General features: G+C 38.9%; 5 protein-coding genes across 9 annotated transcripts in view; 1 reads left to right on the top strand and 4 right to left on the bottom strand.

Moving 5' to 3' along the window:
• Positions 1-461: 461 nt before the first annotated feature.
• rngtt (RNA guanylyltransferase and 5'-phosphatase) lies at positions 462-82,848 on the bottom strand. The gene is made up of 16 exons (XM_043219048.1): positions 82,457-82,848; positions 81,507-81,616; positions 80,910-81,013; positions 79,634-79,722; positions 70,245-70,320; positions 65,334-65,586; positions 64,666-64,775; positions 63,435-63,536; positions 56,690-56,825; positions 54,077-54,148; positions 39,765-39,929; positions 33,401-33,469; positions 15,243-15,343; positions 6,140-6,206; positions 1,282-1,405; positions 462-873 (listed from the first exon to the last, which is right to left on the bottom strand). Exons 1-16 carry the CDS (start codon positions 82,518-82,520, stop codon positions 719-721), a joined length of 1,797 nt encoding a protein of 598 aa, XP_043074983.1. The 5' UTR covers positions 82,521-82,848; the 3' UTR covers positions 462-718.
• Positions 82,849-83,484: 636 nt separating this feature from the next.
• Positions 83,485-88,925, top strand: pnrc1 (proline-rich nuclear receptor coactivator 1). 2 transcript variants are annotated; one of them, XM_043219051.1, is made up of 2 exons: positions 83,485-83,953; positions 87,346-88,925. In XM_043219051.1, the coding sequence occupies exons 1-2, from the start codon at positions 83,732-83,734 to the stop codon at positions 87,766-87,768; spliced, it is 645 nt and encodes a 214-aa protein (XP_043074986.1). In that variant the 5' UTR covers positions 83,485-83,731; the 3' UTR covers positions 87,769-88,925. The 2 variants fall into 2 exon arrangements, with proteins under 2 accessions (XP_043074986.1, XP_043074985.1); XM_043219050.1 differs by having other exon boundaries at positions 87,343-88,925.
• Positions 88,926-89,347: 422 nt separating this feature from the next.
• Positions 89,348-100,073, bottom strand: gabrr1 (gamma-aminobutyric acid type A receptor subunit rho1). The gene is made up of 10 exons (XM_043219382.1): positions 99,764-100,073; positions 98,980-99,030; positions 98,508-98,614; positions 97,316-97,383; positions 96,831-97,054; positions 93,692-93,774; positions 93,437-93,577; positions 91,957-92,109; positions 91,645-91,841; positions 89,348-90,425 (listed from the first exon to the last, which is right to left on the bottom strand). The coding sequence occupies exons 1-10, from the start codon at positions 99,859-99,861 to the stop codon at positions 90,126-90,128; spliced, it is 1,422 nt and encodes a 473-aa protein (XP_043075317.1). The 5' UTR covers positions 99,862-100,073; the 3' UTR covers positions 89,348-90,125.
• A 3,108-nt stretch (positions 100,074-103,181) lies between these two features.
• Positions 103,182-114,881, bottom strand: gabrr2b (gamma-aminobutyric acid type A receptor subunit rho2b). 4 transcript variants are annotated; one of them, XM_043219386.1, is made up of 11 exons: positions 114,071-114,881; positions 113,691-113,986; positions 112,798-112,904; positions 110,145-110,212; positions 108,746-108,969; positions 108,580-108,662; positions 107,168-107,308; positions 105,809-105,961; positions 105,472-105,668; positions 105,311-105,362; positions 104,349-104,476 (listed from the first exon to the last, which is right to left on the bottom strand). In XM_043219386.1, the coding sequence occupies exons 2-10, from the start codon at positions 113,804-113,806 to the stop codon at positions 105,354-105,356; spliced, it is 1,098 nt and encodes a 365-aa protein (XP_043075321.1). In that variant the 5' UTR covers positions 113,807-113,986; positions 114,071-114,881; the 3' UTR covers positions 104,349-104,476; positions 105,311-105,353. The 4 variants fall into 4 exon arrangements, with proteins under 4 accessions (XP_043075319.1, XP_043075320.1, XP_043075318.1 ...); XM_043219384.1 differs by lacking the exon at positions 105,311-105,362 and having other exon boundaries at positions 103,182-104,476; positions 110,181-110,212; XM_043219383.1 differs by lacking the exon at positions 105,311-105,362 and having other exon boundaries at positions 103,185-104,476.
• A 139-nt stretch (positions 114,882-115,020) lies between these two features.
• Positions 115,021-121,896, bottom strand: part of ube2j1 (ubiquitin-conjugating enzyme E2, J1) — a 7,599-nt gene continuing 723 nt past the window's right edge. Inside the window, exons 2-8 of the mRNA XM_043219387.1 lie at positions 121,288-121,361; positions 121,078-121,209; positions 119,469-119,553; positions 119,165-119,270; positions 117,967-118,096; positions 117,468-117,584; positions 115,021-116,228 (exon numbers count right to left, since the gene is read on the bottom strand). Coding sequence (XP_043075322.1) covers positions 115,950-116,228; positions 117,468-117,584; positions 117,967-118,096; positions 119,165-119,270; positions 119,469-119,553; positions 121,078-121,209; positions 121,288-121,361 — 923 coding nt within the window. The 3' untranslated portion in view covers positions 115,021-115,949. The remainder of the gene's footprint in view (positions 116,229-117,467; positions 117,585-117,966; positions 118,097-119,164; positions 119,271-119,468; positions 119,554-121,077; positions 121,210-121,287; positions 121,362-121,896) is intronic.

Below are 121,896 nucleotides of genomic sequence, written 5' to 3'. Positions count from 1 at the left end.
ATTTAGAAGAATCCAAAGCTCTTCAGCTAAAATGATCATGTACTGCACGTAAAGGCACGCGTGGAATAGCTGGCAAACTTTATTTTGGAATTATTGCTTTAATTAATTGTTTTCCCCCAAAAAAACAACGAGCCAAAAGATCCAGGAAAACTTAAATACACCTGGCAATTTTTTTTAAAGAAAGAAAACCTGAGAAAAAAGGGTTGGGGAAACATTTTCAAATCAGAATAATAACATACAAAACACACTAACCCAACAAACACCATCATATGACGCACACCGCCTATCAGTACTTCAATTAGTCCAGATCTGGTGAAATTTCACAGGACTTCAGTGTTTCATGGTTAGAGCTAAATCTAGACACTCTAGCACACTTTAATGTTTAGTAAAAAAAAATAACTGAAAAACAAACAGGGGTGAAGCGACTGTAACAAATACAAAACATTAAAAAATGAAAACAATGCAATTCATTTTTATTTTTATTCTTTTAAATAAGAATGTGCCTCGGCACTCAATGTTCAAACAAGCTCTCACAGCAGTGTCTTTAAATAGATCATCAACAACTTCAAGAAGAAGAAGCCAAAGTGAGGCCAAAAAGCGAAATGTTCTCCAGAAGTCTCTTCTCTTGCGGCGTGCACACCGGCAGAGCTGCTGAACATTTTGGGAATAAAAAAAAATATATATCAAACTGCTTGCATTCTGCTCCGGCGGCACAGTGCTACTGCGGGATGGTGTGGTTCGCTCTCTTTGGTGGAGGCGGTGGCATGAGCTCCGAGTCGGCCGGGTGTTTGCGGGACTGTGCCTGGGCACACCGCTCCAAAAACTCAAAGAGAATTTCCTTTGTGACGGGATGCTGGATACTGTTGCACACAGCTATCAGGACAACAAGAGACAAAGTGAGAACAGCTAATAGATGCTGGATTTTCAGCAGAGCCGGGCTGCAAGCTCAGCAAATCTTGACAGGTGGAGTTGGCAATTCTGAGTACATTTACACAACAATGACCGTACCAAAAATGCATCGAAATGATCCCCATCAACAATGACATGCATACAAATTATGCAGGTAAGCGCCTTAGTTGGCGATGCCAATTTGTAAAATCTATTCAACGTCTCGATGACTCTAAAGTTTGATCAGGGTTGAATATCAGGGGCCAGAGTTGCCCAGCACTATTCCGGCACAATAAAAATACACCTTTATCCTTAGGAGTTTGGTTTTCTTTTAGCCAGCTACACTGAATCTAAAGCCGACCCTGGCTTTAGTGTAGCACGTGTGATCCTTACCCATGGCTGTGTCGTATGAGTTGGGGAAGCTCTTGTCTGTCCTCTGCCGCATGAACACCCAGGTGTTATTGACGAACGTGCACTCAATTATTTTATTATCGTACTGCTTCAAGTCCTTCGTGATCTGGAGTGTAAAAGAAAAATGGGGTATCAAGCACTAGCATGAATTTAAAGAGAGAGCTGCATCATTCAAACCAAACAGCCACGTTTGTATTATTCAGAATTTTTCACGTCTTTTTATTTATAATGCGGATCGATGCATCAGCAAAGCTCATGTTTTCAGATCATGTTGTCTGAAAACCACCAATTAACACAAGTATCAAATCCTGTCCTACAGAGTTTAGTTCCAAGCCCAATTAAACACACCTGAACCGGCTAGTCGAGGTCTCCAGGGTTACTAGAAGCTTTCAGGCAAGCGCGTTGGGTTTGAGCTAAACTCTGCGGGATGTGCAGAAGGATTCTGTCAACCTGAGTTAATGTTCTGCAAAATCATTTTTCAGCAGTTGTCATCATTAAATTGTGTGTACAATGGTCGCCTTTCCCGCCACAACCCAGTACAACTCTTGCAAACACGCGCTCGCTCGCTACAGCCAGTTTAATTCACCTACACTGCGATATGGAGAAAATCGTAGCACCCGTATATACACGAATATAAAAAGTTTGTTTTCATATGTCCCCGGTTTTGGGACATCGGGGCGGGATGCGGACCGAAATCTCACCGTTAAGTGTGTCTGGAGCTTGTGCGCTAACCACTAGTCTGTGGTTCAGGCAAATTGTTGGTACTTTTTGTAGGTTGTAAAGTAGCTGCCAGTGCGTAATGTGTAATTACAGCCACAACACAGATGTCTCAATACATGACAGTTTCACAAAGGCCTTAAGAAAACAGGAGCGTGTTTGGCCCGAGTAAGCGAGAGAAAGAAATATCTCAAAGATAAAGAGACTGGATCCTCGCTAAACCGTGGCAGGTTGGTGTGTGGGGGAGGAAGTGAGCTGGCAGTAAAGCCGCCCCCTTCTGGGCCTATTGGCATGATGGGATGAGTAAATACCCTCACCATCCAACAGTGAAGGGCATCTGTGAGCACAGAGGGGAAGCTGAACAATTCAGGACCGACATACACACACAACAACATTCCAAGGATTAATTAACCTTTGGTGGTACGGTACCTTTCCTCGCAAAAATACAACCAGAGCGTCTATCCGCACACGGTGTGGCTGTAGCTGAGAGAAAACGCAAACGCCGACCGCTTTACCGACTCCGGCAGATAAGAACGCAGCCAAATATAATAGAGGCGGCAGGCCAAAGATTTTGCGCACACGCTTTTCACACCCCACACAACTACATACGCACGACCGTGGCACGGATCCAGGGATGTTGTTCGGCTTTCGTCTGGCACGGTACACGATGCTCCCGTTAGTTTTGGATCGGACCATCATGACACCCCGGTCACCCTCTTGAAGTCCTGGCAGCCATTTACAAACACCACACGGTGCCTAAAGCAGCCAAATCCACTCCATTACAACTAAAGCCTGCCAAACACCTTCTTAGTTTGTAATGATAACATGGCAGTCAACAATAAAAAAGTAAATCAATTTAATGAAAGTAACAGTAAGGGCCATAGCAGCCCCTCCAAAAACATTCTGGCAAGTAATCGTTGCATTTTAAGGCTGCAAAAAAAACACTGCAGACACTAAATGCTAAGATACGGCTGCTGCCTATTTACCAACATTAGCAAATCGGGTCAATCAATCAATCACCTTTTTTTATATGGCGCTTTTTACAATACAGATTGTGCCAAAGCACTGTACAGTATCACATAGGTGATAGTGATGTATAATGATGAGATTAAACACTTCATTTTTATTAAAAGCAGAAACGGTCCGAGCATCAAGCGTGACTATCATGTCATTATTATTCATGGAATCAAGCACTTTCAGATGATTCACAAAAACTGCAATGAGAATGTTGAAAAGTAATCTCCATCTATAACAGGCCCGATTGGTGATGTTGACGACTTTTGCGTTCTGATCACTCCAGAGCTGTTTTGGTGAAATGGAATGATTTGGAAAGCTTTACATCAGACTTGACCTGGAACCATGAACAAAGGTCTCCATGCAGCAAGTAGCTATGTTCTTGAAATTCTGTTCCACAACTTAGATAAGGAGTCTTTTGTGCATTTTTTTTTTTCTTGTGTGATTCAGTGGTGAGGCCAGAAATCCCCAAGAGGTTGGACCTTGGTGAAATAGAATGGACCTCTATCCTGTGCCCTTCTCAAACTTCATTTTTGACTAACAGTTATTTCTTCAATGGCATAAATCACTAAAAAATTACCTATTCAGCTTCATGTGACTATTTTACAGATGTCCTTGCTACGTTAATGTGCCCTGATTGTGGTAGTTCCCTTGGTGTCTACGGAGGGTTAAAGAGCTGTTGAATTTACTAGAACATTTTAATATATGTTCCGAAGATGAACAAAAGTCTTAAGGGTTTGAAACGACATGAAGCTGAGTAATTAATGACAGAGTTTTAAGTTTCGGGTGCAGGGCTCGACAATAACGACTGACCGATGGCCCGGGGCTAGATTGAAAGACATTCGGGGCAGTAGACAGATAAGTTATGAATTGATTTTAACATGTAATGGTACAGTACTGGTGTTGGGACGGTTCCCAGCATGCATCACGGCATGAATAAGTCAAGCTAACAGCTTTATGGTGTTTTCTCTTATCTGTAGTATTTCCAGCATTCGTTGTTATGAGCTCCATCCAGAGCTCGTGAGGATAAATATTCCATGAATAAAGAACAGAAAATTAAAATGCATCGTATCGTACTCTAAAAGTGAGTCAAGACCACTTACTATGGAACAATTATCTGTCTAGAGCAACGGACAACCTAGCAAGCCACAACTAATCGAAACACTGGTCATGTTTAAAATGCGTGAAATTAAAATTCAATCAGATACAATCTCACACGTGTCCATTACGTGGGCTATGATTATTCAGCAATTGTGTTTCATTTCCAGTCATTAGTACATTCCTGCATGTTGATAGACTGCAGTAATGTTGCTTCTTTGTTGTCTACGGTCCACTGCAGCACAACTGTTTCCTGCACTTCTTTATTAAAGCCCCATGTCTATCTCTGGAAATTGCATCACATATTTATTTGCTAAATAAACTGAATCATTTAATAAACATAGCAGCATATCATCCGTGGTTTTGAGCATATGAAAACAATTACCAGTTACCATAGTTACACATTAATTTACTACTGAGTGTGTTTTAGAGACCTAGCCTAAATGTAGTTTAGCAGGTTTCTTGCCAACTGAAGAAAAAAAATATATTTCCAAAAGAGAAATCAGACTTGGATTCGTGACAAAATAGATTTGTGAACACAGACAGCGACTCCAAACGGCATGTCAGCCTCACAAAATAGTGCTCTTCGTGTGACGATTATGGGAGACTTTACGCACAATTGATTCCAATTGAGTTTGTATTAACATGCCGCTAAGATAATTCTGTATTGAAGAATGACTAAATTTGGGTGAAATCGTTTCTGCAATTATAACCAGCGTTTCTCACTACATCTATCTTTTTGCTAATTTATTTATTATTTTATTTAGGCACGCTATACATTAATAATACATAACCAGGGTAAAATGTGATGGATTTTACTAGGATAAATAAGGTCAGCTGTAATTAAAACATTCATGTAAAATTATTACATTAAACGCAATATAATGATTTGACAACCAAACGCTTTCAAACCTAAATAAACCAATCTCTTCTTGTTCTGGTTAAGTTCTGATCTCGATCATCGCTTAGTTTCATCTTATGGCAAATTAGAAGTGAATAAACTGTACTTCTCAATGATGTGTAACCACTGCCTCTTGTAGCAGCTCTTGTGTACCTTTCCCGTTACTTGATTTATGAATACAGGTGGAACAAAACTCTTAAAAACAACACTAAATCATCTGTTCCCAGAGCAAAAAAGAAACTTAAATGGAAACTATTTGGCTTTGTATCTAACGACCTAATAGCTGATTTCAACAGGCCTTTTCACACCAAGAATAATAACTTGGTCTATTTGAAGAGTTCCTTTTATGACATGTTTTACTCTATTTTCACCGCATTGTTTATCCAGTCCTCAGTGGGTTGATAAGTTTGGCTTGTAACTTAAATTACACCGTGTATATAAGCGAAGATCTTCATTCACTGTGTGATTTAAAGGCAGGGTGAGACATTTTTTGCTATGATGACTGTAATTATCCTCCCATCCCCAAAGTGGCGTAAATGTATTTATATGTACAGGACCATGAAATGTTCATCCAATCGTATCCCTTGCAATATCCCGTATCCCGGTCCAATCCGATCCATGTATTTAGGTGGCTAACTTCACTTTGTAGGATTTTTGCTAATTCCCCAATTCGAATACATTTGTACGAATGACCACTTGGGCGTAGCTTAAAATCGCGCGAAATCATTCGAGTGTCGTCGTACGAATATGTACAAATTAGCCAACTTGAAGGACGAAGCAAGAAGCCGAGCAAGAATGGAGGCATCAGGTAATCTCCCATCGTGTTTGGCGGAGGCAGTGGGATCTTACGCTTTCAAAGCAAACCTACTATTGCTGGAACGGATAGCCTACTATAGCAGAATGCAACATGTCCCATCTTATGATCACGGGGTCTCAGAACAGAGCTCTCGTGCGACACAAAGTTCATCCGTCTCACTCAATTAATTAAAAGCACATCATGTAAAGACAATGACAGCACTATCTTTAGCAGCGTCTGTGTTTGCGGCGATTCAGACGGAGGGAACGCTGACAGAAGGAATTATCAGAGATGTGAACCAATGTTTCTCTCACCTTCATTTGTGCAAAGGGCATGTCATAGCTCCCCACGTACAGGAGACCCACCGTCTGCGGGATCAGTCTGGAGAAAGAGCGAAAAGAAAGATCTAAATTAAATTTCACATCCAGACAAGCAAGCATTGTGCGATTCCCCAAGACGGCGGAAGTCAGGGAAATAATAGCAGCTCTGCTATGGAGGATGTCCTCCGATACTGCCGTGTAATTATTCTGGGCTTCATAATAAGCGCCTGTAAGACTGAGGTTCCCAAATACAAAGACGGCAAGGGCTTTAGAGCCGTAGACTTGAAAGGGAACGTTCGGAAGGGAGGGTTTTTAAGGACAAGGATCAAGGATTTTAAAATCAATATTGAAATTAATTTTGAATGAGATGCTGGTAAATCCACTTCAGTGGGACTGGTCTGATGCACTAAACACAGAACATAATACATACATACACACATATATATTATATATATATATGCGCATGTATATCATTTACACAATGGTTATATTTATTGGTTGCATTTGTTTGAGGAAGTACAGTAAAAACTTAAATGTTGGAAAACGCAATAACACATTAAAATAACCGTTTTCTATTGAATATATTTTAAAGGTTAATTGACTGCTCGGGGGTGAATATATTTAAGTCGCTTGAGACTAACAAACTTTCTTTTGGCATCTTCATTTTTAATCAAATCAAATCTAATTCATGAAGCACAATAAAATCCACAGTAGTTCGCTGCTGGTTTTGACCGCTGTACACCAAAGAGCAGAAAATACTGACAAATCCTTATACTATTAATAATAAGACTTACAAAAAAAGGTATGTTTTTTTTACTTGGTTTTAAATTCAGACTGAAAGAGTTATTCCATAGTTCAGGCCAAGCAATCGAAAAAGCCCAGTCACCCCTCGACTGTGTCTTGGGACCATCAATACAGAAGATCTCGGCGATCCAACGGATGTATTTGGGTTTAAAAGATCACAGAGATATTCAGGAGCCGTTCGCTGAGAGCAAAACATCAAGTCGATTCAGTAACAGACCAGTGCGGAGAGCATAACACGGGGGAGATGTGATCAAATTTGCGGGTGCCATTTAAAAGTCTGCATTTTAAAGCATCTGAAGTCGATTTATATTTGATTGACTTATTGCCATATAAAAAGGAATTACAATAATCAAGCCGTGATGACATGAACGCATGGATCACTCTTTTGAACTCTTGAAACGATAAACTCTTAACTGGAAGAGAGAAGTACAGAATTTGTCTGTTTATTGAACTTTGGCACAGACTGGATTGCCCAAATCACAATCGGTGCTCGCCGAGACCTGAACACGATGAAGAGAACTAAGACTTAATATCAGAGAAACACTTATTCAGTGATCCTAAGCCTTTTTTTTTAATCATTTTTTCTCAAGGGCAGGTAGGTTTGGGTGTCATCAGCAAAAAAATGAAACGCATGGACCCCAGAGGAAGCGTATATAATGAGAACAGAACGGAGCCCTGAGGAACTCTAAAATGCAAAACAGAGCTAGATGAAGAAAAACCATCATCTTCAAGATGAGATTTAAACCAGTCGAGAGCGCAACCTGTCGTGACCACATGTTGTTAACGGCCAGAAATAAGCGCTATGATGTTTCCTACACCCAGACTGAAATGTTTCTAAAATACAGCCATGATTTGAATTTTTAAGCGAGGGTTTAACAAGAAGGTCACTGTAAGAAGAGACTTAAAACTAAAATACTTGGCCCAACAACATCGAAGACCTGATGCAAGAACTGTGCAGCTAAGACGTTATAATAACTGCACATTAAGTAAGCATTAGTAAATGATCAGTTTATCCTTTATAAAGCACTGTTCCAACATTAATGGTTATTAGTAATACAGCTATAAATGCCTTGTTCTTGATTAAAGAGATTTAAAGGATCGGTTATCGTCCCAACAGAACAAATGAACACATCAAAGAGGGATATAGAATATAGAGCAGCTGGACACTGTGAAATTGCAGAAGTTTATTTTTCTTTCTTTTTTTAATTAAATTAAGCGCACACTTGTACGGTTTAATTATTTCTTTTGATATATCTCTGCATTCTGTATCCCTCTGTGTTGTTTAACTTGCCTGACGAAGTATAAATAGTCCTCACTTTAGATGAGCTACTAAATGTTTTATAACTACCTGCAGGGTGCCTTGCAGCAGGAAATAAAGCATTTACTAACACACTGAGAAATGATCAGAATGTGTCTATTTACAAATCCACAGTTTATTAATCATTTGCCTACACTTTCTAAATGATTTTATGAACCACTGACAACTCCTAAAAACATTTTACAACTCCTAAAAACAGCTTACTAATGCCTATTAAGGTTGGAACAATGCTTTATAAAGGATGATTATTGAATTATAGAACTGATTATTTACTAATGATTCATAACTAATGATTAACTGTAGAAGTGCAAAGAGAGGGGACAGACCAATCACGATTTAGAGGTGGAATATGCTGTTTTATGTCAACTATACAAGCTTACGAAAGCTATCACATACTGCAGGTGATGAAATAAACATTACTAGTTGGATTTAATCCAACATTTTGGGGGTTTATGAGAGTTTTTAGATATACTATCTCAAAAACATTTACATTTTGCAGCTTTAACAGATGAATGACTCTCGTAGTATTTCAAAGGCCACTTAGTTTTCCACTTCCATTCAGCTCTACAACATGCACGTCTACGTTCTTGAGTGGCGCTATTTAACCAGGGTTCGGGTTTAGATGTTTGTCGTTTTTCTCTCAAAGGAGCCACAGCTCAAGATGTTGTTGCAGATCGAGTTTAACAACATAAGACGTTCATTTAGATTCAAAGTGTCTCTGTTTCAGAAACAAGTGACGTAGATATAAAATATGTGTAGTGGGGTTTCATGACTATTAGGATCTAAATATTGATCCAAGAGTAAACTGGTACACTATACATTTTCCAGTGGCTAAAAAACAAACGTAGGTCACTTTGCATTCAGCTGAAACTTTACTTTTAAAGAGGAATGTCTGAAGAACAAACACAATATGTTGAACCTAGAAACTCATCTCATCTCATTTTTGTCATCTTACTAAAGCAATAAGCCCCAAGATGCCATGGTTTACAGCGGCATTGTAAGAGCTAAGGAGCGTTGCTAGGCACTGAGTTATTCCATATGCGTATTCCATATATGTAGTAAGGTTTCACAAAACAAAACAGAGGAAAAGAATCGTAATGATATTAATAAAAACATTATTCTTCCACAAAGCAATGTAGTTCCTCAGAAACGGTTGTGGTTCTAACGAAGAGTTCGGAGAGCAACGCAAACATGCAAGCAAAGGTGTGTTAGAATTTACAACAGCTTTGGTCTTGGCTCAACCAATCAGAATCAAGGAGCGGAACTACCTGTTTTATAAGCCTCTTGTAATTTGGCTCCAAATCTCAGGCACAAATTGTCATTTTGACCTACTTCTACAAAATAGTAGATCAGTCGGTAAATATACATCCGAGACATGTAATATTTTGGCTTTCATCACTATTTATGTTTGTCTTTCATTGTATATTATCAATAAATTCTACTTAATTTATTGTATATTAATATTTTGCCTCCCTGAGCCATATCTAACTTGGACTGGAACATCAATTTTGACTTGGCATGTAACGTCTTTCCTATTCTCATCAAATAACGCTTCACCAACCCCTTCATATCGTAACGCATTCCGTTAAAACTTCAATTCTGCTTTTAATGAATCAAAAGCCAAAATAAAATTCAACCTGACTTGAAAGATGCATTGATCGCATCATATTAATCTCGAGTGAAATAATCAGTGATCACTGCAAATGCTTCCAAACGAACAGACAGTAGGATCCTGCAGCCCTTTCCTCTCTACAATAGTCCCAGCTGTTCACACGTACCCGCCCACCGAAATGCGTTACCATCCAAAATAGTCGTAAATCACTGGGGAGGAGACCGGATCCGAACCCTGACACTGAGGGCTAAAGAACACCCTGCCAGTCAAGCTAATGGCGCTGTATATTTGGAGCCGATGACTGTGTTCAGCCTCGTCCTGTGCGCTCGTTTTATTACTTCGAAAGCAGATATTTTTGTCGAATAATGAAACCGATGTAACCGTCTACACATTCATGCCATCCGTTTGAGTGTGAACCAGATCTCGGCATCGGTTGTCCGGGGACGGAAGCTGAGCTGCTGATGTTTTGACGGGCCGGGACTAACATTGAGACTTCTCTTTAGCAGCAGGCTGTGCCGTTACCGTTTCCATAATTGGTATGGCAATGTGTGAATGTGCGTTTCTCTCTTTCTAGTATAATTAAGACCATCAAGCTCAGCCATCTGTTGACTGCTCAAAAATCCATTTAGGAGTATCCGGACCTCTTTATTCATTTTATGACAGCGTTTCAGAGGAGATTCTGTGAATTTTTATTCTCGTGAAACACTGTCGTGAAACAGAAGCTGGACGGCTTCACGTCAAACGCGATCTGTGAAGCTTGCGGATCAAAATCCTAAATGCGCGTGTATACCATCGGTGATTAAATGGTTACCGCGCTATCCAGCTGTAACGGTTCTGGACATTCCTGTTGTTTTCATTCCCCATGTGCTCTGTGTGTGTGTGTGTGTGTGTGTGTGTGTGTGTTCATGCCTGATTGTTTCATTTAGTTCAGGTGTGTGTCGTTTTCTCGTCTCGCTCTCGTCAACGTTATGTGTGTTCTGCTGCTTCCCTTCGTGTTGGATTGCTTTCTGTTGATTTATTGAATTTGACTATTTTTGTAATCTTCATCTTCCTGTGCTCCTGACCAGACTGTACCGTGGCACCAGCCGATCGCTCTCTGCGATGTCATTGGTAGACGCTGATTTGCATTAGAGTCAAGTCCTTGATAAAGGAAAAACTTCCAAATTTAACCACTCTAAAAATGTTCATTAGTTAAGGTTTTGGTATGGCACTAAATTATACATTACACAACCTTAATGAACATTCTCATTAAATGTGTGACACATAGTCATGAGGGTGCATAGGGGCCTTTTTTCATGCCTAAAATGACTGATTATTGGACCTAGACAAAAGCCCAAATTAGCAAGCAGAATGCAATATGGGTCCTATAACGGCCAGGTCAGCAAAAACACTCAGAAGTGGTCTACAACGCTTCTGATTGTGTTTGTCTTGCGTTGGGAATACGGCACTTGTCAGAGAAAGGGAAAATGGAGGGTGGCCAAGCTGAAAATGGGAAAACAGTTTACCTTTTAACACGTCCAGGACTCCAAAGGAGAGTGTCCTGATGTTTTGAAATGAAAAGGTTCTGGAAGAGGGCAGCTGAAAAATCGCTCGGTGCTAAATGTTTGAATGATTGTGAATCAAATCATCTCTGGAATGAAATCATTTCTGGTCAATGACACATGGAAAAAGATCATATTCATGTTTTGCGGTGTGTGGCAGAGTTTTCTCTTCACAAGCGCTCTCTTTCTCGCTCTCTCTATTGAAATCGAACTGGGATCTCGCAGCTTCTATAATGTAGGTGTTCAAGGTCAGTGGAGATGTGTCCACACAGACTCACGCCTCTAGTATGAATTCACAAAGCTGAAATCCACAGTTTCTGAGGTTTGGCTTTTACACTACAGAGTCTGCATGTTCAACATGGCGGTTGGATTTTTAATTCACCCTTTTAGGTTTTAAGGCGACAAAGGCTTTTTACAAAAACCTTACAAAACTATTGAGACGCGCTCTGAAAGAATCCATTTCGCTGCTTTTAACACATGAAGCGTGCCTGCCGCCTGACTAATGAAATGTTGATCTGTTTTCAAAGCGCGCAAATTTAAAGTACAAATTCATTTCCTTAAAAATTGCACCAAACGAACCCAAGGTCTTCTCATTACCGCTCTCCGACAGTCAGTGTCATCTATGCAAAGAGTCAGGGGTTCTTTTATTATTTTACCCATCTCATTTCAAAGCTCTCGGCAAATAAAGAGGGCATGGTGAGAGGGAAAAACACTCACGGATAAAGAGCGAGAGAGAGAGAGAGCTGTGTGGGAGGAGAGTGGAGATGTCATCTTTCTCTGTTTCCTGGCAGGGAAGTAACCCCGCTAATAACCTCAGCCGCTCACTGACACATCTGCTCTAGAAAAGCCAAGACTCTATGATGCTTCGTTGACACACACTGACCATCAGCTTTCATAAAATATATATATATGTAACAGTTCTTGCCTCATCAAAAAGGCTTAAGAACATTGAAACGTTAATCGAAGTTTGATGATGTAGAAATGTTTGTTTTCCCAACGGCCATTCGTTTTACGTGCTATGAGCACACTAATAGCATAAATCTTTAGTTTGCGTGCTTGAATATCTTTTTTTAAGCTGCCTTATGAATCCACCTTTACCCCCAGAGTCAGCCCTCCACGCATGCGTTCTGCCTGCTCTATTTTTCATTTCTGCTTTGCGTACGCATACGTCGGATGAACATCTTCCCGCCGCATCACGCCTTGACGTTTTTCTTTCTTGAGTTAAGAAAATGGACTGTCGTGTTAAAAATAGTTTGCTTAGGGCATCAATGTCAGATTTACACCAACGGTCCAATCAGAAGAGTGTGGGGCCGGGACACTCAAGAGCGTATACAGTAGCAACTGTGCGATCGCCTCAGGGTTCAGATGCTGCCTTTTTGGTGTGTTCAGAACAGAAACAGAATTTTAAGTCCCAGCCTTCTTTTCAAGAGGTATTTCCCTAATAAAAGCCATAAAATGAAAGAACGCCTAATAACATGGATGTAGATCTCAATGCATGAAAACACACTGGCCACTGGACAGAAAAACTCTCCTTTATAATGTAAGAATGTCATACAGAACATGTTTTGCACTCCAGTGCACTGATTTTTAGTTGTTTTTCTATTTAAAAATGTGGTAAACAAAGATTCACGTCCTTTCTGCTGTGCTGTGCCTCATTTATTAAACACAAGAACAGGTTCTGCATGTTTGCTTTCTTAATGTACTACATGTACCTACTAAATGTACTTATTTGTACAAAAAAACGTAACAAAATGTATAAGACTTGCAGGCGTCCTGTTCTGGAGACGTTATAGAAAACTCTGCAAGGACAGTCTGGCGCTTCTGACTCACAACCTTTAAGTAAGTTCCGTTTTCTTATGAAAAGAATGCGCCACTTACTATTCAAATGCGAGTTTTTACAGGCATGTTGTTTGTCATTTCTCCGATCACAAATGCTTATGTTTACAAGTCATTATAATCAGTAATTATGTCTCCACTGGACACAACAAACGGCAAACCCGGAAATGGCTTTCTTTTTTTTTTTTTTGTACTTACACTGTGGTTACATACTACTTACACATCTATACAAGTACACTTAATATAAAGTGTATCAAAGCTCAGCAAATACTTGCCTCACACTGCTTCATAAAAATGTATACATTTTTTTTTTAATTATTACTTAAAAAATAAAATCTAATAGGAAAGAAAAACTCATTATATAAGTGAGTCATGATCACTAATCTCATCTTTATGCTACTAACTACTAACTGATTTTTTTGTTGATCATTATAATTAATGGATGCTTAAAAAATTGGCCCAAAGCCCAGCCCTAGGATATTTAGTTGGTTCTGTTGCGCTCGTGATGAAATGCAGGGCTCTATCAGAATTCAACCTGTAAAACTATTTTGACACTGCGTTGCCACGAACTTAAACCCTTTTAGAAGCTCCTATTTCACGATCAGTCAACTTTTTCCGATCTTGACAAAATACATTGTTGGGAAGGTTTCTTGAGGAGTTTCAAGGATTCATATTTGGTGAGTAATATTGTGACCGTTATGTATAAATTTGTGACAGCAAACATCCATTAAAAAGAGTCAGTGAAATATCAAATTGGTGTATTTGTGATATCAACATCAAATTTAAAATAAAACTTAGATTTAATTTTACAGCAAATTGGAAGCTGGAAATAGATATCATGAAAATGGATTTCTATTATGTTTTCTTCAAATTGTTCTGCTCTTGTGGTTTTCGTTCCTGCAGTCTCTTAATAATATCGCAATTATAAAAAAAAGGTGATGACAAGCATGGAACCCAAAACATGACGTAAGACCGCTATGTTCGGCTCCGTTCTTGTGTGTACCTTCCCCAAGGCAGAAAATTACCCACAAGGATGATCCAATACCAAATACAAACACGCATTGCAATATATGGGTAAGCCCTTATGAAAACATGTCCCAGTCAAATAAAAAAAGGAATTACATCTTGCACTATATCAATTTAGCAAATTTCACTGTCGTTTGAACTGAGGTGTTTATAAAAGGGATCTTAGAATTTCCTGAAAAAATGACATAAATTTGAAAGATGAGATTCTGTTTCTTAGCAAAAGCGATCCAATCGTGCTTTGATTAAAACAACGCTGTATTTATTTGGTACGCATGCATACCGATCCGAATATTTTCAGTATGAATATTAAAACCCAAGAAAAAGCCAAAAAGTAAAACACATCTTGCAGAAAATTCATGCCCGTTTCCTTTCGAACTCGTGGTGGAATATAATCTGCTCTTAACGAGATTTACACACATAGAAACAAAAAAAACAATTGCTTTATATATGAAAGTCTTTGCAGAAGGGTCAGCACTCTCCCTCTGGACCGCCTGCATTTTAAAGATAAGCCCGGCTCATTTGAGGACAGTGAAATCTTGAGTCTGGACAGAGTGGACAGATGGGTTGAGAGAGGCGTAAATGAGGAACGCTAGAGAACTCACACTTTATGCTTCGCTACGTTTCTTCCGAGAGAAATGTCAAGCCGCACATAATCAAAGCCACCAGTCTGTTCAGGAACGGGCCTCACGAATCACATTTTGGTGCGCATTATGTTCCGAAAAGTGGCGACTCGAAAAAGTTGCTAATGCTGCAACCACCTGCGGGTGACTCAGAGCCGAATGTTTCGTGATCGCTCAGGCGTCAGCGCATACATAGAGATGAAGGAAGACGCGCAGGAGAAATCCTCCTGGATGTCTCCGTCTCCGCGCGAGTTGTGGGAAGTTTGCACGGATGTGTTCTGATGTTTAGCATTGATTTGAGTGTAGTGAAAATGCAGTTGCCATGGCGACGATGACTCACCCCTCCCCGCCGACTTTGGTGATCTTGAGTCTGAAATCGACCGAGTTGTGGCTGGGCGGCTTCCACTTCAGAATGTCATCACATCTGCCCGGCTTGTATTTCTAACGGGATGCCAAAAACAAAGAGACAAATCGTTTATGACATGAAGCAAACAATGCAGGAAAAAAAAATAAGGCTACATATTATCAATAGCAATTCACCCTGAAAACAATTTGACTCAAAAGACTGACTTCACGCATCAGCATTTATACTGTATCTCGGCAAAACGGTCTCTATTTCCAAACCTGAGCTCTCTTAACCACATAAACATACAGGATCATCCCTAACCCGATCAAAACGTCATCAAAATGAATGAAAATCCTGTTGATCACAATCTACTACATGCCTTCTGTCATCCGATTGAGCAAATAAATGGCCTTTTAGTGTAACACCCTGCAGTCACTTTGCTGTTAAGTCTTTAATGAATTTTTAAATGTGAACATAACTTTATTAGTGCTAGAAAAAATTTCAGAAGGAACACTCAGAAGGACCACTTAGACGATAATCAATGCCTGATTTTTACAAAACATGATATTATGTGTTATCATCTCAATCATCCCAGTGCCTTTGTTTTGCATTGCGTTATACGTTTTGCCCCCCCACACAAAATCTATACAACATTCACTATAAAAGTACGAATTTAAATATCATCTTAATAAGACATATTATTAGGAGATAAAGAGTTTATATGCAAGTGTACCAAAGTAACATCGATTGATTTACAGAAGTTCAAGTATCAGAATCTAAACCAAGTTGCGTATTTTTGCTTAATTTGGGCCATGCATCAAATACCACACTTTACAAAAAGTGCAATTTGTTTTGAATTTTCAATTCTTTTTTTGTGCCGAAAGCACAATTCTATAGCAGGAAGCGGTAAAACGAAGATATTTTACTAGAAACCCGAGAGATTTCTGTCACTTAAAACAACATGACAGTTTTTTTGGCCGAACTATCCCTTTAAGACGGGCAGTCTATGCAGGCAGCTCTCTAGGTTTTGGATAGTTCTGTTATGATGAGCATTTTCCTGTTTTCAATAAAGCTGGTGAGCTACCACAGACCAATCAGTAAGCATTTGTCTCTGATGTAAATGAGATGTAAATCAGTTCAAGTACGGAGCTTGCGTGAAATAAAACTTACATGAAATAATCGGCGCAAACGCACAATATGACGCCTTTCAGAGTTATAGGTTACAGTAAGGAAAATATAATATAATGGTCTCAAAATGTAGAATGTATAAGAATAATTTTATAACGAAACTATATAAGATATTTAAGACAAGACAAACGTTGTGTCACCATTGCTAGCTCTACAACAAATAACTAGTGCCAACAGCATACATTGACTCTTTTGAGCCACTGCTAGTCCAGCTATTAGCTACTTACTATATACATTTCAAGCGCTGTATATTTCGCCGTCTTCCTCCGCAAGCTGTCCTTCAACTGCTCAATAATTCTGTCATTGTAAACCTCTTTGAGGATGCGTTTGTTACAGTTGTTATTAACGTAGATAAATGGCTCTTCCATACGGTCATCAGGATGCGTTGGCTTTAATCCAACTTCCAGCACTCATTCGCATTAACCACTACATTTACATTTAAATTACAGTCATTCATTTATAGCAGACGCTTCTATCCAAAGCTACTTACAACTGAGAGAGGGTGTTTGTTCAGCTCATCTAAGAATACTTTAAATGGTAAAAACAATCGTGCGCTTCGTGTGACCTATAGGATTTTAGTTTGGCTGCTGTGAAAATTCAGAAAAATGAGGGAATACAGTACATTCTGCAATCTGGACTCAGTAAGCTTATTATAAGTAACATAATAAAATAAAGTGTAAAAAACCCAAGTTCAATAAAGAGAGATAAAGCAAAACAAATATGTGGCATGTGACTACGAGAATATTCATTATACATTCATGTCAACATTCTGGATGTGATGAATCAAATCTGGAGAAACCAAAGTGTGGGAAGGCAAAAATGAGGGAAAGTAACAGATGCGTTGCCAGGAAACAGGATTTGAGCCAGCAGGACCGCTACATAGTGGGAGGTTGTACCTCTAAAAGGCTCGGTGTAAGATTGGGGATGAAAGTATTGGTTGTTACGGGTCAGAGTGTCCAAACAACCCTCTCACTTTCCACCTCGTACTGGTCTCTGTAATAATCAAAGCTGTTTACCAGAGGCAACACTAATGATGAAGAGAGGATACAAACACCAGCGCCTAGTAACTGTAAGAGTATCATCTCAGGAGAACCAGCACCAACTCACAATAACAGCAACGTGTGCATATTACATTTCTAAATGGCTTGAAAACAACTTCATTCTGATACGGAAAGCTGAATTGTTATAATATAGAACGTATCATTTCAAATATTATAATAAATTTGCTAAAGGCACTTTATAATGCATGTCTGATATATGGAACACTTTACCCCCGGGCCATCCAAGATATAGACAAGCTTTCTAGAAATGTTTTAATAGCAGTGGATCCTCCGCAGTGAATGGGTGCCGTCAGAAGGACGTTCAAACAGGTGATAAAAACAGCACCATAATTCACAAGGGATCCATGTGACTCCATCATTAATGTCTTACGTAGAGAAAAGCTGCGTGTTTGTAATAAACTAAAGTGACTTCATCATCATCGTCTGAACTGGGGTGAAATACGCACAGATCAGGCATTGTTTACAAACCCAAATTAAATTAAATCATGGAAATTTAAAGTTGAAATGCTATGATGGATTTTGTTTTACACAGCGTTTGTCATCACAAGATGTTAACTGATGGACTGGAGTCCTGTGGATTACTGTGATGTTTTTATCAGCTGTTTGGACTCTCTTTCTGACGGCACCCATTCACTGCAGAGCATCCATTTGAGAGACACTGATGATAATTCCTCATCTTCGAACGGAGTAAGTGAAGTTTTATTCTGTACTAAACATAATTCCCTTCAACAGTGACTATATTCACAAAAAAGAACGGCCTCTTTCGCTTTGCTGCTTCAAATACAACCGAGTGTCAGCAAAAGCACGAGCAGGTCTTGAACAAACATCGCGAAGCATCTTCTATTTGCCGTTGTTCACTTCCAGTAATTTCATTCAAAACTTCAAAAGCTTTCACAGTTCAATGAAAAAGCCTCATTTGACAGCGATTACAATGATAACGCAGGTTATGCACATTACCGTGATTCTGACTGCCAGAAGACACAGCTGAGCAAAGTGCCTCTGTGGCTTTTTTCCTGCTGACAACCTACCAACTTTCTCACCTTGTGACACGCTAACGTATCACGCACATATATACTCTTCGAGTGTTTCTAACTTTGGTACTGAAATTTTAAAAACCTCTTCACCGAGCACTTGCACGGAAGAACACGGGACATAAGAGTTTTCAAGCCGTATCTATATCAGCGAATGCCTAATATATCTGTGCAACGAGACAGAGCACATTTAGGCCGTGCCAACAACGGGGTTGGAAAACAATTCAACGCTCTCCATAGACAATATATTGCGGTAAGATGCTTCCTTGTCATTTCTGACTTAAAAAAACAGAACAATACCTAAAAGCTAGGGCTGGGCAATATAAATATGTAGCGGCAGTAAATACACAGAGCCGTAGATCACTGACAAAGTATGCAATATGCAATAATGGTTCAGTATCGCATATGAATCACCCCTGAAACTGAACGGGACGCTGCGTATTTTGTCAGTGATCTACGGATCCGTGTATTAACTGCCCCAACATTTGAAAACAGGTGATTTATTGCTAATGAAAGAACATAATGAATATATCATGCGATATGTTGCCTACTGAAAGCTGCTGCGTGTACCAAAAAATAAGCTAAAAAACCCAGACCTACAATTTTATAAACTGTCCACCCCCCAAAAAACGAGCGTTTAAAAACGTAACTAGTTGTAGACGTCAGGGTATTTCAAGTTCGGCCGTTCAGTTGGATCATTCTGCACACAATAGAAAGGTAAAGAAACGGGGCACTGACATAGACTGATCAAATTTGGTTTCTCAGTATATGTCTTCCTCTCAAGTTCATGGGGTGGTGAAATAACCTTTTGACATGGTTAAAAAATAATGAATGTTTCCTGTCTTCACTTTTCACGTTTCCTTCCAGTGGGATTCCAGAGTAATTTGCGCTTTGCTTTTGTGCCTTTAAACACTTGTTTTTAAAAATATAGTTCTGGATTTTTCAGCGGGTCTACTGTACACCTTGTCACACAAAAGATTTTAAGCATCGTTTGTTTAGTGTTTTGAGTCAGAAATGTCTTTGCCTCTAGTAATTCTGTTTGAGTTTTTAATTTAAAGCCCATTTTAAGTCAGCAATATAATCAATTTTGAACAATAGTTGATTTCAATAAAACAACGCAGATGGGTCAGTATAACCCAGGATGTGTTCCGTCCGATATTTACCCATTGCTGGGTTGCCAAAATCCCAAGTTGGGTTGTTTTCAACCCAGCATTTTTTTTTTTTTAGAGATTAACAGCTGTCAATTACATTCAATCAATGTCTGTATCCAAAAACCTAGACAGCTGACTTGTTGCGTCAACCACAAGCATTTTTGTCTCGGCAAGGTTGAATTGAAGGTGACGGTCCTTCACTTAGCAAGAAATTCTGTTAGACAAGCTGAGACATGAGAGGCTATTTTATTTTATTGGCAAAGGACAAGGAAAAAGGAAAAAATACTACAGAAGGAAAGCCATTGACCAAAGTGTTAAAGACCAGTTGAAGCTGCATTATGGGAGCAGGATTTAATCAGCATAGACTTCCAACCCGTCACTCACTAATGACCTCTGTCTCTTGATTGACAGGCCTCTACCAGTCAAGCAGAGCTGAAAGGGGTGTAGATGTAACATGCCCAGTCTGACCAAAGGTGTTGCTGCGGCTAAAATGCCTCCAAGACTTAACGGCGTGATATATTGGACAGGTTTGACTGGCAGCACCCGAGCTATTGTGTGTCAAATGCATTGTGCTGTGACAGTGGAGAAGCTGACATGCTGTTAGTCTAACTGAAAGAGATACCGGATATTCTGCAAAAGAATGGCACTTGTCATGATTGAGCATAAAACCCAGCTTTGTGACATGAGTTACGGAGGCGTCGCGTACTGTCTGTCAACAGCTGAGAACGGAAGCATGGGATTCGCCCTCACGCGGCAGGGAAGCGAGAGCTGACAGCACGCACCTTGTAAACAGACCTGAAGCCAAAGGTAATCCAAAGGGGAAACAGTTTGAAATGAGAGCAAAGGGAAACTGGTAATGAAGCTGGATGGTGGAGATGTGAATAAGGGAAGATTTCACTGGGAGATTGTGGATTATATGCCATGGCAGATCAGATTTTCATTTAGAACTGTGCAGTTGCAATTAAATCGTTAGTTTTAGTGTGACTATGAAATTGCAAAAGTTATGCGCAGCTTGTCAGTGAGATAAGACTCTGTGATCAGTACTAAATGCCTGAGTGATCAAGTGATTGACATGCGTCAAACTTATTTCCAAACATGAGAGGCATTTATTAACCTCTAGTCCACAAGACAACATTTAATAACATGTTTTTACTACAAACTTTTAACGTTTTTTTAAAATAAAATTATTCTTCGGCTTCTTGGGAACATAATAAATTTCAAATTAATAATAATATTGTCAAATAAAGGCTATGTTGATTAGCACTGGATTTTAATTTATTTAAAACTTTATTATTATTATTTATTAACTTTATTATAAAGAAACAAACCATATATTTTTGTAGTCACGGAATCAATGTTTGTTTGTTTGTTGCCAGCTTCTGTGGCTATTTTCATGCGTTGAATGAAGTTCAATCTACGGTTTATTTGTGGGATTTCCTGGAACAATGTGCATTACCTTGTAATGAATATTTGGAAGTTGGAGTGCCCTCTGGACTTCGAATGGAGATTTACTATTGATCAAAGAACCGTGATTCACTGACAAGCTATGCTTGAAAAAAAATCATAACCTTTGAAAAAAGCAATTCCGGTTTAATTTTGATTAGTCGTATAGCTCTAGTTTCTATTCCACTTCCAGAGTACATTTGAGATTCAGAGTATGTGTAACAGCAGGTCTAACACAAGTCTAAAATGGGAAATGATGAAATGAAAGTGCTGTTGTTTCAACAGCTGGAAATACATCTTCTAATGCAGCGGTTCTTGGAGCCATCCCAACAATGCACATTTTGCAGGTCGCCTGATAGACCAATTTCAGCTCTTGGAGTCAGGTGTGTTTGATTATGAGGACATGTTGGGATGGCTCCAGAAATGTGGTCGTGAACCACTGCCTAATGCGCTGTTCCTGGAGAGCTACTGCACATTTCAGTTCAAAGCAGCAGAGCAGCATGTTGTTTTCAAGTAATCCTGAACACCTTGATTGGCTCAGATGTGTTGGAGCAGGGTTGGGGTTGAACGCTGTAGGATGGTAGTCTCCAGAAACATGGTTGGCTGAAATGCCTCCATAACCCTGCTATAATGCCTCTTAAACAACTGATCCCAACACCTGACCAGGAGGAGCTGGCACAGCCTAGTCCTGCCTGATACAGATAAGAGCAATGGGCTCTCCAAACCCAGGGCTTTGCCTGCCATTGAACCTAAGGGCCACAGAACTGGATCCAGTTGATCTGCATTAGCAGTGAGTGAAGCTTTAATGCTTTTGAATCAAAAATGCTTTAACATGTTTTACATTTTAGCCCATTGGTGTGCTTGCATTCCACGTTCAAACACCTTAGATCTTGTCTTTATACAGAATGGAAACAGGTGATTAGTTTGCCTGACTGCAGCTGCTAGTTTTAAGTACTCTAGAAAAAATAAATACATTTTAATGTTTAAAGTAAAAAAAAAAAAAACCCATAAACTGCAAGGTTAAAAACCTCAAAGTCCACTTCAAAGAAAATGAAAGAAATACTTTCCAAGAACTACAAACACGACAGTGCCTTTTCTTTTGGATATTGTGAAGCCAGTGTCTCCACCCATGAGCAGGGCCTTGTTGAGCTGTTCTAGAGAACATGACAAAGAGCTCCTTTATTACCGTCTCCTTGTCAAAGTGACACTATTTCTTACACCCTGGTTCCAAAACCCCTTATGTGTGCTTGAAAAGAAAGTGCAAAATCCTTTTATTTTTAAATATTTTCAGGGACTGAATCATGCACAAATGGCAAAATATGGCTAAATTTATGCATTTTTGTTTCTATTTACATCTGAGCAGACAGAACTCGTAGTTATAAGGCGTGAGACATTTCTGGAAAATGCTCTAAGTGGTTTACTAATAAACGCTGTGGGCCACCTAACCAATCTAAGCATAATTGTGACCCTGGACAACAATACCATTCTTAAGTTATATTAATAGCAATAGCCAAAAATACCTTGCATTGGCTAAAATGATTGATTTTGAAAATGACAGAAATTTTCCAAATGTAAATATCAAAACTTAATTTTTGATTAGTAATATGCATTAAAATAGTGAGAAAATCACCTTTAAAGTTGTCCGGATGAAGATTCAGAAAGATTTGAAGATTCGATTTTTTATGCACCCTCAAATTCCAGATTTTCAAATTGGTGTATATTGATATTGTCCAATTATATGATGTATGAATCCCAATTTTGAAAAATTGACCCTTATGACTGGTTTTGTGGTCCAGGGTCACATTCAGTGTTTTGGAAGGAGGGGTAAAATCAAAACAGGAAGTAAACAGCACGTTTAGAGACCGACAGGAACGAGGAATGGTGCAAAAATGTAAAAATGAATTGCCATTAAATGGTTTCTTTTCCATTTTGGGAAGAGGGTTAGACAATGGTGATCTTTTGGTGGCACTGCCAACGGTAAGATGACTGTCAAAAATAACTAATCCCATGAGCATGTCATCTTCTAGCAGAGTCGGAACTGGGTTGGAAATACAGGCACACAAAAGCAATTTTATTATTATTTATTTCTCAACTGTTTATGCATACATCTACAAGTCTACATTGCGCGCTTTGAAAAAATCCTCGCTCACCCTGAACAGAGCAGTAATGCTGTCAATAGCTGCAAGCATAGAGCCCAGACAGTAAAGTCACTATCTAACAAGTTGCAGGAATACAGAAATGCAGTCAGAAATAAAAATCCTAATAGCTTCACTCACCCCACTGCAGATACTCAGCATGAGGGAGAAGATGAAAGAGGAAGTGATGACGTGCTTACAGAGTCTATATGCAGGCCACATCATCAACACGCCAAATTTGATATTGGGTTCTTGGCAAGAAGAACTCCAAGTTATTTCCATGGCAGACCACTGCTATTATCAATTATTCACAGATATTAAATAAATATTATGACACTTATTAACAGCAATTTACTACCTTACTGATGTTAAACATAATTTGAGAAGCAGGGCTGACATAATACACAGCACGTGCTTTTTAACTTCTTGTGTATTTTTGGGTCACCGAGTGCCTCCAGCAGTGATTTTTAAATTACGTTTTTGCCATTTTTGCCTTTACTGTGACAAGACGGTAATCAAGAAGCAAAGGGACAGAAGAGATCGGGAAAAGACTTCTAGCTAGGACAAGGGTCACCCAATGGGGAACGCTCAAAAATTCCACTGAACATTATTTGAATATATAAGATGCACAGACATGCTTGTCTGACAATACGGGCAGCCGGAAATGGTTTATGATTGGTGAGATCGGTGAATAAAGGAGGAGCTCAGTAAAGGGTCAGGCTGAGGTTATCCTCTAGAAGTTTCGAAAACTTTGACAGTACAAACAGTCAAGGATGAAGACGCACTCAGTAGAAGGCAAATCAAAAGCATTATTCTGAAAGCGCATGAGTTATGCAGAAGATTGTCAGCCTTGAAAATGTAACTCATATTCGCTGAAAGTGAAAGGCGTCTGGAACAATAATGCTTTTACGGGGATTGAGTTACTGCCGCAGCTCAAATGCCTGAAGGTTTAGCATTTGAACACCGTATTGTATTAAAGCACGACAGACCAAGGTCAGCCCGCCGCTGCTGCAGATCATCTTCTGGGTTGTCAAAACATTTTGAAAGTCAGTGAGATTGTGTTCCTTAATCAAATCAAGTCATTGAGTCCCACAGTTATTCAGTCAAAAGCAGAGCATCGTTAGTCCTTGATGGAGTCGTGCACAATGAAAGCAGGGGTGAAAATCAATCAAGAGCGCAACACAAACCCAAAGCGTCACCATGGAAACAAGTGCGACCCTGTTAACATTCCTTCATGCCAGACTAACCTGTTTACCTGGAGCTTTTCACTTCGCTCTTAATGCTTTGTCTGTTAGCATCCGCGCACTTTCAACTGTAGCAAACTCTCACGTCTCACTCAAAAGCAAAAGCTCTTCTGCTTCATTTGCATTTGATAATTAGAAGATGGACATGGAGAAATGTGAAGGAGTGTGGGAGACTGTCTAGAATAATCCCACCATCTGTCTCGGAGAGGAACATTTCTGAAAGCGTGCCCTTTCTTCGTTTTCAGCATCAAGTAATTTGCTTGTCTTTATGAAAACGGAAACTCGGCATGACACGACTCAAGCCGCAGCCAATAAGAGCGCAGCTGATGTGTAAATTACAGTTATGCAGAGTCAGATTTTGGATGAATGAGATTTCCTGGCAGGACACAGGAGTTCAAGCCAAGTGCCTCCACAAAACGTCCTGTCGCTCCTCACAGCTGGTTGTGACAGAAACTCTGATTTAACATGAAAGAGTTTTTAGCACTCATTGCGTTATTGCATCGCACCTGGCCAGGACAAAGTCTGACGCTGTCTCCTTCTGGTCCCACAAAGTCAGAACGATCCTCTCAAAACAGAGCTATAATAAGGCAACAGGACTCAAAAGTACTGGTGCCAGGGTTTTCTACAATTTACTTACGATGCTTTAAATAAGAAGGGTTGCACTTTATAAAACATATAGGCACTCTGATCTAAACACTGCATATATCATACAGTGATAAAACTATTAGCAGTGAAATATTAGCTATTAAAATGTAAGTAATGTAACACAAAATACACTGAAAAGCTCCTGAAAGCTGCAATTGTTCTTTGTGGGATTAATAAAATCGTAAACTAAACTAAACAGAACTGAACTAAACATCAAACTAAACTCTGATGTTTAGGAGTAATAGCACCTCCTCTTCTTTATTACATCTGGCAAGTTTATTTGTGGAAATGTGGGTGCTCTTTTGTTCATGCATTCTGATGCATCTGACATCAAAGCTCAGGAAAAGTCATTTTCGCTGTTTAATTTCGATAAACGCTTTTTTGAACTGTCGAGGAAGTTCTGACCACGTTTTTCAAAGCACAGTGAACTTCCATTTTCAAAGCTTAAGAAAATTGTGTTCCACATAATATGATGTATTTTAGACAAAGTTAATGCGGTTTTAGTTGTTATCATAATAACAGAATAGCTCATAATTTAGGGTTAACGTGTTTTGAAAGCACAATGACAGAGCTCGAAGTTGGCTGGCTGTTAGCAAGCTAAAACAGACTCGGAAGAAAACGAGCACTGCGTGGGAGAACTTCAGCAAAGGGCCTTGTATAATGCGATATTAGCAAAATTACAAAGATCCTAAAGTGCATTCATCCCTTCTAAAGTACTGCCACTAAAGCCGTCACAGCAGAGCTTCTCCAACAAATTCATCATCTTCTGCACTCATCTTATAATTATGGTTGACTTCAAATCATCTGTATTTCCCTTATAATGAATAACCAGTTGTTCTTCTGTGAGGACTGCAACACTTAACCAATGGAAAAAAAAAGCCAAGATGCACATAAATTCTAAAAATGTGCATAAAACACGTTTGAGTTCAACTAATGCACATAAACTTGGATGGAAATAATAAACTCCTTCATGTGCATCAAAAAAGACACATGGCTTTGGGGTGAGACGGCACAAAGCTGCACTGCTTATGAAGACTACCTAGACATTCTTTTCAGAGATACATTGAGCATATTTAATTCAGTCATAACCTTTCTTAATCTCCACAAATTTAAGACCTTATAAAAATGATAATTAAGATTTCTCCTTCACTGTTTAATACATTTAAGCCCTTTTGTGGCCTCAAATGCGTCAATATTCGGTCGAAATGTCTATACACGTAGGACTGGCGTCTCGTAGACCCGGCCCTAAACTGCAAGGCTTCCTTAACACCGACTACTCCATTAGTCATTCAGACAATCCACTGACTAATAGACCTCTGACTGTGTTATTACAAAATAGGGATATGCAAAACTGCAGAGTAATATCTGTTCATAAAGATTAAGGGATACGCTTGACCAACACTTCTGACCTCATTCTTAATGACACACTTGGAGAGCGAGAGCGTGAGAATAAATATCAGGTCACCGGCCAACACAAAGGCAGCAGAGCTTTTACCTCCATACAGACTGATATCAAATGCCACAGGCAAAAGGTGATATTAAGCGCATCTATCTCTGTCAGAGATATTCAATTACCACAGGGCAATTTCCTTATGCACACTGGAGAACCGGCCTGGTTGTCTGATCGCGTAATTAAGTTATTTATCTGATATACAGTTTTCATAAAACAAACGATGGGGACATGTTCATGAGTTTTCATTATGACACTAATTTCATAGTATTTTTGCCTTCATTTTAAAAGCTCAGTGTAACCTTGACCCTATGCTGAAATGCTGTTTCAAAACATCATTCTGCGACAACGTTCTCTCGAAGATTACAAGTCAACACGAGACGGCAGTCGCAAACTACGTTACTTCCCTAATGTGACAAATAACAGGATACTCGGCGACAAAACAGGACTTGAATTCGTCCGCGGGGAACTGATGCCTAAATTGTCATTTGGCTTTTAGTCAACATCGTTCATGCCTAGTTGGTCGAAATGGAAAGTGGTTTGACCAGATTTCAGTCTCCTAATGAACACTGAAAGAATTTGATCCTCTCTGAATACGTGTCGGTTGCGATCTGCACTCTGTACATGCGTGTTTCCTTCAGACATCAAAGCTATTGTAGCACCTGATGGCTGCTGGATGAGCCGCCACATAAACACGTCTGCGTAAGAGCAGCTCGGGTGCTGAAGTAACCCGGAACGCATCAAAGATAGAAAGATCAGAATGACTTAGTTTAGCTTGTTTATCGGGGGCTGGAGAGAAAGAGAGAGAGAGACAGAGTGCGTTTCTACAACCTAAATGTGACTCTTTGGCATTTTCCTGAAAATGTCATTAACAGCAAAAGAGATGTGTGGAGGGGTTATTATAAACTCTCTGAACAAAGCTGTCATTTTCCTATTGTCTCTGTGTGTGCGTTTTAGAGTAGACGGCTTCATTCATTATAATGGGAGAGATTTCGTTTTGACACGTCGCAAACATGCCACTCTGCAAGGTCCAAAAATAAACGTGTGGCCAAATTCGAAAATTTGACGGCCGTGAAACCGTATTTATAGGGAAAAATAAACATTGGTTAAACTTTATTTTGACAGTCCACTTTAGACATTCTGCTAACTAAGTAACTTTGTAACTACGTCAACTTATTAATTTGCAACTACATGTCTACTAACTCTCAGGTTTAGGGTAGGTTTGTAGAATAAGTCGACATATATGTATGTTGTGGACCCATCAACAGTCTACTAATACTCTGACGACTGCTAGTCGCCTCACCGTTAGCAGAATGTCTAAAGTGGACTATCGAAATAAAGTGTAACCAAAACATTTTTATCACTGTGACAATGGAATTATTTGACTTCTTTTTCTCTCATGTATTCACATGAAAAGTTCAGGCAATTATGTCACTCGCCGTCTCGTCTTTGAGATAAGCCGGTCTCCTTCTGTAAAACTGCACCTGTCACAAGGACGTTAAGATTAACGCGGCAGAAACTTTTCTCTGTATAAAATGAAGGGATTCGAGGCTTACAAGCGGCCCCGACAAATGACGACACTTTCGTAGTGCAAGAACGAGCAGAAAAAAATGACATCCCTCACCAAATAAATGGATGCCCATAAGAAACTTTTTATAGAACAATATAATAAGTTGTCGGCAAATAGAGCGGATGAAAGTTACAGGAACTAAAATAAACTTTTTATGAGCAAGGGGATAAAGCAGGAGGATTGTTTGCGCCTGGCAAATTAAACCGATGTTTTTTTCTGCAAGAAACAGGGTGTTTCTCCTACCATTTTGAGAAGCCCTAATATTGCCAAAACCAGAAAAAGTCAACAAAAATATATTCAGTCTGACTTATGTAGATACAAAGTTTTGTTTTAAACCCTACTGAGCTGCTGGGTTTCTGTTCGAGGCTGAAGCACGTTTTGAAAGTGCGCAAGAAATCCCGAAAGAAAGAGCTTGAAATGGGAATAAAGGTTAAGCAGGTGGATGATCTAGAGCAGGGGTGTTTAAATAAGTCTGAAGGACCTGGCTGAATCAGGTGTGCTTAATTAAGGTTGAATCTAAACTCGGCAGGGCCCCTCCAGGTTTGAGTTTGACACCTCTGATCTACAGTTTCTCATTAGTTGAGAAAGTTATACCGCAGCAAAGTTTATTCACACTCACAATGACGCGGTTTTACCATTTGCCTGCCGATGTGCTCGTGGGTCAATTTAGGTGTGAAAGCTTGATGTAACTCGATCAATAAAAGGCTTAAACACAAATATAGTGCTAGTTAGACAAAAACACTTCATCACACTTCACCCACAGCTCACCATTAGAGTGGGTCCTTGCAATCTGCCACAGCTTCACACCCAGGTAAATGGAGGCTGGTGACGTATGGAAATAGCCATTTGCGCCATCATTATGTCAGCTACTGCAGGTTTTTAGCGACATCTTCCTCTTGACAGCAATCAAAACCAATGTATAATTGCTCAAATACGGCAAATAAAACTCTCCCCCCTCCAACCAAGGAGGTCGTCCAGCTGCTCCATCACAACACGGTGGGCTTCCTCGAGGTAATGCACAGGACGGAGCAGGAGTGTTTCAATAAAGCTCTTTCATCACGAGCGGAAAATGAGCTGAAGATTTTGTCATATGTACGAAATTTACGTATTTGCCACATTCTCGTTTTCTGGGAGTACAGTAGCAATCTATTTTGAGGCTCGTTGCGTTTCAATTTCTGTTGTAACGCTTTCAAAAACAGCGTCTTCCATCGCTCTTGTAGAACTTTACGTCTTTACCAGGAAATATGCAACATGCATGGAGTGCAAAGGGCTTAAATGAAGCATGTTTGGCTCTAAATAGAAATATTAGAGAATATAGCAGCATAAGATCGTTACCATAAATGGTGTGGAAATGGAAAAAGGTACAAATATTGTCATTATGTTCCTGTTTCACAGCCTGGTTGGAACCACTCTGGCACATTCATCCAGACCATAGTCCACTATTTGAGGACATGGAAATGCTTGATGTTTTGCATTTACAATTTTTAGGAAGGCCAATAGCGAATGCGAAACATTTTAAATGGAAACTCATTTACGGTCTCTTGCATCTAGTCAAACGGACATTTACATTTATGCATTTGTGCAAAGCATCACTTAAAGTACACATTATGCCATCATGACCTTGACGTTGCTATTTGCTAATTCTAAGATTGCATTCACTATGAAGGATTCGTTCAGTGCTGCCTTATATATTGCGAGGCATTTAACTTAAGTTGCCTTTTGCTTTGTACCGAACCACTAGGTTGCACAACAGAGCAAAGCTGCACAGACTGAGGCGGCAAGACTTTACCTAACAGCCAATGACCAGATGGACTGGATATTGTTCAGCATCAAAGAGGGATGTCTGACACAGCTCTGCTATCAGCGGATGCACACAAGGGCTTTAGAAAGAGTTGAATGGGCCTATCTTTTTGAAATGCTGAAGAGATTTGGATTTGGAGGAATAGCTTGTTCTATAAAAATCCAATAGCTGCCGGGCTGATCAACAACATGGTGTCAAAGTCCCTTAACATTTCCAGAGGCAGAGCTCCTCTGTCCTCTGTATAATTGCCACAGAACCTTTTGTAGAGCATAAAATAGCCTTTGTGCTATTGATGTCTTACTCCATCTAAACCGCCTTGACACATTTAATCATGCTTTACTAAGTCTTATTGACACATTTAGGAAAGCATTAGGCTGCGAGATTAATAAGCCGCGTGATTCTTCTCCTTATTATTCCGAAAATGAACCTTCTAATAATAAAGATGGTGGATTTTAACATCTAAATGTTGCTCACTGCACAACACAGAAACCCTCAAAAACCTTCCTCTGTGGTAAGAATGTTGTAAAAAAAAAGAATCAAGATAAAATCGACATTCCTGGAATCTACACAACTGCGAGAGAGTCTTAGGCTGCTGGTATTTTCGCCAACAAGAGTCTTTCGCCGCAGTGTGTCAGTGGGAAATATTAACTGTAATAATCCAGTGACAGTGATTTTTGCACTCCACACGCAGATCTGATCCGATCATCATCCAGTCTGTCTGGAGTGACATGAAGAAACAGAACAAGACTGAATCCAGAAGAGCTGTGGCAAAACGACGCAATACTGCAAAAGATACTTAGTGGTCTAAGACTATTGCGCAGCAGCTGAATTTATGTGATTTTTTTTTTAACCTGTGTCTGTATGATTGTATAATGTGCACATATATGTTCTGTTTTGTTCTGCTTTAGTTTAGTCTTTTGGTGCCTGATTTCATCTAGTTATCATCCCTGTGTATATAAGCCTTCAGTTTCCTCAGTTCTTTAATGCATGTATACAGTGTACCTCCAGTCATTTACGTTTCTGAATTTATTAGTTATTAGTTTATTAGTTGTTTTTAGAGCATTACCTCTATGCGCTTGACACGCAATGTGCGACAATGTACTTATGATACAAATGACGCATTTGCCTAAGCCACGTAATTAAGCGTACTTCATTCTGTATTAGATAATACAGAACGCAAACAAATAGGCTATTATTTAAAGTGTAAGTCCTGCTATAAGTGTGCAGTATATTTGATCCGTGCGTGCATGTGCCCTGTGAGTGTTTATGGACTCCTCTATTAAAAGACAAAAATATCGTCCACTTTAAACACCCAGCCATCATTTATTTAAGCAATCGCAGAATTTGCCACATTGCAATTTTAATTAAATTAATTCTACAGCCAATTAACACTTACAAATTGAAGTAATTAAATACAGATATCCCACAAAGCACTCTCGTTAAGGGTGCATAACGACGACGTTTTCTCTCTGGAAAAGGTCATCTGTAATGACCGTCTCGGGTGCAGATTTCATTGTTGTACGTTACGCTGGCTTCAGGGGCGCAGGGATCCTCTTTCCGAAATGAGAGGCTGGAGGACGCGCGGAAATGAGGGTAACAGCGCACGCGAGAAGCCCGAACCGAACACGGGACTCAGATGATTAAACGTACCTGGCTGAAGTGCAGCAGCGGTGCCACATTATAACAACATTCTGGAGATCTGTGTGAAACATATGAGGTTCAGAGGTTCCGTGTCACGGAGCAGAAAATGTCTCATTGCATTACAGCGAGGAAAAAAGTCAATATCAGAGCAGCTATGAGAGAGGCTGATAGAAAGCCCAAAGATCATGTGAGCAGAGAAAATGCATTACGCTCTTTTAAATAGAGGCCTTCTAAGGACACTTACTTTAATACATTATTAAACATATTGATGCGATTGATCGGTTGTCATGCAGAGACGTGGCGTGTATGACCTTTACCTTGCATTTGCAGATAGATTGAACAACATCGGAAAAATGAAAATGTGTTGTTGTTTTTTTCTTGTAACCTGATGGGTATTTTTATGATTTCAGGCAGCTTTAATGACGCAATAATAAGCGCCTCTGTCTTCGGTTCTGTTTCTAATCAGTCAACGGCACATTGACGCTCAGCTTGTGTTTTCAATCCGGCACACCTGCTGAGAACCTCTCGTGTGTTTATCCTCCCGGGACCTGCTTTTGTCCTCTCTTTGAATTTGTCTGTGACCATATATGCCATATATTTACAGCCGCATGCCTGCTGCATTCTGGGCTTTTAGAGAAAGCAACTGTTGGGGGTTTGGCTGTGTGAATAGAATTTTTAATGGACGCAGGTTTTATGAAGGTCAATTTAAGGATTTTGAGACCTTTTTGAAGAACAAGAAAATAAAAAAGTAAGGTTTTAAATTGACAGGAACACGGACACTTTTCTAGTGTCTGAAGATTCTTAAATCAAGATGCATTTACTTGCAAAAGTGAGTGAGTTTATGATAGCTTTCTGTTTTAAGCATAAAAATATTTAAATATATGTAAATCAGAAAACAAGACAATTACAGAGGAAGCTTTTTTGGTTTGTTTGTTTTTGATGCAACATTTAATGCTAGGACTTTTAAGATTTCGACTAAATTCATAAATTAAGACTTTTTAAGACCTTCAGAAAGCTTGTTTAGAATTAGAGGAACGATAGACGCATTATATTCTCTGTCATGCTTCTTGTAAATAAATTTTCATTTCAGAAATTGTTTGAAAGTTGTAGTTTTTTTTATATAAAATGTGCTGCAGTTATTGATACTTCTCTGATGTATTTTGCAATGTAAAAAAATTGTTATAATAGTACATATAGTATATATTAATGTGGGGGCAAAACATAATTCAATGCAAATTACGATCACCGAGCGATCAACATTTAAACCTTCCTCCAAAAAAAATACTAAAAATTTAACAAAGTAGGTTTTTCAGAGTGCTTGTGTCTTCTACGGAGGCATATGATAAAGATATGATATTATTATATGATGCAATGAATAAATTTTTCTGATTTAGACCTTATTACGAATTGTGAACATGTTTTTGCAGCTTAGCAGCTACGCATTATGTATGCATACGGTACTTTTGCATAACTCACGTTCACTTCATCCAAAACAAAAAGTCTAATTGGCTGAGAGCTTTGTCTAGCTAGTAGGCTCATAATGACTCAAAGTTTAGTTTGCAGCTCGAGAGCGTTTGTATGCGCACACCGTCTAACACCGCATTAACCGTGGATTATTTCTGCCATTAACTGAAATGCACAAGAGCAAGCCCGAATGAACCTAAAACCTCCTCGGCTCACTGCAGGAAATTCTTTTGTGGCAACCTTACGTCCAGCCTCAATTTCCCCAAACCATGCATTAGCAGTCGGAGTGTATTTCTCTTCTAGCAGTCGGTGTTTGTGTCAGACTCACCCCTATAGGTTGGAAGATAAGACCATCAACTTCATGGCTGACCTGCGAGGTGAAACTGCCCTCCAGGAGCTGGGAACAAAGCAAAAGACACTGAGAATATATAATGTGTGTACAGCACAAAGAACATAGTAGCATACAGGCAGAGAAACTCTCACAGAAAGGGCGATCAGTTTCTCGTTAAACTTTGAAAAAAACACGACTTCCAAACAAAGCAGATTTCCCAAACACTCTCTCCATCTGCCTACGTTTGAAAAAAAAAAAAAAAAAAAAAAAAAAAAAAGGTAGCACAGTCCCAAAACTCAAGCCGCTGAGCCAGAAGCTGACATGTCAGTCTGCTTCCACAAACACGGAGACGTTTCGAAACAGCCACTGAGCCGCTGTGTTTAGTCTTTTAGGGGCTCGCCGCTTGCATACTAATCTGGGATTTGTGAAAACATATCAAAAAATTTACATTTGCATGCAAGCGTTAGTGTCTGGCTAAACCCGTCGTGAAAAACAGCGTCGTGGCATTGTGTCGCTTGTGCAGCGTGCGAGCCTCAGCACCTTAAAGGGACGGAAAAATGCTTCATGGCACTTCTGTTCAACTGGTGAAGATGTTTTAATGAACGTCGGTTCATTACACCAAAACTTAAACCGTTGAAAAAGTTCATTAAGAGATCATATAGTTAATTCATATGAATAGAGCTGAGTCCTAGCGTCCAGAAGAGACACAGTTACTTTATGTTACTTTTCGCCTCCAAGGAAAGTCAATCTGCAGATCACAGCTGACAGATTCCAGAACTTTAAAGTCTGGTAGTGTGTGATCCTCGGTCGTGTAGCGCACGAAGCCTGGCGTTTCAAAAATGAGTGTAGCGAAGATAAACGGAAAAAGTCAACAGGCTTTAAAATATCCCAAATATATTTAAAATTGTGGTGGCCGAATGGCATAACTAGTGCTGCGTGCTGATTGGTTTTGGGTGTTTTAATAGAAAACGCTCAGGTTTTATCAAGGTTCATCATGTTCTTTTTTGTGTGTGTGTGTTTGGAACAACAAAACCGATGCTTCCATAATATGGTGGACTTCCAAGAGATACCTGATAGTCAATGAGGACAATGAGTAACACTTTAGATTTGGGAGCGCATTTGACTAGAAGATTATTACCATTAACTAGAGAAGAGCTTTGTCTCAAACTCCTAACTTGCTTATTGATAGTAAGTTATCGCAGCAGTTACAAAATGAAGTAATTTCAGCAGCTAAAAATGGTTTTACGTCAGTTATGTCTTGCTGTAGTGCGTCAGTAGGAAATATCAGTTTACGGTGTTCTAATAATTTTGTACGTTTAGGTGTAAGTTGATGCAGAGTATGATAAGTGCTTTTTTAAATTATTAATAACCCTCCAAGTATTCTCTATAAGGTATATAGTGGAGCAGAGACGAAAAAAGTGCTTGCAGTTATACATTTAATTAAATCACTATTTAATCATTGCAACTGATGCACTGATGAATCAGCAATAACACATAAGAAAGTAAACAAGGTCAGTTTTAATTTCTCTTTGACTTTGCCGAACGTCGTCGAGAAACAGCGACCGGTATAAGTAAACAATACATCATTATACCGAAATCAGAAATGCATCTCTCCGAGCTTTTCATCAGCGTGGCTCCGTCTACAGAGCGGCTGCTGTAAATGTATTCCTTTCTAATAAATGTTTCAAAACCTTCGAGCCCGTTTGCATTTAAACGGATCTCTGCCGGACAAAATCCTGCCGAACCCGACGCTGCTTCAACAGAAAGACTCTCGACTTCTTTCATTAGCGATAACGTGTCCTCAGATGAACGCGGCGATCCTCGGGGACTGTGTTATATTAGCACAGCACACGGGCCAAAGAGTCTTAACAGAGATCTCCTTTCCACGACCCTCCACTCCACATTAGCGGCCTTATTTTCTCATTCAATCTCGGAGAAGCACGTCTGCGCCGCTGCTGTATTAAAATTCCGGTCAGTCAGGCAGTCTGCTGCAAACGCCATCTTTCACGGCTCATACAGCTCTGTACCTGCACCGTTCAGTCTGTTTAGAGAAGTGGCTGGTTAAAGGCGGCTTTCCACATCCAACCCTGGTTATTGAGGACATTAGGGCTTAATGAGATCATTAGCTGGCGTTCAACTCTTCAAAGTCGAGCTCGGGATGAAACGATGAAGAGTCTTAAACGCTGAGGAGCAGGTTGTTCACCGCTTCACGGTCAAACGCTCCTCTGTCGTTTCTTTTATTCGTTTTTGTTTGTTCACTCGCTCTTTATCTCAGATTGTTGTTTTTATCGTGCCATTTCTTCCATTCTTTTTGCTCGTCCGTTCTCTTCCTCCTTTAATATCTCTTCTTCCCGTCATTCTGTATTGGTTTTCATTGTTCCGTTCATTCCCGAACCCTTTTCAAGGTCGGCTCTATTCAGTTTCTCTGTTCTTTAATCAATCGTTTCGAATTTCTTGCATTCTTTCCGTCGTTTCATCTCAACTCTTTCTTTTAGTCATCTGCAATCTTTTATTATAACGTCTCGCTCGCTTATCTCTGTTCTTTCCCTTCGGTGTGTTTTGATTCCTTTCATTAGTTCCTCACGTTTCATTAGTATTATTAATTTATTTTTCATTTTGTTTATTATTTGTTTACTAGCATCCATCATTCTGGTTTTGTGTTCTTTGTCTGTTTTATTGAACTCATTTGTTCTTTCAAAGCATGCATGCGGCGCAGAGAGCCCGACAGTCATGTGACTGAGCAAACGGCCAATCGTGACAGATTATATATATAATTGCTTTATTAATGTATACTTATAAAGAGCTATAGAACATTTCGTCTGAAACACTGAAATCTCTCCATTGTGTTTTCGGTCTTCAAAACAAACACACCCTGCGTCGCAATTTGCATACTAAGCATCCTCTCTCACATCCCCGCTCTGGAAATGCCCGGATGTTCGGGGTCTAGCCAAAGATGAAGCGCTTCAGAGCCCCGGCGCTTCATCCGCTTTTAATTGTTTTAAAATGTCACCTAAGTTTAACGGTTGAGCATTCAAGCGCTTCATTTTAACGTGGCTAATGTCAGAAGGAAGGAAGTACTGTATATTATCTCGACAATAACGAAACTGAGGAGTATCGGGATGTTAATGCTGACGGGATGATTGACAGCCCAGTTTATGGTGACATGATGCATGTAATTATAACTCAATTAGTGACTGGATATTTGTATCTAATGCACAGTTGAGTTTTTTTCCTCAATAAATGACATTTTGATGAAAACCACCGTTTGCGCCGCCTGGGCTTTAATGAAACGAAGACGATGGTGGAAAAAAAAAGTTGAAACCAAACAAAAGGAGCGCATTTGTATTCGTCGCACACCTGAGTGCGTGATAAATACCACAAATCAATCCGCTAATGCACAAATGATTAGCGAACAAACATCCCATTTCGCATCTGTAACCGAGTGCACAAATAAACGAAAAAATTAGTTCGTTTCGGTTTTATTTACGCTTTCAGGCCCTTTAGGTCACTTCGTTTTTGTGCATTCGTTCATTCAATCGTTACCCTTTTTGTTTTGTCCTCTCCAAACGCAGAGCCATTTTCATCTGCGCTCCGTTTAAATTCGCCTATCAAGCTTTTACGACAGCGTACGTTCATCGCGTATTTATACTGCACTGACCAGCGCGTTATCGTTCACAAGCTGCCGTTTCTGACCTACATATCAGCGTAAATGAAGCGTGTCCTGCGTATCACCGGCCGGCTGATGTTTGGAGAGCCAGTCCTAAAGCTGAAGAGGCCGCTGAAGGATTTTCGAGAGGGATGAAGACGAGAAGAGACGCGGTAGCTGGTGGAGGAGGATATCTGATGGAATCGTGAGAGACCCAATGAACTCTTTGACAATAGTTCTTTGATCCTAACCGTAGTCTGCAGCTGAGATGTCATTCTCTACCGATTACTGATGGGAATCTTTTCTCCGCTCCTCTATTTTTCACTTCCTGTCTGCGCATCAGATGGCTGGAGACCTCAACAATGACACCCTCTCAGTTCTCAACAGCCTGTCATTATGACTTCATTCTCAAAGACTTCATGCTCAGATCAGGCCCCCAACAAGACAAAGCCGAGATGCACACACACACACACACACACACACACACACACACACACACACACACACACGCGCACACAGGGAGGTTCGGGGCACAGAGGAACCAGACTAGAGGAAAACAGACTTATTCATAGAGAACAATGAACAGAGAATCAAATGCGGTTATGAAAAGGCTACTGCGGACACGGGGTGAACCTCGTTTTGCTGGAAATTTCTCAGAAACCATGTTAATTTCACAGAAAATGATCCCACTTATCGTTTACAGACATGGAGCAGAAGAGCACAGCTCATTGGCTGATGTGTCTGATATTGAACTGCAAGGGTTTTTGTATGAGAGCAGGAAAAAGATCTTATTGTGAGGGTTATACGGTTTTCGTATACAGCTCTGAACAGCAGTGTCTAAATAAAAAAATACAGAAACTGCGTGACATTTTCTCAATATTACTTGATGTTTTGTAAAATGACCTATATTTTATTTCAGGAAAACCTATGAATGTATACATGCATGCATTCATATGTCTGTCTGTCTGTCTATCCGCTTCATCATAGTTTTCTGTTTATTTTTTTCCTCAATTATGTTATAGAATTTAAAGGGGTCATAAAATTCTCAACAGTGACACAACAGCCTTTTTACCCTGTCAAAATCAGCAAGCCGTTTCAGTGCATGTCCCTTTTAAATTAATCATTTCCGATAAGTTTCAACCGATTTTTATATTTTAGGTGCATTTTTACTTTTATAAAACCATTTATAAAACAAGTGTCCATTGTCTTTTGAATGCAAATATTTAAAATTATTTAAATAATAAAAGTTAAAAAAAAAATTATCCGCCAGTAGGTGGCAGTAACACATCGCGTTCGAACCAAATCATTTAATCGGATGATTCACGTAGGAACGAAACACTGTTGCGTTGCTCAGAGATGCAAAATAATGCTGTGGTTGTGTTTGGATTTTTATATTATTTAATTTTTTTAAATGGCCCAAAAAAAGAAATGCGTCTAAAGCGCAAGTCTTTTAACTACACGTCTTGTTTATTGAACTGTTGTATAAAAATATTAAAAATAATTAAATAAATCACAACCATAGTCATTTTTGGAGAAAAAACGTCACTCTTTGTGTAAAATTGATTAACTAGTGTATATGACTTGGTATATGTTTTCTGCCCCATGTCTTAAATTTGCGATCAATTGAAAAACAGTTATGATATTATCGCATATTATATACACGCCACACACCCCTACATTGTACTGTACAATATTAATGTATTTGTCATAATGTCTTATCTTAGTGGTTGGCAGTGAAGAGCTTTTGGTTTTTGAGTTTTTGGTTGTATATATTATCATGATATCAAGAGTTTTTCTCTTTCTAAAGAAATGATTAAATATGTGTAGTAAATTAAACTCCGTCACCTATTCACACAGAAACACGCAAACCTCTTACGCGCACTCACCCGAGCGTCTAGATGTAAACGCTAAAAGTTTCTCAAAACTTCGTTATTGATGCTGCAGGTTTATTTTTCAGACAAATATCAATAACAATTCATCGCCCATTAGCAACGTGCCCTGGTACTGGGGACAGACGTGTGTGTGTTAAATGAGCTGAATCTTTTCTCCTGGGAAATGAGGCTAGAAATGTTCAATAGTTTTTGACGCCACAGCTACGCCAATTAGAGCTGAAGTCAAGACCAGACCCAGATCAATAACCGATCCCCTAAGACCGTCAACGAAACTAGACTCAGAACCGGCCCGAGAACCGTCGGGGAAGCCCATTTTAATGAACTCAAATGGGCACAATATAGAGCAAACAGTCGATATTAACAATATTTTTAGCAACTGTCTAGAATATGGAGAAAACAGGACTAATGCTTGATGTAATTATCATCTTCAGCACTTAAATTGTTATCACCGACTGCTCACAAACATCAGAAGCGTCTCGCACTTAATAACCAGGCCGTGTTTAACAGTAGCCTGATTCACTCGTATCTTTTGTGTTTCCTGAGCTGCAACCTTCAAAGTTTGCGGTAACTTCTGAAAGAGCATCAGAGAGACGCTTTCATTACCTGGCAAACAGATTGAAAGCAGCTTCACGGAGAAGTCAGTCTTACAAAGTGGCTGCAGCAGGAGAACCGCAGGAGACGAGAAGATAGGAACGCTCTTGCTTGCTAGTTTAAAGAAGTTACTAACGCGAATAAACACAGCACGCAGTGATTTACCTGGCCTTTAAGTGGCATTTACATGTCCTTTCACAACACACAGCCAGGGCCGTTTACAGATAAATACCTTGCGAGAAGCGTGGACGTCGAAGAAAGGCTTGTTCCTGACGCTGAAGGGCTCCTTGGATTTATCAATCTGGCCCAGCCTCATTTTCTCGAATCGCGGGGAGATGATCTCCTTCTCGATACACAGCAGTCGTCTGTTGAAGTCACACTGACCCACAGGCTGACCCTGCAAAACACACACACACACACACACACACACACACACACACACACCCTCAGATTTCCAAACCTCAAATAAATCAATCAAAGAATCTTTTCCAGCTGTCATCTGTAATGCTGGAAGATAACAAGATGTATGTCATTCAGACATAATTACTTGTCTATATTAATATATCTGAAAAGTTTCGTTAACCCACTCTCTACAACGTCTTTAAGATGTCTTCACGAGAACGTTCCTTATTATACTGGCAAAGCTCTGATTGCAGTTTACAGGGTTATTCATCATGTCTCTTCATACAGAGCAGGTCCTGATGTGTAAATGCGGTTGAGATGATACATTTCAGAATGAGGTGTTTTTCTGTAGCCTTCATCATGTTCTAAGCAGGCATGACATCTTAATCTGTCACGACAGAGACAAGTGACAAATGACAAGTCGTTGGTATTTTAAAACATTGGCATTTCGAATTTGATTTATCCAAGGAGCCGGATTTCCAAAACACTGGCAAGAATACAATTCTTAACAGCTATTTTCTTTAGTAACAAAAGTTGCATTAAAACATAAATAGTGTTGTGTGAACTAATATTAAAAATATACTGTATTTACTGCAACATAAAAGCATATTTAAAAACACTTTAATGTTAGGTGATGAACTTGCATTTAAAATAATCACAAACTGTACATAGTTTTACATTGCACTGATAAAGTATTTAAAAATACCTGTAATTAATTTTTGTAGCTAAATCTATAATCACGCTGCCAACCCTTACCCTTAAACCTACTCACACCACGTACTATTCATTATTTGTTATGCAAATATTTTATAAAGGCACCTACGTTAAAGTGTGACAAACCTCATATTTAACTGTATAATTGTTATGGCATTATTTTCATCAGCACTCAGCACAGAAGGGACCGTGTGAAAAAACAAGAAGTGTTCCCTTAAACCGGTGAGCATAAAGATGGATACAGAATGAGTTCACTCTACAGAAAGCAGCAATTAATGTGACATATGAAACATACATTTTCATCTCGATCGTTGTCTTATGTTGTTAAATGATGAGTCTTCTTTTAGGTTTACATTAGTTCAGCTCTGTAAAATTACATATATTACACATAATGCAAATAAACGTAAAACAGTGCTTCATTTAGAGCACTGAATTCCCGTCAAGTACGTTTTAATGCCTGTTGCGACTAGCCCCAGAATTCCTCTGCGAATTAAACATAAAATATTTTCAAAATGATAGGCTGAGGCCGTGGCTTTGCAGAGCATTTTTCACAGCCAGGATGGAAATTTTAAAACGATGCCAAAATTAATCTGGAGTTATGCTGCAAATTTCGATCAGGGTGCACATAAATGAAAAGCCTGTCCAATCAGATGAGAGCTCCAGCATCAACTCTGGAATGGACATCTGTTGATCAACGACGTTCTCGCAATTTAGAAATTAATTTGCCGTATTCCCACGTGAATAAAACTGGCCCGACTCCTTCCAGACACTCATAACTGATCTCCCCTATTTCTGTCCGTCAGGCTCAATGTCAAGCGCTCTCTAGTGTGCGGGTCTCTGGGTGGACAGAGTACGTCTACACTGCTCAAAAACCTGGTATTTGAAAAGATCAGGCAAAATGTGATTAATCTCGATTTGTTCCCGTTAGGCGTGATGAGAGAACGTGTCGGAGGAACAGACGCGGTGTGTATACGTGCATCAGAGCGGCTGCGAGGAGCTCTGGAAATAATCCACCTCACTCTCTCTCCATCACGAGCGCAGCGGCGTCTCCATGGTAACGTCTCCACATCACGCTCGCCGGTCTCGGATGTATGGCAGCGCTCCGATGGGACAGCCGATCCACGTCACTACGAGCGAATCAAAGCTTCACCTCCTCGCTTAACGCCTCAGAAAAGGCTGCGACTCGCTTAACAAAACGGATTGGAAGCGATCTGTGGAAGATATCTCCTGTGGAGCCACACATCAGACGAGTTAAACGCAATCCGCTGCCGCTCTCCGTGGACAAAGCTCCCCAAAGGGGCCTGTTCCTGACACCACTCATCCTCGTGCAGACGGCAGACCTCGTGTATAACAACATGACAACACTTGTTTCTCTTTAGGAAGATCCTCTCGGGTCACTTCTGTATTGGAACGAGTGTCTCGTTTGATGCAGCTCATTCTGTATTTCTACTATCGTGTTCATGCGCATGCATGTTTTACGATGCTACGGTGTACCAACATTAAAAGCGACAAGTATGTCTAAGAGCTGGTTTACTTCATCACTACCAACATCAAAACCAAATCAAACCGGTTGTGATATCCGTGCAGGAAAAATCTTTCTCCTACACTCTCAAACTCACAACGGTGTGGATTCCCATGGAAATTACTGGACTTCGTCGAGTGAAAATTAGTTTTTTTTTTAATAAATATTTACAGCGATGCCGTAGAAGCACCATTATTGGTTCCGCAAGCAACCGTTGAGATCTCTTACTTTTTTATATTCTGAAAAACATTATTTTGCGAAACAGAAAAATTCTTCAGATGTTCTTCTGGAAGCAGTTAGGCAAATAGGTTCTTCTATAGACTAGTGAAGCACCTTTGTTTTTAAAAATATACATAGTGTTTAAAGGCGAGTTATTGAGGCAGAGATGAGAGCAGAAGGAGAGACACCTGAGAAAGAGATACAATTTAACAGCAGACATCTTTCAAAACCGACCTCTATAAATTCTACGTCTTATTTGCAATTTTCCAATTTCCCAGTTTCCTATCGCACGAGCAGACACACCGGCACCCCCCGCTCTCTGCGGGCAACTTTCAAGCGCAAATTGAGGAATAAAACGCTCATCTATATTTAAGAGACTCTCCAGACTTACACATTCCATATCAAAAAGTAATGAAAGCTTCTATAAATCCAGGGCCTGACAGAATTATGGAAACATTACTTGAAAAGGGAATTTAACATAATAAGATTCAAAGGTGAATCGCATTAGATAAGCGGAAATGCCCAGCACTAAAGACAGCCTGCACTTTCATTTCCCATCTGCTCTCTTTCCGATGACAATGCTACTGATTTCGCTACTACATAAATGCTAATTTTAACAACGAATTAACGTGGTATTTGTAAAAGAAGACAAAAAAAAGTACACCGATGAGCAAAGCGACTGCAACAGCTATGCAAAATGACAAATAGAAACAGGTGTTCACCATCTGCATATTGCAAAAGATTAAGCAATCTAGTTTTGTTCTACATCAGTTTGTGCTGACTGGGCCATTTCTGAATATTATTAACTACACGTACTTTGTTTTATCCATTCCACTGCTTCAGCTTTGCCATCAGATGAATAAATTACTAGCGTTGCCCTGAGCCAATCTCAAAGACCGGAATCCATCACGCTTTCTCCACCTCCACATTTTTATGTTGCAATTATTCTGCTTATTATACATAAAATAGAATATGTTTACGCAGCACTCCAATTTAGAACTTCTTCATCTCTATAAATTATATTTTAAAATGCATTAAAAACTGATTTTATATCGCAAGGTTTCAGTTTTTACTGTATTTTTTGCCTCAAATGGATCCAAACCTTTTAGGAGCGTCGGTTGATTCATTCTTAACCTTTATTTTACCAGGAGAAAAAGCACATTGAGATTAAAAATTCCTTTTAAAAGAGCATCTCGGCCAAGACAGCTCACGTGGGTTTACACAAACGTGCACGCAAACAAGAATATCAATACACAACTAGTCAAAGCATCTACAGCCCAATGTTTCCATCTCCAAAGGTTTGAAAAACCAGCTCACTTTCAATATTCTCACCAGTAGTTGGACATGAGTGCCGAAGGAAAGGGCGTCATCAATTCAAATTCTGAGAAACACTAATTTGATATCCAAAACTTGAGAGGTTATAATAGACAGAGAATTATGAAGGATTGATTTTGATTTAGAAAACAACATAGCTTTAGATGAAATAAGTTATGCTGAACAGTGTTAAAAGCAAGCTGTAATTGTGGAAGAGCCAAATTAGATGCTGAACTATACATTACTGTATCATTAGCATAATACTGAAAATGATTATTATTAACATTTTGATATTATTCATATTTATAGTAAATAAGAGCGGTCCTAGGACTGACCCCTGTGGCACACCTTTAGTTCCATTAAGTCAATTAGAAATACAACCATCTGCCTGAATACACCGAGTTCTATTAAACAGATTGAAGCATGATGTAAGCAAGGTATGATGAACGGTATCAAAAGCTTTGGATGGATCCACAAATAAAGCAACAGTGTTTCTTCTCGTCAATAGATTCAATAAAGTAATTTAGTACTTTTAGCTGCAGGAGTTGTGTCATGTTGTTTTCTAAAACCAGATTGGAAATCCGACAGGATATTATTAACAAAAAGAAAGCCCTTTAATTGAATGTTGACAACTGTTTCGGAGACCTTGACAAAGACAGACAGCTTTGAGATGGGCCGGTAATTGTTTAGCCGTGTAGGATCTCCACCCTTAAACGGGGGAGAACAAAAGCTGATTTCCATACGAGTGGAAATTCATTTAAAAACAAGAGAAAGGTTAAAAATATGAGTCAGAGGAGGGGCAATGAAATCAGCTGCCAGCTTTAAAAAATAAGGTTCCAATTTATCAGGGCTTGCCGATTTTGAAACATCTAAAGATTTAAGTGCTTTACATACCTCCGAAATTGCAACTGGTGAAAAATTGAATGACTTACTGGACACACAATTCTTGAACAATTGAAAAGTTTGTGTGCCATAAACTGAATTTAAATAAATAAATCGATAAAAGCCAAACAATTAAGCATAATAATAACAGTTTTCCAAAATGCAGATGAAATTTGAAGTTCGTATGAAAGAATGAAAGAGTGCAACGTTTGACTAAAATCTATCCAATCTGAAAGGAAGTCTGATTTTCGAGCTTTTGCCCATGCCAAATTGCGCTCATGAAGCATATTTGATAAAAGAAAAGAAAACCACCCTTCACCCTGTAGCTTTTGAGGGGAGCATGTTTGACAACTAAAGCAGAAAAACTCTTATAAAAGAATTCCCAGGCTATTTCAAGGTCAAAAATTTTATTCATTTGTTCCCACTCCAAGTTATTCAAATCACGTAGGAACCCTTGGTCTGAGAAATGTTTCATATCTCATTTTATTGTAATGCGTGCTTTGGTTTTTGCAATTTCTGTATATCTTTTCTGTATGCTTTTGAACACTTGTGCAGAACCACTTGTTAAAATTTTATCTTAGAATAGATTACGTTTGTCTGAGCATTTTAAATTTGGTCTAGCGGGACTGTCAACAATCTGAAAAAGACTTAAAGCATCACAGTAGTTTTTAAATGCATCAGTTGGTGAATGAAACCATTTCCAATTTAAGTCACCAAGAACTACTAATTCTTTAGCATCACGATCTGAAAAAAGCTGGAATACGGAAAAAAAGAGCACTACTATGAGCAGATGGAGTCTTCTAGCAGCCAATAACAGTTATGCTGTGATGGGGTTTACGCATTATAAGTAACGCAAGATATGCAAGCAGATTCATTTTTCAACTTATAAAGTAACAAAATAATGAAAAGTAACTTACTAAAATAATAAAATAAAAACTAAAATAATAGTCTTTAGGGAGTAATGAAGCATTGCAATGCACTAATAAGTAACTTTCCCTAACACTGACCAGCATTGCGTGCCAGATGTGGCAAACCGTGGTCAGAAGTTAAGCTTGCCTTCAGGGAGGGACATACGGAGATCTGCTAAATGTCAAAAATTAAGCCTCTACAAAAAAAGAAAAAAGCCTCCATAGTGAATCAACACCTCTGTGACAAGCCTTTTGCAGCAAATCTGCCACAGGGCTGTCACACAGACACAAATCAGCATACAAGGACATATCCTGGTTTGAAGATATCAAAGGAAGTCTTTAACCTATCAGATTTGTAGTCTACAACTCTCTTGAAACCCCCACTTTTATGCTATTATTACATGATATTGGGTTTTATACACCCTTCGGTATGCTAAATTTGTTTCTGAACAAATATCTTTGTTAAATTCAAAGCAGTTGGAATTGAAACGGCCACGTTACGGCGGTTCTGCCAGATTTCAGAGGATGACAGAGGCTCTGACTCACTGTGATTTGGTCTGTTCGGCGTCTGGCCAGAGCTCTGGAGCGCCATATTGAACATTTGGTTAATCCAACACACAGACAAACAGAACTGACAAGAGAAAACATTTTCTTTCCATAACAGGGAAAATTAACAGGCAGTTTTGGCTATTTTTTTTTGCTAAAGAAACAGTGACGCTTGTCCACGACATGACAAAAGCACTGCTGTGTGGTAACTAAGGTGCTGTTCTGAGTGGTTGCTAGGTGGATACTCCTTGGCTCAGTGGTATTCAGGTCTCTGGATGTGGCCCAGTTCTTCAGTGTCTGAAATCTAGGGTATTTTTCACCCATGTGCCAATCTGCCAGGCGAAAAAAAATTCGAATTGCTTGGAAAAGTAATAGCACAATTCTCTCTACAAATGCACGATTGAAAGTCTGATTCAAGTTCGCCGAGCCAGTTCTACAGGGGTGATCGAGACAATAAATAAAGCAGCGTAAGGAAGGTAAAAAAAAAAATAATAACCTTTTAGATACTAATGGTAAACCATTCGAATAAAACAATATTATAATATAAATACATAGTTTTCTATTTGAATATATTGTAAAAATGTTGTTATATGGCCCTTACTGTCACGTTTGATGAATTTAATATGTCCTTAGACTTATCTTAAAAACTTAGTGATCTCATTTTTCAGGACTGGTCAGATTGTCAGACTGGCCTGGTTTAAATGGTTGAAGACTAGTTCTTAAAATATAGTGGCTATGTTAAAGTATCTTTGACATACAATTTATTAAAAGGTTTTAACGTGTTCAGCGATTTGGCATTGTTGACCTTATACCACTGAACGTCATACACTGAAGTAGTTTGTGTTAAAACTTCAATCTCTTCCTACTCCACGCTGACAGTCAAAGTATTATATTTAACGAATGAGTTACCCTCTTTAATACATATGGTTGGTTGCTTGTTCCAGTCACTAAATCTAGAGTAGTAGTTAGAGCAATTCTTGAAGCGTTGAAGTACATTTAAATGAGCAATAAAGTTAAATAATCAATAAACTGAAAGTGCTGTTTAATTGGTTGTAAACAGCAGTAGGCAGCACTGAAAGCAGGTTTCAGATGTCACATTATCTGATGAAAGCTCTGCAGAACCAAGAAAGCCCATCTGTCATGAACAACTCCAGTTCTGTCGGCATCTAATAGAGGAGCATTTTCCCGCAAACCCAAACCATGTACTGACGTCTGACGTGTCCACACATAATCCCGCTGACCTTCTTCAATACATTCTGAGGTGAAGCTGAACCCGAAAGCCTCAAAGAAACATCAAACTGTCTGGAAAGTTAGCCTGCTGCATCCTCCGCAACCCAGTACTAAGAAGATGAAGATTAGTGTTGTGCAGTTTAACTTCACGCTAATTTCTTGGGCGTGTTTGCACGGTTGCCTCATTTGCATATTTCCTTTAATGAACCAGGAGCTAAAACATCTCCAACAGTGCGTGAAAATAACGCTAACAGCAGGCACAATCCATCCTGTAGAGTTAAACCCAAAAAATAAAAGAAAGAACTACCAACTTTCATTTCTTCCGCATCCCAGAGGCCGTAAATCATCACTACGGGAGGAGAATGTAAGACCCGGTAGGAAACCTTGAGCCTACATCACAAAGACTACACAAAGTGCTTGAGTGTTTTAAAATAAGTGCTTTGCATTCGCTTCTGCTGGGACTCTCCAAAGCCTCGCATTGCATGGCCCAAGACTGCCAAATGAAGCAGAACACCGGGGTCTCGACAGTACAAGCTTGGGCCCCTGGAGCTGACCACTGACGCATTGAGAGAGCTTACCACAAGAGACCCCACTACTATTTTCAGACATCTGTGCCTCTCGAACCAGCCATTCCTCAATTTCTTCTTCTAAAGCCCTCGACTTAACGTACAGTAGGATGATGGGTGTTTGCAGGCAAAGACGTTGTGTTTGAACACCAGAATGGAAAGCTTTACAAGATTAGATGCCAGATGGCAAATCACGGCCAAAGCTGATGCTATATCTCTGCTCTGCTAGCTGTCCAATGAGAGTCATGCGTGTACAATTCTCAGCCTAAGAAGATGGAAGTGTTGAAAGACTCAAGTCCAGTTCAGAGCATCAAGGGGTGCTGAGGTGCTCAGTAACCAGCGCATTAGATATCCATAAATGCTGTATACTGTGCTTTGCTTTCTAAACGTGTGTGTAAAATCATCCGTTTTTAATATATTAACAAGTATACACTGTGTTATGGCTGAACATCATTCTGATATTGCAGTTTTATCAATGTCAAGTTAATAGATCCTTAAAGGTAAACTGCGGGAGGTTGAGTTACACTTCAATGATGTCTCCCTGGCATCGGACTGAGTAGGTTTTAAAAAATAGAGGTTCAGGGTTTTTGGCAGAGTGCAAAAGAGGGTCAAGGCAGAGTCAAATCAAAGTCCAGAAAAAGGTTGAGTTCAAGTCAATCAAAGACCAGAAGAGTGACAATCCTAAGGTAAGAGCAAGACCTGCTGCTTAGGCTAGCCTTAAAAAGTTTAAAGACCAGCCTTGGACAAAGTTTTTAAAACCAGTTCTTAAAATATAGTGGCTGTGTTTATGTGAATGGCCCCGGATGGGGGGCAAAACCGAGGCCAGAAGGGGCCTGAGTCCAAGTCAAGAATGAGAACAGCAGAAGGTTGAGTCCTAAATGAGACCAAGACCAGAAGAAGGTCAAGACCGAGCCATGAAACAGCTAGAAGGTCAAGTTTGAGTCAAAACCAAGAGAGAGGACAAGTTTGGGTCAAAATAAAACCACAAGAGGGTGACGCCTGAAACAAGACAGAAACTTTGCGTCAGACGGTTCTTAGCCTCCACGTTTTGCTTTTAAAATCCTTTGACGCACGTCTAGCCGTTAATTAATCCTTACATACATTTATACACACAAGAAAAATATCTGAAATATCTGCTCAGGCCTGTAATTAAAATGTTTTTAGGCCTAATCTTGTGTTAATCTTCACTTTCAGGCGGCTATTTAAAAGATACAGAGCAGTTACTGCTTTTCACTTTTTTATGGTCAGTGTTGTAGTTTGACTAACATTTTCCAATTAACAGTTTTGTATATTTATGCAAATATTGCCTGCGAAGGGAGACTAATATTTGCTTTTGGGTTTTTTTCTACCCCAATGTCATAATTAAAGCAGCAAAAAGCTGTATTAGACAGTCTAGAATGTGTAATGCGCGTTCTGCCACGGGTAACTACACGCAGAACACATAGACTGACTCTTTAACACGGTGTTATGTGTCAGCAGCAATCAGAGAGCCGTTAGTAGCTTAATTCATCTGCAGCAGTGACCCAGTGCAACAGTAATTGTTTGTACCAGGCCAGAAAATCCATCAAATTCATTATCAAGAGCACAAATTGTTACTTGCACCAAGTACAAATGCTTTCCAAAAGCTGTTAAATGTTTGTTATTTTCTCTATTCCAATGCTTCCTATTTATTTATCGGTTCAAGTTTAGAATCACTATGAAACCGTCTGAGTAGGCGGCATGAAACTGATTAAAATCAGAGGCTGATAACAAATGACTATTTCAAATAAATTCTGTTTTTCAAAAAACCCTCTTGTGATGCAGTCATCCTCAACTGCGCTAATATTAAGCACCACAGTATCAAATTACCATATTTTAATGATTCCTTAAGGGCGGGATGATACACTGTTTTCTTAAGAGACTAGACGTCTAGAAAGGCTGCTACAAATGATGCTTCGCCATCACAGAAGAAAGACTGGATTACAAAAAGAGTATTTTAAACAGTAATAATCTTCTTTTTTTTAGGATTAATTAAGCAGTATATTTAAGTAAAAAGAAGATATTTCGTCAAAAATATAAAAATGACTTAATGAGTCTTGAGGAGTTCACACAGAATGTGTTTTAGAAAACAATGCGACAGCAGTGGAATGCTATTTGAATAAGCACTAGGCAGACACCTTTGATTATTACTCTTATGAGCCGCAGGGTTTAATATGGATTTGTCTGTGCATGATTTCTTTGTTTTTTTTACTCTCAAAGTTTGTTTGCCTATTGACTTGCATTATATGACTGAAAGACAGCAACAGTTTGAGATCAAATCTACTGAAGTCACTTACATCTTGGATGCCCTGAGCTATCCTTTTAAGTATTTCTACAGGTAAATTCTGTAAATTCAATTAAATGATTCTATATTTTGGAACCCATAGTTTTTAGCTTCTTGTTTATGTGCAGATCTGACCCTTGTCTTTTCTCAACCAACCCGATGCTTAAGGTCACTTCACACTTGTCTTGTGTGTGTATATATATTCATATGTTTGTGTGTGTGTGTGTGTGTGTGCGTATTGGATAAGCACACTGTAAATACAAGCACATGTACTGTAAAATAAATATTTTATATATCAAGATAATTACAGTAAATATAGTAACTGAGAATTATTATTTTAGTAAAAATAAACACATTTTCTAATTAAAATGTGATTTATTTCTGTGATCATTACTGCAGTCTTCAGTGTCACATGATCTTTTAGAAATGATTCTAATCTTTCTTTTTTATTATTATCAAGGCTGAAATCAGCTGCGATGCGTCTTATTTTGTAGAAACTCACGATACATGTTTTTGATGAACAGATTGTGACGGGAAAAAGATGAGCAAAACTTTTTAAAAAGAACAGCGGTTTTCTAAATCTTTATTAGAAATGACTTTACTGTCACTTCTGATTATTATTAATGTTGAAAACAGCTGTGCTTTAAATAAATCTTTTTTTAAAAATATTCATCATGGCTTGACTGGATGAAAAAAAACTCACCTCACAAATTAGAGTGAGTTTACCCAAAAAAAGAACATTCTGTCATTATTTACTCATTCCAAAATTGCGTGAATTTCTTTTTTCAGCACGCAGCATTTTAAAGAACAGTGAGAACCGAATAGTGTAAGGTCCCCGGTGATCTCCATAGCATTTTCCCCATGCTGTAGGAGTCTATCGGGACCAAAAACCTTGGTCAACACCATTCGTCAAAGTAGCTTCTTTTATCTTCAAGAGAAGAAAGAGACTCATACAGGTCTGGAACTTGAAGGCGTGTAAATGATGCTGGGTGAACTATCCCTTTAAGGCCATATAAGTGTCATTATTAATGGCCGAAATCTTATTGGACCATTAGTCATCAAATCCTCAGAGACACAGGCGTCACGATCTGAACGGTGTGCTCCAAAACTGGCTTCAAAATATATATTTTGACGTTCAGACGTGACTCAAAGCAGCGTTTAAAAGTTTTCCAAAGATGTGTGACCCACTCAGGACCATCAGCAATCAAGATCGCGGCAGCCATTACTCCACTGACAGAACGATCACAGGAATTCATTTCCAAAGATGCGTTTCCACTAAAGTCATTTCGGCTATAGGACCTGAGTGAGAACGCAGCGAGCGCACGGGAGGAAAAATGAGTTGCTGCCTCCCTCTGAAACTTTATCTGCTGTTGAAAAATGACTGCTTAACACGCTATTTGATCTCTTATTTTTTATATTTGTTTTTTGCGCTGTCAATTATTTTCTCATTTGAATTTTCCTGAGGCACCGCTGCTTCCTCTGATTCCTCGGAGAAAACAGCCCTGCTCAGAAGGCAGCGTAATTATGTTGCTTAGCTTTCGGAACAGGCTTTGCGTCACATGGCTGCGGAGCCTTAAAACGCCGTCTAGGGACGCTAAGTTTTCAGAAAAAGAGTCATGGAGACAGACGAATCTGCATATAAATGCCGGTTCTGTCAAGACCATCGAGAAGATGCGCGATATCAAATGCAATACCCCTAAAGAAAAAGCAGAGCGAGATGCTACTGTGGAAACAGTGATTCACGAGGAAGCAGTGGTGAGGCAGAGCCTGCCAGGCCCAGCAAGCCAGAAAACAGCAGGGGGCTTCATGGCACCTACAGGACGTCTTGGCCGAGGAAAGAGGAAAGTGACGATCCTTTGTTTTTGAACCATATGCCACACGGGTTACAGGAACTGTCCTCTTTGAGAGCTGTATTGACCAGTGAAGACGTTTATAAAATTACTAACTTTCTATTTATCAAATAATCTTAAAAAAAAAAATGTATCAGAGTTTCCAGGACAGGACACATTACTAATTTGTAACATTTATAGGAAATGCTTCTTAAACATCAAAATTCGCTTGGATCACAAAAAAAAAAAAAAAAAAAAAAAAAAAAAAAAATCATTAATTAAAAAATAATAATACTAATAAATCTATATCTATCTATCTATCTATCTATCTATATATATATATATATATATATATATATATATTTTTTTATATATATATCTATATATATATATATATATATATATATATATATATATATATATATATATATATATATATATATAGATTAATAGATTAATTTTAATATTCTACAGTATTACTGAACTGAGCAGATGAAAGTTATTATTATTATTATTATTATTTTGGACACAAGTTACTTCTGCTTACAAGCTGTTTGACATCGTTAGAAATTTAAAAAGAAAGACAAAATGTCACTTATTTTAGAGATAAGAAATGTCAAAATGAATAGCATTTTGCTTAATATTAGACTGTACTGTACTTTTACCGCTTAGTCATATCTTAATTAATGTGTTAACCACGTCGTGTCTATAAGTTATTGTATTTGAACAACAAATAAAAATAGAAAAACAACGTACAAGTTTTCATAGCCATAGCTTTTTTTTTTTTTTTTTATTTGTTGATTATTATATTTAAAAATAAATAGCAATTTAAGTTTGGGCTCTGTTGTTAAAAAAGTAATGTAAAAGGGCTCCTCACAGTTCAGAGAACATAAGCTGAGGTAGATTTACATCCCGAAGAAAACTAATTATTGCAAGCAAATATATTTCAAGACAATTTAGTAAACGTGGTTTAATTAAAGAAAAAAACTGATTAGTTTTTCCCCTTCTGCTGTACTGAAACCATGCAGAAAACGGTCATGTTTGTACCTTTACACCCCAAATAAACATCTAAAAAATAAAATCAGTTGGATAGGAGTAGGAGAAGAGCATGTGGAGGGACGCGGGTCACTTCTGGTTTACAAATCGACTCACAGAGCACTCAGAACAACAGGCTGGATCGCCGATGCTGAGAGCAGCTAGACACAGCAAACTCAAGGATCTCCCCCATGCTGTCCGTCAATGAGAGCTCCAGCTGTGCTCCACAAAACACTACTTTAGGAAACACATCTGCATCAGTCTCTAATACACTCATATTTTCAATACAAATATAATAAATGCAGCTGATGACACAAGCGGAGTGCATATAACCGAGCTGAATATCAGTCTTTGGACGCATCATTGGACGAGCTCAATTAATGTGCCGTCTATATTTACACACCGCCTGCCTACGGCATCAATCAGAGCCGCATTTCGGAAAAAATGTTCCTAACCAAGCAAGACAGATCCTAGCGTCCCGTCTCAAACGCACCACGTGACTGACTGCATTTATTTAATGGATGGAGCACTTCAAGAAGCAGAAAATGATGCAAGATTTACTCATCCCTCCCAAAACTAAGATGGATGTGAATTACGGCTTAAAAAAAAAAATCAGTCCAACGACATAATTTATTACGTGAAATCAAAGCAGGCATTGCTTAATACGAAAGATTCGAAATCTTTAGTATAAAGCTTTTCTAATGCACTGTAACAAAAATTGTGGATGATTTCACCGAGCAGTTTGTTGCTGTATCTCCACGCATCCTGAAAAATAATTATTAATAAACCCAAGCCTGCTGTGTCATTTGTGAATTAAATCTAAGAGGTGCAATGAAGGGGAAGATGAGTCGAGGAGGGAGTGAAGTAGTCATACGAGCTTATTTTATTATATTTTTATGCTTTTTTTGTTCTTTCTGGAGCTGACGGTGTCTGACACTGATTCACAAAAGAGATGTGGAGAGATGTGATGGGTAACGGAAGCTGGCGTGATTTTAAACGTTGGCTGAAACGGCCAACGCCAAAACGAACGAATTAAATAAAGAGGAAACGGTTATCGTAACTGAAAGGCACTCACGCTGAATTTAATGATGTCGTAGATGAGGTACCGCGGGACGGGCTGCCCGTTCACTTTGTCGATGATCATCTCCTGCAAAACAAGAAGATGGCGATGATCGGAAATGCAGATATATTGCCCGTAAATCAAGCCTTCAACAATGTAACAAAAAAAATCGAAATTAGCGTGAATTAAGCATGAATTAAAGAATAGCAGCGTTAAACTAACTAAACCCGTTATATTAAAAGATTTAGGTTTCGCTAAGGCTGCAGAGAGCAATGGAAATAATCAATAACGAATCGACATTGATGTGTGATCCGTGACCTTTACACATTTCTATGGAAAAGCCCTTTATGCATGCAGCACTAATGTTTGATAATGGAAGCGATAACCTCGTTTCTGTGCAGCTTGCAGTCGGCTAAAGGTACGTTTGGGCATCCATCAGAGCATCCGTTGTACTAGCGTCAATTCGTTTTTCACTCATCCCATCAAACGCTCGTTTCGTTCTCGAGGTGAACAGATAAATCACCTGCTGTTTTCAAATCGCTGTTAGGACTCGAGTAGGCCCTCGTAATGCATCGAAGAGACACAAAATCAACATGTTTTCAAGTTTAAATTGAGGGGGTTCGGCTCGAATGCACTACTCTCGGGGTGGATTGCTCCAATAAAGACTGATATTAAAAATAAACTCAGTCACGATTTATCTAATAATTAAAATAATCAGGTTCACAATCAAAGCCCTCGTTTTAATGGTGATAAATCTAAGTTAACTCCAAATTAATTAAACCTTTTGTTTTCACTCTGATTGAAATCTCAGTCAGGGATTAACTTCCAAGTAAAAAAAAAAAAAATGCACAATTAAAAGTGGAAGAGAGAACAGGCCTCTGAGATATATTTTATTTAGAATGAATAAATATGTACATATATTATTAAAAGGATGGATTAGGGGTCTCGTCTCTGTGCTGACATGGATGGGCGGTACATCAGAGGACAGATTTAGCATGCATGGGATGGAGAGATGTGGAGCTCACACACACACACACACACACACACTGCTGACAGCTGATCATTACTGCACTTGAAGAAGAGGTCTAGGACACATGACCCAGCTGATCTGTGAACCTCATCACATTATATGTGCTCTTTCATCTTTTATTCCACCGTTTGCTTCTATTAATTGATACCGGTATTTTTAATGTCTTGCGAATTACTGTCAGGGCCATACATATTTGGACAATTTCCAGAATTTCAGCTCTGTATGAAACCAGAACAGAATTAAAAATGAAATTGTGCAGACTTTAATTCAAGGGGTTGAGCAAGTAGGAACTACAACCATTTTATACGTAAATAAAATGTTAAATTTGAATATGCTGTTGGGAATTCTTTGCAGGCAATAACCGTCTTAGGTCTAGAACTAACCAGAGGCTGGGTTTTCTACTTTGTGATGCTTTTCCAGGCCTTCACTGCAGCTGACTTTAGTTGTTGTTTACTTGAGGGTTTTTCTGTCTTTAGTTTTGTCTTTAGCGTAGGAGAGCACGACTTGGCCATTGCAGAATATTCCACTTTTTTACAAAAACTGGTTTGTTTTTGCTAAATGTTTTGGGTTATCACTCATTTGTACCATAAAGCACCACCCAATCAACGGGATTCCAAGCCTTCTCCATATTTCCCATCATTCTGGTACAGGTTGATCTTAATTTCAGCCTTTTCCTTTCAATTCCTGCTTTTCTAGAAGTGAAGTTTCTAGTTATTTTAGATGTTTTTTTGTCTAATATTGCCTTATGGCAAAGTCTGTTAGTTGTAGAATTTGACAGAGACACATCTGTCTCCTGGCGAGAGTTCTTCTTTTGGCTGGACGTGGTGAAAGGGTTTCTTTTTTTTTTTTATCTTGGAGAGGATCCTCTGATCATCCACTACCGTTGTCCTCAGTAGTCATCCAGGCCCTTTTATGTTGCTGAGCTCACCAGTGCATTATTTCTTTTTTTCTCACAATGTTCTAATATTCCTGCTATCTCTTTGATGGATTTGTTTGGTTTTTGAAGCCTATCAGTTTTCTGTTTGACCCGCATGGAGAGCTCCTTTGACCACACAATGTGGGTTCACAGCACACTTCAACTGCAGTCTTATTACCAGCTTAACTGATGCAGAAATAACAATGGATCTGTATAGTTTTTAATGAAATTAACTAATTTAACAATGCATTGATCAAAACTACAATGTTAGTTTATACAATTTTACGATTGCTTAACCCAATTACAGACGCTAATTTCTTCTGTTTATTGCGAGAGTGATTCCATCATGGCATCACTTCAATCACAAATTTTAATTTAAATTTTAAAATTAAGTGGTGCAACTCGACCTTAATCATGTCAAATCTGGAACTAAACCTTTAATTGAGAAACCCAGCCTTGCTATTTCTGCATTTCAACCCATGATGTTGTGAGCAAGCTGATAAATGCTCTGAGAGCACGATTCTCTTTAACATTTAAAGAAAGATGGATTATCTCACGACACTGCCTTATTTTTGACCATCTCATGAAAACTGAACCTGTGAGCGTCCATTAAGTGCAGGAATACAATGCATCCTCTCTGTCTAACCTGATTAACAGGCTTTCGAAACCTTTCGAAACTCACCCCATCCAGAAGCGTGTTGGAAAGGTGGATGCGAAGATCCTTCCGGAAAGGAAACTCCAGGTTGGCTATGTGAAAGACCGAATTGTCTCTGTCGATCATATAGACTTCGTCTTTTCCATCTATCAACATCATGTACCTGTAAAAACACAAGAGACAGAGTGAGGTGATAAGGGGGATTAATTTACCCCCAAAATGATTTGCATGGTACTTTCTGCATGACTTTGTATTACTAATTTTGGTAAACACTGTGCAACATACGATTTAATTTTAGACTGATGTTTATGCTAAAACCTGGCATGAAGAGAATATTATGCACCCCTTGAGGATCCTAACGAAAACCAAAGGAAACAAAGTTAATGAATAAGAAACACCATGTTACAGGTAAGCGATGGAAGATCAAGAAGCATCGACTGGAAAATTTTGTGGCTACCAAACAAGAAAGAACAAGACCTAAACAAGTCTGTCCAGATTTATCAGCTTTTGGATGTTTACGAGCATAAATGAGCAGCTGAAGAGAAAAGCACTGATTGAGAACATGCATCCCAGCGGCATGGACACGGCAGGAACTGATGAGCAGCAATGCCTCACTTCACGTGGTTCACTGCCATCAGAAAAATTAAGAGAAACACTTTTCATAATAGGTATAATTAAACAAAGAAAAAATAAATCGGCTTCGAGCATAGATGAGAGAAGCAGAATTCAAAAACTACACAAGGCACAAGTAGGCCCTGAGAAAGCAGGCAGCTGAAAGAGAGAGGAAAATAAGCTGCATCAGGATGTAAAATAACTTTAGATCCATCCAGAGCAAAACTGAATGCGTGACGGATGTACCCATAGAGTGTGAACATCACTAACGCTTGGATGAAGCCGCTGTGGAGGGTTTTGTACTGTACAACAAATCCCAGTTAAACTTTAGATAGGGAACACATATTCAAAGTTTGCACAGGCTCAAACGGAGGCTTGCACAAGTACAATGACATCACTATTAAAGGAATAAAATGTAAATTACACCATCAGCTACTCAATCCCAAGCCATTCTAGGTGTGTATGAGTTTCTTCTTTAAGACGACGATGGGTTTTATAAAAATTTACTCTGGCTCTTCCAAGCTTGGTAATGCTGGTGGATAGTGGCCATTATTTTGAAACTCTGTAAATTGGACATATACGCAAGTACCACGACATAAAACTAACCTATACGCCTTCGGAGGGTTATCACATGTCCTCTGAAACAAATTTAAGGGTTTTTGTAACAAAAAAACTATTTCTAGTTTTAAAATGTATAATGTAAATAGCTGTCCTTTCAGGGGAGGAGCCAGAGGCCGGGCGAGGCGGTCGAGGAGGAGGCGGAGGAAGCAAACAGCAGCTTTCTGCTGAGGAGCTGGGCGCCCAGCTAGATGCCTATAACGCAGGATGGATACCAGCTAAACGTGGAGTCCAGCTGCCATTCTCACTGTCCTCATCTGCTCATCGTTGTAATAGCTTTGAACATGCCGGATGTTTTAACACGCGATTCAGAAGTGATTTAAATTTGTGTATCGGTCTCTTTCTCCTTTTTAAAATGCTCAACGTTTTTACCTACTTTGTTTTATTTTCGGTTTTGACTCCGCCTGAAGTATCTGTCCATCTGCTCCTGGTCGCGCACACTTCCATGAAAAGGATGGGGGACTTGCACGCATTTTGCCGTGAATTTGGTCCGCCTGACTCTAACGTTACCTTGAGAGCCCGACCTGGTTTTGTGCCCAAGGTTCCCACCACTTCACTTCGGGATCAGGTGGTGAACTTGAAAGCACTGCCTCATTGCTATGTACTGTTCGGGCCTTGTGCCTTTACGTGGAATGCACCCAGAGTTTCAGGAACTCAGAACAGAGCCAAATGAGTGAAATAGAGGTTGGCGGATGCCATCACCTTGGCTCATACCAGTGGTGAGCCAGGCCCGTAGGAGTGAGGGCTCATTCCACTAAGAATGTTGGCACCTCCGGGGCTCTCTAGAAGATATATGTAGAGCTGAGGGCTTGACAACACCCAATACCTTTGCAAGATTTTACAATCTTTGTGTAGAGCCCATGTCCTCCTAAGTATTGGGTAATTGCGGGAGGCAGGTGGGGTCTCGGCTTGCCACACCATTCCTCTGGAGCCGTGAGATTTCCTCAGTTGTTCCCCCTTGAAGAACGTTGAATCCTCTGTTGCCTCTTAGTTCAGACTAGTCTGAGTAGTCGGAGCTGTGCCCGATGAGGTCTTCCTTCATCTTCTTCTGACCTGGCACTCATATCTCATGTTCCCACCATGTTCCTCTTCTCTACTTGTTCTATTCCACATGATTGCGTCATTGTGCTCCGCCCCCAAGAAACGCAATCCTGGCGCCTAGGGTGTTGGGATGATTATGTATTGAGTTAATTTGATCTGACATGCTTGTCTGTTAGCAATTGTACCTCAATTACAAAATGCAGTTCAGGTTGTGGTGTTTCCATAGGGTCCCCATGACATCAGCCAAATGCTGTAATGTCAGAGTGACTGACTGAAAGGGAACCTCTTGCCAAAATCTTGAACTACGCTAAATTGTTGGGTTGCGACTCGGCTCCTCAACATAAACCTCAATGAGTGGTTGCATGCCACCACGTTATAAGCATCACATTAGTTCATTAGTAATCTCTGCTAAAACTCTAATTCAAATGGATGGAAATTGTATAATTGTTTCTTAAATTTGGGACAGTGGTTTGGTTAGATAAGTAGCATTGGTAAGGATCTCCAAATCATCGTTACAGGGTTGTTGCCAGCATTCAAAAAGACAGCCAACATATATATCAAAGACCTTGCAGTTACAGAAATGTTACAGAAGTCTTTATCATTACACCTCAACCTCAATGTGATCAGCCCAGTTCCCTGTTTCTGCAGCTGTATCAGACATAGGCAGAGGGAAGGAGTCTTGCTCGAATGCTGCACTGCTAAACACCAAGTGACAGAAGAAGCTAAGCAAAACAAATCTTTCTGAGCTCGAACACAATAACTAACATTAAATGTGAACATGCAGGATGTTCTCACCTCTCTAGATCACATTCATATTCAGTGCATTCGTCCACGTCATGATGCCTTTTAGATGTGAATAAAGGTTTCTTTAGTGAATAATGCAAGAGTGTGATAAATCCCAGTCACGTATTGTACCAAAAGTACCGACTGAATGGGAGAGGTTTTGACTTCAGCAAATTGAGTTTTCTCAAACGCTGACAGCATCTGCCCACATGCCAAGATGAAAAGCACCGAAAAAAATAAACCTCTGGTTTCTGGGATATTCAGAAATAATTAAAAAATTTCATAATAAAATAATTACATGTTTGTTTTAGACACAACAACAGGACGAATTACAATGAACATTCCAAAATCATAAAATTATTTAAAAGAATTATACTTTTTCACTTAACAGGGATGAAATGAAAACTAAGTCACTGGCATCAAGGTATAAAGGGGTTTTCACATGTGCATATGTCAGGGATTTTTCTGGTCGGCTACAGCACGGGAGTGGACAGCTGGATGCGCCTGTATGAATGTTTCATACTGAATAATCAGAGAATATTTGTTTTCTATTTGAAACGGTTCGTTTGAAAGTAGACATTTCACCCCCTAATAAAGATATACGCTCAATTACTGGATTCAAATGTAAATTAACTACTAATCTGCTACAGAAGTGAGGGATAATGAACACTGGGCCATTTTTTGCCCCTCTGGGGTCTGAGGTGATTTTGTGGCCCTTGATATGTTTTGACATGCACACCGGTAACAGGAACTGTGGTTGCGTGCCGCGACTGTCCAATCAGTGACACTGACTAAAATGCAAATAAGGACTTTAACCTGGGGTTTAGGAATGTGCGGTGTGAAACATCAGCAAATAATTCATCAGGATTAACTTTTAACCCTGGATTCCATTTACCCAGAGTTTAGAATTAACTATTTTGCTTGTAATAAATGCCCTAGATATTCTATAAAGACAGATTATTCCATTTATTCAAACTCGTTCAAACATTATTCAAATTACAGATGAAAATTGAATTACTCATTAGCCAGGCTGCAAAGAAAGCCTACAAAGAGCATTAAATCAATGTAACTTGGCTGTCAAGACAAGAACATCATTTGGCTGCTAACTTTATAAGAACCTTTAACATTGCATGATTTCAATCAAACTGAAAGAATGCCAGTCTGGCCCTCACTGACGTAAATGACACGAATAATGCATATATTTACCATGACTCACACTTATTTGGAAAATGATCAGAAGTTTGTTTTTTTTTTCCTCTAAAGAGCTTGTTGTGAAACATTTACATTAATCATTTATATGTTCGTTATATAAATGAGTTCTCTTCGGACTTAACTGCTAAACTGAATATTTCGAAGTGTCAAAATGATAGTTTCATAGACTGCCAATGGAGGACAAAACTATGTCAGATTTAATAAAACTATATTCTGATGACAGACGAAAGGCTAACTTTGTTTTTAATCAAACAATAATAAAATAACAGAATTTTAATTCCGATGTGAACTATCCCTTTAAATAAATAAATGAAATATATAAAAAAACAGGTTCATGAACAGTTTATGGTTAGTTCCAATCCCCCTAACTATGTATTTTGAATCAATAAATCCCTAATTTGCTGGTTATTAATAGTTAATAAGGTAGTAGCTAAATTTAGGTTTTGTTTAGTATTATTGACGTAAAATATACGTGCTTTATAACTAGGGCTGTGCGATGCATATATTAATATATTTCGATATATCCACGGCTGTGTGTGTTAACTGCCTCTTCATTTCAAAACAGCTGATGGAGATTTATCGAAAAACCCGGCTTTACTGACGGGATGCGCGTCGCACAGCCCTATTTATAAGCGCTAATAAACTGCCAATATGCTATAAATAAGTTGGTAAATATACTACAAGCTATCGTGACATCAGAGCCCCCAAAAAAACCAACAAAAAAGAAACCCATCAGTCCTCGTCTTTGCTTTAAGCTCCTTTAATTCCCTGCCGTTTGGTCATTATCACAGAGCGCTCTGCTGGACGTCCCCCAAGCAAACGCTTCACACAAGCCCCCGAGTGGCCAAAGCACAGAATAATGGGCTTGTTAGAACAGATCTCCAGTTAAAGAGATCAACGACGTCTTTTTAACGTCTCCGTGACGGAGCCGAGCATTTCTCGGCCAGAGAGACACGGCCGCTCGACTTTCAACTGAGTTTGGATCAATGCGACACGCCGAACCCGCTCGTTCACTTTTGCCAAGCCATATAACATGCCGCAAGGTGCCAACTGCGCTGCTTCTGAGCAGATCTGTCTTACGGACGAGTGTTTAATGATGCTCATGCAGACGTCTGATTCTGGTTGGAGCACACGAGCCAGCAGGAGGCCAGAGAGACGGCTCACATCATTACAGCACACAAGCTCACGCAGAGCTACCAGAAAGCGACCTGGACCATCATTAAATGGCACTCTATGAGCGCTACACTCCGACTCTATAGAAACAGAACAAGTAAATTACACTGAAGATCGCCAAAAGAACATCTTTTGGAAAAATGAAAACATCGGATGTTACGTAGGCATCGATGTTATCAGTGTTAACTAAAATCTTTTTAATTAAAAGATAGAAAAGGGAGCCAAAAAAAAAAAAAAAAAATAAAACCGCGAAAAGTTGCAGATGGTTGGATTTAATTCAGCTCGTCTAAAATCGGATTTCTTTAGTTGGTCCTAACAATAAAATAAAATTAATAATAATAAAAGTTGGTCACTCCCAAGCTATAGGTTTTATCAAGTCCAACGATGCATGCATTTATTCAAAAATACAGTGGTAAAAAAAATAATAAAAAAATATATATATATATATATATATATATATATATATATATATATATATATATATATATATATATATATATATATATATATGTGTGTGTGTGTGTGTGTGTGTGTGTGTGTGTGTGCGTGTGTGTATGAATGAATGTATTGAAATAAATCGTACAATTTAAAGTAACTGTTTTCTAATTGAAATTATTTGTAAAATCCTCCTGTGATGCAAAGCCTTCAGAAATCATTCTAAAATGCTCATTTGATGCTTACGAAACATTTACGATTATTATCAATGTCGAAAAAACCGACGAATAATTTAGTGGAAACTGTGATGCATTTTCTTTTCCCCCCGGGATGAACAGAAAGTAGAAAGAAATGTCACGATTGATTAATCAAAAATAATAAGAAGAACTTTGAATGTGTAATTATTGTGACATAAAACATCCCTTCCAGATGAAAGCTGCTTACGGCTTCATCTTTTTTTTAATCCTAGCTGCAAAAGCTACTTAAACTTTAAATTATACTTAACAACACGACCATGATCTCATTAACATATGACCTCTCTCGCATTTACATATCATCTATTCAGTAATCAGCAAATTCATGCGCTTCGTTTGCATATTGAAAAGTACAACAGCAAAAAACAGCCCGTTTAATTGTAAGCGTTAAAGAAGAGGCGGTCAAAAACGGCCACAAAATGATAAGGAAAATCTCATTTTTTCTTTAGGGGAAACTCTTGAGGACATTGAGAAAGTGTGCTACGGCTATAAAAATAGTTAAGAATAATTTTGTATGCAATTATTTAGTTTTTGTAGTGAGATGCCACAGTAGTTCTAGAACACAACGGTGAAATCAGCATGTGTGGCTCCTGGCAGGAAGTGCTAGCGTTGATGTTTTAGCGCGCTTCGGTCGCTGGACTCACCGCGTGCCGTCTGCTTTCCAGCTGACTTTATAAACGTTCTGCTCCAACAGACGAATGTTCCTGCGGTCCATCGATACAGGCTGAGCGCCGGGAAACCCCGATCTGACAGACAGGCACAGGACAAGAAGCACATGGGATTATGGGACACATTGCTGGGTGGTTTTAATTGCTCTCCACTCATCAATGAAAGTAATCACTACTCACTAAATAACTCACAGCAGACTTCAGCACTTTCCATTAAGAGGGTCAAAATGTTTTCCGCTACTTAAAGGCACAAACACAACGCTCTTCATTATATCATGTATATTCACCATATCTATTTTCTAAAGCGTGTTATTTATCACGTGTACCCACCAAACCTGACCTATTCTTACCTACTAATGGTCACGATAACATCCTTATGCTATTTAAATCCTGTTACTTTTGTGTTGAATTAAATTTAATACATTAAATTTAACTACGCATTTATTTAAATAATTAGTTTGACTCTTGACGGTTTCATCCCAACGTCCCATATCATCGAGCAAAAATAAATCTAGCGTGAAAAGCAGGTTATTTCACATTTTGTATTTATAAACTTAAGGTAGCACACATTTATTAATTTACATCAAGCTTAATCATTCGACTGTTACCAAAGAAATGGTGTAAAATCTAAATTTTATTATCAGCAATTAAAAACTTGGTCGATAACGTCTACGCCCGAACCAGCTAGCGCCTACCGATATAATAAATATAAAATATGCAACCCAGTTATCTAATATGGTTTATTTTTATACGATCAGATTTCTTTACATTTGAATAATATTATTTAATTTAGAGTAAGTTCATTTATTGCTTATTTCTTAGAAAACAACACTGGTAACAGGGTTGCAAACTTCTAGCCATAAATAAAACGGCTCATAATATTTAGTCGACATAATTTGACGTGCTGAGGTTGACAAGCAGCATTTCCTGAAGGTTAAGCGCTTTATTTCATTGAGACTTATTATTTACATCTCACAAGCGGAAAGGTTTCCATTACTAGATATATCAGTTACACAGGCTCAGAGTTGGAATCCATCTTTGGGGGTTAAAAACACACACACCCACACACACACACACACACACACCCACACACACACACACCCACACACACACACACACACACACACACACACACACACACACACACACACACACACACACACACACACACACACACACACACACACACACCCACACACAGACTCACTTGTCCCACTCTGAGAACTCCTGACACTTCCTCTGAATCAGGCCGAGCTTGGGCTGTGACGTGACTTGAGTGACTCCTTTGACAGAAACCCCCTCCAGGAACACAGCGTGCTGAGACACAAACAAACAAACACTCCTCACACACTGCACAGTAATATTTCAGAAGGAAAGGACGCTACACCGAACAGAACGGTCCAGGGCTGTGTTTCCAAAAAGCATTGTGAGCTAAGCTGTTTGTAGAAACACTGTTGCCATATGCGTGAAAATAGCACCCGTTATGTCTATTATTAAGGGAAAAGGGTTATTTTCATATTTATGGAGGCTTTTAAAGGCGTGTAAGACCTCACAACACTTTAAAGTGCCCCTGTTGTGGATTATGAAAGGTTCTGGGAGTACCAAAAGTCAAAAAGCACTTTTGTCATTTACATTATGTAAAGAGACACCTAGTGGTGAAGAATGAATTCGCGTTTTCATTCAGACCAACAAGCAACATGAAACGGTTAAAAATGACTCGTTTCAATGATTCAGAGTTCTTTCTTTTGAGAGGGTGACTTCATAAACGGCGCGCTTTCGTAATTAAAACCTCGCAGGACGTTTTCATTCGCTTAGAGCTGTGTTGGAACGCTTTTGGAACGATTGAGAGGTTGAGCTGAAATGAGTTTCTCTCACCAGTTTTAGCCGTTCTTTCTTCTTCTTGCCCTGACTGGAGTGAGAGGAGCTGGGCTCTGAGCCCTGAGCGATGGCATTCCCATCATCGTCCGCATCATCTTCCTCTTCCTCGTCGAAGCACCATTCGGGGAGAGCCGGGGCGGGCGGCGCGTCCTCCACGTCCCCGTAGCGACGGAAGAGCTCCTTAAGATAGTCGGCTTTATAGATGCCCGGCGGCCGAGCCTGAGCGAACGCTGCCACAGCGGCCTCGATACTGACGCCGCAAAACACACAACAACACACACTCATGCCTCAGATATTTGTCAACACATCTACAACCCTGACTGCTGCTTAAAAATACATATTCATATTAATAAAAAGCTGAATGATGTGCATCTTGATTGCTTCGATATAAATAAACCTATGAAAGCTTTTTTAATGTTAGAAAACGCAAATAAATTTTATATTAATTTTGAAAATAAGTATTTCTTTTTAAATCATTTTATTTTCTAAACTAAGTTAAATATTCCTGTAGTTCACGAGTCCTTTTTCGGCAATGTTTCTTGAACAAAATGTCAGCATACAAGAACGATTTCTGAAGGATCACGTAAGACTGGAGTAAATTCAGTTTTATCACAGCAATAAATTACACTGAAATATATCAAGGGTTTTTATATAAGCAATATCACACTTGTAGATGTTAGATATAGCTGTATATCAGCATATACTGCCCATTAGATTTACCCGAAACAAAACAAATATTACATTTAACTACTAGAGAGATACGAGCGGCGGTTCTCTCCGTGGGTTCACGAGCGCTGAACGAGCGCCATGGAGCTCACATCTCCAAAAAACATTGAAGGAAATTTTCAAACAGACATTATCTTTATTACCAAGCTGCATTTATGGCCCTACACCACGAAACCAGTCGTAAGTGTCCATTTTTGCATCATATGAAAGCTGAATAGATCCATTGTTAGTTATGATTTGTCCGAGATACAACCCTTCAAAAAAATATAGAATTTTTTTTTTTAAAGTTGTCCAATTCAAGTTCTTAGCAATACATATTCCTAATCAAAAATTAACTTTAATATACTTTTATTAAATATCTGTAAGCTCCGTGAAGAAAAAACGTAAAAAGGCCAAAAGAGGGGGGGTGGGTTTAGACATCTCATCCACTCGATTTTAGACATCTCATCTTTATACAAATTTGTGCAGAATCAAGCACTTATAATAAAGCTCATAGTCTACTGAATAAACATTATTAATGCATCAGTGATTATGAGATAAGACAGCTAAACTGCCTGCCAGATATCATGTTTATATTCATGGCATCACTACAAAAGCAAACTGAAGGAATCTGCTTCTGTCTCATATAATATGATATAATACATCCTTGCTAAGCCACCCTAAAATGACGGTTGAATTTCTTCGGTATGTCTTCACAGACCTGGGCAAAAACAACACACTTGACTGAACAGAATGAAGCATGGATCACTAAAACAGTGGTCTTACAGGCTTCAGGAGCCAACTATAGATCCAGTGACCACCAAAAAACCTCCTAAAACTCAAACACTAAAGTAATATTCCCATGTATAGCAGAAAGTCAACCTACATTTAGCATATTCTAGAGGTTTTCTTTACATGGTTTGGTTTCTGATGTTTAAGAATGGTTTTAAGATTTATTTAGCTATGCCCTAACTTTGCAGTTAGGCTAGTTGTATTTTATTATTTGCATTTAGCACGTCTTCAGTGCTGCCCACAACTTGAACAGAGCTGTGATGAGACTCAAAACCAGTCGAGCCGTTTTCTTTCTTTCTAACACTTTTCAGCTTCACACTGAAGCATTAGCGGCTAAAGTGAGAGTCAGAACAGACCGCGAGAACGAACACAGCGATCTCTAATGAACTGCAAACAACAAAAAGCCTGAGGCCTGAAACCTGACTTTAACACTAACCTTCACACGTCTGATAAAACTAGCTTTTTTAACAAATATCTAAAAATGTATAAAAGTTATGTGCATTTTTAATTGAAAATAAGTGAAACCAGAACTGTGACATTTGTGCACTATATATATATATGTGTGTATATATATATATATATATATATATATACATATATGTGTGTTATATATATATACACATATATATAAGTCTTGGCTTAAATATTTAACGTAAAACAATTGCAGACTCCAAGTACTTGCATAGCTCTTTGAGTGGCAGACTTCCTCGTTCATGAATATTAATCGATTGGTTAGCAAGCTTCCCAGAGCGTCTAGTCCGGTCACAAGAAATTAATATTCATGTGCCAAGCCTTCTTTCCAAATCCTGCCTGTCAGCTAATCAGGCGGGCCTACAGAGCAAACATCGTGTAAAGCCGATCAATATTCATGAGCCGAGCCTTCGCCGCCGCAGCATTCGTGAACTCACGCCCACGAACCGAACCAGGTCCGCGCTACGGACCGAAGACAAAAACTGCCATTTCGGCTTTGATATTAACCTTATACGTTTTCATTGACCTCTCGGGTTAAAAATTAGAAGACAAGAAGTCCAATTTGGATTTGGGTCGGCTGAAAGTGTGCCCGTCAGTATTGGCCAGCACCGTTTTATATTCTGCTTTGCTGTCCTCTCAGGATTTTCTCCATGTCCCCATGACTGGTACAATCATGAACACTGACCGTAGGTGATAGACGTAAAGCCTTCACTTCTAAGCATGTTTTTTTAATGCGCTCTCATTGAAATTTCAGCAGATGGCTCCGAGGAAGACCTACTACTGTTCCAAGCCTTTCCATTTATAGATTACAACGTGAAGTCTGCTGGAGACTCAGAAACTTAAAAATGACTTTTAACTTCTTCCAAAGCCAAAGACGTCAGCAGAGTTTTTCTGATCTCCTCTGAAAAAAAGAAGACACTTTTTATGCTGTAAGAGTGATTTTGGTAGTCAAAATTCCTTCTTTATTTACGGGCAAAGACAGGGAACTCTTGAGCACAGTATGTGACGTATTTGTATTTTCACTTGGTGTATTATCGTGCCGCCGCGGAGAACGACAGGTCGCTTGTTCACATTTAAGCTGACTAAAAGAGTAATACATTTTCATATCTTGCGCTATGATTGTTCATCTGACAAGCCTCCCACTCAGAAAAGCTGAACTTTAAGTAAATTCAGAGCTTCCTATCGTAATTAAGACATTGTAGTAAATCGGCATGTCTTTTTCATGATTTAAAGGCTCATATGTGACTAAAAACTCATCAGTAGGCTCTGTTTGAATTGGAGGACTGTCGACGCCCACTGCTGTGATTGGCTAACAGTCGTGTGTTTGATAGCGTACATTCCTCGCAGATGGACGCCGCTGTGAATGACGCTTCACATACTCAATATCAGATTTATGGACCTTCAAAGCCATGGCCACCATCCACAAGCATTACCAAGCTTGAAGGAGCCAGGATACAATTGTAAAAAAAAATCGAATAGTAGAATATTTATTTGCAAAGACCAGCACTGGTATTGTCGGATCTTGAACTCTTGAAGCCCCGCCCTCTTCTGAAAAGGGGGCGGGTGCACCAGCTCGTTTGCATTCAACGGGACACGCACAAAAATGGGGCGTTTAGGCCTATACCCTAAAAGTGTCAATTTTAACAAGCTATAAAATGATCAGAAAGTTATTTTGAGCTAAAACGTAAGTAATAAGAGACACGTATTGCATATTAATAGGGGCATAATAGGTCCCCTTTGAAAACCGATGAACATTCCAATAATCTAAATAATTTTTCCACTATAAAAGAATCCTTTGTCCAATGGAAAGGTTTCACAAATTTCATAAAAAAACACTTCTAACCGAGCTGAAGTCTCCTGCGTCAGAGACTGGACTTTCAGTACAGACAGCTTCATTGATCGGATTCTTTGGGGTTTGTTTTTGCACATTGCAGAGCGTTATAATCAGTGCAGACGTATTGGTTGTTTATGGCTGACTGGTGATATCACAGAGTCATATTTTATAACATTAGTTTTATTGTTTTGACAGGTTTTTATTGCGTTGATGTCAGACGCGATCATTTGTGCTTCATAATTTTCGACGTGTGTCCATCGGTCCAAAGAAAAACAGAAAACAAGGTGAGATGCCACTTTCAGATGTAAAATATGTAATTTACTTGACAACGCTGGCATTAGTATATACTCATATAATACATAGAAAAAGGCAGGGTTGAATTTCCAGGGGAAAAAAAAAACGTTCAAAAGATGTTGCTTTTATATTTTTGTAAGAAGGCTGCATTTATTAGAAGAAAATACATTAAAAATGTTAACAGATATTATCGATAAAATATTTTTAATATTTAAAATAACTTTTCTATTTGAATATACTGTAAAATGTCATTGATTGCTGTGACACGCTGCTGAATTTTCAGCATCATTACTCCATAATCCTTCAGAAATCATTCTAATATTCTGGTTATTATTATTACTGTTGAAAATAGTGCCCAGTATTTTTGTAAAAACATACATAGTCAAAATGTCATTTATTTGAAACATTAAAAACGCATTTACTGTCACTTTTGATCAATTTAATGCATGCTTGCCAAATAACTGATTTCTTCAAAACTAACTCTGCTCATCTTCCCTTAAATTGTGTTGCTTAAACACAAGAAATGATATCTTTAATGTAATTTGTCGGAAGTAAATGTGTGATTTTAAAGAATAGCAATGGCAAGAAAGCACCTTTCTATAACGAATTAGCCAGTTGAATTTTTACATTTTTTTAATAAGCGCAATTTTAAGCAATTAATGCCGTCTTCATCTTGAAATTAACGTCTGCCACCAATCGAATGAGATATAGTGTGTGCAAAAAGGTGGCATTTTCCATCTACTGTGGCCGGTGGGCAAAAAAAAGTCGATTTTTGTGCCCGTATGTGTGTGTGTGTGTGTGTGCTATCTAACCTCCAGTCCATTTTCTCCACCAGGTAGGCACATATTAAAAAGCCGGTGCGGTTGAAGCCATGCGTGCAGTGAACGCCTGCGGGAGACAGAACACAACAGTGACTTCAACACAACTGAATCGCACGTTACTCACACATCCCAGCCCAAACCCAGCCCACCAATCATTCTGGCCGCGTGCGCTCGCTGAAATCAATATCATCATCTTTTTTGGTTATTTATGCGGTCCGTGACCGCCGGCCTTCGGAGCGGAAGAGGGTGCTCCGTTTGGTAGACGGTGTTAAACATGCAGCGCTGAGAGCTGAAACTCGGCTTGCAAATAACTGTGTGAACTTATTAAGATAATTACAGTCATCGGCAGAAAGACGTGCTTCTTTCACAGAGCTGGCCTTTTGTTTAGCGGGCTGCGAGCGCAAAAGTGGTGAAAAACAGCGAGATGCAAAGACCGAAGTCGTCCGTGTAACACGCGTCGCAATGGAATAAACTGGAACGGACGATAAACATGTCATTAAAAAAAGTGTCATTAAAAAAAAAAAAAAAAAAAATAAAATATATATATATATATATATATATATATATATATATAAAAATATAAATAAATATATATATATATATATATATATATATATATATATATATATATATATATATATATATATATATATATATATATATACACACATATACACACACAGTATATATATAATATGAACTTAATTTTAGAATAAATCTGAAAAAGAAATACATTCTTACATTCATCCATTTTGCATCTGTAACGATTTTTCAAATAAATTAATAAAAACAAGGTTTACAGTTAAATTAACTGTATATTAGTATAACATTGAAAATGAACCTTTCTCATGCTATAAGTATGAAGGTGCATTTTTTCTCATGTTATTGTTTTTTAATTTTTTACTTTCAATTTTTACTGTCACACCATAGGACACGGTCAAATTCCCATTTATCTCCTGAATATGACAGATAGAAAGTAAACCTAGCATGCATAATATTATATATTAATAATTAACATATTAAACTGCCTCACTTTCTGTTATTAATGATACAAAAGCAAAAGAATACATTTTTATACGCACACATGCCAATAATTACGAAATGCCAAATATCTGCCAACATACCACTGAAGGCCGACCACTAAAAAGCTCGCACATGCATTTGTGAGGAATGAGGAATTTCCTATCTGCTCAAAAATGTCCAAATTCCCGGAGCAGACGTTTGGGGTGAAGGTCAGAGAGAAACCCCCCAACAGAAATCAGTGCAACACCAGAATGATTTCAAACTGATGTGTCTCTTTTCAATATTGATGCTGTGTTAATACTACACGCGCGCCGCAATACTGTAAATAATCCAGTGCTAGTTTACACTCCAACATGGCAGGTGGCATCTAGTCGTTTAGCAGATGCTTTTATCCAAAGTGACTTACAAATGAGGACGATGGAAGCGATCACAAGGAGAAAACACCGAAGAAGAACAGTAGCAAAAGCGCTCTATACGTGCACCAGAGCAACGTTTTTTAGACAGCCCAGACTACAAGAAGTTCTTTTTGTGCATTTGACTAACGTAATATTTGAAACGTATACAGATACTGCAACACTACCCTTATGAAGTCTTTCGACCATGATAATTGCGCAGTGACAACTTTAGTATAGTTTGACACCAATGTTTTTCACGAAACAGACCCTGGCTGTACTTCTTAAGCGCGATTCAACTTTCATTTTCCAGTCTGTGAATATATACACTATGCAGAGTTACAATCTCCAATAATCTGACACGCAGCATCGGCTTGAACATTTCACGACCAATTACAGTACACTACTGCGTTTAAAAGCTTGCGATCAATGGCCGGTTGTGTTTATCTCGTGCGAGTCTACTGTAGAAAACCAATGGAAAAGCACGTTCTGCGAGAGAAACGAAGCCCGAGCGAAGCGCGTGGAGTTCGTGGCATCCCCCAATCAATGGCGCGGTCTGCTCTGGATGTGAGCCGCCGACGGTAAACAGACGCCCGTGCCGTTTCTGACACGCAGGCAAAAGAGAAGCGGAGAGTTCAGCTGCGTTCAGCGCAGACGGCGTCAATCATCCACAGAGCTCCTCATCCTAATGAACCGTCTTCTCTTCATCCACGTGACGGAGGCTAACAGCCGATGAGACACGATTGAGGAAATAAACACGGGCAGTAAGCGGAGCTTGATTCGATCTGACCCACCAGCGGTGGAAGGAAATCAGAGGCTTGCGGTTTCTCGAAGACGTAAAGCAACGTCTCTGATCAGCGCCGCACGCTGTACCATATTCAAACGGCTCGTGCTCTCTCATGAGCCATTAAGATGCTATACAGCGCTAACAATTATTTAAGCAATAATTTGATGGAATTCAATTGCTTTTCTATTGAGAAAATAAGGGATACTCTGACGCAATTGAATCAAACACTGTTTAGAAGAATTCTGAATAAAACAGTAGAGCATTTAGCATCTAGTTTGACAATATTTCAGTATTTTAGTCAGTAACAAAACTCTCTCAGCTCCCTGCTTTACAGCTTTATGCAGCGTCGGATGGGTTGTGCTTTTCTGGTTCGTTCCGTTCCGTTCTGCGCGTTCAGCATTTGTCAAGGTACTGCTGAAGGAACCCCAACGAGGAGGCATTCTTTAAGAAGAAGAAGAAAGCGTCCATCAATTGTAATGTGTGTGTTCAGTCGTCAATCTGCTGGAGCTGCGTTCGGCCCACTGTCAGCGGTTGTGAACAGCGCAAACTATCGCATACAAAAAAAAAACACAAAGCTTGTACGGAACGATATGCAAATGCGTTCTGCAGACCGGCAGCTTCCTGCGCTGCAGTTTGAGAGTTTGAGAACAAAAAAAAAAATACATCAGGAAATTTATGAGGCAAACGTAAAGTCAGCCGAGTTTTAATGGCGTTACGGGACAAATAGAGACAGAAGAAAATACACCAGTCCTGACCTCGACCTGGCTTTTGCATGAACTTCTACCTGAAGAACATTGCAGGAGCAACGGTTTGTAATGAGAAATGAGGCAAATGTCCTCCTGAATGTCTAAGCTGCGGACGTTTGGTGTCAAAAAGACAAACAATAATTTACTCAATCTAAGGTTCACATAGCGACACTACCGTTTTTTGCTTTTGTTGTCGTTTTAATGCCTTTTTTATGCACGCTCGAGGATGAATTCAATCAAAGAGATTCTTATTTCTAGTCGCCAGAAGAGTTGGTGTTTTCAGCAGCAGATCGACACATCAGAATGATTTCTGAAAGGTCACGCGAGTAATGAAGCTGAAAATGGCATTTTACGGTATAATCATTAAAAAATATTTCCGATTTTAATAATATTTCACAGCATCATTGGGGTTTTTGTATCGAATAAATGCGTCCTTGGTGAGCAGAAGCAATGTCCTTTAAAAAAAAATCGTACCGACCCCAAACGTAAAGTATTTAAACTTAAACTTGACAGTATGTATTTTAAACTGACTCTATTTATCTATCGGTTGACATTAACACAGTCTAGCAAAGGTTAGATGAAAAGAAGAGGTAGTGCGAGTTATTACATTTTGGTGAAAAATTACAAAAGACAAACACTTTGCAATGACGCTCGTTGATGAACCGTTTCCAGTAGCAACAGAAACACACGCCACATTCAACATATTTTCTCTATACATTCCCCGAGCAGTGAAACAAGCTCTTTCATCTAGACTAAAATGAATTTCATACATTTTCTCCATAACCTGATAAAGTGGCTTCATTAGTAAATCATAGCCAACGGGGCTTTTTTTTTTTTTTCAAAAGTGGACACAAGCCAAATGTCAAATGACGGCAAAATGAACAAACTCCGCCGAGCGTACAGCCTGTTGGTTATTGATCACCCCGCCTTCGCGTCTACGCTTACGACGACTCGACTGAGGTATCGGTAAATGAGCTTTCTTATCAAAGCGTCCTCACGCGGAGGCCGCCGCAACGGCCATTTCTGGGATTACGTCCTCTGGCGATACAAAAAAAAAATAAAGATTTGAACGCCACGCACTCTTCGGGGTGATTTTCTACCACATCCCACAGCTGTCCTAGACGCTAGATAGCGACTGAACAAGAACGCTGATGCAAACAGCCATTCCTAAGACACTCCAAAGACGCTCGACGCCATTGATGCCTGCTCTTTGGCGGCCGACTGAGGGACTTTGTGCGGTTTTGAAGTGTTATTTATACGTTGGGAGATCGTCTTCAGCACCGCTGAGGGGGGTTTTTGGCTTGCAGCATCATGGTGGGGCATGATAAAACTACCAAACACAACTAAACCGCTCTCTAAGGGTTGAGGGAACAGCGCTGGGGATTATGGGTTGGGATCTTCCATTAGCTGGCAGGATGGAAACTGTCTGCTGCAACATTAAGGTCAGAATGATCACCAAGGGCCATATAAATAACCCTGGAGCACAAAACCTTAAGCGGCAAGGGCTATATTTTTCAACAATTCATTATAAGTGACAAAATTATCTTTTTTTTTTGTTTTATGCGAAAAATCATTGGGATGTTAATTACATTTTAGATTTTTTTTGCGCTCTCAGATTCTAGATACTCTAATATCTGTATCACAGCCAAACGTTGTCTTATCCTAACAAACCATACGTAAACGGAAAGATTATATTCAGCGATAAAATATATTACAGAGATAAAAATGTATCGTTGCGCCTTTGGATGTCAGAATCATTTTTTGGTCATCAAACACTATTAGAAGCTAAAATGAAATCTAAATGAAGACTAAATGAAACCTGTTATGACTCCTCTACTTTCAAAGCATGAATTTGCATTAAACAATTAATATTCACGTATGCAGTTCATAGGGAACATATTATGTTAGCTCTATAGTTACAGCATCCAATACTATTTAAACCTATAACATCTTACATTTAGTCTTTTTTTTGGACAAATGCAACTTTATATCTCGCATTTCAGACTTTATAACTCGATTTATAACTCGACAATAGAAAAGGGGAAAGTGAGAAATGTGATTAAAAACTCAAAAGAGAGAACAACGAGTTGATTAAAAAAAAACAAAAAAGAACAAAAAAACGGGAGCTGCATTTTGTCAGAAATTGTAAAAAAAAAACAATATTGCCTCATATTTTATATTATATTTGATATTTATATTTCTTTTTTATATATAATATATAACATATATAATATATATATATATATATATATATATATATATATATATATATATATAATATATATATATATATATATATATATATATATATATATATATATATATATATATATATATATATATATATATATATATATATATAACTATATATATATATATATATATATAACTATATATATATATATATATATATATATATATATAATATATATATATATATATATATATAACTATAATATATATATATATATATATATATATATATATATATATATATATATATATATATATATATATATAACTATATATATATATATATATATATATATATATATATATATATATATACTATATATATATATATATATATATACTATATATATATATATATATATATATATATATATATATATATATATATATATATATATATATATATATATATATATATATATATATATATATATATATATATAATATATAAATATACAAAGTGTCTGTAAATACAAATGGCAATATATAAATGTCAAACAAACAAGACACTAAAATAAACTAAACTAAAAAAAAACACCTTAATGTACATTACTGATAACAAAAACATAAATATAATTATACACTTCTGGGAGCTTTTACTTCCAAAAAACAGAAATGTGAGAAAAATAGCACATAATGCAATGTTAAATCATTTACATTGATTGAATGTGGGAAAGTGAACAAAATAACTGGATTTTAATTTAAAAAAAACAGATATATAATGTATTCAAACTGTGAAAGATGATGTGATGATATTCATGTATCTTACTGGTATGTGATACAGAGCACATAAAACTCCACGCACACTCACCTCACCTCAACTCATCCGATTAATGAATATTTTCTCAAGCATGAGATTACGGCCAACGGTGCATCAATTATTAGTCTTTGTGAGGTGTTCATCATTTGTTTCAAATGACTGTCATTCACGTTACGAGGTCCTGCGCAGCAGCGGACAGGTGGAGCAAAGGGCACGTTAAAAACAGAAACATCGTGTTAGCTAATTAGCATTCGTGTCAAACATATTGATCATCCGACAGCAACCGCAGCTGCATTTCTTCGTGGCAGTAGTTAAGCGTTGTAAACGTTTTGTTTTTTTTTTGCACGCTACTCTTCGCACTCCCCCAGCGCTTCACGAGTCACGTGACGGTACCTACGCCGTCCTACAACCCACGGCAAACGGACAAAACATAAACCATTCATTCACGGCGGGCGCAGAATTAGCGTGGGAACGATCCCGGCTGTGCTGCTTGGTCTGATGGTTAAGGTAAGGTGAGGGGAACTTTATTGTCCCGAAGGCAAATTTGTCTTGGTCATGCAAATGCTCCAAAAAAAAATCTATTTGATGCACTATTCCATGCATTAAAATACGAAAGGAAAGTCCCAGGGTGCATGAAGCCGGAGTCGAAACCAAAGGAACCCATTTACAAGAAGCACAGCCCATAGTTTTACATTTCCAGCTCATTCCATATAATTCCATTTGTGGGCTCTTTTCATTGTTTTGATGACTTCGCTATTCATCAGAAATGTGTCAAACGCACGTAAAAACGGGTCTTGTGTGTAAACAATCCAGCAGAGCCGCAAACATCTGTCCACTTACGAAACATCTGCTCTGACTCGCGGCGGAGCATTTACCCGAAACCTCTAAAGTTGTCTTTCCCTCTCTCCACGTGTGGAGCACTCCTGATATTAAGGCGCCAAAACTAAAAAGTGAGGAAGAAATCACAAGGTGTTTAGCGTAAAGGAGAGCGCGGCAGCAGAAAATCGACTGTGTAGCTAATTTACCTGATTAATCATCAGAGGACCAGTAACAGTCGCCCCGAGCTCCGTCAATCGCACTGTTGCAGTGGCGATAACAATGGCCTTCACGTATTCCATCTCATACGCAGCGCCTAACCACGACCTGAGAGCGCCTCCAACAGGCCCGACTCGCTACTGAACCATCAGGATCTCGGTTCATTTCATAAAACCTTCAGTATACTTCGATGTGCAAACATATTAGCGGCTAGTGAGATAATCCAAAGAAATCAGTGCTGTCAAACATCCAAAGGTGTCGTTTTACGGAATATGTGCGCTTTAATATGCGTATATAAAGACAGCATATATTTTTTACATGCATATATTAATATTAAGATATAATCTATCACATTTAAATATATGCATAATACATGCACGTGTGTGTATTGATGCATAAGTAATAAATATATTGTCTACACAAAAACATTTATTTTGGATTTTATTTAGTGACAGCACTGAAAGAAATGGATGCCCTTATTCGGCAAAGTCGCATTCAATTTTTATAATGTAACTACAGATTTCTATTACAAATAAATGCTGGGGGTTTTTTTAAACTTCCCGCGCATCAAAGAATCCTGAAAAAATTAATTATGGCCGTTTTTAACGTCGACAATAATCCAAAACGCTTCTAAAGCGGTAACCATGCTGAAAATGATCCTAAATATTCACATTGAAGACAGCTACTTTCCACATTTTTTTATAACACTGTTACGCTGGATTTTTGACCAATTGAATGGCTCGGATGAGATAAACATCGGCCTGACCTCAAACCTTTGAACAGTGGAGTATGTAAGTAACGTCAAATATGAATGTCATGTGTATCTCATGTCACATTATTTGCTGCAAATCAGAAATAAGAATTATTCATAGAGTTCACTGCTGCATGTCAGTGACTCAAAGTCTGCATCTGTCACTTAGCTCCCATGATGCCTCATTTCTCAGGACGTGACCGAGTGACGCTTGCTGCTCAGATTTAGCCATACTCCTGCTCATGTTTAAGTGTTAAATTGCATGTAACGTAATTTTTTTCAGACCTTAAAAGGGTCATATTATGCAATTTCACATTTTCCTTTCTCTTTAGAATGTTACAAGCTCTTGGTGCCTGAAGGACATCTGTAAAGAATAAAATGTCGTTTGCAGTATCTTTTATAGTTTTTGTGTCACGGCGCAAGGACGCGGCATCGTGTTATGATAAGAGGAGTAACTTTCCGCCAAACGCTTGAGGTATTCAGCCAATCACAACACACTGGACAGCTGGCCAATCGGAGCAGACCCCGCTTTTTTTTTTTTTTTTTAGAACGATGAGCTTTGTACAAATCGACCTGTTTCAGGAGGCGGGGCTTAGAGGAGGAACAACTTAATCCACAAACACATTTCTTTACACCAAATATAAAAATTATGTTCTTTTTATGTTCTTTATTAAAACATTAATTCATATAAGAAGATACTTATGAAAAAAAAATATATATATATATATATATATTAATTTTATATTATATATATATATACAGTATATATATATAGTATATATATATATATATATACATATATATATATATATATATATATATATATATATATATATATATATATATATATATATATATATATAAAATATTATATTAATTTTATATATATAATATAATTTTTATTTTTATTTTTTACAAGTTGGTGACTTATTTACAAAAACTAAAAACCAAATCCATTTATATTTTCCTTGCGATACATTTTTTTTTCTTCGTTTTTTGGTGTTTTATTGTCTTTCTATAGAAGTCTTCTAACCGGACTCGACCTGATACACCAACGAATGAACAGTTCATCTCCAAATATAGACTCATTTTCAATAATCATATTTTTTCATTCTGTATTCCAATTAAATCGCAATCAAACTGCAGCTGGGTTATTTTAATGAGGCTAAAAATAACAAAAAAATACAGCTAGTCGACACAATAAATGACTATAAATAATAAAATCCGTTTTTGCGGATGAACTCTTGAAGTGATAACAGATGCAACGGAACATTTTGTTGGTGGGCTCCGTTTCTATTCCTGTCCACAGTCAGATCTCATTGGTCCAACGTTCTGCATCCATATAACTGCGTATTAAATATTAAATATATTCCAGCTGGCCGTAATCGTGTTGCTTAGGGCGGTATTTTCACTTTAAACATGTTCAAAGCTGCAATAGAATATACACGGACAGCTATATTTCCGGTGAATACCGCTTAAAACTGCACGCTATTTCTTGTGGAATACGGCACACGGGTCATAAGGACGGCTTTCAGCGAGATGAATTATCATGTGTGGCACATCAGGCCAGGACGGGACACATCAGGGTTTAGGGTTCTGAACAACAAACAAATCAATCGGAGCTGTGTCTTACCGATGAGCTCCGTGGGCGTCTTCTCTATGAAGTGCTCGCACAGCCTGATGAACATCTCTGTCGTCTCTACGGCGGGACATTCTGCGTGACTGAACGAGACACAAACAACTGCGTATGAAGGCGGCGTGACAGGCCAGAACTATTGTAGCACGTCACACAAGCAGCTAAAAAAAATAAGACTTTAATGTTTCAGAATACTCTCAATAAATGTATTTTTTAGCCTTTTTTTAGGGGTAAGCCTCCTCTTACCAAGGCCCTCTTTCATTTCGACTGAATCATATCGGGCCCTATAAGTGTTTTTTTCCTCAGAGCACACTGTCTGATTGGTTCTGTTAACATCCAAGCACGTGAAAAACACCTTTATTGTCCGATTATTTTTTATGTCATTTTCTATACATGCCCTACCCTCATACTTGTAACCTTAACCAACAATGTCTTCTAATGTGATATTAGACAAAAATATTTTCTTTTATGTTTGTAAATTAAATGTAAAAATGCATATATATATATATATATATATATATATATATATATATATATATATTATTTTATTTATTTTTTTAATAAATCATCATATTTTCACAATGTAAATTAAATGTGTTTGTATTTCTATACATATAAAAAGAAAATTATATGATATATATATATATATATATATATATATATATATATATATATATATACACACACACATACACACACATATATACAGTTTTATACCATCATATCAATCATATTTTCACAATGTAAAATTCTAACATTTTATTTTGCCAAAAAACAAGACACTATGAATTTTTTTTTTTAAGTTATTACATTTTTTTTTATTATAAAAATTGGTTATGCAATACTTTTTTGGAAATTTGATTTTTTTTTTTTTTTATCATAGGATTTAACATTGTACTGTGACAAAAACCATTGCAAAATCTGACGTCACGTCACCATCTCTAGGTCCTTATCGGATGCCAAACGCAAACAACAAATGGTGCTAACACACACGTCAATGTATGATGTATACAGTCCTACCTACAAACAAAAACGTTCATATTTTACGGAGCCAAAGACTGTAGTGTACACCGCGAGTTTTTCAAAAGCTTATCCTTAAATGCGTGATATGAATAAACGGTGTTCACAAAGGCCTGTTGGTGTGGTGCTCTCAAGTGAAACGAGTAGAAGCTTGGACCCAGAAACAGCTTTCCTTGCGTCACGCTTTAACAAGCGGATAATATTTCAAATGCGCGAAAAGCAACGCAGCATTGGGTTTCTGTAAGTCACATACCCTTTGCAGGCAAGCTTGACGTATTTGATTCCTTCTTTTTCTATCTCCGCTCGGTCGTAGAAGCGGCTGGTGTTCGTCAGGTCCACCAGCAAACCCATCTTCACCTGAGGACAGCATCCCTTTTAGCACAGCTCAGTCAGAGGAGCAGTTATACACATATACATATGCATTTACATTAAAAATCTAATCCTCAACGTTCCGGAGTTTCTTTTTTGTTGAACATTACTGAAGATATTTTTGACATTGACTTACATAGTATTTTTTGTAAATATAACACCGTGGAAGTTATTGGCTGCCACCTACTGTTTGATTACCAACATTCTTCAAGATTCAACATAAGAAGGAAACAGAAGTTCAGAACAACTTAGTAAATGATTACAGAATTGGTCATTTGAACTATCCCTTTAAGAGGACATCCGCTGGGGTTGAAGACTTCGGATTTGCTCAAATAGCAGAAGAAAAACTCTACGATATTGTTTTTATGACTTTCAGTGAAATAGTGTTATAAATGTACATTAAAAAAAAAAACTTGTATGGACTTTTCTATGGACAATGTCTTTTGATGTGGACATCATAACATCTTTCACGTCAATATACCTTTAAGCTTTTGAGATAGTTGGACAGCATGCTGGGATGAAACCTGTTCTCCTCCGGGACTTTATCATCGTATCGTGGTCCAAGCATGGTTTTCATGGGTAGAAATTTCCCTGCAGAAAGAAATAACCGTGTTCTTTACACTTAATGATTTACTACAGAGACACGTGTATTCATTTAATTACACTCGTGTAGCGAGTTTAATTTCAATAGGCTATTATTTTTACTCAGATTTTAGATGCAAAAATGAGTCATTAAATATACTGTGTTTATATATATATATATACAAAGCTTGGAACCGCCTGTCGGTGTACTGTACAAAGGTCATACTATGGTGAAGTCCGATGGCATGAATATTAATTAGCTCGCGGCCTCCGACTAGAGAGTCTTCTAATTAATATTCATAAACGACGCCTTCATCGTAGTACGATTCGTTAACCGCGTTCCGACATCCGCCTCTCAGCAAATCAGGAGAGCGAACGTGACACGGGGCGATTAATATTCATAAGTCAAGCCCGCCCCTTACCCAGTGACGTACTTGTGTTGACCTGCGTGTAGTGAAGCTAATCTGGCTAGCCACTCAATTTAAAACCATACAAAACAAGTTAAGAGAGGCCCCAGTGTCTGCTTTGACGTCGTACACGTGTCTAATTAAAAACACACGTAGTTAAGTCACCATTGGGTTATTTTGGCATATGACGCAGTGCACCGTTAGCGCTACGAGTCGGTGCTACGAGCAAGCACAGGCTAATGGTAGCTAACTCTCAGTTAAGACTGAAAGCGTAGAGTTTTAATCAGGTTTACCGAAGCCGCACGCACACGGCTCAGCGCTCGAGTACATTAATGCTCTCTAATATTAGCCCAGCTCTAAGAACCTGGCTCGTTTTATCACAAAGAGCGAATGTGAATCGGTACAGAGCAGCTTTGTTGACAACTGCCTGATAGACGCTCACCAGCCACAGGTTGTCCTCTTCTGGGACAGTTCTTCCATCGCGGAGGAGCTCCGGTTTGAGACATGTTCCCGCTGATGTACGCAGAGACAGAGCTCGAGCCTGGTCCGGAGGATCTTCGGGGATCCGCTGCTGCCTGGGCCCTTCACACAAAACAAACCCCAGCACCGTTAGCGCTTCGCGGCTTTAGCGAGAGCTCCGCGACGTAAAGAGAGGCTCGTCCTCGGCTCAGCAGTCATGAGATGAGCCCCATGAGACGACCGCTTCTCAAAGCCCGCTCACAAGTAAACAGTAATTCTCCACGTTGTCCCGCAGCCCGGTGCTTTTACCCGCTGAAACCGACAGCGGCAGTGACTGCGGGCGGCCGCTAGGGGGCGCTGAACACCCAGATAGATGGACGGTCCGCATCTTAGAGACGTCTCGGGTTCTTCTCGTTTCTTTTTTGTCATTCCGGTCGAACTGGATGATGATGACCGGCTCACATCTCCGTGTGGAGCCCTGGCTGTTGCCAGTCGACAGTATGCCAATGATGGTTTATGAAACATCATTAATGTTTTGGAAATGTAAACTGAAATTTCCTTCTGACGCACAAAAGATAGAAATAACTGACTTAAAATAATTTTTAGCTGATGCAAATTAGCGTTCTTATGATTTTAGATAGATAGTGGTGGTTTCTAACAAGATGAATATAACAGAATTGCATATTTTAATTAAACGAGCACAAATAAATTACAGTTACCACACCTTTTAACTTAATTTGTGTTTACTTGATTTGTGTATTATTGTATGTTAATAATAACATTGTAATAATCACTTTTATATGTTATCGTAATATTACGTAATGTTGTGTTTTTATGTAAACGCAATCGCTGCGATAGATTTTATTTGGGGAAACGATTTGTTTCGGTTTCCAGACTTGACTATAGGAAATGAACACTCGTTCGTAAAAAGACATTATAAAATACATTATTCTGCATTCTTTGCCGTCTATCACGCCCTCGAATGTTTTCAAACAAATATGATGTAATAGAGCGCGCATGCGCAGTTTGCGGCGCACAGCCATTACGAGAAAAAGAGAAAGGTGATGTTTCTGCTCTGGAGCGCGTTATAAACGGATATTTTAATGGTGTTCTCGAAAACGGAGATTCGACTGAGAAAATCTCCTTGGCCGTCACCTTCCGAGCGAGCTCCAAACATCCGCCGCCATCGCCGTCGGTGTCTGTTTACGTCCGGACGCGTTTGATATAAAAAAGTTGTTTGGATAGTTAGGTTGATATCATGCTGGGCGATGCTTTTGGACATCGTGTTGAATCCAGCGTGGAGAATAAAGCAGCGAAGATAAACAGATCCAAACAAGCGCTCTTGAAGAAGAGAGGACGAAACGTTCACAGCAAACCCAACAAAGCGTCGGGAAACGTCAACAAAAGCAGCTTTAAACCTCCATTAAGCACCAATGAAGAGCTCAAACCAGCTCAGTCTAAACCAGCCACGAATAAACAGGTAACGGGGTTTGTGCAACACAAATATCTCTTTTAGAATTGATGTTCGTACTGTAAATAGTCTCACGTCGGTTTAGTTTAGCGTTTAAAGGTGCAGGCAAATTGGTGGAAGGTTGTGGGGTCGAATCCATCCATAAAGCATCACCATGAGCTCTCGAATCCTGACACTTCAGCATCAGAAAGAGAGGCTGAGCTGTCGCCTCCGGAATCAGACCGAAACGTATTTTTGTACATTGATTTTTTTTTGTTCTTTTCTGCCTTAGAAGCATGCAATCGTGCAATGCATATCGCAGAGATCCCAGATTTAGGTGCACAGGCATTCTGAGCCTTTTGGACATCGTGAAAAATGTAGGAAAGAAAACTTTTTATCGTAATCGTGACTGCAAGGCGTAAAACCTATTGTATACCTATTTTCAAGTGTAGGTAAGTATATTCAAGCATTTTTAAAACCAAATATATAACCTGAAAGACCGATCCTGTTACGAACCGACGAAGAGTTTAAAATGCATTATGAATTGATTGTTAAAATGCTTAACGAGGTGGGCAGGATTACTTCAGCTAAAATTGGGTTTTAAAATAATACTCATGAAGCTTAAGTACTCTTGTTAATTTCACCTTCCGCTCTGTTGAAGGTAGGGTAGGTGATTTCAGAGAGGCTAGCTTTGAAAGCATAAGATCCCGCTCTACCTGCGAATCGCTCTCCAAAGCCACGCCTCCTCCGAATCACATGACCGGGCTCAGGCAGACCGGAGGCTGACCAGTGACACGATGAGAGACTCGTCAACGCTGTCAGATTGCCTCATGTCTCGTTCACCGGTGAGAAAACTTTACAGCACAAAGCGCATCAGGTCCAACTTCCGCTCTCTCTCGGCCTACGAAAGCGCGATGGATGGACGAAATGCAAACACGATGAAAATAAAAGGCACGCTAATACATATGTCGATTGGTAGGGCGGCCTATCGTAGGCTTTAGGCTGATTGGACGTATGAACACATTTAGATCGCTTAGCGATTGCTTTGTAGGATGTGAAGAGACTTGACAAAAATCACCTACCCTGCCTTTAAGCCTTCTGACTTTTTTCTTAAAGGGGGCATAACACGCCTTTAAGCCTTCTGACTTCATGATAAGCACATAACACGCGCATCCTTCATACCTCCAAAAAGCCTTTCGTTTTAGACACGCCTCCTGGAGGCGTTCTGTGCGGGCGGAGCTAACGAGCGACGATTGTTGGCGTTTCGCTTACTGTCTGCTGCTCTGAATCATGACTGGGATCTTTTATAGCTGGGATCAAATCCATTGTCGAACTGGGCCTGGTCAACAAAAACGCTCCTTTGCTTCACTTAACGCTGAACCCTACTGTTCCCCTACGACCCAAAACACACTTCTTTGGAAACACAGGCCTACTTTCCGTGCAAGTTTTTATCAATACGTAGCATAAGAAACCAGTGTAAACGAATCTGAATGCGTGAAAGTGCATGTTATCCCCCCTTTAATGAGTGCGCTCCGATTACTAGTGTACCAGATTGAGGAAGGCACTTCTGGTTTGGAGTATTTCCTCTCAAACTGACTGAAACAAGGCAAGGTTGCGCTACGGGTAACCCAGACCAGTTGGATTAAACGAGTTGTGTTCTGCTCTCCTGGTTTAATTTATAATATATCGATTGTTCGATGGGGGCTTAGGAAAAATGTGTGCATTCTGAGATAAAGCCAGCCATTATACATGTATTGAATGAGCTAACATAGAAGGTTTATCAAATATAGTTGGGTTTTTTTGAGTGTTTTTTTTATCCAAACCTCACCAAAGAGAGATGTTCATCTACTGGATCGTTTAAAATGTTATTTTGTGTACAACAAGAATTTTATAGAACTATGCATCACTTTTGTGAACATGCTTATTGGTTTAGAGTTTCAGTTAAGAAATGTTTTCATCCCAAGATTCAAATGAAAAGTATCACGAAAAACTTAATGAATAAAGCAACACGTGTCGACATGAAACGCATGGATTCAACAGGTGTCCGTTAATTGCAGGTTTCGATTTTGCTCGATATCGTCAATAAAAATAGCTCCAAATCAAGTAACAGCTGAGCCGCTGCGCATCTCTAAAAGCGAACGCGGTGCGTTTTTGAATGAATCAAGTGAGTCAGTGATTCATGAACCCAGTAAACCCAGTCGCTTGATTCACTTCTCAATGAATCAGTTATTCGAATGAATCAGTTTAATGAACGATACAGTGATCAAATCAGTCACTTGCCACCACATGCTTAAATTCTTAAATTATTTAAATACATTAATATTTCTGTATTCATTAATCTCCACACGAATCTATGACATTGGAACAGGCTTCCCATGTGTCGTTTACTTTTCATAATTTTAAGGCCGTAAACAGGCTTACGTTTCCCAAATAGTGCAATAAATGCAGGGAATAAAGTTTTCTGTCGTCGCTTGAAAAAAATGAGTTGGGGGGAAAAACATGTAGCGCGTTATTGTTGTTGTTCTGGATCGCATGTATGGCATGCTTTTGAGTCTTGAGAACTCACTCGTGCCTCCACAGATCGCGATAATAAGAGTGACAGCTTTTACTGATTATTAAGGGAGTTTGCAAATGCGATATTGATTCAATACAACAGAACAATAAACAAGTACTGCATGATTTTGCTCGATATCGTCAATGAAAATAGCTCCAAATCAAATAACAGCTGAGTCTCTAAAAGCAAACGCAGTGCGTTTTTGAATGAATCAAGTGAGTCAGTGATTCATGAACCCAGTAAACCCAGTCGCTTGATTCACTTCTCAATGAATCAGTTATTCGAATGAATCAGTTTAATGAACGATACAGTGATCGAATCAGTCACTTGCCACCACATGCTGGCGGTTTCGTATAAATTCAGTTATTTAAACACATTAATATTTCTGGATTCAAAATTGTATATTTAAAACATTAATCTCCACACGAATTTAACTGCACTCGTGTCACTCAAGCCACTTTTATGTTCTTCTGTACCACCTTCTGTGCTAACTTAAATTTTTTTACTAATGCTAATTTCACACGTTTGGTAACCTATTTGTCATATTCCCTTTTTTATTGTTTTAAATAGAACTTTTTAAATCTTATAAACTTTTTTTTAATTTCACAGATGAAAAAGATGCCGTTGCACATGTAAAAAGAACATTCCCCTGTAAGTCACTTTAAGAAGACCAATGTCGAGTTGTATTAGGAAGACTAATTGTTGATTATTGTTTAGAAAGTTAAATTAGGAGTACAACTGCTTCTTATTACACGTCTCTTAAATGGGTGATGGAGAATCAGCTCTTTCTTTTAAGAAACAATAACTTTATACACGGTGCACTGACCGTCTTACATGATCTGAAGTGTTTCCCGTTTGTCTTCAGCAGCTGAAGCTAAAAACCGAGAGTTTCGACCGAGGACTCCAGCCCGGCAGGCCGTCTGCCCACAGCTCGAGCCGTCTTGAGAAAACCACAGAGAGCCTGAGCAAACGGAGACAGTGGAGCAAGCAGAGAAACGTATCGGACGACACTCGTCTCCCTCAAAGACAGAAAACGCCCTCCCTGATGGGGAAGAGCCCAGCTGAGGGCCTCGGGAGGGTCGGCGCTTGCCCTCCTGAGCTCTCGCCGGAGTCTGAGAAGACGTACGCTGGAGCGAAGTTCAGCGAGCCTCCCTCGCCCAGCGTCCTCCCCAAGCCGCCCAGCCACTGGGTGGGAGAAGGGGCTCTTCAGACGGACGTACAGCAGCACCGCAGCAAAGAGCAGATGTCTGTGCACCTCAAAACCCTGCTGAAGGTCCGAGCCCAGCCCTGAACTTCAGAAAACAACACGGACTGACTGGTAACATCTCGTTCAAGAGCTATTCGGCTTCGTTAAAGCGTTAAAATGAAATTATAAACTGAGCCGGCCTTTCCAAACCCCAATGATTCACTTTCTCCTGTGGAACACAAAAGACGATGTTCTGGCGAATGTTAACGACCGCTTTGACTTGAAAAAAAAAATGTCCACGGAAGAAAGAGAGTCATGACGGGTGGAGAACTGTTAACATTTTTGGATGAACTACGCCTTTGAATAAGACGACATGCGGAAGTGAGAACACGGAGACGTTTAATATGTGTATATTTTTTCATGTTAGTTTACCTGGAAGAGTCAAGTTAGTTTTGTTACTGAAATGTAATCGGTATCATGATATTCACGTTCGTGTAACACCAGCGCGTGGAACGTTTTGCACAAGAATGAAAGTGTCTGAGATATTTCAGACAATGTCAACTCGTGGACAATCAGCGTGAAGAACTGGACCGCTAGCAGCAAGAGAGTGGTGTTTTTCATTTTGGTTTGGGTTTTGACCTTACGTTGAAGCACTGTGGACTGTATTTCAATAGAATAATTTGTTTTTAATTGTCTGAAGAATGTAGTACTTTTGTATGGAGCACATAACAAATAATATATATATATATATATATATATATATATATATATATATATATATATATATATATATATATTTGGGTTGCAATGTAATGCACAGGGCTCCATAAATTTTGCATGTGTTGATGTTACACTTGATTTTAAATTCTTTAAAACTCATTTTCTCACTGCTTTTCATTATTTTTTATCACCTGCATCAAACAGAAGAAGACAGGTGGATACAATAATCGTATTTATCTTTTTATCCCGCACACGATGAAATAAAGGTTTTGGTCCGAGCTTTTTGGTGTGTTTGAGACTAGAGGCTCATCGTTGGTCTGTTGTTGTAAGTTAAGCGTATTTTTGCACGTTGCAGAAAAATATTCTCACATTTCTGCAAGCATTCGGATCCCATTCTTATTTAATGTCTCGCTTCATATACTCCACACTGTTCGACTGTGTACTGTGTTTAAAGCTAAAAAGCAGCCTACGTGGTGTATAAGAAGTGCAAAGTGTATTCTATTCGGATTCAAACATTTGACAAATAAAAGCTTTAAAATCGAGAGAATACTCCGTTTCATGTGAGCAATGTGGTCAGGCAAAACTTTATTTTCCAAAAACATTGTAATTTAAACTATGCGAGAGACACAGTAAAGGTTTTAGCCAATATTTCATATAACGTACGATAATTTGCTGCATTAATGTTCTGATCTATAATGCATAAATCTATGCAGAAAAATGTATTTGAATAATAATATGAAATGAAAGTAAGCATACAAATTATTTTCCACCTTAAATTATTGTTTTTAATTACAGTTTTTAATGTCTTAATCAGAAAAAAAAGTTGCTTTAGCATTTTAGTTAATTATTTTTGGAAATTAATGAAAACAAAATTATATATATATATATATATATATATATATATATATATATATATGTGTGTGTGGTAGTGTATGTAAACATGTAAATAATACAGTAATTTTAATACAGCTAGAAAAAGTTTATTAATATTAACAATTTTAACACATGATCAGATCATGAGACATAATGCCAATATGTTGCATCAACACAAATATTTAAAACATGCTGTATTTTATGCTTAAACATGCAGATCTCATTTCAGTGTACAAAACTATATAAATGAATGACCTTAAAATATATTCCACATAAATATTACAGATTTAAACCACTGCAAGAGAGCAAATGGAAATGTTCTTTTTTTCCCATCTTCCCTGATTTGCAATATTTTTAATGTTCCCAAGAGATTAAAAATTAATTTTGAGTAACTCCACAGTTTTTTTTTTTTTTTTTCAGTTTCCTCAGGATCTAAAAATGCATGACCACTCATAATGAAACAATCCAGTAAATAATACTGCAATAATAACAACATTGTTGTGTTTAAAATAATATTTTGATGCGCATCGCTCATTTTGATAGCGTTCTGTATTTCCAAGTTCATGCGGTGGACAATCACGTCAGTACAACTTACGCATTTTTACTTGAAACCGCTAAACAGATCTGCATATGCATTTTGACATTTATTGACAAAATCTATGTTCTTTGCTATTCGGCCTACGGATTCAAATATATAAGAAAAATGAAAAAATAAACCTTTTCTTTTGAGGAGAGAAAACCGGTGCATTATGTCACCTGCCCGCACAAGTCAACTGTATTCATTTATTGCTGAGAAGCAAGCGTAATAAAAAAAACGAATGTATTTTCCAAAACTTGCACAAACGTGATATAATGTAAAGGAGCAGCAGTCATTGTGAGTAGATGGACCAGTATATGATGTTGAAGAGCGTGTAGGCTCCGGGGAAGATGACCCGAGAGTATTTGTCTATGGCATGGGTGTCTATGAATACACTGCTGTTTGAGCTTACGGCGGGTCTTTGAGCTCCCTGCTCGTTATCCAGGACCAGATGAACCAGGAATTGCTCCTGTTTGTCTCCGTTGAGCTCCGACATGCCGTAGTTCCCCGTGGTCATCATGTCCATGTCGCTGTAGCTGTTGCTCATCATCATCTGACCAGGATGGGTCATTCCACACGTACACGGCAACTGCTGCATGACACAATCAAGCACAGTGTAGCATCTGAGTTTAAAGCGCTCATGAAATAAGAGGTCAAGCTAAATAAGAGGACATTAAAAACATCCTGTAAGTTTCAGAACTCAAAACGGCTTAAAGGCAGCAGCTTGAGTTGTGTTCTACTCTGTGATGTAATAGTGTGGATAAGCACCGCCTCCGCAGAAGATGATCAACACCCACGTTGCTGCCTGATTGGCCCCGCCCACTGATTTGTGCGTGTAGTGTTTAGGAGAGAGGTGAATGCACGGGTATATGCAGAAAATAATCCAGCCCCGCCCACTGATTGTACATTGCTGTCTGTTTAGCTCCGCCCACCGACCTACGCAGAAAATAAACCATAAAGACGCTCTGAAGAAAACAAAATGCTGTGTTCTGCCTAGTTGTGGAAAAACTGTTTGAGTCAGTAAGAACTTGGTTCTTTGTTTACTTAATTTTACTGCACTTTTAAATTACAAACTATTATTATATGCATTTTTCAGTTATGCGTTTTTAATCAAAATGTTTGACAATTTTGAGGTGCACTTGAGCACTAAATACTTCTATATACTATTGCCACAGTTATATTACTGTCTAGTTCATCATGCGATCAATTAATGCACTTTAATGCTAAACATTTTGTAATTAGATGCGTCTACAAAGATGTCTACAAAGTTTATGGACTTGCTAAAAAGCTGTATTAACCACAGAATAAGTAAGAATCTTAAATAGGTCATATGATGCTATTTGAAAGATCATTATTTGGTGTGACAGAATATGTCGACATGCTTTAATGTTCAAAAAACACATTATATCTACTATTCTATCTACAAAGACCCTCCTTCCGACAAGCACAGTCTGCTCTGATTGGCCAGCTGACCCAGCGATCTGATAACTGAACCAGTCTCCCTGACATGGCTGCATCAACGCTAATGTTACTGAAACCGTGCCTTCTTTCTTTTTGCGTGACTACTTGGGCTGCAATATGCAAATATTTTCACATCGTGACGTCATCATGTGGGGGCATGTTTTCATGAAGCATTTTAGCCCGGTCTGGACCAGCCTTCTCTTTTATATAGAATAAATCCTTTTGTGGTAGACTGTAACTCTGCAGATGTTATACATGCGCTAACAGCTACATACCACACTAAAGATGAGGAAAAATAGAAATGGCATCATGTGACCTCTTCTAATTTAAACTAAACTGTTATAGCTTACCCTGTTACTTTGCGTCCTCTCTTTGCGCTCCTGCAGAGTGGACAGGTAATTGACAGCGGCGTACTCGATCACAGACAGGAAGACAAAGACGAAGCTGACCCACAGATAAATGTCCACAGCTTTGATGTAGGAGACTCTGGGCATGGAGGCGTTCACTCCGGTGATGATGGTGGACATGGTGAGCACCGTGGTGATGCCTACAAAGAAATCAGTTTGATCAGTTAATTTGTAGATGTTTTAGGCAGCGCAATGACACGTGCTGCAGTGGTTTCCACCGAGATTCAGTTACACAATGCATTTGAAACATCTCACCCAGAGGAACCCGAGCAGGAACAGCTCTCCGGTCGATCCAGAAGGACACCCATGACAGCATGACCATCAGAGTGGCGGGAAAATACGTCTGAAGCAGGAAGAAGAAGATATGACGACGCAGAGTGAAGTTGATGTAAAGACGATTGTACCAACCTGCAGAGAAGATTGAAAAACCTGGTCAGTTTTAGTCAAAGCACCAGTGATATGTGTATTTGTTGTATAACAAATGTTTAAACTGAGAAATTGTGAAATTTCCTGCAAAAATTTGCTAATTTTAAATGCTAGGCTGCTAGGTCTCAAAATAGTTTGAAGACGTCTGGCCATCGAGGTTATGAGTTTCTGGAGCTTTGATGTTGGAATTTGTTCCTCTAATTTGTTGCTCTAAAACCTTTATATACCTTTCAGCATTCATACTGCCTTCCAAAACATGCAAGCTGCTCATAACGTTTGTACTTATCCACCCTCATACCATCAGAGATGCTGACCTTTGAACTGAACGCTAATTTGGACTCGTCTGACCATAGAACACTTTTCCACTTTGAAACAGTCCATTTTAAATGAGCCTTGGTCCTCAGGACACAACGACGCTTCTGGGCCATGTTCACATATGGCTTCCTTTTTTCATGAAAGAGCTTTAGTAGTCATCTGCAGATGGCAGGGAGGACTGTGTTTACCGACAGTGGTTTCTGGAAGTATTCCTGGGCCCATTCAGTAAAGTCAATGACAGAATCATGTGATGAGTGATGAGTGTCGTCTGAGGGCTGAAAACCATGAGCATCCAATAAAGGTATTTGGTTCTGTGCCTTACGCACAGAGATCATTCCAGTTTCTCTGAATCTTTTGATGATGTTACACACGGCAGATGATGATATTTGCAAAGCTTTTGCAATTTGATGTTGAGGAACATTGTTAAGTAATCTACAATTTTTGTTTTTGCACTCTTTCACAAATTGGAGAGCCTCTGCCCATCTTTACACCTGAAAGACTCTGCCTCTCTAAGACATCCCTTTATAGCTAATCATATCACAGACCTGATGTCAATCAACTTAATTAGTTGCTAGGTCTTCTCCGAGATTAATCTTTTTAAAATGTCTTGCTTTTTCAGCCCTTTGTTGTCCCCGTGCCCATTTTTTTGAAACCTGTAGCAAGCATCTAATTTAAAATAAGTTCATTTAGTGGATGAACAATTTTACTAAATGAAATGTGTGTCTTGGTCAACATATTTTGTTGGCCCTGGAACAACATTTTAATCCAAAAATGTAGTCTGAGATGAATGACGATGACATACAAGCACCAAACAATGTTAAGTCTAACCTTAAAAAAGTGAAAATCTGAAAGGGTCAACAAAGATATTGCTCCAAGAACATATCGCACTTGGTAAAATCGAGTTCTGGTTTATCATCTTTACTAGTCAGGAATTATAGGATTATCAAACATATTACACGAGACATTACAGAGGATGGTAATGACCGTCACGTACCTGTGCTGCTGTAGAAGGCTAGTTTTGTGGTGGTGTGAAACTCCTGAATGAGGAACTGAGACAGAGAGATCTTCTCGTCCGTCTGCAGAGATTTGTTTCCTCTCTTCCAGTACAGCATGAGGTCATCGTCAGTATAGGCATCTCCAAACAAAACCGCACAAATACGCATGAACTCGCGAACATTAAAACACGAAACGAACGCAGAACATCCTGCTTCACCCAAAATAGCATCACATCAGTCGTGCTGATACTCACAGCTCTCGATCTCCAGCGAGCACGTCTGCGTGTCCAGAGGAAAGTGACTGAGATCCATATTACACATCGCTGTGACTGTAACCCTGTTGAATGTGATCGGAGTAGTTAACAACTGTGTCACAAATCCACAATAAAACTACATTTATTTTAGCAGCTTTAACTGGAAGGGGGCTACTAAGGGGGCTGTAACCCCATGAGGAATTATTATTATTATAATGTCATTTGTTTTAAGTGCGATGAATACAAATCTGGGGCCCTGCGTTTGTGCTAGCATTTTTAATATGCTATTGTTTCAAACAACCTTTAATCATTAATTCTTACACCAGACAAGCAACATTAGCTCATTGGGAAAATATGCCTTTTGCTAAGCTCAAGAACTGTACCTAGACATACAATTCTCTGCACAACTTTCATTACTCTTGAAGATCCAGCCTTCTATGCCAAAATATAGGAAATACATCTTCAATTAATCAAATTGAAGAGGCATTTCCTCTATTTTGGCGCAGGATTATGCTGAAATAATTTTGACCTGCACTGTAAAAATAAGTTGAGGCAACTTAAAATTATAAAGCAACCAGCTTCAGCAGATTTTGGTGTTTTCTCAGCTTAGAAAACGTACAAACATTTGGACGTAAAGTTGAGAAAACTGCTTACCTTAACATTTTAAGTTAGCTCAAATTGTATTGTATTGTATTTTTTTACAGTGTGGTCATTTAATGGCGCATAATAACTGAATAAATTATTATAGTCAAGCACTTGCTTATTACACAAATCTTGCATCATGCTGAGGAGGATGAACATGACTCCACCAATCTTTTCAGAGGCATTTAAACATAAAAAAAAACTGAACCAGCGTGTTTTTGAAATTTGTACAGAACAAGTTCCTGTCTGCACATTCAGAAAAACACACATCCTAGCAAATGTTACAACAGGTTAACCTCAACCATCTGCTTCTGAGTCAAAATGATTTAATACACGGAAATTCTTCACATCTATAATGAAATATCCCGTACGCATCTCTGAGAGAAACTGTTGCACAACTGATCTGAGAGCTCTGCAGCACATAAATAAATTATGGAAACTGTAATCATGGTGTCTTGGCTGTTGTGGAAATAATACACACACACATCACACAGCTAGGAAGCCTTTGAAGAAAAAATTGGGAAAAAAATCCATGTTTTGGGCACAATCTCCACTTTCAATGGAGCATTAGGAGTAAACAGTGTCTGCAGTGCTGTCAAGGCTTTGGAAACCCATATCTGCATTCACCAGATAACCAACGCTTTCACATCAGCTGGCCAAGAAACAGAAAGACTTGTCCCTCCCAGACCACAAGCTCTTACATGATCAACCCACTCATTGGAATTCATCTTATGATATGGTGGAACGGTTTTTGCAGCAGCTGCGGGCTGATCTTGCTGGCGGTAGAACGAAAGAAATTACATTGGATGCCAGGAGCTCTGGCTGTTTTAGGAACTCCGAAAGCAGTTTTTTTCTCAATGCACGGAAATGCGAAACATTCCACCTTGTCCTTAGCCTTTCCATTTATTTGGAAAATGCAGCCAATGCTGCAGTCTTGATGAACGTGATGACCAGCTGGAAGTAATTTTCAGCCCTGTAGTTTAATGCCTCAGACTGGCTCACTTTAGTTATATAATCAGCAAGTGATTAAAAATAGTGCATTGCTTGTAATTGCTCTAGATTCTTATTTTTTTGCTCACATATCTCCAACTACAACTCCTACCACTGGTGGAGTCAAATGATAATTACATAATCAAAGTGTAAAATAATAATAGATAAAAAGAGTTGGGCTCCCGGGAGTGCAGGCAATCTCTAGGACAACGTCTATATTTTAACCATGACAACACCAGAAAACGACCGGCTAGTCTTCATTTGTTGGCAAATGCAGCAGCCTACTATTCAAAGGTTTGGCAAAAATGAATTCAAACAAAGTTTGTGAGGTGAGGAAAACAGATCCCTGCTTGGTTTTGAACCAATAAATCCAAGACCGATTTGAGCTGCCTTCCAGGAGAGAGTGCCACTTTGATGTGATTAGCTAAAGGCGAGCTCCTGGCGTACAACCAGATGCCAGAAGTAGATGAATCCACTTTTTTATGGAAAAATAATATCACAACACTACCTGACTACACGTACAGAAGGAATAGAACTTCTTGATTGCCTGGTTCATGTATATTCGTTTGGAATTGAAGGGAACTAGAGACCCTTCACAAAAAACAATGATTCCCGACCATGTGCAGGGCTTAAAACAGAAGGGTGTCTTTAAGCAATCAATATGAAGACAGAAATAAAGTGCATTCGGAAAGTATTTAGCTCTCTTCATTTTTCCACATTTTGTTACACTGCAGTTCTTTAATGAATTTGTAGAACTGGGTTTTGAATTAACATTATGGGTGTAGACTGATGTAAAAAACAATCTATTATCAAAAGCATTTTGTCTTAAGTCTGCATCATAACAAACTGTGAAAAACAGAAGGGGTCAGAATGTACTGTATGTAGAAAAAACCTACAGATCAGCCATCTGGTCTTGGATAAAAGGACAGATACTAGATGAAATGGGAGCGTAGGGAGGAGCTGGCCTTGACATAACAGATTGACTTATAGATTGTAAGTCAAGATGTACATAGAAGAATAAAGTCATTTTGTGCAGACTGGGTGTGGGAGGGTCCTGAGATTAAAACTCACCAACGAGCCAGCTTTGTGTCTGAATCTACATGTGGCTTGCATTAATCCCACAGATTCCCACATATTAATCCACACTTTCACTCATCTACGGCGAAAACCAGGATCAGAGCCTCCTAGAGATGACATATCTTGGTCAACCACAGACGTAATAGCAAACATGGAAGACACTAAATGTCAAAAAAAGTGACTGCTGGCTTATATCGTTGAAGAATTGGATCTTTTTGTTTATCGAGCAAATCGCATCTATAGCAAAGCTGGATGTAACATAACTTTTCTGATGCCTGGAAATCTGTTTGTGGCGCTTTGATGTAGATTAAATCGAGCATTTCCACTGTCCGGAGAGGTCAGTTGTTAAAAAGAGAAAGCAAATCCTGCATAAAACGGCAGAGTTTTGTGATGCGATACTCAGAAGGTTTGTGGGTGTGAGGAATCTTACCTCAAGCTGTAGAGCACTTTGCCGTCAGGATGCACTCGGAGCATGACGTTCTCCGTGGTGGTGTCATGAATGAAGGATCGTTTGGAATGGACAAAAAATATGTCAGGTACCCAGATTTTCTTCACCAGCCGGCCATCAAAGGTCATGCTCTGGTTGGTGTTGCTGGGAAAGGACAGTCGCTCGTCCTTCCAGTAATGCCTCAGGTACAGGGTCATGGTGAAGTCCTGAAGTATACAATCCAATCAGCCATTCTTCTTAACATAAACAATAGCCTCATTTCTACCCCTCTATATGAGAAAAAACAGGCTATTTGCCAGCACATCTAGGGTGCTTGGTAAGGTTACTGGGTGCTGAGTTTGAGCTTTTGCCCTAATCCAAATCCCGTGGCACAATCTCAGAGTGGAAAAGATCAGGATAGCACTGCATTCATGATGCACTCTGAAATCTGTAAGCCATATTTACAAAGACACGTGTCAGTCTCCTACCATATCTACTTCAGAGATGGTGTCCAGGCTCTCGAGCTGAACGTCAACGCCCACGGGTATCGCAGGACCTGAAATCAATAAAGAAAAAAGAGCCCAATGCACTCGCTGTAAATCTGATAGATTCAAACTTAAAGCGCTCATATGATGCAATCTCAAGTTTACCACCCTATACCATCATACCAAACCAGGCTGATGAAGATCTTTGACAACTTTCCAGAAGCAGTCCTAAACACCACGATCCAGCTATTCAAGGTCTTCAGGATCACTACAAGAGGACGGTGGTCCTCCAGGATAATATTGAGCACCATTGGGGTGCAAGATTAACCTCGGCTCCGGCAGCTGCTAGTCTCTCTGATCAAGCATCTAGATCAACTTGGAGCAGCTTATCAGAGTAACACATTGACTGCCATATGGAATCGCTTATCCAGGGCCTAAATATTATACGACATGTACATGTAATATGAAGATTAATGTTCATAACCCATCAGAATTGATGTTGCATTATCAAAGAGGAAGAGGAACGGTACATAAAAAAAGTCACCTCGTAAGCACCAAAATAAAAGTCCTTGCAATGTCCCTGTCCATTTCTTAGTGTGAAAAACCTGCACGGAACTCGAAAGGCAAAAGAAATGCGTGAAAACATGAAATGTCCTTCCTTCGCCATAGGACAATGTTTTCATAACCCTTAATCTGGGTTTGATCTGAGCGTAGTATTTACAGTTGGTGTGAACTTTAGTGAAGATACGGGCAGATAAGTGAATGCTCGTGGCACGGAGCCACAGTAAATCAGTGTCATAATCTGGCCTGAGCTTATGTAAAGCTGATTGCCTGTGATGTCAGTTCAAATCCTGCATAAATCTCAGTCTTGTGGCGTTTATTAAGATCTGCCGGTATTTCGTATCAGTCATTAATGCAATAACGACAAAAATAGATTGAATATTAATCCACATGCGCCACAAATAAAGCCAATGAAGCGATGCTAAAAACAAGAACTCGTTGATTTAATTTGGTTTAATATAAATGCAAGAATAAATCCATTTATATGTTCTTTAGTATACCCAAAGATAAGATTTATTATTTGTATCGGTCATGATGAAAATAATTAAACTGGCATGCATATATATTTTAGTCGACTGCCCATCGTTTCTAGCTAGAAACTCTATAAAAGTGCTTTCTGTAGGGCTCATCTTACCTCCAAAGCCAGGCCTCATGGTGAAGTCATGGTCATCTAGCTTGAGGAGCTGTTCTGATTTCGTAACGGGAGCTTTCGTGACATCTGGACTTCTCATGAGCAAAGTGCTGTTATGATTTACAGAAAAATCACAAGAAATGTCAAAAATGACAGAACTGATTGATTGGTTAATTAATATATGTGAAACAAATATTTAGAAAATCAAATGTTTATCCAAAACAAATATTTAGAATGTTATTAGTAAGAACTATCGCTTTAATGATTATTAATTTTTTCTAATTACATTTAAAAAGCTGTAGCCTGTAGACCTAACAGAGTAGCCAAACCACTTTTTAAATATCACGTTAACCTTCATTCATCCATCTAGAAGTTGTAAGAGTACTGAGAGCTTGAGACTTCCTCCCATATCCTAGTAATACGGTTATATAGTTATTATAATTTTTTTTTAAAGGCGAGTAATATAAACGGTTACCTGCCAGGTTTACGCGCTTCTCTCTCGGTCCTGGTGGTTTCTCGCTTGTATCTGACAGGATGCAGAATTCAAATATCAGAACATAACAATAACAACAAGTCAGCAAATCAATTAAGCTCTTTAACGATTGTGCTGACTAAACAAACGAACGAAAAAACGAACGGATGAATGGCAAGCAAGCTTTTTGCTTTATATACCCTTAACGGAAGCTCCACGACGAATATTCTATTCCGAATAAACAAAACATCAAAAATAATCAAAATAAAATGAGTTTGTGTTTGTCATTTCCCTCCTTTGCCTTGCTAATGCTAGTACCGATTATCATATTTAAAAAATGTTCCAAAAAAAAAAAATTGTGTGTTTTAACAAAAGCAAGAAAATCAATAAAAATAACATGGCACGCTAATAAAGAGCTAAAAACGATTAATTATTTTTCATTATTGTTATTATTGCTGATTAAGTTTTGTTTATTTTTATAAAATGGTACTGTCTGCATGAATTCAAAAAGTTTATTTAATATTTTGCACTTTTTGCGTTACAATACACTGCGTTATAGATTGTTCCTTTTCCTTTTTTTTTTTTTTTTTTTTATAGTAACTTCAACTATGGCGACTAAAAACAGAGAGTTGTTAATAAACCAACTAATTCACGCAGCGCTCGTCACCGCCTGGAAACGCGACATCGACGCGCGCGCCCACGCCTTCTTCCTCGTTTTTTTTTCCTTTTCTTTTCTTATTTTTTTTTTTCTTTTTGATTCCTTTGAAGACTGTCTGAATGCGCTCACCTGGTTTGGCTGCACGTCTGAAGCACCTGTCCGCGCAGCTGCAGCGCTCCGGTGGAGAAAAAGCACGCGCAAAGCAGAAAGCAGACGTCAGCGTGCATGGTGCCCACATCGACCCACGGCCGAGCGGAACTCCGTTAAAACTTCTTGGAAGGGCACCGGGGGACTCTTACAGGCGATCCATTGGCGCGGTGCAGCCTGCGAGGACGTGATGCGTTTAATCTGCATTAACGTGAAGGTCAGATGTGCTGTCTGCTGCAGCCCTGCTTCCTCGCATCCAGGAGGAGCTTTCGCAGGTTAGAGGGTGAAACAGACATTTGCTGGCTGTATGTTATGTAATGTTCGGTGGGTATTACGTGCTATCTGAATTACACTTACGTAATCGAGCGGTATAGACATTGTTCACAATTTTTACAAATGGCAACGAATTTTTAAATGACAAAAAATGACAGCTGGAATTCAGACAAAAGCAAAAAAAAACAACAACTCCCCCTCATTTGTTTCCCTGCTTTAACTCCAGTAATTTCTAGCTTATTAATCTAAACTTTAATTAAACAGCCATAATAAAGAATTAATGTGTGCAAATCTGTCTTTGGATGGGTTTTTGCTCATCCATATGCTAGTACTACAATCTGATGCCAGCCCTATCCCTTACACAGTCATTAAATTCCAGAATGTCTATGCATTGTTATAAAAATAACTAATTTTGGGCATGGATATATTCAATAAGTGAATCGTCTGTAAGCATGCCATGACATAAGAGATACACTGGTTGGTACAATATATAGGCTACATTTAATATATAGTCTACATTGTTTTCTCTCAACGTTCACATGCAGTCCATGTCTGTTGCTTAAACACATTTGTTCTAATGGATCAGCTGATAGATTTCTCCATTGATCAGTCTAATTCCATTAAGAGTGCACTGTGATTGTGACATTGTGTCCAGGGCTGATGCTAATGCTTGATGCTAAGGCTTTGCTATTATAAAGGTCAGTTTGTTCGAATACAAACATTCAAATTCTCGACCAACGATCATGAAAAGCACAAACAGACTGCAGAACTGTAATTGAAATTTAAGTTTAGATAAATTGAATTCATATAACTGTGAATTAGCGTAGGAATTACGACAGTTTGCATATGTGCCTCCCGCTTGTTAAGGGACCAAAAGTAATGGGACAATTGGCTTCTCAGCTGTTCCACGGCCAGATGTCTGTTATTCCCTCATTATCCCAATTACAACGAGGAGATAAAAGGTCCAGAGATCATTTCAAGTGTGCTGTTTGCATTTGGAATCTGTTGCTGTCAGCTCTCAAGATGAGATCCAAAGAGCTGCCACTATCAGTGGAGCGAGCCATAATTAGGCTGAAAAAAGAAACCCACCAGAGAGATAGCAAGAACATTAGGCAGGGCCAAAAGAACTGTTTAGAACATTGTTAAAAAGAAGGAACGCACCGGTGAGCTCAGCAACACCAAAAGACCCAGAAGACCACGGAAAACAACTGTGGATGTCTTTTCCTGATGAAGGCACACTGTTCACAACAGTTGGCCAGATCAAGAACACTCTCCAGGAGGTAGGCGTATGTGTGTCAAAGTCAACAATCAAGAGAAGACTTCAACAGAGTGAGTACAAAGAGTTCACCACAAGATGTCAACCACTGGTGAGCCTCAAAAACAAGACCAGATTAGAGTTTGCCAAACGACGTCTAAAAAAGCCTTCACAGTTATGGAACAACATCCTATGGACAGATGAGACCAAGACAGAGTGATGGGATAAAAAGGGACTGCTCATGGTCAACAATAAAAACCCTGTCAGTTTGTGATCAAAGTGATCAAACAAGGTATATTTACACAATTAAAAAATGCAAGGGGGTAAAATGATTTCTTCCTCGAAATACTGCAAACAAATGATGTAGAATGTATAAAATATTTCCTAAACACAAAAGCTGCTTGTTGTGAATGATGTGTCTAATGTAGAGCAGTATGCTTTGCATTTTGCTAAAAATTAGTTTTTCAATTGAAAACTAAGTTTAAAGCAGATAACGTACTTGTAGTTTGGTAGCCTTGGTCTGAAGATTCGACATATGGATGATTTTGTAGATGGCTGTACTGCCTGTGTGTGTGTGTGTAAGCAATTTTTAAAAAGGTTTGTATAACTGAGCTTATAGTTTTGATAACTGTGTTTCGTAGGCAGAGCATAGTTTCAGGAAATACAGTATGTTTTAATAACTGGGAAAAGCTGTATTATGTGAGAAGAAAGTAATTCTGGACCACAGATTACCACAAAGTAGGATAGACAAGACAGACTAGACAGTCTTTGTGGTTCTTCATAATACATTCGTTTGAGACTCAACATCTTCTTTACATAAAGCACCCAGGGTAAATGCTTGAGTCGCGGGATTTGGATTTTTTAGTCTTCTGCACTGCACTATTCTCCTAGTTATTTACCTATAGAGACTAACAAACTGGGACTATTGTATTTTCCCTTCTATTTATAAGGCATTTGTTTTTTGACTGTATGTATTGATGCGCTCTACAAGTGCACTCTAAGTGAGGTCGATGTAGCTAGACATGACCTTCTGAGGACACCTGAGTTTATGTCCATGATATCTGCAAACCCACAACGAATAATGAGCTGCATTGCTTTCCCTGACCCTGTAAAACTTCATGCTACTACTGTAAGTGGAGTTACTTCCATAACAGGCTATTATGCAATTAGTTGGCTTTTCTCAGTAGGGAGACTGACCAAGATATTTAAGGTCATGTAGCTATCTTTAATGTTTGAAAAAAGGAGGCTCTAAGGTGTGTGTTTCATCTCTCAGGTGTCCTTTAATCCTTGATTATCTCCATAGTTTCACAATTGTTCAGACAGAGGTTGTTGTCCTGACGCACTGTCCTTGTTTCAACTTTCTCTCTTTATACATCCTCTGCACCATCTGTGATCAGCCCAATGACCATTATGTCATCCACAAAGTTTTGTAACACAATAATAGGTGCATACACAAAACAGAAGTGGGCCAAACACAGAGCCTTGGGGGGCGCCATTGTTAAGTAAGCCACGGTGGAGTATATACGATTAAAAATGAAGGATTTCATTCTTGTTGGTTCTGAAAGAGCATTACAATCAACCAATAAAAATGTAGAACATAGAAAACCTAGCTTAAGCTTGAAAATCATTGCTTTAAGAATTTAGAGAAGCATTAATGTTTTAACTTGTGAATTTGCTTCATAGGAATATTGTTCCAGGGCCAAAAAAATCCAAACTATATTCACCTGATGTGAAACTGGCTCTATGTCCCTACAGTTTACAGTAGAGCATTTTCTAAATTCTTAATAATCTCACAACATATCATCAATATATGTATTTTTCCAAACATTTTAGCATATTTTAAATTGCGTTAGTACAATCAACTACAGTAACTGACGTGAGAGCTTTAATCCATGACAGAACAATGGTAAAAGATATCAGAAGTACTCATTTCTTTTACCTGATGATCACAATCGCATACCATATTTGTACAAATTTCTGTGAGCATTTGCAACAGGCAAACATGGAGCGAGGTATCACTGGAAGACCTACTGCAGATCAAATAGGTAGACCCAGGCCCTCAATGAAAAGATGATTAACAGAGGAACATAAGCAGAAGACAGTAGCTACGCTAATTATGTTCATTGGCATCGTGAGGTAACGTCAGTCTTCAACAAAGACCTGAGATGACGAACACCTGAGAAGAGATGAAGCCAAGCCCTCAGAGGACCTCAAAATGATGCCAACCCAGAAACAACATACAAAACTTGTTTTGCAAACTTTGATCGGAACATAAGAAGCTGTTCGCGACATAACTGCACCATCATGCCAGAAGGTTTGTCCTATGGTGCGTGAACAAAGAAGACATTCAGGGTGAACTTGATAAAAATGTATGGACAAGTTAAAGTTAAACAGATTCTCTATTTAGATTAAAGTGTTTAAATGTATTGTTTGACAACGGAACCACTGTGGTGTTTGTAAAGGATACTGCGAAATAAAATACTTTCCTCTATATATGACTTTTGATGTGTTCTTTCCACGTCATTTACTCATATAAATATGTTTTATTATGGCTTTTGTACATGTAATCTCTATTCTGATGTTACAGTACAGTAACATTCATTCAGCACCAGGTCATTTCAAATGACAAAGACCACTTACGTTTGAAAATAGTACCAAGTAATTAAAAAAAGTGTAAATGCAATTAACAAATAGGATTCTTACATTTACATCTTTCTTATCCCAGAAAGCCTATCTGCTAGCTGGGTGTACATGCATTATATCAGGATCTTGTTCGCCTTAATCCGTAACAAATAACAATTTTCTTTTACTTTTGTTAATACATCAGTATTTCAATATGCTACAACCACAATCTCAATTCAGCAGTATACAGACCAATAGATGAGATTGAAGAATATAAAGGCCCCTGGGAAGATCATGCGAGAGTAGGCATCAATGACATGAGTGTTTTGGATGATACGGAAGCCTCGAAGGGTCTTTTTCTTGGCTCCAGTGGCCTGATTTGCCAAAGACAGGCAGACCACCATGTGGTCCTGTTTATCTGCAGGCTCCTCAGAGGACACAGGTTCCTGGGTATATCCTGCCAGGCCATTAGTGTCAGGTTTACTGTATGCTTCATCCAGAATCACAGTCCTCGCGTGAGATATGTCACATGTGCAGGGTAAAGGCTAAAATGGAAAAACAAAAATACCACTTAGAGAACTTTTAACTTGCTTCCATGTTGTGAATATACAAACTTTACTGTAACTACAAGAGGAAAGTTCTTTGAGGCCAGCTTAAAATAGTGGCTTGACAAAGCCATCCTAAAAGTTTGACATCGTTCATGTCAAAATTGCCGCCCAAATCCAGATTGTTGGTGCTTTTCTCTAACATGAAAAATTCACATCATGTTGTAATTTACCTGTTATCTATTTATTTACAAGAAATCACTGCTCATTCTACTAGCCAGGGTTTATGTATTTAACAAGAACTTATTTCTGATCATTTCCACATCTTTAAAATTTCATTCACATTTTAAAAGCATAAAACCCATTAAAAACCACAGTGCCAATTTTCCTATTAACAAATGTACGTTTGTTTTGGGGGTTTCCAAGCTTAGATTCGTTAAGAGCAGGCGATTAGTCAATGATGCCGTTAGTAATGTTTGCTGAGAAAAAAAATCTGAAAACGTAATCTATAAGTGAAAATCTCTGATCATTGCAATTGTGCATTTATTCGTGCAGAGCAGTTCAGCGCGCCTGAGAAAAGAACAAATAATGATGAAAAATGATGGCTTGAAACACAATACTTTCTTTACTGAGGTGAATATATCTACACTTTGTTAGAGAGGATTCCTGAGAACTCAGCACGTGACAAAAATGTAAGTGGGCTCCAACTGAAACACTTCTGGTCATTGCGTTCAAGAAATCGACAGATATATCTACATAGCCCAACACTGCAAATACGTTTTGCCAATATCAAATGGGGCACTCTGCTTCCACAGGGCCCCAACGGCTGCTTACCTCATATAAATGTTAAGTCCAATCCTGCATAAACTGTACAAAACTAAACGTTCTGTCAAGCCCACAAAATGAAGGTGCATAAAGGGAAGTGATGGTGAAGATTTTCGTTAGCCAAATAAAGAGATGAATTAAATATACTTGAAAATCAGTTGTGTATTTACCTTCTCCTTTGATTTGCGATCTGTCCCATCATGCACTGTGGTCAGGTAGTTGACGGCAGCATACTCAAGTACTGATAAAAAGACAAAGACGAAACTGACCCACAGATAAATGTCCACAGCTTTGATGTAGGAGACTCTGGGCATGGAGGCGTTCACTCCGGTGATGATGGTGGACATGGTGAGAACAGTTGTGATGCCTACAAGAATTGACAGCGAAACAAGAATTTTTGGAAATTTGTATCCAGAACTGTGTACATCAGGAATAACTGGTTATGAAATCCTGCACTCATTTGAGCATTCAACTAAACAATCCCACTGGTTTCCCAGTTCAATTCACCTAACGAGACACGAGCAGGAACGGCTCGCCGGTCGATCCAAAAGGACACCCATGACAGCATGACCATCAGAGTGGCGGGAAAATACGTCTGAAGCAGGAAGAAGAAGATATGACGACGCAGAGTGAAGTTGATGTAAAGACGATTGTACCAACCTGCAGGAGATAAAAATTGAGAACAAGTACTAGATAAAGAAAACACAGAAAGATTCTTATTTCTTAAGAGTACATTTAGAGCACCCAAATCTTGAAAAATGAAACTTTATTGTATTGATCTCAAATTCAACTCCTGGAGGGCAACAGCTCTGCACAGTTTAGCCCCAACCCTAATCAAACGCACCTGATCCAACCTCCAAGCAGGTGTGAGCTGGAGCTGGTTGGAGCTAAACTAAGCAGAGCTGTGGTCCTCCAGGAATCCTCCAGGTCCTCCTCTGCTATAATGCCGCGTTTGATATTGGGATTGGGTTGGGGGGTTACAATTAGCTATCTTAATTAAAGCCTGAAACACATTGCACAACTGTCAGCTGCTGCAGATGAAAAACTGGCTCTGTGAAACATTCGCTGCAATTTCTGATTGACTGATGACACAATTGGCAGATCGTTAAGCCCCGCCCCTCTTATTTACTGCTGCTCCCTCGGACAAACAAACGTTTTGTCTTACACTGACAGCTGCAGTATAAAATCATTAACCCACTACGTTTTTGCACACTTTTGAACACAGAAGGTCACCAAATGGGAATGAAATATTATTCTAAACACTATAAAAGCTACGAAAGCTTTGGGTCTTCCAATGTTTCTCTATGGCGCGGAAACAGTTACAAATACCAAAATCATAAACAACAAACAAACCTAGAAAATATCTTTAAAAAGCTACTCTCAAATTTTAAGTTAATTACATTTGTATAAATCATCAGTCTTTTCTGTTCTTGTCTCTTCTTGAAAATAGCAGGTGTCATCAAAATCAGCACATGTTTGCAAACTTACCTTTTCTCTCTGTAGAGAAGAAACATATAAACACTGAACCATGTTGATTTAATACAGAGGATTGTGAGTATAATTAGCATAATCACATTACCGTAATTAATGTATTCTGTTTCCATGAGCTTCAACTTAATCACTGCCTTAATCGCATTATGCATGCATATAAAATGCAAGCAGAAAGAAGCCAATCATGGCAAAGTCCAAAGTTGCTCAAATCAGATGCCAAATGAACTGATTTTGCCCTTTATATACGTGCAACAAAATGGGATTTGGCAAACTGACCTTAAAGGTGTAGAGTGACAGCACGTCATGCACTAATAGACAGCCTGAAACTGAAACAGAACTGCTTGTGGTTTACTATTTAAAATTAGGCTCGTGCACCTGTGCTGCTGTAGAAGGCCAGTCTGGAGGTGGTGTGAAACTTCTGAATGAGGAACTGAGACAGAGAGATCTTGTCATCTGTGCTCAGTGATTCATCTCCACTCTTCCAGTAGAGCATCAGGTCTTCATCAGTGTAAGCATCTGGACACACAGCAGATGAACCAATTTTTGCATGGACTGATGTGTGTCATGAACCGTGCCTCTGTGGCTCTCTCCAACAGTCAACCCTCCCCTGAGTACTCACTGTCATGTACTACATTACCCATCATGCCCCATAACTAGCACTGATTACCGGCACAGGTGTAACCCATCACACACCCTTTATAAGGCTGGCTGGTAGTATCCTACTGTTAACTCCCCGTGTTGATCTTGGACTGTCTCTCGTTTCTCTGATTGTTTGCTGCCTGCTTCTTGACCTTTGCTTGGATTCCTCAACTCCAATCACTCGTTGCCTAGTACTGTTTATGATTCTTCCTCTTTCTCCCATATATAACTGACGCTGTTGTTGACTTGATGCCTGTTAGACCATTCTTAATAAAGAGCTTGCAAGTGATTCCAAACGTCTCTGACTCTTCGTCACAATGTGATATTTGGCATTAAAGGAATAGGTCGTAAAAAAAAATTGAATTAAACTGTCGCAAATAGACTTACTCTCAGGCCATTCAAGACAGATGAGTTTGTTTCTTCTTCAGATTTGCTGAAATGTAGCATTCTATCACTTGATAGTCTATAGACAACAGTGAATGGGTGCCATCAGAATGAGAGTCCAAACATCCAAACATCATAATCCATTTACATGCTTGTTTTTGTTTGTAAACGGTGCTTGATTCGTGCATATTTCTCTTCGGATTCAGATGGAACAGACCTACTTTATATTCAATTTCCTTGATTATGTATTTAAAAGTAATTTAATTATTTGACACAATGTTCCTCTTATGTGCATGTGTTTTTACATTGTGCTCAAAAATACCGTCCTGTGATCTACTCAGAAGAAGTTTCAATTCAACATGAAAACAATAGGTAAGCTGTACCTAACAATTCCTTACTTTATTATTAAGTACACAGAATTTAAAGACACCTAATTTAAAGTGGGGCCGCTCTTTCACAGAAGAAAGACATATTATATTGATTATGAACATGAATTTAATTTAATTTGTGTGTTCTTGGCTTGTGATTTCACAAAATGTTAACTAATGTAGTGGATTGCATGTGGCTTTGTTTTTATCAGCTGTTTGGACTCATTCTGACGGCACCCATTCACTGCAGAGCACTGTTAAGACACTGATGCAATACCACATTTCTCCAAATCTGCTGAAGAAACAAAATACTTATATTAAATATATTACATTATATATGCAAGTTATATATTAAAGTTACTCCTTTTAATGTCAGGAGAGTTAAAGGTCGCTCACAGCTCTCCAGCTCTAACGTGCAGGTCTGCGTGTCCAGCGGGAACCGACTGAAGTCCATATTACATGCTGAAGTTACAGTCACCCTGAAACGCCGAAAAAAAACCCCAACTGATTATGACAGCGGAAAATGCGTGCAGATTAAGGACCAAACATTTGTTGTGCAGACCTGAGGCTGTAGAGCACGTGTCCATCAGGATACACCCGGATCATGATGTTCTCCGTGGTTGTGTCGTGGATGAAGGATCGTTTGGAATGCACAAAGAACACATCAGGAACCCAGATTTTCTTCACCAGTCGGCCATCGAAAGTCATGCTTTTATTGGTTTTACTGGGAAAAGACAATCGATCGTCCTTCCAGTAGTGTCTCAGGTATAGCGTCATGGTGAAGTCCTGCATGAAAAAGCGTGCCAGGGATTTACTTTCAAGATAACGTTTTGCTTGTTAAAATAAGACATGTTTAAATGCATGCAAAGTAAGCTGAAAATACTGAAAAACTGTAAATATATTGCTCTATTAATCTTTTCTACTAATCTTAACCAGCGTTCTAAAAACTATTGTATACTGAATCTATTTAATTAAGCAAGAAGGTATGAGAAAGTTGCTTTAGCTTCTTTAACCCACACTATAGTGTGATAAAACATCTGAAATTTGTGTAATACCCAGAAATAGAAAAAATAGCCCCCTCAAATCCTCAACAAATGCTGTCCTCTTAAAATTAAAAGACAACATTGTCTTCCTTTGGTGTAAGCTAGAGCTCAGTTTATGTTTTGAGGTTCAACAGGCTCTCCTATAATACCAAAGTATTATGGCAGTCCAATATAATGAAAAAATGGACATCTTTTAATCTGATAGAGGAACAATTAAAAAGCTTAGTGCACCTTTCACAGTGCAGATTCCACTGATGCGGTTACTAAAATAATTTGCCTAGTCCGAATTAAACCTGAAAAAAAGCTTTTATGCAAGGTGTTGACAGGCATTCCTAAACTGCTTAAAGCCTTGTGAAATATTACCATCTGTTGGCATTACCGAGGGACGTCGGCACTTTTACCAGCCGTGATCAAATGGGATGCACTGATCCTGATTGGCTGATTCTCTGTGATGTCATTGCGTGAACTGCATGGATTATCCTCTAGCGTGTTATGTAAGATCAAATCCACGCTCACTCGTAAACATCGGCGCTGATATGATAAATAAAAGCATATCTAGATACATCTCTGGTGCTTTCAGAAGGAAAGGTTATCACAAACACTGATTATATTCACATAATCCATGCAATCTCCTTGATGGCATTTGAACTGAAAGTAGCCTACTTTAATGTTCATAATCGCATTCTCATTACAGTAATGGGCAAAAACCATACATTATGTCAATAGTAAAGAATTTATGCATCATTCTTAATGCGATGCGATTAATTAATGGTGATTAAAAAAATACAGGAAGATTCCACTTTTTACACAGGTTTTTTTTTTGCAGAACAAATGGAATATGGGTTGTTGGAGCGTGTCTTTACATTACGAATGAATGATTCATAACAATCGCTGACCAATTAATTGAACGTTTCCTACCATATCTACTTCTGAGATACTGTCCAAACTCTCTACCTGTACATCCACACCGACTGGTACTGCTGGACCTAAAGAGAAGAGAACGATGCTAGTTTCAAAAGAGACTTCAGCCAATCAGCCATTTTTACACACCCACCAAAAACAGAACTCCGTGGCATTCAAGTGGGGTTTACTACATGTTTAGAAAAGTTAACTATGACACAGTTTTAGGGTAATATGCACATGGGTTAAATGAGGCTCTTTTGTGTAAGGTTCTCCAGATGATAAATGTTCTTCAAAAAAAGGTTCTTCTATGGCATCGTGAAGCACCTTTATTTTTAAGAATGCAAATTGATTAACTATCTCCTGCTCAGGACCAGCTTGTTACCATGGAGGTTACCGGGCCATCTCCTCCGCACCACCAGAGGGAGGTCTCACCAGAGTATTAACCTGGCCTTTGAACTCCATTTCCCTTACTGCCTCCTACCTGGGGCTGAGTACGCACACCTGTCCCCTTCGCCACTCCTTCTGCTCATTAGTTCCCCTATTTAAATGGACTAGTCTGTTCTACCTTTGCTACGGTGATCATTTCTGAGCGTTTACTTTTGTAGTACCTGCCTTGTTACCGACCTTGGACTGTTCCTCTGATTGTTCTCTGCCTGCAACTGACCTTCTGCTCATCTGTTGTGATTTTTGGATTGTCTCTCTTGCTCTGTTTGCTGTTGTTTTGACCCTGCCTGTACGACCACGCCAATAAAGCTGCATATGGATCCTGCTTAGCCTAGCGCTTCGTTACACAGCTCAAATCAGCTGCCATGCTTCGAAATATACCTAACCTGGTTAATGGTTTGTGACCGTTGCACTGCTCTTGGTAGATTTTGTTCATCGTTATGGAGATAATCTGATTTTGTCTTTGTTCCCTGTTGAAAAAAAAAACAGCGTATGCTGGTTAGGTATGTTCTGAAGCATGGGAGCTGGTTTAAGATGATCCTGAGCAGGGGCTAATTGCAGCACATGATCAGTTTAAACCAGCTCAGGACCAATCAAGGACAGGCTTAAACTTGCTCAAACTAGCTGCCATACTTCAGAATATACCAGCGTATGCTGTTTTATCATTCGGGTTCTTAAATTTCTACAGAACTTTTCACTTATGGGACTGCGCTCTCAAGCTAATTTGATCCGTTTAGTAAATCTGGTCCTTGATGCTTTTAAAAAATGTCGGACCACAGACATGGAGAGGAAGTGGATGTATTAGAAATTACAAAACAACTCAATATAGTGTAAAATCTCCCCGTTGTACCAGAAATGGCCAAAATACACTGCTCTTAAGCTTTTTCCTGGAAGGTCTTGATGATGGAGTTATCTGCACATATCCAGGCGCACTGCAGCAACTCGGTTCTCGTCGAGAAGAGATTTGCAACCTTAAATTGCAAAGCTTGTTATCTAACGAATGCACATTCGCTGAAAGAATGTTCCGGCACTGCGTCTGTCGTCAAGAAAAAAGGGCTCCAATTCCATCTTTGTAAACAACGGATCGACTTCGGGGAACTCGTTTGCCGTTTCCAAATGTGTTTGATATCCAGCACAAAAGGCCACAGAAATGAAACACAAGAACTACACCAGCGTTATCATCGCCCTCCTGAGAAAAACTACATTTTCGAGATAAAACCCCCTCCGGGATTGACATTCAGGTTGTGAATTTGAATCTGACTGCTGTGATAATGAAGACCGAGGAACATTCTGAAGAAGTCAGAAGCGAAAGCAACGTGTAAATTAGAAAAGCCTTCACAACATCAGCGAGTAATTGAACACCCCAGTGAGAGCCGACGCTTCAATTAACAGTAATTGTAACTTCCATCCATCCGCACACCGCCTAGAAGAGGTCAGTCCTCGAATCTCGGCAGGAACAATGAGACTTGAGCGAGAAGCTGAGGCATCAGAAGCTGAGAACCTTCAGAAGGTGTGGAAATGATGCAGAAGTGACGTGGAATCATTTAAGGGGAACGTGAGACACTGATCAAACTATACAACACATCAGCCTAGACGTCAAGCCCTTTAATTTAAAGGTAAATTCTACTTATTTCAGATAAATGCTGATCTTTGGATCATTCTATTGATGCTAATAATAAACATTTAAAAAGGTTTCTTGCTCAGAATATCAGAATTGTTTCTGAAGGATCATGTGACACTGAAGACTAGAGCAATGATGGTAAAAATTCATTTACATTTTTAAATATATCAAATAGAGAGCACACACACACACACGGATACAAAGATATAACATATAGCTTATGTATTACATATAACACACACTTATATGAAAATATGATCTTTGTGTGTTTGGTAACCTTCACTATGAAATGTTGCTGAATTAGAAAAAAATCGATGATGATAAACTGATTTAAATTTGTTCATAAAACTGGGATTATTTGCACAATTTTGGGTCATAAATATATCATTTAAATAATGCAAATGACCTGGAGAACGTTCCCCAGTGCAGACGGAAGGTGGGGACATATTCACAACACTTCAGAAAACTGATATTGTAGACTCCAGCATAAAATGAGAGTATAGGACATATTCATCTGGTAATGTTAATTGTATCAGCACTACTATACTACTACTATATTATTGCGGACCAATATTATTGTAACACACACACAAACAGGTTTACCCGCAAATGCTGGTCTCATGGTGAAGTCATGATCGTCCACACGCAGCAGATGGTCAGATCTCACCTGATGTGTCTTAGTTTCATCCAGCATCTTCTTGAAAAGCGGACTGCAAAAGAACATCTCAGCACTTCAGTGCCACCTCACGCACACAGACGTCTGTTATTCACCAAACGACCTTCACGTTTCGATTTAAAAAACGCAATATTTAACAGTAATAAAACTATTTTTATATGCACAACAGTAGGCCATATATTAGCAGTTGTAACCAAAATAATATACAATTTATTATTTATGATTTTTACATTTTTCTTTTGTTTATTTGCTCCTGAAATGAAACAGTTGTTTCCATACTAAATTTTTCAAGTGAATTTTCAAGGTGAATTTCGCAAGTTCAGTTTTGAATTTGTGTTTTTGGTTTTTTTAGTAGTTTTGATTGCCTAAATAATAATAATAATAATAATAAATAATAATAATAATAATACGATTAATAATAATAAATACAGTAAACTGTATATAACCTTAAATTGTTTAAAGTTAATTGCAATTTAATGTCACCTGGTTTAACAGTCACGTATGTTTTCACAACGACAGCCTTTTAAATCATAAACTACATATTAAATATTAGCCTATTAGTTTTCTGTCCTGAATAACAGTAAACCAAATATGCAGAATTTACTTTATGAAAAAGCTAAATATATAAGGACGCTATTAGCATTATTTTGCCGGCACACAGTAATTAGCCTAATATATTTTATTTTAAGAAAACGTATAACAAATTCTAAACTTTTTATATGCAGTAATATATGCGACGACTATCCCAGCAGCTCTCCGTTGCGTGTATTTGCGTATGAACTTGTTAAAAGTAAAACAATAAGCTGAGAGAGACGCTTACGTGCCGTGTTTGTGCTGCTGCCCAGACGTCCTCCTGAGGCTGTGCTTCATCTTCCCGCTCTGGACGCGCACGCTCGCGCACAGCAGAAGAAAGACAGCTTTTATAAAGCGAGACATGGTGAAGGAAAGACTGGACGGTCACCCGAGCTGAAGAGCATCTCGCCTTCCAGTCGACGTTCATTCAGAGTGAAGTTAGTTCTGGAGCCGAACGCGCGCTCTGATTGGTCGAGCGCTTCGCGATTACAACGACGCTTCGAGTCATTTCACCCCTCGTGTAGGCTGATTGCTGTCAGGCGCCTTGAGACGAGGGAAAAAAACACGCGTTTTATAATACAAACTGTATTAATTAACCCAACTTACAAAAGGTTTGGACCGCATTACCTGCGACGTCAAAATTAAACGGCTCGGGAAATGACTCGGTTCAGTGACTCAGAGTCGACTCTTTGTTTTTGAGAGACAATCATTTTATACGCAGGATCTTTTCATACAAAAAAATGTATTAAAAAAAAAAAATCCATAATAGGGGCACTTTAAATGCTCTTGGATTGTAGCAAAATGGGAACTCTAATAATCGAATGATCAATTTTCTAACAAAAGCAACCCGCAAAACAAACTCGTTCCTCCAGTAGTTTTTCAGTAAAGCTGGTAGAATGGAAATGGAAACCAAAGTTGCATCATATGATTCATCATCATAACATCTCATATGTCACATGATCGTATGACAGATCAAAACAGCAAGACTGAAGTCAATGTTGAAAGGACATTTTTTTTTTTACATCTTGAAGTACTCTAAACACTTTCAGCTTGTTTGAAGATTAAAAAGGAACGGACAGGCAAAACTGAGATTTGATCTGAATTCGATTCATTTAAATACAGTATATATAGCCTATATAACATCAAGTTCATGCTTAAAACAAGCAATTTTTACTATAAGAAAAAAAATCAAGAAAACTCTTAATGATCTTTCAAAGGCTAAACACGATTATTTAAAAGAACATATGATATCGTAAAAGTTTTACTTGTAAAATAAATGCATCTTGATTGAATCATTTAAAACAAGACATAAATACTAAGCAAGAAAGTCATTTTAAATGCATTATGTGTCAAAATTATTAATGTGGCACACTTTTACACAATGTTAAAGCACGCTGATTTATCCGGGGTGAATGTGCAAACATAAAAATACTACTTCTGAGTACCATAGTCTTTCTCCACGGCAGTTTTCGCCTGTTCAGAAAAGTCTGATAATGCACTCCATGCCACACGTATAAGTTACACAACTTGTCCCTGCACCATTTGTTTAACATCATTATTTCAAAAAGAGCAAACAGTTATGGTTGAATCAAGTTTATTGCATTATTCGTCCTTGAACATTAGGCTAGACTAGAGCGACTACGGCTCGCTGCTTAAAGAAGAAAAACATATCTTCTACATAGGGCCAACGATAATTTTGTCTACGGCGCTTATGTATATGATGTTGCTATATTTCAATTCCAGAGTGTCGAGGTTATACCAATAAATATAAAAACTTCTTAACTGAGTCTTAACTGGTCGAACGCTTTCTGAAAGTTAACGGATGATTCGTTCTCGTACGTCGATGCTTTATGCGCACACGTTTTTAAGTGTTTGATAGTTTCACGACCATGCCTACGTTATTACAGCTTTTTAAAAGTATGTAAAGGTGTAACTCTGGGATAGACAAACACAGAAGCGATTCAATTTCTACAGGATTCAGTTTAAACACCAAATTTTGTACAACGCGTCACCGCAGATTTTCTGAAATGCACTATTTGGGGAACCGTATATATACAGAGACTCCAGGATCTGAAAACAAACCACTTAAAAACAGGTCTTGGTCATATTTCACCCCAAAATGATGATATATTTTTGCATAAAGCAAGCGGGAACATTATGCCTGAATTCGTTCTCATTACAGTAATGTGTCCAGATGAGCTTCTTGGGGTTTTTTTTTTATAAAATCTTTTTCAATTAAAAGGCAGTACAATTACTATGATGACGCATAAATACTTCACAGTTAAAATACAAACATAATTACAGTATTAAGAACACATTACAGTAATAAGATTGGAATAATGATCGTGAAACGTAACCATCCAAACAAGCTAAAAATCACGACTCCACCGTCTTCTTGTGAAATAGAATTTAGCTTTTGACATTTTTTGGGGGGTGAAATCAGACCCTGGAGTGTTCTTGACGAGCGCAACGGGATTTTGACGCGAGCTGGGTCTGTAGGAGGAGTTCATAGCTCGTAATCAAACTTATACTCGTGGGCCAAATAGATCCTGCGGAAAATGAGCGCAGCCAGCGCGAGCGTGAGGAGGACGATGAGGACGGCCGAGCCCGTGTGACCGGTGTCCTGCGGCGGGAGCTGGGCGGCGGGGGACGCCGTGAACGCTGGGTATCTCGGGGACTGGTTCTGTGAGCGCCGCTGACGTGGACTCGGAGCCGCTGGAGCGGACGGACCCTCGCTTGATGTCTGAGGAGCAGCAGATGAGGATGATGATGATGATGATTCAGCCTAGACCAGAAGGCGGAGAGGACAAAGAGTTGTTTTAGGTTTCTTTTAGACACGTTTATCTAGCAGGGGAGTATTACATTACCTTTTAAAGTCAAATGTCAAATTTCACCGACTAAAATGATGAATTTACATGATCTATAAATGGACGGAAAACAGCCTACTCCCTCTTCCATGATTGAAAGCTTGATACTAGTTTTACCAATTTGTACACTGAGCTTTTCTGTCGATCCCATGGCATGAAAATATCACTTCATGAGGTTTTTTAATGGAGTTCCCCTAGCCTGGCTATGGTCTGAACTAGAATAAGGTGTAAAACGAGCCCTGAGTATCCTGCTTCGGCCCCATGGGAGTTCTTCCTTTCTCTGCGTCGCCCGCCCAGAGAATTGAACGCATGAAAGCAGATCGCCAAACCGTAAACTCACATCTGACGGGATTGTTACTGTGAGGTGAACCAAGCTCACCGTGTCTATCTAGTCACGATGAAGATTTCATCAGGCAACAAATGATTCCAGCTAACGTTACAACTGGTCCGGCTGATCGCATCAATGCATGTACAGTTACACATGATTATATAGAAATCATCAGTTTGTTGTTTTAGACACATGCACAAAGACATAATAGATCATAAACAACAGTCGTGAGATGCAATGAAACTTTAGATGTGCCCATAACAACAAAAGACAATACTTAATTGAACCTTTTCTGATAAGAAGTGTGCAAACTATCATGTTTACCCACAGCCGTCGTCTGTTTTTTGTCATCGAGTATACAATCATTCTAATTCGGGGCTGTATTACGTCGATTCCCGGCACCCAGCATCACAAGAACATGGTATTTTAAACTCATTCGTTTTGTTTTGCATCCAGTTAGCGCTGAGACATAATTGTGACGTCGTTACATTTGATTGGCCTGTTCGTGAGTCACTCAGAAAAAACAGGCCAATCAGTAGAGAGGCTCATGAATAGTAATCAGACAGGCCAAAATCGAGCTGGTTTTGACAAGGAGCTGTAAAAACACATCGAGATGGTTTTTGTTACTTATACCTTATACCCAAATAAAACTTCAAAAAGGTGTACAACATGGGACCTTTAAACACCAATCTTTGAAGTGGTCATTTTGTAGCCAAAGCTTTTCCTGACATGTTTGCCTTAGTTAACAGGTACAGCCTCGCGACCGCATTTGACTAAAGTGAGGGAATAAAATGACTAAATAAAAAAATGTAAAAAAAAAGTGTCCCACCTGCTCAGCGGACGCCGTGTCCTCGGTGTCTCTCTCCGCTGTAGAGGAGCTCTCACTGTTACTGGAAGCTTCTGCCACTGAACCTCCACTGTCTGCAGCTGATGAGCTGGACTCAGCCTGATGACCCAGATGTTTCACAATGAAGTCAAGAGAACTGGACAAGCAGTAAATGTGCTTTATGTAAAGATTCTTAACGATCCCATACTTGCAGTAACATTACAGGCGATAACATTTTTTTCATTGAAAGTGTATTTCATCTAATAAATCTATTTTACACCAGACGCTAAAAAACAATTACACCCAGCAGAAGCGGTTCTACACCCTTTTTAGGGAGGCTTCAGTGCAGCTTTTTTTCGTCAGCCCCCCTAAAACTATTATGGGTAATCAGTTCTCTTCAGTCCAGCTTCCTCAAGAAAATGTATAATTCTAGCTGGTTTATTGATCACCAGCAATGTCTCGCTTTAATGAACATTTCGTATTTTTGATCATAAAGTCTGACCTTGAAGTTGATCTGCTGTGCCAGTCTGTGTGCCTGAGGGTCGACGGGTCGAAGGTCACTGTCAGGAGAGAGCGCTAGCAGAGCGGAGCGCATACAGCTGCCACACACGTCACAGCAGAAATCCAGCGACCTACCAAACATCGCAAGAGACCTCATTAACTTCCTGTCAAACAAGAATGAAGGTTTCGCTCCCGTTAAATTAAGTAATATTTACACAGACCAGCCTCATGGACTGCTCACGGGTAACGTTACTGTATTTGTCAAATCGCATCCCAAGCAGGTACAACGTTCAAACCGAAAGTGAGTTACAGCCCAGAACGCATTTGATGTTTAACACGTGAGCCGCTTATACTCGCAAAAAAGACAATCCTGTGGAATTTCTCACTTTTTGGGGGAAATATCTGAATATACAAAAGGTTAACTAGCGGAAAACCCTTCAAGTTTACAGTCGTTTGCTGCTGCCAATTTCCAACAGTAAAGCAGCACATCAGACCGATTTCTGAAGGACCATGTGACACTGAAGAGTGGAGTAATGATGCTGAAAATCAGCTTTGGAGTGCAATCATTTTGCAGTGCAATCACATAGAAAACGGTATTTTTTGGATGTAAACGCAGTCTATATAGAGCCCTTTTAAATGCACTGACCAGTAATGTACATGAGAACGTAAAGCTGGTTGCCAGCTGCTGGTTGGACGGCAGTGATGTATGAGCACTAGTCTCAGAGAGATGTGTGATGCAGGAGGACCTTTAATCAGCACGTGTTGATTGCAGATACGATGCTCAGAACAACAATCTATCACTCGTCTCCATCTGTCTTCGGATGTATTCTGGTCTTCTGAAAGGACACAGCGTGTCCACACATGCTAAAATGAGGCTTCAGCTGGATTGGATAATGACTTTTAAGTCTCTAGGGCGGCTGTTTCACTATAATGTGGCGACTAAACTCAAAACACCAAAAAAATTAATAAATAAAAATATCTGCTGGCACATCCATCCATCCATCCATCCATCCATCCATCCATCCATCCATCCATCCATCCATCCATCCATCCATCCATCCATCCATCCATCCATCCATCCATCCATCCATCCATCCATCCATCCGACACACACAGATCTATACCAGGTTTTATTATACGAACAGACGAATAAAAAAAAAAAACGAGGCGAGCAAAAAGGCACAGGATGAACATCTTACTTTTTAGCGAGAGCTCTTCTCTCCTCAGGAGTGTAATCTAGAGATCCTATCGCTCCTTCACCTTTAGTTGGCATGAATCCAATGATTGCTATCAAAGCGGTCCGAACTGACACAAAAAACACAGAGAGAAACAAGACGCAATGTAAAACTTTACTCTGTGCGGCAAGTGGCCTCATTTTTGGATCATATCACATTTGGCATTCAGGAAATGCACGAACATATAGTCAGTAAAGTTCACATTGAGCAGCATTTACTACACAGAGCAGTCACTGACGAGCTGGCATTATCACGAAGAGATACCCACTGCTCCATGAAGGCTGCCACGTCTCCGGATGGTGGCCGGAAATGCTCAGACAGATCTTCTTCCCAACTTCAAACCGTCCATTGGGCTGGAGAAGAGATGAAGTTTTGCATTCATTAAAAGAGAAACAGAAGAACGACAGAAATCGATCAGAGGAAGAGGAAGTCAAGCAGATGACAAGATGGACGCTTGTATAACCAAAAAACACCTTCTAATATGAGGATGTGAAAAAATACACAATCATACACTCAGTGGTTTGCCTCAACCGAGGTTATTATCGTTGTCCACTTTGTTTCAATGAACTAATACGAAAACAAAAGTTCGCGAAAGGACCGATAACTGAACTGAATCTACAAACGTAGATTTTAGAGTAGAGTTTAGCTTTCATGCTTTGGAAGTATTGAAAAGTTCTGTGTTTGACCGAGCGACAGAAGCTGCATGACTTACAGCACATTATATTGAAGGCGACTGTAAAGTGTTGGTATTAAAGTTTGACCTAAAAAGGGTTATGAACTAAGAAATTAATATTTCTCAAATTTGACAGAAAATAGGTCATTGCGCTGAAATATCCTGTACGTTTCGGAGCTCAAAACCTTCTTGTTAGTTTTTTGAATGCACAGGGACAGATATACACATTTCTTAGTGTTAAAATTAGCATAAAGAACTTTTGATTACCCAATGGGACGCATCCGTTCAATTTATCTGTGGTGTTATTACTTGACTGGCTAATTATTCCCATGGATTAATGCGATTTATTTTTTATGTTTCGTATAGACCAGACAAATGTGGGTACTTTTTGAAGACAGCACTCTATTGCTTTTATTTAAAGAGCTTTATGTAAACCGATTTTAAACAAATGACCGCCAGCTCCTTTAAATTTCAAATAAAGTGACAGTCAGAAAAGGAAGATGGAGACAGAAAGTTAAAGTGAGAGAATCAATTACTTCAGGAAGGATTTTCGGTCATGTTCTCTTTATTTTAAAAAGACAATCATTTACTCGCTTTCATGTCATTCGAGGCCTTTATGAGTTCATTTCTTCTGTTAAACACAAAGAGATTCAGAATGCTGGTTATCAGTTGCTGGAAGCTATTGATGTACACAGTTAGGGGGGGAAAGGCTATTTTTGGATGAACTATCCCTTTAAGTTACATTTAAGCTAGATTAAAAATAGTTTAATTCAGTTGGACACTACAACTGTAAACCGAAAGATCTGCTCTACAGCAGGAGAGAGGTGTAAAGATAAGGCAATGTCATGCCTTCAAAAGAGAAAGTGAAAGTCTTTTTTTTTTTAATCATATTTTAATTTTCAAAATATTTCTCATTATTCTGCATTATTTTCATTCATTTTTACACCGTACATTCTGTGCAAATAATTTTTTTAAACTGACGTGATTTCATTGAACTTTAATGTTACGATTGACAAAAAAGTGATAGTTTTAACTATAAAAATGCCCTTGGAAATCAGTTAAAGAGGCAACTTGCTAAAACGTTTCTATCACTGCCGTGAACCAACCATCTCTTAGTAAATGAACGATAAGAAAAGCTTCGGCGGTCAGCTGACTTGAACCAACCAAGGTACCGGTATAAAAACACACGCAGAAGATGTCTTACGGTGAGCAGAATGATGCTGGGGGGCTTCATGGGGTATTCGGGGGGCAGCACAATCCGACCGTGATACACCCCGCCGTCAAAATCAGAGTCCGGAGGTCCTCGAACGGAGAAGTGCCACTCAAACAGGTTGTCCTGAGGAACACAGACACTCAGACTGATCGCGCAGAACTATATTCAGTTATAATAACATAACTCTCAGCAGTGTCTCACCTCCAGCGGCTGAGCGTGGTAATGTTCTGTCGGGTCGCGGAGCTCTGCTGCCTCTTTCATCAGCCTCTTCACGGCTAAAAAAAAACAACATTAAAACAGATCTGTTCTTTAACCGCGCTCTTATGTTAATATCTGCAACAAATATTGTTGACGCTCTGGCCTCTGAAAGGACCAAAAACAAGGCGCTGGTGGCTTGTTTTACAGAAGAGCTCCACTAGATTAGTTTGCATATTGTGAAATTATGAAAATTATGCAAAAACCAAACTGAAGAATTCATTTGTAGTGTTTGATGAGGGCAAGCTTCACTACTAGTTTCATACTGAACGATTTCTCAAACGATATGCGCTTTGGCTTTAATAACCAAAATATCACATAATTGACTTCTGACTTGGAGTCGTAAGTAACCACCTAGCAACCACTCACAACACCATAGCAACCACGCAAAAGCCCGAATAATTAGCAAAACAAAGCCTGTAGTAAATTACATTATTGTATATCGTATAAACAAACAAAAAAAATCAATATATACACGATAGCAAACAGCACTGGTAAAAAAAAAAACTGCAAATAAAATAATAAACATATGCCGCAGTGTCCTACAAATTAATT

The sequence above is a fragment of the Puntigrus tetrazona genome, chromosome 20 (assembly GCF_018831695.1).
Source record: "Puntigrus tetrazona isolate hp1 chromosome 20, ASM1883169v1, whole genome shotgun sequence".
NCBI classification, from domain to species: domain Eukaryota; kingdom Metazoa; phylum Chordata; class Actinopteri; order Cypriniformes; family Cyprinidae; genus Puntigrus; species Puntigrus tetrazona.
This window is presented reverse-complemented; position numbering and strand designations above follow the sequence as displayed.

Excerpts from the sequence above, each read along its gene's own strand:
- gabrr2b (XM_043219383.1), bottom strand. The coding sequence starts at position 113,806 with ATGTCTCGCTTTATAAAAGCTGTCTTTCTTCTGCTGTGCGCGAGCGTG. Across the intron at positions 112,905-113,690 it reads CAGCAGCACAAACACGGCAC|TCCGCTTTTCAAGAAGATGC; the intron begins GTAAGCGTCTCT and ends GTTCTTTTGCAG. Across the intron at positions 107,309-108,579 it reads CACGTTAGAGCTGGAGAGCT|ATGCTTACACTGATGAAGAC; the intron begins GTGAGCGACCTT and ends CTGTGTGTCCAG.
- pnrc1 (XM_043219050.1), top strand. The coding sequence starts at position 83,732 with ATGCTGGGCGATGCTTTTGGACATCGTGTTGAATCCAGCGTGGAGAAT. Across the intron at positions 83,954-87,342 it reads AACCAGCCACGAATAAACAG|CAGCTGAAGCTAAAAACCGA; the intron begins GTAACGGGGTTT and ends GTTTGTCTTCAG.
- gabrr1 (XM_043219382.1), bottom strand. The coding sequence starts at position 99,861 with ATGCACGCTGACGTCTGCTTTCTGCTTTGCGCGTGCTTTTTCTCCACC. Across the intron at positions 91,842-91,956 it reads TCCTGCTCGGGTTCCTCTGG|GCATCACCACGGTGCTCACC; the intron begins GTGAGATGTTTC and ends ATTTCTTTGTAG. Across the intron at positions 90,426-91,644 it reads AGAGGACGCAAAGTAACAGG|CAGTTGCCGTGTACGTGTGG; the intron begins GTAAGCTATAAC and ends TGTGTCATGCAG.
- rngtt (XM_043219048.1), bottom strand. The coding sequence starts at position 82,520 with ATGTCTCAAACCGGAGCTCCTCCGCGATGGAAGAACTGTCCCAGAAGA. Across the intron at positions 63,537-64,665 it reads GAGTTCTCAGAGTGGGACAA|ATCGGGGTTTCCCGGCGCTC; the intron begins GTGAGTCTGTGT and ends CCTGTCTGTCAG. Across the intron at positions 56,826-63,434 it reads TGGAAAGCAGACGGCACGCG|GTACATGATGTTGATAGATG; the intron begins GTGAGTCCAGCG and ends GTGTTTTTACAG.